The sequence below is a fragment of the Symsagittifera roscoffensis genome, chromosome 3, assembly GCF_963678635.1.
Source record: "Symsagittifera roscoffensis chromosome 3, txSymRosc1.1, whole genome shotgun sequence".
Taxonomy (NCBI): domain Eukaryota; kingdom Metazoa; phylum Xenacoelomorpha; order Acoela; family Convolutidae; genus Symsagittifera; species Symsagittifera roscoffensis.
Genome location: NC_087064.1, coordinates 29,108,487 through 29,245,454, shown reverse-complemented (window position 1 = coordinate 29,245,454; position 136,968 = coordinate 29,108,487). Strand labels below are relative to the sequence as shown.

Here is a 136,968-nt window from a genome sequence, read left to right as displayed (position 1 = left end):
GGTAGTATGAAAAAAAGCATTTAAACAGGTTTGGGTAAGATTCGAAAATTGTCTGGAGAAGAAATCAAACCAAGCCAAAAATTTTGCCAATTTCATCGAAAGTTGAAAAGTTAACCGACAGCAACAAATGCGCTTTCCTTCGTAAAGCAGATACGGCTTATATGAATTAAAACCGTCAAAAAAAACTAAACGGCTTCAAAACTTGATCACCAATTGATTAAAATTGCAGCATTTCACGGACCCAATTACCCGTCGACATTTCCCCGTGACCAGTGTAGTACAACATTGGCTTAAAGTTTCCATCTTTGCAAAATTGGAAAAACTTCTTGATATGGGTCTCAACTTCCAGTTTTGTCATCTCAAGGTTCTGAAGTTTGTTTTTCAGAGTATGGCCTACTGCTTGTTCCATGTTGAAGAAATCCAGACTGATTCCCTGGAGATACTGTTCTCGCTGGCTTCCCTTCGCTTCTCGGACTCCTTTGCTGGACAAAGTCACTTGGTCGGGTGTACTGCTGGAGCCAGAAATAAGCAGCCATCTCCTTTCCTTCGTCGAAGGATTCCAATTTTCTATGTTTTTAAGCTGGCCTAAAAAATTTCCCACATATGAAAAAGACTTTTTCACTATCAAATAAAGGGTAGCGCTTCTTACTTTGTCGCAACTTACTTAGTCGCACTATTCTATGAAATCCGTTAATTCTTCCAAAATAAGTTGCAGCACTTTTTTTGTTTTCGTTATCAAAACAGTTAGGACGATATGTCAAGGAAACCTCTCGTAAAAGTATCTGTGTTTTAAGAAATTGACAGGTAAAAAGAGTAAAAAGCAATTTTCGTAGGTCAGATTCAATTAAAGGCTTAAAAATAGCTACCCGCAACAAAAGTGAAAACAAATCGAACAAAACTTTACTGAGATGCGAATTTCAACGCACATAAAGTCTTTTCTACGTTTTAAATTAGAGTTGGTTACGTTGGTTACTAGTTGTTCAATTGAATTAATTTTTTTTCTACCTAACTTTGATATTTTTGTTACTTTTTTATTTTACTCAACATTACCGCCCTAGCGTTTGCCCATCTACAACAAACCTCCCTCCCCCAACGTAACGTGTTCAGCTGGGGGTGGGTTCAGGTGGGGGGTGTTCAGGTGGGGGGTTCAGGTAGGGTGGTTTTAGGTGGGGTGGGTTCAGGTGGGGGGTGTGGGTTTAGGTGGGGCGGGGGGTAATAGGTAATGGGTTGAGGTTGGTGGGGGGTATGTGGGTTCAGGTGTGGGGTGGGTTCAGGTGGGGGGGGGGGGGTGTTTAGGTGGGGGGTTCAGGTGGGGTGGGGAGCAAAGGGGCAAACGTTAGGGGATTGAGGGGGCAAACGTTGGGGGGAGAGCTCAACGGAATCTTTTTGCAATTTGAGTTTAGGTTTTGAAATGGATTAGGCCAGGCCGTACACTCGCTTTGCAAAGTTTCGGCCTGGCCTAATGGGTTCAGGTTGGTGGGGGGTATGTGGGTTCAGGTGTGGGGTGGGTTCAGGTGGGGGGGGGGTGTGTTTAGGTGGGGGTTCAGGTGGGGTGGGGAGCAAAGGGGCAAACGTTAGGGGATTGAGGGGGCAAACGTTGGGGGGAGAGCTCAACGGAATCTTTTTGCAATTTGAGTTTAGGTTTTGAAATGGATTAGGCCAGGCCGTACACTCGCTTTGCAAAATTTCGGCCTGGCCTAATGGGTTCAGGTTGGTGGGGGGTATGTGGGTTCAGGTGTGGGGTGGGTTCAGGTGTGGGGTGGGTTCAGGTGGGGGGGGGGGGGGGGGTGTTTAGGTGGGGGTTCAGGTGGGGTGGGGAGCAAAGGGGCAAACGTTAGGGGATTGAGGGGGCAAACGTTGGGGGGAGAGCTCAACGGAATCTTTTTGCAATTTGAGTTTAGGTTTTGAAATGGATTAGGCCAGGCCGTACACTCGCTTTGCAAAGTTTCGGCCTGGCCTAATGGGTTCAGGTTGGTGGGGGGTATGTGGGTTCAGGTGTGGGGTGGGTTCAGGAGGGGGGTGTTCAGGTGGGGAAGGGGAGCAAAGGGGCAAATGTTAGGGGGATTTAGGGGAGCAAAGGGGCAAACGTTGGGGGGGGGGAGAGCTCAACGGAATCATTTTTGCAATTTGAGGAGTTTGGGTTTTGAAATGGATTAGGCCAGGCCGTACACTCGCTTTGCAAAGTTTCTGCATCACTCACTTGATAAATGCTGAGGTTCTTGCAAAACTTTGCACAACGCGCAAAACAAAAATAAAGTTGAAAAAAAAAACATTTTAATTTGATTTACTACTTATTATAAAATCCATTATAATGGATTCAAATCGAGTTATAATGCACTTTGTTTTGGCGAGAAAAAATGGATTTAAATCCATTTTTAGTTCAATTTTGTTGTCTGAACTAGGGGCGGATCTAGGATTTTCTCGAGATGGGGGGGGGGCGAAATTTCAAAAAATTTTCGAAAATTTTGACGACCTTTTTTTTTAGGTCGATCAGATTGATTTTCCGAGCTCTCCCAAAGCAGTAAAAAAAAATTTGGGCACTTTTTGAAAAAATTTGACAAAAAAAACGCGTTTTTTTGGCGCGCGCTCCCCTCAAAGTTAGTATATGTAGGCGCCCAAGGCGCCTTTAGAAAAATTTTAGGGTCGGTCGGCCAAAAATGGATTTCCTAAAAAGTACCAAAGGGGGGACCCTTTGGGTTGGCAGGGGTTCGAATCCCTGAGGGGGGGGGGGGGCATCTGCTCCCCCCCCCCCCCCCCCTAAATCCGCCCCTGGTCTGAACATAACATGGGAATCGATTATATTTACAACATTATAGACCACGAAAATCCATTGTAATCGATTTGTTTTCACTTTTTTTCAATGCGGGTATGTTCAAAAAAAATTGACCTTGATTTGTAGGCATTCTCGTTGTGGACTGCAGGTTTTGTCCCAGCGGAGCTTTGTATTGAATACACTTATACTTAGGATTCAAAGAAAAAAGAAAAAATGAAAAAGTTGTCTCAGTGTCGAGAAAAACTGGTCTGTCTTTTTCGTTTTTCATACTAAATTGGAAATAGAGGCGAAGCAACGCTTCACGACACTTGCAATAAAACACAAAAAAAGTATGACTAACTAACTGACAGAAATTGGGACAAAACTGAAGAAAAAATTATTCGCAATATTTTGAAAACATGTCGAAAAAAATCGATCTACCTAAAGTTTTCGCTTGTTGGTCTTGAATGAAGTTCCCTACAAAAAACATGCTAGGTTACCTATATGAATGCTAAATTAGCACTAAAAGAAAAATTAAAACGATAGCAGAGCCGACAAATTTTGAGCAGACAAGTTGAACCAAAAAGTTGTTTTCATTTAAAAAATCAAAACTAACAAAAAATCCCTCCTTGAAAAATTTTCAATTATTTTTTTTTGCTCATCAAACGTTTCGTACATAGACCATTTAACCGATATATTGTCCGCTAACACGATATATTGTCCGATATATTGTCCGCTAAAGGCCACATATAAATCATAAAAACAAAAAAAAACTGATATTCTGAAATCGGAGCTGGTGTATTTACAACCAACTTGGAAAAACTTTTTCGAGTGCAACGAGCACTTAAATTGTCGACATGATGAAAGTTTGTTAGTTAGCTGAAGCAAGTACAGATGGAGATGATCAGCAATTTCAGTCATCAGCAGCCGGCATCCTTATTTTTCCTTTGTAGTTGGTCATATTAATAAATTGAAACCAACAAATGACGCTAGAATTTCTCTAAACTTGCTTACCAGCGTTTTGAGCAATAGCTGAACCTGCATGTCTGCTAATCATGGTTGCAGTCGTAGTCGTTGAGAAGTATAAACTTGCTTTATTAATTGTTCGGTTGGTAGTTTCTATTTGTGTTTGTTATAGTTCTGTTTCTTTAGTATAGTCTACAAAGGCTGTCCCTCAGCTGGTAATATTCAAATCATTGCAGGGTAATGCTAGTTTATATATAACATCATCATGTCTCGGAAAATGAATACCAACAATTTGAAATGAAAAAAGAGATAACTAGCAGACTTAAGGGGGGGGGGGGTGAGGTCATATGGACTGGGTTGGGGTGGCAAAATATAGATGACTGCACTGAAAAGTATGAAAACAATCAGAAACACCGTTTTGTAAACGTCGGCAGAAAAAAAACAATACATGAGCAATCATAGCCGACTGAGGTTCCGATCATCAGGTTTTGGGGTTGTTTCCCCAAAAACTACTGAAGTAATAAACGCATTGCGCGATGATTTTTTAAACAAAAAGTTCTTCATTGAAAGAAGTTTCCGGCGAACAATTTACAAAACAGCCAAAATTCGGGTTGAACTCTTGACAAAAAAATGCTTATCATACAATTTCATACAAGAAAAGTGATAATCGTACAATTTTTTACACGGAGCGCATCGAAACAATGTTAATCACTGGGGCCGACAGGGGCGGATCTCGGATTTTCTCGAGGGTGGCGGATTTTCAAAAAAACTTTGTCGACCTTTTTTTAGGTCGAGCAAAGAGTGAATTTCCAAAGCACTAAAAAGACCCTGTTTTGGTAAAATTTTCTGCGCCACAAGCAAAGAAATGAAAAACAGGCCAAAAAAGGCGTTCTTAGGCACTTTTTGGCAAATTTTGACCAAAAATTGTGTTTTTTTGGCGCCCCACCCCTCAAAATTAAAAAATATTGGCGCCAAGGCGCCTTTAGAAAAATTTTAGGGTCCGTTTCCAAATATGGATATCTCAAAATAGTACAAAGAGGGGAACCTTTGGGTCGGCAGGGGGTCGAATCCCTGAAAGAGAGGAGGCGTCAACCGCAAACACCCCCCCCCCTCTAAGTCCGCCCCGATCTAAAATTTTCTCGAGGGGGGGGGGGGGGTGGCGGCGGACGCCTCCTCCTCAGGGATTCGACCAAATCACTAAAAAGGTAGACAAAGTTTCAAAAATTTTCTCTACCTAATTTCCTTATTTTAGATCGACCAAATCACTAAAAAGACCCTGTTTTGGTCAAGGTTTCTGCACCGCAGGCAAAAAGTTGTAAAACAGGCCAAAAAAGGCGTTTTTAGGCACTTTTCGGAAAACTTTGACCAAAAAAATTGCTTTTTTTTTGGCGCGCGCTCCCCCCTCAAAACAAGTCCTGCCCCGCCCCCTAAATACGCCCCTGGTTAACATACAATTTCTATGATAAGTGTATGATAGCATTTTTTACAGTGCTAAAAAATCCGAAGAAAAAACCTCCAAATTTCATAGAATTTTTTTTCTTCTCCATTTTCAGTCGCAATATCAATTTCATGCAACAAGTGCATTCAAAAATATAGTCAATTTTGTTTCTTTGGTATGAAAAACTCAGTCTGGACTACGTTATAGACAAAAATGTTAAATTTTTGAATATAATTTTTTTTCGAAAAACGCTTATTTGAGCGTTTTCCGTAAACCAAAAAAATTATTTTTTTCCGAGTTTTGCTTAACCCTTTTGTGTTTCGTATTTAAATACAACTTAATCATTAGAATTTTGAAGCAGAAGAAATTTAAACTTTTGTGAATGGCTAGAAAATTTTAAGCCAAAAAATTACTAGTCGAAAATCGTGGCGTGATTTTTTTGACAAGTTGAAGTGTGTCATACAGTATGGACCATAAAAAATTTCAAATTCGGAATTGCACAAGATTTCTAAAAAAATTTGTTTCTTTGCTATGAAAAATTCATTTGGACGCCAATTGATCCAAAAATAAAAATGCCAAGGATAATTGTCTTAAAAATCAACAAATTTTTTTGAAAACACGAAAAGTTCCATCTCAGAAAAACAGACGTGAAAGGCATCAACTAGCAGTAAGAGAGCTTTCAGTATTCTTCGATCGTACACTAAGCCTTACGATACAGCGAAAGCCTACAATTGCATGCTACTAATTGGTCAGTGAGCTGGAAACATTTAAGAACAAAAATTGAAAAAATTAGAAAAACGAAAAAGTCAATTACAGAGAAACAAAAAGAAACACATCCACTACTAAGAAGCAAACTTTTAGAACTTTCCGAGCACTTACTAAGCGAATAACACCTAGTTAGTCGTCAATTGATCAGAAAACAAAAACGCCAAGGTACACTGTCATCATAAATCTACTATTTTTTTGAAATACGAAAAATTCATTAAAAAAAAAACAGACGAGAAGCACAAAAACTAGGATTAAGCAAGCTTTTAGTACTTTTCGAGCGCCCATTAAGCCACAACTCATGGCTAGGCGCTAATTGATCTTAAAACAAAAATACCAAAGGAAATGGTTGTCAAAAAAAGTTAACAATTTTTTGGGAATACGAAAAACTCAATGTCAGAAATACAGACGAGAACTACAATCACTAGCTTTTCGTAAGTTTTCGGGGCTTTTCGATCGTCCACTGAGCTACTAACAAATGGTTTGATGCCAATTGATCCGAAAACAAAAACCAACCGTTTTGATTGTCATAAGAAATCAACCAATTTTTCGTAATTACGAAAAATTTAATTTCAGAAAAACAGACGAGAAAACCCAACAACTAGCATTAAGCAAGTTTTTAGTTCTTTTGACCAAGCAATGAACCACAGCACGTGGTTAGACGTCAACTGGTCCAAAATTAAAATTACCAAAGGAAATGGTTGTCATAAAAAAGTTTGAAGCGATTAGAAACTTTCAACTTTTAACTGTTATACTACCAGTCGGAGTGATTTATTTAAAACACGAATAAACTTTTTTATTCGTATATCGATGCAAAATAAGTTTACCGAAAATCGAAAAATTAAGAGCTGAAACAATTTAGGTCAAATGAAATATCAAAGCAAAAAACAATCGGAAACCAGTCAGCTAAAGTAATTTTAAAGTTAACAAAACTAAGTCAACGACACCTGAGCTTACAATGAAAACTGATTACAGCAGTGTAAAACAACCGTGGAGAGGCAATTATGCCGACAAAACATATGCCGTCAAAATATAATCTGACAAGCCAGTTTTTCCTGGAGAAAAAACTAGGTCCGGCCGGGAATCAAACTCGTGACATTTGGTTTCAAAAGCAACTGCATTAGCTGAAGCCCACCTGCAATGTGGCTTGGGAATTTCAAAGGTTCGATAATAAAGCAACATCAATATCAATTACAAATGTGTAGGAAAAGTTGTTTACGGGGAAAAAAGTTTAGTTCTCGCTTACAAGACACTCACTTTTGCAAGTGTAAGAATTTCAAATTAGATCAAAAATCAAAAAGCAGTTTAAATTACAATAAAAATTTTTTATACCACACACGAAATTTTAAAATATGTGGTAACAAAGCCGAAAAACCATAAGCAGATAACCCATAGGCCGATCATATTTTGAAACTAAATAGTTAAGATTCAAAAAGACAGGCGCTGACCGGATTCAAGCGTAGTCCCGCAGCCGCTTACTAATTTTCTTACTCGGTAATTAATTTTGAATTTTCGAGAAATTGAGCATGTTTGCTGCATAAATGATTGAATTCTGCACAAATTATTCAGCGATTTTGTAAAGTTATATTTGTTAACCCGAAAAAAAACGGTCCAAATTCCGATTTGACAACGCTTGCTAATCGCAAGCGTAAATAAATTTCAGCACTCCTGTGTCATTTTAGAAACTAATTGATATTTTTCCAATGTTTTGCAGACCATGTCCACCAACCTTTGTTATCTTTGAAAAATCCAAAAGGTTCTTGGCTCAACTTTGAAGAAAATCTTGGCTGACAAAATATTAATTTAGATTTTGTGCTAGCATGATTTACTGCACCTTTCATTACGAAGCCAAACTGTGCAGTGGATATGCGCACAATTTGGTATTTTTAGGTATCTGGAACTCAGAGACAAGTCTTTAAACCAGTTAAAAATTTTGTTGGAACGATCACAGAGAATAAAAGAACAAAACACAGAATAAAAAGTGCGTCCCTGTAGCGTTCATCGTAATGCCAATCCATAACATCGCAAAAAAAAACATTTTCACCACTTTCCTTAGCTATTTTGTAGAGCGAATTTATTTTTCGCAACTCATAGCCGTTTCTGCAACAACAAAGAACTAAATAAACAGCTTTTCTGAAGGTAAGTTTTTTCAGTACATTGTTAAATAAGTTCTATCGTCCTATTTTCTTTTTTATCTACAATTTATTCTAAAAGAAATTTTTATCAAACGTAAGAACCCATAAATTATAAAAAACTGATCTGACCACCAGATTGCAATTTCAGATTGCTAAGTTATATCACCAATGATAAAGTTATCTTTTAAAATCAATTTTGTGGCACTTTTTCAAAAAGCTACAGCTTGCTTTAATTGATTTTTACAATTGGCATATTCAAACTACATGCTAGTATTTCAACTTTTTTCTCTCTAAATGCATGCTTTTTTTGGTTCTATACAATCAAAACCTGTACATTATCCTTTCATCGGATAAATTGTACAGTTTCGCTCTCCTACGGGATCAATCATAAAATTAACTTTATATTTTTGCCTTTAAAAATTTCTCAATTCATTTTTGAAATAATTTATGAACATTTTTCAAACCTAAATGATTAATTTGAGTCAATTATAACAATATTCAAGAAACTTTATAAAAAGTATTCAAATATTCAATATTCAAAAATAGATGAAACCCTAAGAAAAAGTCAGGCGCCTTTGTAAATAATTATTTTTCAAAAAAATGATCTCCATATTTTATGCTATTTGATTCTACAAAATCAACTATTGTACTTGTATCAAGATGACGTTTGTATTGTGGTAGATCAACAACGTAGTTTCACTTAAAAATTAGTTAGGACAAAACTATACAGGTAATATTAGTTAATGAATCCTGCTTACCTATAACGGAAAAAGCTATACAACCAATCGATGCATGAACCTGGCAATACAAGAAAAAAATTGCAAAATCATTTCGGCCTTGGATTTCTCGACTCAAAACGAACTCCGTCAAATCAGTGACATGTTTAAAAAATAGGGAAAACATCTTTTTGTAACTTTGTATTGTTCCTTTAGCTGATGGAAACAGTTTCAAACTATCTAGTGTCATATCGTGCATTTGCAAAAAAAATAAATATACGAGGGGAAACTTTTTGCTGTCATATCTGCATTATTGTTGTTCTTGTTTTCAAAATAGTCAAATTTTTCAGTGAATCCAAATTTAAAATCTTAAAAAGGCTATCTCCGTTAAATTACTTTAAAATAGTCTGATGTAATTATTGAAAAAATCTGGATTTCATATGCATGCAAGATGTAAAAACATATTCAATTTGGCGTTTTTCTTAAAGATTACTAAAGATACGCTTTTACATCCCAACAAGAAGTTCCAAAATTTTACAAGAACAGGTGCTGTGAATAAAAATCTACCTCTAAAAAGCCAAATGTTAATAAAAGCGGAAGAAACCCAAATGCAACCAAACTGGTTTTCAAATTTAAGCCAAACTTTTACCTGTATTCCTAGCTGTTTGAAATAAAAATCACACTGTATCTCAAAAGAAGCACTTACAAAACAAAAGTTGTAAAAAAAGCTTCATTATTGCAAACCCGACCAACTCGGAGCAAAAAAAAATTATCAACCGCAAAAAAGTTCATAAATGCGGCTCGCTGACGGCTTATCAAAAACATATAGAAAAAACGCAGTGCTGATCCTTGTAGTTCACCTTGCATACATGCTAACCCAACGTTAAAATATTTGTCTGAATAAACACACTGCATACCGTTTTGAAAAAAACTTTTAGGAGTGATGGACGAACGAACCGCAAGCCAGTTTATAAAAGACTACTTTGAAACTCAAAGTAGTATTTTTTTTCAAATTAATTTTTTTGGGCCGCCAATTCAGTTAACAGTGTGAACAAAGTTTTTCAAAAAAAACTACTCATGGACGCCAAAATACTTATTCAGAAAAACACTCTTTTTTAGAGCATGTAGTATAAAAACGCTAAAAGCTCAGCCACCACCTGATTTTAAGCGTTGTATTACACATCCCATCTTAACAACTTGAAGTTTTATAGTTCAAACTTTTAATCAAAAACTCTATACAGTTCTTTAATTATCATAATTATATTATCATAGTAACTGCGCCCATTCTCTCGTATACGCCAAACCCTTGTTGTTACATGATGCAAATACTGCTATTTTATCTGAAGTTTTTACATTAAAAAAAACTTTGTTTATTCATCATTTGTTAATTTTCGCTATTTCTTAGAATATGGTGATTTTTCTCTCGTGAACAAAACTTTGAAAATTATTCAGTTAAATTTCGTGTCAGTTTGTTATGTAAAGACTAGTATCATCGTTTCCAATTTTGTCCAACCGATCTTCAGTTAAAAGATAATATTTAAACAAGTTCCAGCATTTTGTAACTTAAAAACAGATAAATTGAATCGTATTTTGCATTTTCAACCTGAGAATTTAAAAGAAAAAGAAAACTAAAACGGTCACTGACAGTTCAGTTTACTGTTTGAAAAAGAAATTCTCAGAAGCAATTATATGATCGATGCTAATGACGGTTAGTGAAAATAATTTTATTTTAACCTTCTAGTTTGAAACATTGATAGGATCGCTACCAGAGAACCACGTCTGTCTAAGCTCAAAAAGACAAGTAGGCTGCTCAGACTGTCATTTGAAACAGTGAGTTGGTCATGGTGAGCTCTTACTGACTGCACGTTATAAAAATTCATTTGTGTTCTGTGTCAAACCACTCATAGTTTGTAAAACAAAAAGAACAGCTGAATGCTTTTGTGATTCCACAAATTGCACCAGTGAGTTATGCACGAGGTACTGTACACATAGAGTAATTTCAGATAAGGTACACCGTCTGTTTGTCACGCTACTTTAATTTCGGCTGGATAGGTTCGTACAACTTCTTAGTCTAATACCAATCTTAATCTTACTCTTATATCTCCTAGTCTCAATAGATCTAGTGTATACTGGACTTTGCGGGTTAGTTCTTGGAGTTTATTCAGAATGAGAACAACTGTAGTTTAACATTTATTCAAAATGTTCTGGTGCTGAAACTACAAGTACTTTCAGCACTTACAAATAAGTGTCAATGTTAGTGATGGAATATGATTGGTTAGTTAGTAATATTTTATAAAGATAGTTTTATCAATAATATAATTGGTTTATAAACACTAATTCAGAGCTGGTTCCACCAGTTTGGAAAGATCAGATAGTCGACTTTACAGCTCATTGCTTAAACAGTCTTTTTTTTTTACATTTGTTGGCATTATTTTTTGATCAAGTTTTTCGGCTGAAACAAAAACAACGCGAGAAAACTTTGGCATTTATTCTGTTCCACTCGAGATACTTTCAGCAGTTTTGTTTCACTGCCTTGCCATCATGGGTTCTTTACTGTTGAAAATTTCTTCGGCTTTTTTCATATTAACTAATTTATATCTCTGAAACCTTTCATCCGATTTGGAAAAATAAAACTAAGAATCACAAGTATAGGTTTAAGCGTATACTCTAGAACCACGCAAAAAATCAAGCCATACTGAATAACACTAAGTAATTTGCTCTGTACTTTTACTGATTGTATGTTCACGGGGCGCCCAAACTTCACGCAACCTTTTTTTCTGAACTCACAGTACCGAGCGGATGACTTGCTTTTAGGCCGTAGTTTTTCACTTTTACAATTCTTAACATTCTAGAAAAAGGCCAGCACATCTTTGACGGCCTTTCTGAAACGTAGCGATAACTTTTGCTAAATATTAAAATTTTTGAAAAAGATCGTTCTTTTTTTTAGATTTAGTTTGTGGAAAGTCCCTGTTTTACAATTGTATAATAGTACTGGCTTTTTTGTTTTACTTTTAATTACTCGCTGTTATTGGAACTTAGGATCAATGGTATCTTTTATTTCGTCAAACATAAAGTTAACGTTGAAACTTGTCATTAAATAAACCGAAAGTGCAAAGTTTCAAAATTGTGACGGCAAAAAAAGAACTGTTTAGAATCGCCTGATTTTCATTGTTTTATTCTCTTTTGACCTTTTGTTTTGAATTTTTTCAAATCAAAATTACTTTCAAAAAAACTTCTATCGGTAAGACGAAGTAATTTCTGAAATGATCAAGGATAGCCAGTCTCTTTAAAACATTTTTTAAAATATTTATTTAAAAAGTTGAAGATTGATCTGCCTGAAGATTGAAAATCGAAGGATCTAGTTTTGAACAGTCAAATGAAAAGATTTGTTCTGCAGTAAAATCAATTTTTCAGTATTTAAAAAAATCAGACTACTTTTTCTGAGGCTGTAAGTCATATGAAATTTCCAGAAATTGAACGAAAAAACCTTAACTCCATAGTTCAAGCTAATCGAAGAGCAAAGACGTCGGAACAAAATCCTCAATTCCCGTCTCGAGTTTTCTACAAATAAAGACACTTTTCGAGAATGCATAAAGCCTACAAACGTCAGCAAGAAAATCTCAAAATTTTTTAAGATACCTTGGAATCACCAGAAATTATGCTTAAAATGGCTTATCGCATCATTAAGCATATTTCTTTTTAGTTTTATCATGCAAGCTGATATTGTGTGTGCGTCAAGGCATTGTTGAGAGTCGTAAAAAAAGACAAAACTTTATAAAAAATAATTTGAGAATTAGCTAAAAATTCCATGGAAGTATATTATCGGAAAATTTCAAAGTAATAGCTATTTGTTTTTGTTCATCATAGCAGCACATTACAACTTGCTAAGATCATGCGGCATGGCCAAGCAAACTTCTTGTTACTTTACAAAAATCGAATTTTTTGGAGGCTGATATCACCTTTTGGTTTAGACATGCAGAAGCAATTTGACAACACCCGTCAAGGTTTGCGAGCCGCATTTACTTAGAAAATTTTTTAATGTAAAGTTTCACGGAAAACAAGCCAAGATTCAGGTAAGAGTGTTATATGCCTTCAAAAAATTAAAAAATAGGTATACTCTTCCAACACATCATACCAGCTTGATTCTTGTTTGCGTTTTCTAACCATCATAAGTTTCAGCGTCAAAACTTTTAACAACTTTGATACTTACCGCAAAATAACAAATCTTAAATGACAAGTGGACGCACCTAAAATAGTGATTGATAAGAATGAACGCGATTACCAAAAAATGACAAATAAGTCTCAAAACTGACCAAAAGCTTACAAATGGTTTTGCTAGCAAACACAACTGCTCAGATGAGAAACAAATCACGACTCTTCTCGACTACCCTTTGATACATCTAAAAAAAATTTGATTTCAGATTTTCCACCCTATCGTCAAGTCGGCAACAAAATTACACATTTCGTAGTTTGCGTAGGCAGGATTTTATTTATTAATGAGGACATATCGTCGATCGAAACTATATTAATCGATATCAGTAACTTTTAAAAAATAATTAGATTATCTGATATTGTCAATCGATGAGAAAAAAAGAGCCCAAACAGGCTATCTTTGGACCACTGAGGGGCTAGAAATTGCAAGCGTCCAAAAGTGACACCTCTTTATATAGTTTTTTTTATAAAACGCATCAAATTGTGATAAAGGAAAAAAAATTACGCTGAACAATCAGTGATCATGATAGAAAAGATTCGTCATCAAATACAAAAGGGCAATTAGAGGTAATTTTCTTAAGCCTTGTTCAAAACATTTCAGTATGCTGATAATCACAAATATCAAAGACAAAATTGTGATACTCTCGAAAAATACAAAAAATTCGGGTTAACGTCGACTTTTCTAGCATTGTTCACTACCAAAACAAAACCTCGTAGGGACTCCAGTTTGTATCATATTAAAGTACATTTGATCGTGATTTGGATTAGAAAAATTTCATAAAAATTTTTTTCGGTGCCGGAAAAAAACTGCTCGAAAATTTCCAGTTATATTGAAAATTTCCAGACATTTTTGAAAAGAAACGTGATAATTTTTGCTAAAAAAAAACAAATTTTTGAATTAAACAGTTCCAACTTCATTAGATTTATTTTCTAGGAATATGTACTGTTTTTATCATTTGAACTTTTAATCATTCAAAGCCATAGAAATTTAGGCTCAATAGTATCTTTTATTTCATCAAACATAAAACTAAAACTGAGATTTGTCCTTGAATAAACTGAAGTCGTGACGGCAAAAAAAAGCTGTTTAGAAATCGCCTGATTTTCTTATTCTTGATTCCTTTTTGACTTGTATTTTTCTTATTCTCTTTTGAAAATTAAAAAATCAAACTAGTTTTTCTAAGGCTGAAACAATCACATGAAGTTTCCAGAAAATGAACAAAAAAACCTAAACGCCATAGTTCAATCTATTCGATGAGCGAAGACGTCAAAACAAAAATCTCAATTGTTTTCTCAAGTTTTCTGCAATTAAAGACATATTTGAGAAACGTATTTACTTATTAAACAAAATTAATATTTATAAATTAGAAAGTCTATTTACTGCAACACGAAAAAAAAACAATTCATAAACACTTAGAGCGCAAGGTGACATTTATTGGTGCCAACAGATATCCGTTAAAGAAACAGATAAAAAATATTGGATCAACCTTACAACCTTCTCCCCTATGTGGCCTACGTAGAATGTCCTCCCCAAACATGTGTTAATTCTGTATAAAACATGTATTTTCATACAACGCGCATTATGTGATTAATTTGAACTACGTTCATCGACTACTAAAAACATTTCAACATATTTTGAACGTGTTAACCTCAAAACATTTAAAAAGAGAGTTGTAAAAACGTAGTCTTCAGCGAGTCTCTGCTAAGCTTGAGTCTGAACTGAATAAAATTTCAAACCCATTTTGCTCGACACTGCAACTCTCCGTGTTTTTAAATCCAGCCACGACTTAAAAAAAGGTTTCAAATTGATGCACACTTGACCCCCTCTAGGCTTTCTGTGGGGCAGTTTATAGCTTTTAACAAATTTATCGGACAACGCCTTAAATTTTTGAAATAATTCATTCTAACCTTCACGATGAAAGTTATTCAAAATAGTTCTTTAAAATTTCGTGTTTGCCTTTTTGCCGGCGTTTTTTTGTGTTCTTTTCCATTGAAAAATTACATGGCAGGTGTTGCTGAATGAAAATTGTTTAGAGGCTGGGGTCTTTAAGTTATATTGAAAAAAAACTGACCTCTAAAAACCCGCAATCATTTTGGTGAGCTATTTTGACAATTTTGAAAATTCGGTTGTAATTTCAACTACAATTCACTGTCTCAAGGTCAAAATTATTCCCAATTTTTTTTAAATCACTGTCCAGTAAATTTCTTGAAAGCTATGAATTGACTGAAAAAAACATGCTACGCCATAGTTCCGTCATCCTCTTGAAGTGGTGGTCGAAACACCACGATATAGGCTATTCTCATCATTACTACAGGCACGAGAAAAACTTCCAAATAGTCTTGATAAAGCTGGCTAATTGCAATGGTAAAACTAAACAAAATTAACTACAAAATATTTCAATCATATCAACTGGTTTTATTTGCGGAAAGTTTTGCTAATAGTATCTTGTACAGTAAATCGATGCTTTGAAACAAAGCCACAACTCGAGACTTAAGAACTTCTGTTATTTCGAAGTGTGAAGAAAAAGTCTGTGCAAATTTATCGGGATGCCACCGAATTCTTTCTCGCTTTAAAGTTTTCAATGCCATATTATGATCTGTTTTAGTTGCCACGAAGCTTTCAATCACCTTGGAGTCCAAAGCACGATTTTCTCCTCCGGGAAACGGAATGTTTTCAATTTTTATATCCAATTGCTTGTTTTTAAGCTTCAACTCCATAATCCCGATCGCCGTCTGATATTTCATGTACATTCTGGTAAAATTTGGAATAAAACTCGTTTTGGCTCTGGTCAGCAAGGCAGAAGCCGGTGGTACTCTTGAGCTCGGAAATTGAGGTCGTTTAGGCTGTTGATTTCTCTTTGGTGGTTGGTGTGCCGTCTTCTTTTGTCGTTGCTTTCGTGCGTACTCGTTGGCTATGCGCTCGGACCAAGCACTGTAAGACTCTGATTCGCCCAAAGGGTCTCTTGAAGTAGATGCTAAATCTTGCTCTAAATCAGTAGCGGATTTAGGGGGAGGGCGCGCATCCGCTCCTCCCTCAGGGATTCGTCCCAAAAAATTTCCCCTTTATACTAATTTGAGATCTTAATTTTTGGATGACGGACCCTTACTATTTTCTAAAACCTCCTTGGAAGCGCCTGCCGAAAAACGCAATTTTTTGGTGAAAAATTTCCAAAAAGTGCCTAAAACGCCTTTTTTGTCCTATTTTTTTTAAATGTGCCTGCAGCGCAGAAAATTTGGCCATAGTAGGGTCTTTTTAGTGATTTGGGAGAGCTCATAAAACCAATTTGGTTGACCTAAAACGAGATAAAAACCGCCCACCCCTCGAGAAAAGCCTAGATCCGCTCCTACTCTAAATAAACTTTAAAAAAATTTTGCTCGTAGCAGTTATTGACAGCCAATTAGCTCTGAACATTTGAAATAGTTCAAAAATATTTGTTTTTTTTTTTAACTTGAGTGAAAGGTTAATTCAAAACTTTTGAATGTTCTTCGCTAGTGAGAGATAATTTATTTAAAAAAGCTAACCAAATTTCCCTTGAGAATGAAATTGTTCACTTTCAGCCTCTGCAGACAACTTTTCGTTCCATTCTGTATTCTGACACCCCTGAAAGATACCGATTAAGGACAAACAAAAAAAAAACATGATTTAAATTATCCGGACAAAACGAATATCAGTTGAAAAAAATGCGTTTTTCTCAAATTGGGTTGACTTCAGACACAGAACTATGAAGATCCAACTTGATGAGATTTTTAGCAGAACTAGAATGGTGCATTCAATTAGCTAAAGTCGAGCCAAAAAATTTACTCTAAAAACGACCATTTTTGGCTTTTCTTAGTCAATGAAAAATTACGACAAAACTATCGGTTAAATTGCTGACAATAGTAAATCGTAAATTAGTGAGAGACATTTTTCGGTAAACAACTGAGACAAAAGATAAATTTCGGCATTTTAGTCGATCATAATAACAACAATTCATAGCTGCAAACTCAAAGCAAGCTCTCAAAAGACTGGTATTTGCCCTTGAGACAAATTGCTCTTTTTTGGAGGTCAGACTTAATCAAGACTGAACCGTGTGAGAGAAAAAACGGTAAAAAACGATCAAAAAGGTATATAGCCCCTCGAGTATACATGTATAAAGGTTAGCGTATGGGGGATTCTAACTCGGTCGACCGACTGTTTGGCCGTTGTCATATACGTTAGGTTATAGTCCTGTTAGTGACTTATCTATTTTCGTTACATGCATTTGTACTTTCATGCTTGAGCGTGAACATCTTCCGCCCACAGAAACGGAAGAACAGGGGCGAGATTAACGGTCGGAAGGGAAGTTCGCTCGTAGCTGTCTTAATGAGGGCGGAACGTGCGCATCCGTCTTTGCCGTAGTTACGCTTAAAGATGTGAGCGAGATAATAACCTCTCGGGCTGTCGGGCTCAATCACCCATACGAGATCACCCATTTTGAGAACAATGTCAGATTGGGTGTTCCACTTGACACGCTTGTTAAGCAAAGGGAAATATTCTCTTAGCCAACGAGACCATGTAGCGTCAGCGTACGACTGTGCTGGCGCGTACCTTTTCTTATGATCGAAGTCAAAGTCATGTCCAGGAGAGAGCGACGGAAAGCTTGCGGCGTACTGCCCAAGCAAAAAAGGTAGGGTGTTAAAGCTTCTAAATCACGCGACTCGGTACTTACCGGAGTGATCAGCCTTGCATTCAAATCCTGGTTGACTAAGCAGAAGGTTGTTCCTAACACTTCATCTGTCACCCACCTACAGCCTAGTATACCGTGGAGTACACGTCTAACGCTACGGACGAGGCGCTTCCAAGAGCCGCCATGATGGGGTGCATTAATAGGGTTAAACTTCCAGGTTATACCTTAATGTGCAAAGACGGTTGGAGCTATGTGGATTCAATTTTTGATACATGCAAGAAGTTCCTTTTCTGCACCAACAAAATTTGTTCCGTTATCTGACAAAAAAGTACTGGGTGTACCACGGCGCGCGATAAAACGCTCGATGCCCATCACATGTGAGCTGGTGTCTAGTGATGGCACAACCTCGAGGTGTACAGCCCTGGTGGTGAGGCAAGTGAAAAGAAAACCCCATCTTTTCTCAGTGCTCTTCAAATGGGAACGTAACATGGTCCAAAATAGTCCACGCCTGTAGAGGAAAAAGGTGGCTGCTTATACCCGAGGCATTCGACAGGTAATTCGTTGATAATCGGTGTACTGTGACTGCTTTCCGCTTTCAAAGTGTAACGGAGTGGTTTTCCATAGACTTCAGCAGTCGACGCAACCCCAGTATAGCGTACTTTAAGTTAATCACGACGCGCATTAAGTCCAAGCCTTGATGAAAATGCTCATGGTGGAGCTTCCGAGCCAACAAGCTCACTAATGTATGCCGCGCCTGAAGCAAAATAGGGTGTTTAGTATCAAACTTGGTGTCAACTAAACGTCTTATGCGGCCAGTGGACCGAAGGATACCAGCCGGACCCAAGATCGGGGAGTACGAGGCAATCTTTCTATTGCTTTTAATGGGTTAATCAGAGGTGAGTAATTTCAATTCCGCGGGAAATGAGTCGGTTTGCATAAGATGTATAAGCTTCTTTTCCGCAATATCCAGCACAAGAGGATCGGTGATCTCAATGCTGGTACCACAATATTGTGCATTAAACGGCAGCAGCCTTAACATAAAGGCAATGGTTCGTTTAAACCTTGTAAAAAACGATTTTTTCCCAGTCAAATCCATGATCCGGAAATTTGATTGACGCAACATCGGTGACTAAGGTAGATGATGTCTCCAAATAATTATCAGTATCGCATGAAGGACCCTTTAACCGTATTTCAATGATCACCTCTAATTGGGTTTAAACGGCCAATCTCCAGTCCTTAGAAGGCTCGGCTCAATAACGCCGAAGATACAAAACTCAAAACGATTCTTTGAGTTATGGCTTTATCGACAGGCGATCAACACCTCGGCTCACAACCAATGTGCCCTTTACATGATTCTATTTAGGACCTAAGACGAGCGACGACTGTTCAGCATTACGTATTTATTTAACCGATGAAGGCGTCTCATTGACTTCGGGGTTCATTGCGAACGTTAATTCTCCAACATGACTGATATACTTAGTCGAAACAAACCACCTAATTTAAGCAACTTTAAGCAATTGAAGCAAAGTGATTGATTTTAAGATCTGCCATGAAACTTGGCAGCCCCGTTAAGAACTCGGAGCACCTTACCCGGCTCATTCGGATTTATAACTGGGTGGTGCGGAAGATACCACACGCGATCGGTTCGCGAACGTGAATCATGCGGTTCGACGGTAACGACATGACCTTTCTTGATGTCCTCCCTTATTGTATCTGCGTATCTATCGCGCAGTTCCGGGTCTTTACTTAACCTTCACTCCAAAATGTTAAATTGAGCAAGCGATGAGTAATAAACATTATGGAGACTGACTTTTTCTATCAGCACAAAGCATAGTCACGATGTATCTTTCACCATAGTGGAATGATTCTGAATTGAAGAAGGATAAAGCGCGTTTACCCGCTGAACAACGGGCATCGACTTGTTTAAAAGCGACATAAGATTCCAATTCATACTGGTCACTTAAAGAAGAATCTTCAACAACACAATTATAACATGAAGTTAGCTCGGTGGACGGCAGCAACGGACCACTAATGACCGAACTTATCGGTAGGCGGACGGAACATGGTGAGTTAGAGGCTTCTCCTAAGAGGAACTCAATCGGACGAACGGCGTGGTAGTAATCCTGTCTCAAGATAACTTCTACATTTTTGTAGCTGTACTGAGAGGGCTTATAGGAGCTAATTGAAGATAAAATTGCTGCAACTCAGGTATATTGATACCTTCTGTATCAATGTGAATAATGTTTTTCACAAAAGCCTCCACCGTAAAAGATATATCGGCGTTATTCGGTTCAGACGAGACGTTGAATTTAACTCGCTGGTTACTTTTACGGCATTGAAACCACTGATGGATTAGTGGACTGGCTCACCAACCAACTTTAAGCGGCTAGCGAGAGATGCGGAAACTCACGAATGTGTAGATGCTCCGTCGCAAAGAGCCAACGTCTGGACACTGGTGCTATCAGAAGATACACCAGCTGTTGTAATTGGCAGCAGTAATGTCGGTAAATCTTTGCAATTTTTGCACCCCACAGCGGCAAGAATGGGAACATGTTTAAAATCTCTCGGTTTACACTCATGGGGTTAACTTGATGCGTTTTCCTTGTTGGTGTAAAAATTCTTTCAGCACCGTGAAGAAGGAAGTTGTGTGTGCTCTCAGTCCTGTTTTGGACATTTCTCTGCCTTCGTGCAATTACGGAAGCTATGATCCCATTGAGGCATGCGAAGCGTAGTTTATGCTCAGCCCAAAACTTTCGCTCGCTGAGTAGCATTCTTTTCTTTGAATGCAGCGCAAGACCAAAGAGCATTATTTTCTTTACACAGCAAGCACGGCGGAAAATTAGGCTTGCCCTTGTAATTGCTAGGGACTTCAGCGTTTGAAGCAAATGCTTTCGTTGATTTCGATTTAACTGTTTCTTCCGTTTTAGCTCCGAGACCAATAGTGCGCAATCTTTCGAGGCCTTCCGATTTCTCTTTCGACCAATTATTGAAATTGAAATCTAAGAGACTGGGACGCTGCCAATTATACCTAACGGTATGCATTGACCAAGCTTCTTTCAAAATTTTAAGCTTGCCGACAGCTTGCTTCAGAAGAGTCAAGCTTTCAATGTCATCATGAAATGACAACGATTGAAAGACTGCAACCGGTCCTGAAACGGCGAAGGAGAAAACTGATGACATTCTCCGAACTATCCATTTTGAGGGGAAGAAAACTGTATAACTTATCCAAATAAGGCCCCACAATAGTATTAGGCTGGCCAAACTTCTTCTGCAATGTAGCAATTCTATCATTGTAAAAAACTCCACAATAACAAATTTCAACGGTAGCCTCTTTGAATTTTCAGGTTGCGAGCATATTTACGTAAGTTGATTTCTCGTCATCACTCATGAGGGCGGAATCGATGGTTGAGGTAAATTGTCCAAACCATTGGTGCCAGTTCAGAGCGTTACCATCAAATTGACTTAATTTCAATCCTGGGATACGATCTTTGCGGTAACTTTTCATCAGTTCACAAGCCAAATTCGGTTGCTCTACCGGATGTTTAAATGGCGAACCAACAAGAGGGTTGGAAAACCCTTGGTAAGCGGGGTTTGTACTTCGGAAACCAGCTTGAGGAATGTAATATACGGTACCACCACTGGTTTACGGCATGATCCCGCTTGAGGTACGACCAATCGAACCTGCCAAAGAAAACATATTCGCATTGTCAATCTGATGGGGTGTCATCACAGGTGTTTGCGGGGTCAAACCACATGCTGAAATGCCCAAATGGGCACCAACAGGCATGCTATTCGCATCGCAGACATGGCACAAAAAGGCTGCTGATTCTGCATACAGTAATAATGTGAATGCGCTGATGACAAGATGAGTTATTGTATGGTACCAAGAGACCTGCGGCACAGGAGGCGCGACTGTTAGCATAACTGTGTGCATTAAAGGAAAATGATTAATCAGACCCTGCCTATTTGTTAACCAAATTTGATCCGAAGTTCGGAAAGGAAGCAGCTTGAGGGCTAGCAGAAGGTGGTTGATAATTAACACCGACATGAGGTGATAGACAAAGTGGACAAGACAAATTTGATCTCGGGCAACTTTGCCGAGAGGCTAGATGATTACTGATATGCAAACCAGGACCACTAAATGCTCTATGCTTAGCAGTGAAACCCTGACCGGAGTTTTCATGAGACAGCAGAATTATGATCTTTGACAGAATCAACCCAGCAACCAGTACGATTCTTCTCCCTTTTTCAATCAAGTTGAAGACTGACTTTAGTTAAATCAGTCCTATCTAATTTTTCACTTACGGCAGTTAGGTCATCTTCCATTTGCAATCCTTCAACCTCAAATTCTTTCAGCTTTCTCCTATGATTCTCAGCTCTGATTCATTTTGCTGCTGTTTAACTTCAAATCTACGCTAGCCTGCCTGGCAACTTCTTCTCGCCGCAACTTAATCAATGCGAGATTGCGTTTTATCTCACTTGAGTTCTTAGATTCCAATGCGGCCGTATACCGACTAAAACGTGATCTTGAATCATGGGCTCTTTTGGGGTTCGAGTTCTTAGAAGCTACATTTGACCTTTTAGGCCCAGTGCCTCGAGTTTGAATTGAAGATTAAGACCTAGTGTCGCCAGCTACTTTATCTTTTTGAGTCAGTTTTACAGTCTCATTTACTGCGTTTTCTCAACCCAATTTATAAAAATCAACCTCCTGTAAGATCTCATTAATAATCTCTGTTAATTTGTAGAGCCAAAGATCTTGTTTGGGTATGTATTTGTCGCGGTCTCCTGCTTTTCCAGCCAATTGAATGATTTCCTTTTTTATTTTAACTGCGTGTTCCATTTAAGTTCTACATATTATGAAAACGGTCTCGAATTTGATCCAGCGGCTTTGATTTACAATGAACTCTAGTACATGGGCATGATATTTGTAAAGATCATTTTCTGTGGAAACTCTGTTTTCAAACAGCTTAATCAATCTTTTGTATTTTTTCTTCCATGCTTCTATTTGCTCGATGATTTATAGTTTACAAAAGAAGCTTAAAAGAATAATATATTTGTATGACATTAACAATCAACTACTACCATTCTGAAGGGCCAAACGTTTCCACTTCTTACGGGTTTTGAGGGCACTGAGGCTAGCACTAAAACGCCTTAACAAGAGGAAAGTCTTTAACTCAAGACGAGGGAGCTGGTGAAGCTCCTTGTACTTCTCAATGAGTGCCTGGTCCTTAACCTTACCCTTAGAAATGAAGCCTTTTACCACGTTAAGCACGAGAATAACAGTTCCAACTCTCTATATTCTCAGTACCGCTCCGTTGACAGTAAGCGATTGCACAAGTGTTATGCTTGTACTTTAATAACAAATTTGAAAGTTGCTCAGTACTCAGTCTAATAGTCTACGGTTATCGTTACGGCTATGCTCACATATGGAAGTATTATGGTCGTCGTGCCAAATGACAAGGTCGGTTCGTGACAATAGAAAAAGTATTAATGGCGTCGTGCCAAATGACAAGGTCGTTCGTGACAATAGAACTCGAACAGCCATTTTCTGTTCATACATCAATGCAAACACTTATTTGCATGCGAATGGCTAAATCAGCGATAGTACGATGGTATACGGTTTAAAACAGGAGCGAAGCGGACGTGCGCATCACTGGCAATTTAACAAAATAGCATGGCAGATAACTAAAAATATATGACAAACACTTCTGATTAGAGAATTAATTGAGAGCAATGTCGAAAATAAATTCAAACTAAGTTTTTTTTTTAGATACGTTGTCAAATACGTTCGACTATAGTCCTGTTGGTGACTTATTTGCTTTCGTGCATTTACACTTTCATGCTTGAGAGTGAACACTAAAGCTGCCTCTCCTCGGCTTGAGCTACCCTGCTTTGCATTGCCTTACGATGCCCAGCCCCCCTTGCCTTACACTACCCTGATACTTTCCCTAACTCCTTTTATTAACCATTGTCCCTTATAAAAATGCTTAAGCATTGCTTCCATAGAGTTTTTGGCGTTGCGTTTAAATAATATATTTTGTGCCCGAATTTCTGAAAACACATTTCAACGTATTAATTCTGCAAAAATTCTCAGCAAGTTCAAGGAAAATAAAACTGCACCGTATTAATTCTGCGAAAACTCTAAATAAGAAAAATCAATTTGTGTCTGAAATCAACCCACCTCCATAAAAACGCGTTTTAATTTTCAAGTTTTATTCGTTCTGTAAAGAAAAAGGAAAAACTGAAAAAAAATTATATATATACATTTGAAAATCATACCCCCAACACGCCACAAAGTACAAGTTGATAGACTTCGCTCCAGGTAACAAATCACTTCTGGCAAATGAGCTTCATGCAACCACTCTGGAACGATTTCTATGACGGATTAAATCTCCTCTTCGGTTATTGTCCCAAATATGCCATCTTGGCAATCTTTAAACCCGCATGACTTTACAAAAAATGATCACAAGTGAAATATTTTTTTTAATTTGAGCTCAAAACACCAGTATCTTTCTGATGATTAAAAAATTCCGACAAAAATGGCTAGCTAAAGAGTCGAAATGTGTCTGGAGAAAAAAAACCACCCGAGCACAAATATTCCGTCACTTTCTTCAAAAGTCGGAACAAAAAGTACTATACATTATAATTTGAATCTGTTAGGTAACCAATTAGCGTGTCGCAATTCCATTTGTAGGGGGTATTTGAACGCGCCCGAATTGTGAGAAAATCGCCGCATTCAAAAGGCCTCATCAACGCATTCAACAACATAGATTAGTACCTAAAAACATAACTTTTTAAGGAAATTGAGAAACTGCCAACTTTTACACATCCAAAACACCACGATAAAATATAAATACAAATGTCCTTTAAAACTCTCAATTTGGTAACCTTTGCACAAAATGGGCAAATTGCATTGGAAAAAAGTAGACGGACTGGTGATAAAAAAAGCTGAGCGAGCTCACTTAGGTGATAGCAATCCTGACAACCATGATCGAGTATTCTTCATAGTAAAAATTGACATTGGAGGAATCAGCTGCAAAAAAAATTGCAAATAATTGCAATGAAAACAATAAATAGTTGGTAAACGCCAACTCGAACAGCCATTTTCTGTTCATACACCAATGCAAACACTTATTTGCATGCGAATGGCTAAATTAGCGATAGTACGATGGTATAAAGTTTAAAACAGGAGCGAAGCGGACGTGCGCATCACTAGCAATTTAACAAAACAGCATGGCAGATAACTAAAAATATATGACAGACGCTTCTGATTAGAGAATAAATTGAGAGCAATGTCGAAAATAAATTCAAACTAAGTTTTTTAAGAGCTTGTTTCGAGCGAAGTTCAAATTGAAAAAGATATGTCGAGAAACACGATTTCCAAGGCTAAAATAAAATTGAAACTACTATAGCTATTACTTGAGTAGGCGACCGTTGTGGTATATAATATATAGGTATGCATTTATTTATTTAATTTATTTAAATATTCATCATGAGTAATCAAATTATCATAACACAATATGCAAAAATTCAAAGATAACTCATGATAGGACAACCAGAAAGCCAACGAGAGGCTTGTTGAAGGTTGCCCCGTAAAGGAATCACATCATATGACATCAGATCAAAAGGTTCAATTATTAATTTAGGTCAAGAGGCAAATTTAAAGCGAAAAAAAAACGAGACTTAAATAGTGCAATCACTCTTTTTTTTTAATTTAAGATCTTTATTCTTTAATATGAGAACCAGAGATATGATTCAAGCTTATACTTACAAGGGTATACAACTGACAGCGGGCGGATGCGAAATAACGACTGTTAATTTAATTAGCGAGCAAGTGGGCCCAGTTCTTAAGAGCTGGTAATCCAGTTATTCGCTTTTTTCTAACTCCCCTTCCTAGAGTCCACTGCCTGGTACCTTCGACGAGAGGTTAACAGGTTTAACCGAGGACTCAGGGAAGTTAGAATGGATCAGTTCAAGTCTAGCGATATAATTCATCAATCAAATGCCAATTTCCTATTATATATGAATCTAAGATTGAATGACAGAAAGCATTTTTTGAATGATGGGTTTCAAAGGAGGAAGGTATAGTTACACACCAATTGGCTAATATATTGATGAATTTGGCAACACGATGGGAAACAGAGTTATATTTAAGCTTACTTTTCATTGATGGTAAAATACGAGCACCCTTTACTGATGACCTCGTTGAATAAAAAATAGTTTCACATTTCAGACAATTCTTCATTAACTATTTTCTTTAGAATTTCATATACATGTAACTCGTATACAGTAGCAATTTTGCTTTTGGCCATTATTTCCGTTATCGAGTCACGATAACTTTTGCGAAAAGTTTTACGAAAAAATCGTTTTTGTAGTTTATGAATAACATCTAATGCACTTTTGCAAACTGCTCCATAAACAAGAACTCCATATTGAACACAAGGTTGTACATAAGTTTTGTAGTACATGACCATTTGTGAAATGGTCATCACATTACGAAGCCGGTATGCAACTCCGCAGAAGCGGGTTAATTTTTTTCGTATAATCTCAATATGATCTTTGAAGGATAGTTTATTATCCAATTCAATGCGTAGGTATTTGCAGCTAGCAACGGGTTGTAAACAAGTGTCTGCGAAATATATAGCATCAGCTTTGGATTTTGACAAAAATTAATAGCTTAGACTTCGATCCTTCTACGGTAAGTTTATTAAACTTCATCCAACTATCTATTCGATTTAGATCCTCTTGAAAGTCATCAAGGGAAGCGTTTTGTTTTTAATAACAGATGTATCGTCAGCAAACAAAGTAAGTCGGCAATTTCTTACAATTCTGGGAAGGTCATTGATATAGATCAAAAAGAGCAACGATCCTAAGACTGAACCCTGTGGCACCCCGCACAAAACATCTTTCAATTCGCTTTTAAATTGATTAAGGACAACATACTGTTTCCTATTAGACAAGTAACTTCTTAGAATTTCCAGCGACTTTCCTCTTACTCCATACCGCTCTAATTTATCAATTAAGATCGCATGATTGACAGTGTCAAAAGCTTTTTTCAGATCTAATAAAACTAACATAACGTCTTTTTTCTTCTGATCTCTCAGGTTACGAACCTCTTCTGTTAGATCTAGAACCGCTTTAACTGTGCTTAATTTACTACGGAAGCCATATTGATTTGTACTGAGCAACTTGCAATTTTCCAAATAACTACTTAATCTGATATGAATTGTCTTCTGAAAGATTTTTGACAGCGTTGATAACAAAGATATGGGTCGATAATTTCCGTATTCGTCTTGCAATCCAGCTTTATGAGTCGGAAAAACTTTAGCATTTTTTAAGTATTTGGGATAGCACCCATTTGGGTAGCAGGTATTGAAAAAGTTCGTAAGCCATGGCGTGATTATTGGTTTACATAATTTGACTATTGCTGTATTGATGCAATCACAACCCGAGCTGAGTTTATTTGGTAATTCTGTTATTATTTGCTCTATTTCTGTTTCCTTTATACTCGGAAAGAACATTGAATAATCAACATTTTCTAATGAAATAGGATCTGCAACTCCAATTTTATCACTTAGATTTGGACCAATATTTACAAAAAAATTGTTCATATCTTGAGCTTTTTTTTTTCATTTATATCATCTGGCAACGTTACATTTTTATGTTTTCCAAGATATGCTGCAACCACTTTGTGATACTTATGAGAGTCTGTTGTATTTAGCTTAGATCTCCAGAATCTTCCGATTCAGGGCATTGGATTTGTTTCGTAATGAGTTATATTTGATCTTGTTATCTTCTGTAGGGTTTTGTATATATGTCCTGTATGCGAATGCTTTTTTGTTTGCTACTTTTTTCACTTCATTTGTCACCCAGGACTTGTTATTTTTCGGCACATAATGAGTTTGAGAGGGAGCAAATCTACCAATGCAACAGAATTATTTCAGAGAAATTTTCAGCAGATTTATCCAAATCGGATAAGGTACCATCAACTTCCTTCAGTTTGGACTGTAAGAGGAAAGCAAACCTTAACCATGTATCATCATTTTCAAAAACTTTCATATTTCTAAAGCTAAATGTTTCTTTATATCTACTAACCAATTTTGGCATAGAGATAGAAACTTCAATCATGAAATGATCGGCTGGACCCCAGCGGTGTATGCAACTATTGTTAATTCCAATATTTCCCCAAATATGATCGATACAAGAGTTTGTTTTTGAAGTTACTCGTGTCGGTAACAGAGGTGACAGCAAATTATAACCGAAAGAACTGAACATTTCAGTAAGATCATCTCTTGCCTTGTGTTTTTTCATCATATCAATAGTAAAGTCTCCCATAATCACATGTCTCTTTTTCGACTTGGCTTCGGTTAAGACCTTTTCTAGTTTGTGGACAAAATCCTCGACCCTCATTGACGGTTGACGATATATAACAGTTACAGCCGTTGCCGTTTTATCACCGGCTACAACCTCTATTTTTAAAATTTCTCCTGCAGACACCTCCACTAACTGACTTGTATTAAGCTCCGTTCGTATATATAAACCTACTCCACCTCCTCTGCTCAGCCGACGGCTGGAGAAAAACTTGTATCCTTGCAAATTGAACAACTCGGCTGAATCATTAGGGCTCAGCCAAGTTTCAGTGACAGCGATAACAGATGGGGCTATTGCAAGTTGCTCAAGACTTACTTTAAAGGCTTCAAAATTAGATTTAAGTGATCGCACGTTAACATTTAGTAATGAAACAGCCTCAAAAACTTGGGTAAATGACGATGGGGACATAAAACGAAATAAAATAAAAATGAGATTGAATAAAAGTCCCTACTGAGGCTGTCTTGTCTTAAATACTTAACCACTGTCTTCTACAGTAAACACACTTGAAGTATTGCTAACATTAGAATGAAGCTCAGTTTGAGGAGATTGTTTTGCTAAGTTATCAACATACTGCACAATTTTTTCAGGTTCATTTCTGTGCTTTTTAACATAATCAAGGATTTGCTGATCCGACCCGGGACTTGGCGGAAACACTCGTTTTGGCGTTGTCGTGTTGACATTTAGCCTCATCGTTGCATCTTGATTTCCTAATTGAAAAATTGATTTTCTCTTCTTTGCTAAAATTTGCGCTTTACCAGAAGCAAGCAACGTTTCCGCAATAACCGAGTCCGCAACATTATGAGTGAACACCTTCCCGTTCTCACGCTTTATAAAGACTTGCGGTGCGCAGTTGTTTTCAAATTAAGGCCTTTCATATAACCGAGTAAATCCGAATCTCTCTTTGTCAGTCTCTCAAAAAGGTATACAGGTTTTTTATTGATCTGATTGAGATAATGTCGTAAAAAATGCTTCCTTGCCCAGATACGGTCTTTGACATCAAAATAGACAAATTTCACAATAATGGCTGGGGGGTATAGTTTAAAAACTTCCCTCCAACAAAATTGGTCCCCCAACTGAAAGTACAAACGCCAACAGAAAGTAGGAAAAAGTCAATGAACGCCAGAAAACCAAAAAAAACGACTTGCTTTTTGAAAAAAAAAATATAGACTCAGAGCTCTTTGAATTTCGAGAACAATTAATAATCGCTAAAATTAACATAACTTGTAGCAACCGGAACAATAGGCAAATATTTTATTCCGCTGAGAAATCTGAACAATAAATCCACTTTCAAAAGAAGAAGTCGATCATGGTTTTTGTGGCTTCTACACATTTGCTTTCCGATAGTGTAGTTCGCCTCACTTTTAACAAGGGAATTAAACTGAAATCATACATGAGTGAAAAGAAAAAACCGGTCAGACAATTCAGCCAATTTCAAATTCAGACAAATCGAACAACCCACGTGAGCGTAAAAACGTGCGCACAAAAATTTTCACTTGCGGCAAAACATCAAAGCTTCATTTAGATGACTTATAGTTAATTTCCTAATCATAATGTTTCCAAACTTAAAAAACCGGCTAAAAATATCAAACTCAACAGAAAACTGCACTAAAAAGCTAACCAATTTAAACGAAAGCAGACCCAAAGCTGAGAACTTTACAAGCGGTCAAAAAAGATATCAGTTAAAGGGTTGACCACCCCTACCACGTACTGGCCACAGAGTTACGCTGATAATCTTATCATGGGGAGGGTGCAATCGCCTATCATGGAAATTGGGTAGTTGGTTGAAACTATTTTGAAACTTTAACTTCTTTAAAAGATAAACTAATTGCGATTTAATCATTGCCCAACCAGAAACCAGTACCGAGTTTAACGCCTGAATTTTGCAGTTGATTGATACATTTACACAATCAACGTTGATTAATCTTTCTTAGTATCTAGTTTGAACAATTTACTGATTCGTATTATCTAAACGCAGAAGAAAGCATTTTGTCTTGTTGGTCATAGATACCATGAAAAAACCTTAAGAATGTCCTTAAAAATTTCAGAGCAGTGGGTTATTTCACCAACAGCAAGAATTCCACTCAAAAACCGAGTACGTTCACTTACCGAGCCCCTCGAAAATTCAAGCTAAGAAAATTGCAAACGAAGTTCGAGAAAAAGCCACAAACACTGCTAAGGTAACGCTCCCCGATAGATTGTCTTCAACGCGCAATATTACTAGCCTCTTTATGCAGCGCCGATAATACCGAGTTACTCAACATCTCTTTGAAGAATAAACCGAATCAGGCAGCAAGCTTTAGAAACAATGCCGACGCCAAAAAACCATGAGAGCAATGTCAAAAATCGTGAACCTCTCAAATTTACACACAGCGGCGATACGTTCTAATATTTTGATTTTGGTAAATCAGACAACTGAATTTTTGTATTTGCAACATTACCTGCCCTCAAATTGATTTCAGAGTCCAAAATCTGCCATTGCGCAGAACGTTTTTTTGAGTACCACCGGATTTCTTCTACAAAGTTCATACCCTATAGGAGTGATCGAAAACACATTTATACCGTTGGTATACGCTCTGCTGCCCAACAAGACTCACGACACAAATGAAAAACATTTCGGCTGCTTAGAGCAATTCGGAAAAAAAATAGTCATTGATTTTAGGCAGTTGTTTGCAACGCCATTAAGAAAATGCATCCTGATACAGAATTTTTTTTCTTCCACTTGGGCCGGGCAGCATGGCGCAATGTACAAAAACTTGAATTTATGCGCAATTAAATAGACGATAATGAGTTTCGCCTAAATATCAAAAACATGATTTGCTTGGCATTCGTTCCCGTTGACGATGCAACGTTCGCATTTGAAGAGCTGCGAAAAAAAAGCCTTGAAAAGAATTTCAGAGTCTAGCGAACTACTTTGAGGACACCTATATTGGTGCACATAGAGAAAAAACGCGTCAAACCAAATTTTGACATTTCCCATTAGAACTTTTTTAACCGACTACTCAGCGGAGAACGTCGTGCAAACAATGCATTGGAGGCACGGAATGGCAGCTTCACAAAATTCGTGTCGACAAAGCAAGAGTTTGAGTCAAAGATGAGCAAAAAATGCCGATACTATGGCCAGAGATTGATGGCCGGTGATTTCATTAGAAGCCCAACTAATCAATCGCCAATGAAAAAACTAGTGCAGAACGCAAGCAATTACAATCGAGACCATATACAGAAGTATTTAAAACTTTGTACCTTCAATGTAGCTATATCCTAAAAACTTACGCACAGCATATTTGTTTTGATCTTTGAAAATTGTTATTTGATGTTTTGAATTTCATTGTTAAAGTGTTGAAAACCTTCTGACTCTAATCAAATTAGAAAAATATTAATTTTTCCGTTGATCTAGCATCTTTAACCTAATTTGGCCGAATTGTCTTTGGCTGAATTGTCTGTGGCTGATTTTTCTCTGCGCCGTCTTCACTACTTTCATTGAGTCATTGATTCTTAAAAATACACTTTTGCACTTCAAATAACGTTCTATCAGGTAACAAATTCGTTTATGAAATAAACCAAATTCATTTAAATCGAGAAAACCTTCAAAACGAAAAAAAAAACAAAAGGAAATTAACCGAAATCTAGGGTAGCAAATTTACAAAAACAATTTCAATTATAGTTAAATTTACTCGAATTAGAAAGAAAGACCATTGCTTTGCAAAGCAAGCCAAACGATAGTCCGGCCATCAACTTTTTCCGCGAATATGAAAAAAATCGGCTCCCGTTTGGAAGCAAACGCAGATCCTTTGGCCCTCCAAGCATGGACGTTACCTTTAACCTGAATGCGCTGAAGCTGTCATTGACTTACGAACCACGCAAATTTTCATGTCATAATTCCGTTAGCAAAGTTGTTTCCGAAAATGAATCTAGTACCCGGTGATAATATCGTTGCTAATCGCGAGCATGAAGAACAACAGAGTGCAGAGTCGCTTTTGCGTTCATCGTGCCCAAAGGTCATCGCAAATCACATCATTAGTTTCTCAAATAAGAGGAAGCATGGAGGAGCAGCGAAAAAAGCTCATCCTCCTTTGCTGTATTAATAAGCATGGAGGAATAAAGAAGTAACTGTCCCGTTCCGATGACCCCAGTTGAGAGAAAAACTTTTGGAGTAGGAATTTTTGACACAGATGCAGGTACTGCAACAAAACATCGTAGAGTTTTGAGGGATATATGCAAAAGACGCGTGTTAACTTGTGATTTGGTCACCAATAAAAAAAATCTTTGAACATGGGAGTTATAGAATTTTCATATATCACACCAGAATTTTATACCAAAATTGAAAAAGACGAAATTGTCTGTTTGAGCAAATTTGGTTGGTAACTTCATCGGTAAATGACAATATTTTATCTATAAATACGATCATCTCATTTTAATTTGCTAACTTAAATTTAACCAACACAGAATCTTTCAACAGAATGTCATCTTTCGAATTTTCAAGAAAAAGAATAGATTCCCTCAAAGCTCTTCGAATTTCTAGAACACATTATGACTGGCCCTTTTTTTTGATAGAGTTAACCAGATTTGAGAAAACTGGATCAATAAGTAAAACTTTTATTTCGCTGAGAAACCTGAAAAATGCCAGTAACGATTAATTTGAATATTGATAGCAAAGGACCACATTTTTTAGGCAGTTGAAAATTACACTTGCCTCATGTGTCTCTGTCGCCTCATTCTCTACGGGGACCAGTTGTTCCAAATGAGCCACCAACTGGACCGCTTTCACTCCTACCTTATTAGGCACAAGTAGCATATGAGGCAGTAGCCTCACAAGAGGTCGCACAAGCGAGTCAAACACTAGAAAAAAAACAATTTGCAAATAGTTTCTAAAGTTCTCAGAAAACTAATTTAAAAGATCAATTCACCAATCTTGACTAAATTATGAATGGAATTTTGGTATCTCAGACAGTATTGATGTTTTTACACTCCGTTGATGAAAACGATGGTAGTATTGCATTGAGGCCAACATTATACAAATGTTTCATCAGCGGTCATTCGTGTTGTTTCATGAGCAATCAAAAATTCTGATAAGTGCCGAATGCGCAATTCCTTCCAACTCTGAACACTAGCAATGCGGAAGCAGTAAATTATTACGCACTTTTAAATCATTCCAGGACGAAAAAGCAAACTAACAGCTGCGAACAAAGACATACACAGAGGCATAAATGCATGCGATACAAAAATGAATGATTTTAATTAAAAGAAAATGCAAAGAAGAATTCAAAATTAAAAAAAAAACTTGCGAAAAAGCTTTTTGATCAAAAATTTAAAAATCCCCAAAAAAACAGAACCAAAAAAACCTGCAACATGAGAAAATTTACCATGAGCTTTCGCAATCATGGAAAGAAGCCGAACTTGCAGAAAAAAAACTTTCTGCGGGAGCTAAGCCGGCAAAAATAAGCAGACACAAAAGTTTTAAATTGCTGCAAACTCTCGGTTTGCAAAATCACCAGTCCCCAACTTAACTGAACTCCCGGGCTTGGTCGTCTCAGGCGACAGTATTAGAACAACATGGAAGAAAGCTGAACTTTCAAGAAGAGTCGGGCTATGGGAACTAAGCCGACAAAAATGAACAGACGGACGACCTTCTGAAAAAGCAAAAAAATTCTAGTTAAAAAAAGAAGTCCTGGCCGGATTCGAACCACGAGCTTTGAAGTCTCAACCAGTGAATTATCTCTATGCTAGATGTTCTGGCTGGTTGATTAAATACAATTTATAATAAAGCACGAAAAACACGTAAAATTTTGACGTGCGAATTCTGTGAACAAAGTTGTTTACGGGAATAAAGTGTAGTACCCGGTTGCAACACCCTTGTGGCAAAGGTAATCACATAAGTGAAAATTTTATCATAACATAAAAAAAATATATTTAGACACATTAAAGGGCGATGTGAAAACTAAGGGCCTTATTGTGATATTTATGGTGTTATAGTTCCGCGCTTCGAAGAAAGTAACGGACAATTATAAATCGAGGTGGTATTTTCTGCGAACCAATTTTGGTGACTAGCAATTGTTACTAAAAGACAATTTTTGTACCAAACTGAAGATACCCCATAAAAAATTACCTGCAATTATACATCAAAAACTACGAGGGTCTACGTTGCGCCACTTTGGGCTAAATCATATTCAATTTGACTCCGCTCTGCGTGCATAGCGCGTAGGCAGCGAGTTAGATCGCGTTCAAGATTATTTGAATTGAGACAGGCTAATGAGTCCCATTACTTCCTTTCTTCATACAAATTATACACAGAAGCAAAGCTGCACTTTGCAAATACAAGCCAGAAAACGGTAAAAAGAAGCTCGGTTGCAATGTAAAAACGAGCAATACGGAAAAAAAACAAAACCTTGAAAAATAAAATTTTGCAATGTCACGGAATCAAACCGCCAACCTGAAGATAATGAATCTCACGACTTCGCATAAGTGACACAAGCATAAGTGACACAAGATACTACATAATTGCTAAGTGACACAAGCCAATCATGACGCATTAGCAGTACCCGTCAATTTGAACAAAGTAATTTACCAACTAACATGCCTTAATTTGTCGAGCGGACGCATTTTTTTGTAGTAAACGAAAAAGTTCATTAAAAACATCCGACCCTGCACAGGATCGACCCCTCTTATTTTGTTGCAGGTCTCCTTCGCTAACTCACTAACTCTATGCTACAGATCCATGATACCTTGAAGATTAAGTGATATTTGTAAAATCATAGTCTGTGTTAAGATCCGTAGCATTGGCTGTACTTACTAGCTGGTTATTGATCTTATGCATATACTGCAATATGATCACTTTCAATATGAACACTAATATTTGCGACCTAGCTTGGAAAAAAGACAGTTCATACTATCACACAAGCTTTGCTTGTGTAATGAAATTGAAACCGGTTGTGTCTTGATATTTCGAAGTACCTAGATAATTGAGAAAAAATGATTTTTTTAAAGAAAAGTTTCAAATTATTTCTTGAATCTAAAACACGAATTTTTTTGAAAAGCAAACGGCGTACTCATAGCTTCTCTCTGACACGAAAAATTTAGTTTTCTTTTTTAAAAAAAGAAAAACACTAATTTCTTGTAGAAATATCAAAAACAACTCCGGCATCAGTTTTAGAAATGCAACCTTTATTGTTTCAATCAATTGTAAAGTTTTGTTTACGGAATTCATTTTCATAGACATTCAATTAAAATATCGTTTCTAGCTCTTGTGGAAGGACCAAAGAATGAGCCTAGAGAGCATCGATGTGCACAAAAGCGAAGAAGTAATTCGCAAAAAAGAGTAAAGAAAATCTTGAACTGTCTAGCTACTAAAACACATGAACAAAAGAAAAAATCTCGTTTTTATTCCGTGTTAAATACAGGATGATGTGCCTCGTCCAGTGACGCCTTAAAACGACAGAGAAGTTGCCAAAAATCAATTTGCAATGACTTTTACGCCTGATTAATTCGCCGACTATGCCTCGCGTTTACAGAAAACTGCGAGAACTTCTATCTCGATTTGGACAATTTAACCAATTTCAAACCACCGTAACTTTGGAAAAAAAAGAAAAAATATCTTTATAACTTCAAGCTCATGACAGCAATGGCTTTTAGGATTTACAAAAAAAAATACAAAAGCTTATCGCCGGCATTAATCTAACCAGCAGTGATTGTAATTTAGCGCTGGTTTTTATGGATGCACTGAAATAGTGTTTATATAAATTATCCGGACAAAACCTACAAAATTCAAACTGAAAACTCGCTTTTCTCAAACTGAGTTGACTTTGAATGAGAAATTAAAAACCCGCTTAGAATATTAGCAGAATTAAAATGGCGGAACTTTTTTTGCGAAATTCGGGCACAAAAAATTACCACAAAAATGGATCAATTTTGGTTTTTTTAGTCAATCAAAAATTAGGATCAAGCTACTGAGACAATTACTAACCAAATTATATCAAAGTGAGCCACTCATGTAGCCTAACAAAGTTTAACAAAAATATAATCTCTAAAAAATTGTATGAACATATTTTTATTTGATAGACAAACAACGTCATTTTCACTAATAAAACATATTTTTTTTCATTTAAAACAATTTTTATATGATTTGCGCATTTTCTGAAGATATCCTTCATAAACTTTGTTTGATTACGTAAGAGGCTCCTTTTGACATAGTATGGCCAGCAATTGACTCAGTACCTTAAGCAAAGTTTTTGATAGACTAAAAAGCCAAAACTCATCCATTTTTGGGGCAAAAACATTCTGCCCCAATTTCGCAAAACAAATTCCATTATAGTAAGTCGGCTTAAATTCTATGAAAGTTTAGTCTTTATCATTCTTCACCTAAAAGCGACCCATTTTGAGAAAAACGCGTTTTAAACTTCAAGTTTAATGCGTACTAGCGTGTAACTCACCTCCAGTGCTTCGATTTTTTTGACAACTCATGAAAAAACGCATATAATGGAAACCAGATCTGCAGGCTTTTAGTTTACTCTGACAGCACCGAATTACATGGTTGGTAATTTCAGATTTTGTAAATTTTTTAATTCCTACTTTCCGTCTAATCTCAAAAGCTTCAAATCTCGAAAACTACAAATTTTTGAGTAGTCACATTTGGAGGCAAGATGTTCAACTCCTGGGAGTACCCTGGCAGCATCTATTCACAGTCTTGGGATATTTAAATTTTGTGAATTTCTCTAAATCTATGTTAACTGAAAATTTTGGAACAATCATGAAAAACATCATATCTGGAAAAATACAAGGATTTGGGCAGTCATGTTTAGAGGCAAGATTCTCAAACCCTATGAGTATCCAGACAGCACCCAACTACAGGATTAGGAATTTCAAATTAAAAAAAAATTTAACATCACAAAAAACGTTATATCTGGAAAACTACAAAGATTAGAGCGGTAAGAATTGGTTGCAAGGTTCGCAACCCAAGAGAGTACTCTGATAGCCCCCAACTACGGGGTTGAGAATTTCAAATTTAGAAGAAAAAAATTGTTTTGGTTTTCTGAAGTTTTTTTTTGAAAAAATCACAAAAAAAAGTCCATCTCGAACACTACACGGATTTGAGCAGTCACATTCGGAGGCAAGATTCTCAAACCCTGAGAGTACCATAACAGCACCCAACTACAGTGTAAGGAATTTCGAAAAAAGTCATATTTCAAAAACTACAATAATTTGAGCAGTCGTAATTAGAGACAAGGTTCACAACCCCCTGAGAGTACTCTGATAGCCCCCAACTACAGGGTTGGGAATTTAAATTTTGAAGAAAAAAAATTAATGAAGATTTTAATAAAATTTTTGAAAATATCACACAAAACGTCATACCTCGAAAAATACAAGAATTTGGGCAGTCATAATTGGAGGCAAGGTTTGTAACCCCCTGAAAGTACCCTGGCAGCAACAATCTACATGGTAAGGAATTTCAAATTCCGAAAAAAAACTAATTCAAGTTTTTTTTGAAAAATCATAAAAACGTAAATATCTCGAAAACTACATTGATTTGAGCAGTCATATTTGGAGGTAAGGTTCTAAACTCCTGAGAGTACTCTAATAGCACCCAATTCCAGGGTTTAGAAACTCAAGTTTTGTAAATTATTTTGTAATTTGAGTTTTCTGAACAATTTTGAAAAAACATCAAAAACCTACACTTAAAAGATTTGAGCATTCTTAATTGGAGGCCAAATTTGCAACCCCTTTGGGAACCCTGGCAGCACCCCACTATTGGGCTGCTTAATTTAAACCCGGTGGAAAAACCAATGAAATCAGACTGGAAAATCGAAAAAAAAACCTTAAGAACTGCAATATACGATATAGCTGAAACGTGAAAAAATTCTTTCGTTTAACATGCAAAAATCTTACGTTGAAAAAGCTTACAGGTGGCGAGATAGTGAAGAATCGAAAAAGATAGAAAAAAAGATAAAAAGATCGAAAAAGAATGATCGAAAAAAAAATTAAAAAATGAAAAGAAGGACCAAAAAAAATAGGAAAAAAAAGAAGATCGAAAAAGAGGGATCGAAAAAAGACAGAAGAAAAAAAGATGGAAAAAGAAAGATAAAAAATACAGAAAAAAAAGAGAAAAAATGGTTTAAGATGGAAAACGAATCGAAAAAAAGACAGAAAAAAATATAAAATAACATAAAAAAAACAGATCAAAACGGAAGGATCGAAAAAAGATAGAGAAAGGAAGGCAGAAAAAAAAGATAGATAAAAAAGATAGAAAAAAAAACAGATAGAAAAAAAGATCGAAAAAGAAGCATCGAAAAAAAGACAGAAAATTCAGATAAAGAGGAAGAAAGATTGGAGAGACTCGTTTGACAGTAATAAAATTTTGAACTGAATTGTCGAAATCAAAATGAAAGTGAAAAAAATTAGGAGACGGGTTGACAGACAATCAAATTAAATGAAAAAGCAGGTATACAGATAGACTGACTTCATTTGGCCTCGCAAAATAACTGAAAAAATAATGACCTTACGGAAATTTAATTTAAAATTTTCTTAAGCTTTGCAATATATGATATAGCTTATACATGAAAAAAAAATCTTTCCTTTAACAGACAAAACTATTATGCTTAAACATGGGAGATAGCCGTCACTCGCATTTAAATATAGTATATAGAAATAGATATATAGATTAAGATATATAGATTGTCCGAATTATTTTAACAGAGAGATGAAGCGGAGCTTCGCACCATTTCTGATTCAACAAAATAAAAAAACATCAGTCGAAAAAAATAAAGATATTGAAAAAAAACTCGGTGAACCAAATTTTCCTATGTCTCGATAAAAAACAACTAAGGGCTCAGCTACAGCTGAACGTACGTGTTTGAGATTGAATGAACTCGCTATACTGATGCTTCACGAAAAGAGTGATTTCAAAAAAATAGACTTTGCCTAAAACCTTTTTTTTCTACGAAAATAAGTAAGAGTAAGAAACTTTGAGATAATCAATTTTCCAAAAGAGATCATTTTTCTAACAAAAAAAATGAGGAACGGCCGCTTCTGCAGGAAAAGTTATCGCAACACCTTCTTTCAATGAAACTTTTCGTCTCAGATTTGATTGAGTAACTTGTAAGAAAGTCAAATTTCGCCTTGGAGAAGAATGGAGAGACCCGTTTGACAGTATTATATTTTGAACTGAATTGTCGAAACCAAATTGAAAGTTAAAAATTTAGGAGACGGGTAGACAGACAATCAAATTAAATGAAAAAGCCGGTATACAGATAGACTGACTTAATTTGGCCTCGAAAAATTACTGAAAAAATAAAGACCTTACGGAAAACTAATTTAAAATTTTCTTAAGCTTTGCAATATATGATATAGCTTAAACATGAAAAAAAAATCTTTCCTTTAACAGGCAAAACTATTATGCTTAAATATGGGAGATAGCTGTCACTCGCATTTAAAAATAGTATATAGGAATATTTATATAGATGTAGATATATAGATTGTCCGAATTATTTTAACAGAGAGGTGAAGCGGAGCTTCGCACCGTTTCCGATTCAACAAAATAAAAAAAACATCAGTCGAAATAAAGATATTGAAAAAAAACTCGATGAACCAAATTTTTCTATGTCTCGATAAAAAAGATCTAGGGGCCCAGCTACAGCTGAACGTACGTGTTTGATATTGAATTAACTCGCTATACTGATGCTTCACGAAAAGAGTGATTTCAAAAAATGGACTTTGCCTAAAACCTTACTTTTTTCTACTTATACTTATAAGTAAGAGTAAGAAATTTTGAGATAATCAATTTTCCAAAAGAGATCATTTCTCTTACAAAAAATTTGAGGAATCGCAGCTTCTGCAGGAAAAGTTATTGCAACACATTCTTTCAATGAAACTTTTCGTCTCAAGATTTGATTCAGTAACATGTAAAAAAGTCAATTTTCACCTTAAGTCAATAAGTTTCCAAAAAAACTGTCGAAGTTTCGAAATTTTGGTTTTTTTGAAGACAATAACTTTCTTTAAAACAAAATAAAGGTAGGCTTTCAACAACCTGTTCATTCGATTAAAGCTATAATATCAGATTTGACAGGATAGTTAGCGAGAAAAGTCCAATCAAGAATTTGACATTTCCGACAATCGCGGCTTGTTGTGGAAAAATTGTAGATACGGTATGGAGAAGGGATTCACGCAACCTGTAATTCTGATCGAACCCAAAATCTCAGATTTGGGAGCAAGTTTCGAGAAAAGTCAAACTTCAACAAAAAAACGGTCACAATATCAAAATCTATACTTTTCCGAGGGCCGTAACTTTTCGAGTAGAAAAAACTGGGCGTAGCCACATAAGCAAATGAGCTTCCCACAACGCTTTCTCAGAATGTAACCCAAAATCTCAGGTATGTCAGGGTGTTTTTCGAGAAAATTCAAAAAAAATGGTCCAAAAATCAAAATTTGATTTTTTAGAGGGCGATAACATCTTCTGTATAAGTTTTTGTTAGTGTCCGCTAATGCAGAGGAGGTTCTTACTACTTCTTATCTCATTAAACCCACAGTATAAAATTTGAGAAGTTAGTTTTCAAGAAAATTCAAAAGATTTACAAAACGGTCAAAAATCAACAAGTCGACTATTCAGAGAGCCAAAACTTTGGGTAAAAAACTCGGTCGAAGCCACTTATGCACTGAAACAAAACCAAAACCTCATAAATGAAAGGGGTAGTTTTCGAGACAAAAAAAATCAAAAATATGGCTCACATATTCCCCCACACTTTTTCGAAGGCTGTAGACAAAGGGGTTAAGTAGAAACTTCAGAGTTGGGGTTAAGAGTAAGGAGTTAAGAGTAACAGGTCTTTCAACTGATACCCTTTTTTTTGAAAACCAGGAGCAGTTTGTGAAAATAACTAACATGTTTGCAAAATCTGAAAAAATTTTCCAAAACGAAAAAAAAAAGAAATTTCATCAAATCGATAGGTAAAGATACAATCAACCGGAGGGTAGTGTTGAAATTGTGTTTGTTGTAAAATTCCAAACTGTAGGCGTAAATCAATTAACAAAAACAACATTAAAAATGCGGGCAAAAAAAAACAATTCCAAGATGTGACAACTATGCCGACAACAGATAAGCAGACAAATAATTTGCCTATTTTTCCAGTTTCCAGAATGTTACAGAATGTTTCCAGTTTGAAAAAAAAAACAGGTCCTGGTCAGAACTTTGAAAAAAAAAACAGGTCGAACACAGAACTTTGCCGTCCCAGGCATATTCGTTACCTCCACGCTTAGTTGGCCGGGAGCATACGAAAGTTGAATACATTATGAAACAAGGTAGATATTAGTACTGTTGACAAAGTTGTTTACAGGAAAAAAAAGTCTAGTACCCGATTGCAATACCTTATTGCTTATTGCAAGGGTAATTAGCACTGTATAAATGAACAAGAATTTTGAACACAAAAATGTGCAACTTAGGTTGAGAAAAAGTGAACTGTTAATAAAACAAGCATTTGTTGTGAAGATAAATTAGCGAATCAAAAGAAACTCAATGGATCAGCAACCCCAGAAAAAGCCAAAACTTCTTTTTTATGGATTAAAAATCAATTGTGTTGTGTTTTCACTAGATTATGGCCACACTATAATATCTCCATTGTTCATTATCACGTTACTTACATGATTTGGGAGCAAGTTTCGAGAAAAGTCAAACTTCAACAAAAAAACGGTCACAATATCAAAATCTATACTTTTCCGAGGGCCGTAACTTTTCGAGTAGAAAAAACTGGGCGTAGCCACATAAGCAAATGAGCTTCCCACAACGCTTTCTCAGAATGTAACCCAAAATCTCAGGTATGTCAGGGTGTTTTTCGAGAAAATTCAAAAAAAATGGTCCAAAAATCAAAATTTGATTTTTTAGAGGGCGATAACATCTTCTGTATAAGTTTTTGTTAGTGTCCGCTAATGCAGAGGAGGTTCTTACTACTTCTTATCTCATTAAACCCACAGTATAAAATTTGAGAAGTTAGTTTTCAAGAAAATTCAAAAGATTTACAAAACGGTCAAAAATCAACAAGTCGACTATTCAGAGAGCCAAAACTTTGGGTAAAAAACTCGGTCGAAGCCACTTATGCACTGAAACAAAACCAAAACCTCATAAATGAAAGGGGTAGTTTTCGAGACAAAAAAAATCAAAAATATGGCTCACATATTCCCCCACACTTTTTCGAAGGCTGTAGACAAAGGGGTTAAGTAGAAACTTCAGAGTTGGGGTTAAGAGTAAGGAGTTAAGAGTAACAGGTCTTTCAACTGATACCCTTTTTTTGAAAACCAGGAGCAGTTTGTGAAAATAACTAACATGTTTGCAAAATCTGAAAAAATTTTCCAAAACGAAAAAAAAAAGAAATTTCATCAAATCGATAGGTAAAGATACAATCAACCGGAGGGTAGTGTTGAAATTGTGTTTGTTGTAAAATTCCAAACTGTAGGCGTAAATCAATTAACAAAAACAACATTAAAAATGCGGGCAAAAAAAAAACAATTCCAAGATGTGACAACTATGCCGACAACAGATAAGCAGACAAATAATTTGCCTATTTTTCCAGTTTCCAGAATGTTACAGAATGTTTCCAGTTTGAAAAAAAAACAGGTCCTGGTCAGAACTTTGAAAAAAAAAACAGGTCGAACACAGAACTTTGCCGTCCCAGGCATATTCGTTACCTCCACGCTTAGTTGGCCGGGAGCATACGAAAGTTGAATACATTATGAAACAAGGTAGATATTAGTACTGTTGACAAAGTTGTTTACAGGAAAAAAAAGTCTAGTACCCGATTGCAATACCTTATTGCTTATTGCAAGGGTAATTAGCACTGTATAAATGAACAAGAATTTTGAACACAAAAATGTGCAACTTAGGTTGAGAAAAAGTGAACTGTTAATAAAACAAGCATTTGTTGTGAAGATAAATTAGCGAATCAAAAGAAACTCAATGGATCAGCAACCCCAGAAAAAGCCAAAACTTCTTTTTTATGGATTAAAAATCAATTGTGTTGTGTTTTCACTAGATTATGGCCACACTATAATATCTCCATTGTTCATTATCACGTTACTTACATGATTTGGGAGCAAGTTTCGAGAAAAGTCAAACTTCAACAAAAAAACGGTCACAATATCAAAATCTATACTTTTCCGAGGGCCAAAACTTTTCGAGTAGAAAAAACTGGGCGTAGCCACATAAGCAAATGAGCTTCCCACAACGCTTTCTCAGAATGTAACCCAAAATCTCAGGTATGTCAGGGTGTTTTTCGAGAAAATTCAAAAAAAATGTTCCAAAAATCAAAATTTGATTTTTTAGAGGGCGATAACATCTTCTGTATAAGTTTTTGTTAGTGTCCGCTAATGCAGAGGAGGTTCTTACTACTTCTTATCTCATTAAACCCACAGTATAAAATTTGAGAAGTTAGTTTTCAAGAAAATTCAAAAGATTTACAAAACGGTCAAAAATCAACAAGTCGACTATTCAGAGAGCCAAAACTTTGGGTAAAAAACTCGGTCGAAGCCACTTATGCACTGAAACAAAACCAAAACCTCATAAATGAAAGGGGTAGTTTTCGAGACAAAAAAAATCAAAAATATGGCTCACATATTCCCCCACACTTTTTCGAAGGCTGTAGACAAAGGGGTTAAGTAGAAACTTCAGAGTTGGGGTTAAGAGTAAGGAGTTAAGAGTAACAGGTCTTTCAACTGATACCCTTTTTTTGAAAACCAGGAGCAGTTTGTGAAAATAACTAACATGTTTGCAAAATCTGAAAAAATTTTCCAAAACGAAAAAAAAAAGAAATTTCATCAAATCGATAGGTAAAGATACAATCAACCGGAGGGTAGTGTTGAAATTGTGTTTGTTGTAAAATTCCAAACTGTAGGCGTAAATCAATTAACAAAAACAACATTAAAAATGCGGGCAAAAAAAAACAATTCCAAGATGTGACAACTATGCCGACAACAGATAAGCAGACAAATAATTTGCCTATTTTTCCAGTTTCCAGAATGTTACAGAATGTTTCCAGTTTGAAAAAAAAAACAGGTCCTGGTCAGAACTTTGAAAAAAAAAAACAGGTCGAACACAGAACTTTGCCGTCCCAGGCATATTCGTTACCTCCACGCTTAGTTGGCCGGGAGCATACGAAAGTTGAATACATTATGAAACAAGGTAGATATTAGTACTGTTGACAAAGTTGTTTACAGGAAAAAAAAGTCTAGTACCCGATTGCAATACCTTATTGCTTATTGCAAGGGTAATTAGCACTGTATAAATGAACAAGAATTTTGAACACAAAAATGTGCAACTTAGGTTGAGAAAAAGTGAACTGTTAATAAAACAAGCATTTGTTGTGAAGATAAATTAGCGAATCAAAAGAAACTCAATGGATCAGCAACCCCAGAAAAAGCCAAAACTTCTTTTTTATGGATTAAAAATCAATTGTGTTGTGTTTTCACTAGATTATGGCCACACTATAATATCTCCATTGTTCATTATCACGTTACTTACATGATTTGGGAGCAAGTTTCGAGAAAAGTCAAACTTCAACAAAAAAACGGTCACAATATCAAAATCTATACTTTTCCGAGGGCCAAAACTTTTCGAGTAGAAAAAACTGGGCGTAGCCACATAAGCAAATGAGCTTCCCACAACGCTTTCTCAGAATGTAACCCAAAATCTCAGGTATGTCAGGGTGTTTTTCGAGAAAATTCAAAAAAAATGTTCCAAAAATCAAAATTTGATTTTTTAGAGGGCGATAACATCTTCTGTATAAGTTTTTGTTAGTGTCCGCTAATGCAGAGGAGGTTCTTACTACTTCTTATCTCATTAAACCCACAGTATAAAATTTGAGAAGTTAGTTTTCAAGAAAATTCAAAAGATTTACAAAACGGTCAAAAATCAACAAGTCGACTATTCAGAGAGCCAAAACTTTGGGTAAAAAACTCGGTCGAAGCCACTTATGCACTGAAACAAAACCAAAACCTCATAAATGAAAGGGGTAGTTTTCGAGACAAAAAAAATCAAAAATATGGCTCACATATTCCCCCACACTTTTTCGAAGGCTGTAGACAAAGGGGTTAAGTAGAAACTTCAGAGTTGGGGTTAAGAGTAAGGAGTTAAGAGTAACAGGTCTTTCAACTGATACCCTTTTTTTGAAAACCAGGAGCAGTTTGTGAAAATAACTAACATGTTTGCAAAATCTGAAAAAATTTTCCAAAACGAAAAAAAAAAGAAATTTCATCAAATCGATAGGTAAAGATACAATCAACCGGAGGGTAGTGTTGAAATTGTGTTTGTTGTAAAATTCCAAACTGTAGGCGTAAATCAATTAACAAAAACAACATTAAAAATGCGGGCAAAAAAAAACAATTCCAAGATGTGACAACTATGCCGACAACAGATAAGCAGACAAATAATTTGCCTATTTTTCCAGTTTCCAGAATGTTACAGAATGTTTCCAGTTTGAAAAAAAAAACAGGTCCTGGTCAGAACTTTGAAAAAAAAAAAACAGGTCGAACACAGAACTTTGCCGTCCCAGGCATATTCGTTACCTCCACGCTTAGTTGGCCGGGAGCATACGAAAGTTGAATACATTATGAAACAAGGTAGATATTAGTACTGTTGACAAAGTTGTTTACAGGAAAAAAAAGTCTAGTACCCGATTGCAATACCTTATTGCTTATTGCAAGGGTAATTAGCACTGTATAAATGAACAAGAATTTTGAACACAAAAATGTGCAACTTAGGTTGAGAAAAAGTGAACTGTTAATAAAACAAGCATTTGTTGTGAAGATAAATTAGCGAATCAAAAGAAACTCAATGGATCAGCAACCCCAGAAAAAGCCAAAACTTCTTTTTTATGGATTAAAAATCAATTGTGTTGTGTTTTCACTAGATTATGGCCACACTATAATATCTCCATTGTTCATTATCACGTTACTTACATGTGTTATCGACGATTGCACTTTTACAAGCTACGTGCAGTATATTATCTCCTTTCGAAGTCACAATTGACCCGAATGGAAACTGAAACTGTTGAAGACACTCGAGACCCACGTAAAAGTTCAAATTGCATATCCGATTCAAGAACACATCCGCATTTCCACAATCAAGTCTAGGAAATCACAATTTTAATTAAAAGATTTTTACTTCTTATTTAGGAAAACCAGAAGTAATTTTTACTTCAAGTCCTCAATATCCCTCTCATGCCTCTCACAATATCTTCGTAAGCCACTTAGTCGCTGCTGCTCCATACATTTCTCTATCTTTTTGCAAATTTTCAAATTGACAGACATTTCAACTGAAACTTTCCATCCAGTTGATTCCAGTTCACGATCTAGAAGTGTAAGCTTCGAATTAGTTTTTCTTAATTAACTTCGCGAATAAATTAAATTTGCAAAAATAGAATAAATACAGTATCAAAAATAAAACATTTCCATAGAATAGAATCGGATATTGGGTTATCAGCTATATTCCTGCTTAAAAAAAAACAACTCATCAAGTGTGAGTAAGCATCAGTCAGTTTAAATTTTCATCATGCTGTTGAACTCCTCTTGGAGTTCTTTAGCTGTCAAATGATACTGACGTTGCTTGTCCAATAGATCCATCATTTGTCCATTTAGAGCATCTCTGTGCTTTTTCGCATTCAGTTTGGTCTGAAGCACCTTGTCTTTGGTCAGTCCCGTACTCTCAGTTACTTGTTCGATATGGGATAAGAACTGCTTTTTGGTATCATTAGAGCCTTTGATAGCTATCTCGTATCCGTCGTGAATAGAGTTCAAAAGCGCTATTTCCTTTTCCATGTACATTTTCGTATCACTGAGTGTATTATACAGGGTGAAATGGTGTTTAGTTTCGGTGTACTTGAAACACATCTGATTATATAACTCAACGAATCGTTTCTGATACTGACTCAATTCCGCACGACTCGGTATGTCGTCCAGTTTTTTCTGCATGTCACCTATTTCCCGCATTTTCCGACCAATCAGAGCTTCCGCTTTACCGACTCGGCTCGTCAAGTCTTCGTGTGCTTCTTTAACATCTTCAGGAATAGCTTCCGGGTCGTTATTGGCAATCTTTTCAACCAAATTTCTCAAATTGTTCACTTTTTCGTTTAGTTCTTCCATTTGCTCTTTACACTTTGACTTATAGGCTGATTCACTCGATTTAACTTGTTCATGCTCTTTTATCAGTGATTGTAGCTTCTCCAGCGTCGCTTTGTTTTCGTCCGTTTCTAAGGCTTTTAGCTCCCCGATCTTTTCGTCCAGATTGTCCACTTTCTGCTGTAAGTCGAGGAGTTCTGTCTTCTTCGATTTAAAGTCCTCGGTTAGTTGTTGATATGTCTCAGCTTTGGCCATCAGCATCTTTTCAGTTTCGGCAATCCTTGCTTTGATGTTGGCAACCTAAACAGCAAAAAATTTTGATTTTTACAACGCCTCAAAATTCAATTAAGCTGTAAGTACTGGAATTCTACCGACAAGTTTTGAATATTTCAAACTCCTACAATTAATTTTAGATTTTTTAGTAAGTATAATCCGTAAATATCTACAGTCAAATTTCAAATGTCAAAAGCCAAAAAATTGAACTCCATTTACTCTAGAAAACAAGTAGGTTTCAGTACTAATTCAAACTTACGTGTCTTGAGTGTTGTTGAGCTGGCGAGTTCTCTGCCTCCAGTTTTAGCGAGTCGAAATGAGCCTGCAGCTGAGCTACCTGGTCCATCTTCTCACCCAATAATGACCCGACCGTCTCTGAAGACATCTTGAGCTGGTTACTCTTGGCACCTGAGGATCCCGTTCCAGAGGAGGCCATGGCTCCCATCATCTGATCCACCGCGGACTCAGCTTGCTCTTCATTCACTCCAGAGCCACCTGAAGCAGTTCAAGACATTGTCATAAAATACAGGCTGTTTTAAAAATTTGCTAGAACTATTTAAAGATTATATTGATTTGTCATTTTATTACGCTACATTGTTTTTGCGTATTTTTCATCCATTTTCCAAATTTTCACATTACCAAAAGTGCGTTTGCGCTGAAAAAAAAAACAAAACACGCTCATAAGACGAAGAAAAAGAAATTATTTTAATACTCGGAGATGTTATACACCATGTATCGGCCAGTTCATACTTTGAAATTTTGAAGCGAATTTGTATCGGTGTTAAATCAACGACATCGAACATGCACATACAAATACATACTTGATGACGGTTACAAAGTTTGGAGCTTGATTAACGTACCTTCTGAGATCAACTGCATTATGTCACTTTTCTTTCCAAACTCCAGCAAAGTACACTGAATGAGAGCCTGGTCTGATTTCAATTTCTTATTCGAGGCCCGTTTGTAGTTTCTAGAAGGCAGTCCGTCTTTCCTTACAGATGGTACATTTGACTGTGCATTCAAAGCCACCTGCTTATTCGGAGAAGTCGGAATTTGAAACTTCTTGGAGAAGTTAAACACGCTTTGTGCTTTATTCTGATCACCACGCTCTGCGCGATATATCAACACCTGCTTAACAAGCCACTGGATAACTGGAAATATGGCTATGTAGTTGAACCCTTGGATCTCGTGCGGCTGAATCAGATGCGGGCATTTCATTTTAGGTAAAACGGCAACTATTTTCTCCACCAGTGTTATTTTGTCTCCCATGTTCGCGTTTTCCTGGAACAGAATATCTACATCGACGTTGAAGTTACAAATGGTGATGCACCAAACCAGACCTCCGACGACTTGGTCAAAAGGCGAGAGTCCCTGAATCCTCGCTCTGAAGTATCCTGCAGCGACTAGGAGGTCAATAATTTCCCGATGCTTCTGTTGCTGTTCATCGTCGACTCTTTCCTCCACTACAACAGTGAACCCTCTGTCATCTTTAACAGTATCAAGTCTTCCGATGGTTTTGATGTCTTTAAATAGGGCGCCAGTAGGCTTGGATCCGCGTTTTGCTAATTTCGGCTCTTGACTAACCATAATCAGCTCTTCTGAAAACAGGAACACGAAACTAAAATCTAACAGTGAAAGAAATTACAACGAGTACACAGATAAAAAGAAAAATCTAACAACGGCATATTGCGTAAAATTAGAGCAACAGTTAATTGCGTTAAATTTAAAAGCATATACTGAGTAAAAAGCATTTCAGATCCAAAAACTCTGGATCCTGTTTATTGTTCAGTTCGGCTACTCACGGAGTGGAAAGTAACTATGGCGTAGGGAGGAAGGAAATTTTGCACGAGTTCAGTCTGCTATTTAAGTCATGATCACGACAATCTGATTTATATTGTTATCTCATCTATTATAACTCAGTTCCAGGAGCGGACGCCCCCTCCCCCCTCCCCTCAGGGATTCGACCCACTGCCGACCCAAAGGCTCTATTTTCCCCATCCAACCACAAACAATTGAGTCACTAAGCCAATAAAATATAAGCTGAATTACTTACGGGCAAATAATGCGTTTCAGCGAAAAAGGAAATTACAAAAAATTCAGATTTAGTAATATACAATATACAAACTGCAGGGATCAATCACAAATTGTTTCAATTACAATGAACATAACCAGCAGACAAATGGAAAAGTATTAATGAATGCAAAAAAAAAACTTCAACTTGCGAATTTCAGAAAAAATTTTTGATAAGATTTACTCACTTTGCAATACTTTTAAAAAATCAACAACAAATCCCAGAAAAATCAATTTTGAGCAAAATTTTTTGTCTAGAAAAACATCACGCCCAACAAAAGTCTCTTGACTACGTTCATTAACACTTAAACGCCGCTTCAAGCTAAAGAAAAACCCGTGATATGTCAACTAAGCCGACAAACAATAGGCCGATACGGAATAATTCCCGTTTGAGAAAAAAAACAGCAACAGAAAACTTTCAGTTTCAAGAAAAATTTATGATTGACGTTTCAATTTAACTAAATCAACCCATTACAAATAAATCTGAATGAGTTAGTTTTTTTGTGCAGCCAGATTCCAGATTTTCTACCTCTTTTGAGACCAAAAGCCAAGCGCCAATTCTTTCCATAAGAAGCATGTTTATTTTGATCGATAAAAATTAAAGCGAGTCAAACTGCCAAAAAAATTATTCGCGCTAAATTTTTTTTCAGTTAAAAAAACGGCAGAATAATTTGAAGAAAACTCACTGTGCCCATAAGCTTTCAATTGTCACTCTGAAGGAGAACATTTTTCATATTGAAGATGTGAATTGAGGAAATATTAATGCAGCAAATAGGGAGAAGAATTCGTATTTGACTGTTAGCAAACTAATCTAAACTGCTCGAAGAGTCGGTTTCGATGGTATTAAACCTATTAAGTCACATCATCAATCAAGTAACCCGCCATTATATGCTATTGCATCCTGATTTGCTGGCCAATTTACCACCAGTAGCACTGCCATTTATGTCAACATAAATACAAATAGAAGAAACCAAGATATTCAAGAGCATAAAAGCGCAAATGTGATGAGTTTTGTAGATAGTCGCAAACTGAAAATAAATAATTCGCACAGTTCCACTTATTATTTTTTTTTTCAACACCTATTCATTGAGTGTAGGGGCGCATTTAGGGGGGGGGGGGGGCGAAAGTCCCCCCCCCCCCCCCCCCCCCCTCAGAGATTTTACCCTCTCGCCAACCCTTTGGTACTAGTTAATGACTTTCATTTTCGGCCGACCCAAAATTTGTCTACAGGCGCCAATATAACCTAAATTTGAAGGGGAGCGCGAGTCGAAAAAACGCTATTTTTTGGTTAAAGTTTTCCAATAAGTACCCAAAAACGGCATTTATGATCTGTTTTTTTTTTCAAAATTTGCCAGCGGCGACATTTTTTTTATCAAAGTAGGGTCTTCATCAGGGTGACCAACTAGAATTCGAAAAAATTCCGACCTCATGCATTTACCGGCAAAATCACCGGGGGTGCTAATTTATTGGCAAAATATTCGGTAAATAAAATTACCTATGAACACTGAACTACAAGTTCAAAATGGCTATTGACCGTCTGTAGGGATAAATAGCCGAAATATCAGGAAAAACGAAAAGATATTAAATAAATTAATTTTATTGTTACATCAAGGAGAAAACCGACTTTCAAAAAACACCGACCAAATATCGACTAGTCGGTATTTACCGACCAGTTGGTCACCCTGGTCTTCATAATGTTCTGGAAGCGCTCGGGAAATCAATTTGGTCGAGCTAAATAAGGGCGACAAAATTTTCGAATTTTTTTTTTAGATCCACCCTGATTGAGTGTATTAACTGTTCCGCGAGAAAGCGATCAATTTTAATTCCTTTTGAACGCTTGTTTGCGATATCATTGTGATACCATATAAGATTTTTTCATTCCGTAAGTCTTTTCAAAACCTTGCACATTAATTACTAATTCTTCGATTATTGCCATTTTTGTGAAAAGACTGGCGATAAAACTAGCGAACATTAGCACATGATTGACAGTGGCATGAGGATAGATGGTAGGGTCAATTGAAAAGAATCTATAATTCTGATTTCTGATTAAATATATGAAGAAAAGATTAAATGTTTAGGTCTGTTATCATGATGACAGAAAATCAATGCATGATGAAGATTTCTGCCGACTGCATAATTATTACATAATTCATCATTCAACCTGGAAGTACAAAATTAAATTCGATTAAAATTGCAAATTGGGCAAAAACAAAACTCAATGTGACCAAAATATTACATCGAAGCGATAGTTTGTGCAATTCCGTTTGTAAGTGGTTATTATTGTCGCATTTCTGTCAAATTCCCGCGTCGGAATTAAAGGGTTAAAGAGGTCCTTGCAACCAGGACATAATTATAGCACCATTAGAAGTGTAAATGAAGAAAGAAATATATAGACAGGGACTCCTTTTAAATGGAGACGAAACTGAACACTTTTTAAACAATTCTAAGCGTAGTCTAGAAAAATTCATTCATTTTATATTGTCAAAAACAAAACGTGGGCTCAAGAGATTCAACGACACTTTCTGTACTATTTATTCTCTAACAAGCGAGCATCACAACGAGTTACAGGGATCTCTTTAATTTCACACTTAGACCAAGATCTCTTTTTATTTTTGTACATATTTAACTGATATCTAAACCTGGCAAAGGATAAATTAAGAAAAGACAGATAAACGTTCAATATAAATGAAGGGCGTACGCTGAGCAATGGATTCTAAAGCTACTGAACTTTTTTGAGAACACCTCATTCGGATAATTGATCATTTCAGCTAATGCTACATCCCGTCACAAAGCATCAAAAGTGAGTCGTCAAAACAGATTGCGTCTTCATTTGAACTCCAGCAGAGGGTCAAGTAGAAATTGTTCTGACCGGTCAATTGCGTGACCTGAAGATGAGAAATGGGGCGATGTACGGTGCACTCCATTGATACTGACTTTGTTCATACCCGCGTGATGGAGGTGCCCCCCGCTGTTCTGCTGATAATGACCTCTCATAAGGTCCCCACCCCCTCCCCCTACATTGCTTGACGGTCGGGGGTAATAATGTTGCTGATGAGCTTGTTGGTGGTAGGCAGGTTGGTGATTGTAGTACTGACTGTGCGGTCTGCGCTTAACCTAAACAACTCACCGTCTCACATCAAAAATGAAATAAATTAGATTAGTAGATCAGAATTAAAGTGTCCTAAGAGTTTCCTATATCGTGACTGTGTTAGCATGGATGTTTGATAGAAACCCTGAATTTTATTTGCAGCGACTGAAATTTTCTTTGATGAGTGGAATCAAATCAAACCAAGTTCAGCTCCAGAAACTCTGCACAGAGGGTTTTAGATCCACCCTCCAAAAGGTTGAGCAAATTTATTAATAAGCAATTAAAGATTTTGATCCAATTTCAAGCATTGAAGCGTAAGAAAGATCGATGAGCAAACGTTAGTTAAAATCAAACTTCAAATCTGTTCAAACCTTTACTTACAGTACGAAGATATCCGGTGGATAATTAAAACTTCGCAATTTTCTCCTAAATAAAACCGCTCTTATATAATTTGCTGCATCCATCACTTCTCGAAAAATTCAAGCCAAATGTGCTAAAATGATGCTTCTACTAAGTTCTCACTTTATCTGTTAAAATAGTTGCGTTACACAAAATCAAATGCACAAGTTAGTTTTTACGCATTACAGTGAAATTCGAACGGATTCACAATCCTTACACGTAGTAACAGAGACTTTCTTCTGCAAATACTGAAAATATGGATAAATGTAGTAAAACAGCGTAAAAATTTTCTTTTGATTACTGAAGATACTAAAAAAAATTATGTCAATTTCTGAGTTTAAAACGCGCGCACGGAAAAAAACCGCGCTTTTTTGGTCAAAATCTTCTCAAAAATTTGAAACGGGAATTTTGCTCTTTTCTAAACAATTTGCTTAAAAACTTAATTTTTAAAATTTTGGCAACATAAGGTCTTTTCACTGTTTGAAGAGAGAGCTCAGAAAATTTGATTGACATAAAAATAAAAAAAATGGCATCTGTTAGGCCAACCCAATTCATTTTCTGAGCTCTCTCTTCAAACAGTGAAAAAGCCATATTTTGGATGACCTATAAAATTAAAAAAAAAAGACTATCTGTTAGGCCAGCTCAATTGATTTTCTGAGCCCTCTCGCTCTCTCTTCAAACAGTGAAAAGACCATATCTTGTCAAAAACTTCTGGGATTCAGGCAATTTTTTGAAACAACAGGGCAAAATTCCCGTTTTTTCTTTTTTGGGCATAACAAATATTTTCGATCAAATAATCTATAACAATTACTTGCAAGCAAATCGTTCAAAACAGCCCAATTGGCGTAATACTAAAGTGAAAACGTATATCTAGATTACATAATGAGGATTCTCACCTTTCGCTTCTGGCTCTGCGGTGGGTCGAAGGGGACAAAAGCCATGATGAGGTCTGTGGGGGAGAGTACGAACTCGTAAGGGGGGTTAGTGACCACGTATCGTTTGGTACAGGGCACTCCCCCGTTGTGGATGTTGTTGACGGGGGCAGTGAGGTTGGCGTCTCGGAAGCGGTAGATGCCGAAGCAGAGAATCTGGAAGTTCTTCAGAGCATGTACGACTAACTCACCGTATTGGCCGCCGTCCTTAAACAAATGGCGATTCATTAGGCATTGAGAACCAGCAAACATAGACAACAGACAAATGAAAAAGAGTCAATGAAAGCAAGCACACAGAAAAAAACACTGGCTTGTTTTATTTTGAAAGATCTCAAATTTCGAAAAACAAAATTGATGGCCTAAAACTCTTTGAATTTCCATAACAAATTATGATTGACTCTTTTTTGATAAAAAAAATAACACTATTTGAAAAAACAAGTTCATTAGGCAATTTTTTTTATTTCGCAGGGAAATCTGATATAATAATTATTATTACAAATTCGCCGCAGGCCGCTGGGATTGATCCCATTCAAAATTTTTTAACACAGACGAAGTTGCACTTCGCATACACAAGCAAAAATATGACCGATAACGCTACTGGGAAAAACTGAATGAGTAAAACTTTGAGTCTACACAAAATTTCTTAAGTGAAGCACGCCAATTATGACGCATTAGCAGTACCAGTCAGTTTGAAAAAAAAAATTATCAACTAACATGCCTCAATTTATAGAGCAGTCTATGGAGCAGTAATACAATGAAATAATTATATGTAATGAAATTTTTTTTTTTTGAATTTGAGATTTTTTCTCCACACGCCACATGAAGTACAAAATGATTTCGCTCCTAGAAACAAATCAATAATGGAAAAAAAGCGTCCTTCAACCAATTTGGAACGATTTCTATGACGGATTAAATCTCCGCTTACGAGTTAATAGCGCCGAACATATCGCGCGTTAATTGTCCCAAAATGGCAACTTTTGAATCCTCATAAATTTACGAAAAATGATCAGAGGTGAAATATCTTTACAAATTTAAGCTCAAAACAGCAATACTTTTTGAATGATAAAGAAAAAAAGCCCGTTAAAAAAGGCTAGCTAAAAAGTCTTGAAGAAAAAAAACACCCGAGCACAAATATTACGTTACTTTTGTAATGAAAGTCGGAACAAAAATAGTCTGTGTTGATATCCTTAGCATTGGCTGTACTTAATAGCTGGTAAATGATTAAAATGAACACTTTCAAAGTGAACACACTTTATCGCAACAATATAGTGTGAAATCTGATATAATAATTATTATTACAAATTCGCCGCAGGCCGCTGGGATTGATCCCATTCAAAATTTTTTAACACAGACGAAGTTGCACTTCGCATACACAAGCAAAAATATGACCGATAACGCTACTGGGAAAAACTGAATGAGTAAAACTTTGAGTCTACACAAAATTTCTTAAGTGAAGCACGCCAATTATGACGCATTAGCAGTACCAGTCAGTTTGAAAAAAAAAATTATCAACTAACATGCCTCAATTTATAGAGCAGTCTATGGAGCAGTAATACAATGAAATAATTATATGTAATGAAATTTTTTTTTTTTTGAATTTGAGATTTTTTCTCCACACGCCACATGAAGTACAAAATGATTTCGCTCCTAGAAACAAATCAATAATGGAAAAAAAGCGTCCTTCAACCAATTTGGAACGATTTCTATGACGGATTAAATCTCCGCTTACGAGTTAATAGCGCCGAACATATCGCGCGTTAATTGTCCCAAAATGGCAACTTTTGAATCCTCATAAATTTACGAAAAATGATCAGAGGTGAAATATCTTTACAAATTTAAGCTCAAAACAGCAATACTTTTTGAATGATAAAGAAAAAAAGCCCGTTAAAAAAGGCTAGCTAAAAAGTCTTGAAGAAAAAAAACACCCGAGCACAAATATTACGTTACTTTTGTAATGAAAGTCGGAACAAAAATAGTCTGTGTTGATATCCTTAGCATTGGCTGTACTTAATAGCTGGTAAATGATTAAAATGAACACTTTCAAAGTGAACACACTTTATCGCAACAATAGTTTCGTCGCAACAAGATTTGCGACTTAGGTTGGAAAAAAGATAGTTCATACTATAACACAAGCTCTGCTTGTGTAGAGACAATTTTCGCGACAATCAGTACATAAGCACATATAGCGCCCAGTTGTTTATGGGAAAAAAGTAGAAGAAACCCTATTGCAATTCCCTTGCTTATCGCCAAACAGCAAAAAAAGTAAATTTGAGCCTGAAGAAATTTTAATACTTTTCCTGAAAACGAAACGAAAAGGAATCATCACGACGTATATAATCATCACGTTCGTCGACTCTTAAAAAATCAACAAACATTTAAAATGCAGTTCGAGATCCTAAGGCAAAATTCACTCTTTTTATGCTTTTCGCAAACCAAAAAATCCAACGGCGGTGTACAGAGATCAGACAAATAATTGAACTACAGAACTAACATCATGTTTTTTTTTCGTTTTAGTGATTTTACAAGCCCATCATTAAAACTCGAGTAGAACATAGCAGCTGAATATGATCGAATGGTGGGCTTTTGGTACTCAAAAACAGAGCGTAGAGACATTAGAAGTGTCAAAAGCTTCCAATATTCCTGTTTTAAAAAAAATCAACCTTTTAAAAAGATATCCGCTTAAAGCTCTTTGAAATTCAAGAATCTTTATCAGTAACACTGCTTTGATATAGTTAAACAGTGAACTTTGAAATTCAGTATTCTTTTTATCTTTTTATTCTTAAACCTCAATCAACTCTAAGCCATTTGCACTTAAAGCCATTTCCCCAAGCCTAGCCACTAATGATGCAGCCATAGTTGCTAATAAATTGCCAATGCTATGCTGCAAAAATTCCACCAAATAACATAGCCAACAGGCAGTTGGAAAAGAGTCAATGAACAGAAAAAAAAAACATTCGAATGAACAGAAAAAAAACTGAAAAAATAGATGGCCTCAAAGCTCTTCGAATTTCAAGAACAATTTATGATTGACGCTTTTTTGACTAAGTTAACGCAATTTGAGAATACTGGATCAAAAGGTAAAGATTTCTTTTGGCTGGGAATTCTGATGCTTATATTCCATTTTCGAAAATAGAAGTCATCAAGTTTCTTGTGACCATTACATTTTCGCTGTTCAATAGTGGACTTTGCCTTCCTTTTAATAAAAGAAATGAACTGACTCTAAAAAGAAATCAATGGTCAAACCGCAAAAAAAAAGTAAATTTGAGCCTGAACAAGTTTTAAGATTTTTTTCTGAAAAAAAATCATCGCGATCCATTTAAGAGTCTGCACTACGTTCATCGACTCTTTATAAATAAATTAGTGCTTAAAGCAGCGTTAAACCTCCAAAAAGTAGCTTAGGAATTTCACGTCGTTCCCTCTACGCCGCGGACGCTTGACTAATGGCAACCAATAGCCACCAATAAAGCAGAGAACAGATGCTATGAGATTTCCAACGCTACAGATCGTGATAATAGCAAAAAGGGAGCACTTTTATCGTCATTGTTATAAGACTACACTTCATTTGTGTAAATACTTTTCTTGCTCTCCGGTTGAAAAAATCAAGCTAGTAAATGACTTTAAATTGAGATTGAAAAGAAATTAAAAGTCAGACTGCGAAAAATCAACACAGCCTAAACAGATGTCTTTATTTCGCTGAATGACACTTGATTAAATGTCTTACGGCGAACTTGGAGAAGGCGCCATCATACACGGGCAGCTGTGCAACTCGGCATCTGTCTCTGTTTTTGAGAGACTCGCCACTTGTGTAGCCACCGCGCATGCCAGCACCTTCTGCCAGAATCAGCTCCAGCTCCGGTGTAGCTCCTCCCGTCACAAGAGTGCGGATCAGAGTAAGTGCCTTCGGGTTAAAGTACGCCTGCATATAATCCATTTTTAGCAATAAAAAAAGAACGTTTTGTCCAAGAATAACACATATAAATATTTTCTTAATTTTCCAAGTGATGCACAATTTTGATTAACTTGATGCACAATCTTGATTAACGCATTTAAGTTTCAAAAAGAAAAATCCGAATTATTTTGTCATTTTCGAAATTTAAGTTTTAAAGGACAACAAACTGTGAAAAGATTCTAGTTTTCTTCGAGACAGAGGTAGATAATCCGGGAAACGGTCCCAGAAAGACGTTGTTAATCCACAACACTATACTCACAGCACTCATGATGGAGTCGAGGACTGAGATGGCGAACGTGGTTCCAGTGGCGAATGGCTGAGTCATGTATAGCTCCGTGTCAGGGTCATCGTCATCGTCCTGGTCCAGGTACTGCGCACTATCGTCATTCACTATCTCCGTGATCATCGGCACATTAGCACCTGTCATATGAGAAACTCAAATGTTTAACCGAAACACAAGAATTACAGAGATCACTTCGCGATGATTTACCAAATTATTTCAACCAGAAGATCTGAAACTTATCTCTGAAGAAACAACGGAAACTCAGATGAATTTCTAAAAATTTCGTTCCCCTTAAGCAATTGCTCAAAAATTGGATTAAAAAGTAATTTTTTCAGCAAAGTCCAGCAATAATTATTTCGAAGACACAAGGTTACAAATAAAACCAGGCAAAAACCGGTGATCGGAGAAATGCGAGTTAATTAATATCTAGCGTAGTTTACCCACCTGACAGCACTTCCGGTCGGGCGACGGATGATGAGGCGCTGGATGCTCCTGGGGCTCCCCGAGCGCTGGCCCGGGTGAGAGTGGAGGGGGCTATGTTGGAATTGGAGTTGTTAGGGTTAGACATGATCGAAGATTGTTGATACGAGGCGTTGGGTTGATTAGGACCCGATTGTCTGTTATTCGCCGCAGCACCTGCAAAATTCGATATGCCCATACGATATTTTCAACGAATCAACTCAATACGAGCGCTGTGTAAACCTTCAAAATTCCTGTTTATCCCAAACTTTTGAAATTGCCACCAAATTAATTTAAACAATTGTTCCAAGTTTTGAATCGCAAATTTAGAGAAAAAAGTTTTCATCAAGATATATCATTATTTTATTGAACTAGCGCTAGGTATCATAACATGGATGTAAATTAGATAGGAAACCTTCTCACAAAAGTTAAAAGAAAACCGCTCTCGCCCTGAATCTAAACATAAGTTAAGAAGCCGAAAACTGCATGCATTTTATATTGGTTTTAGTTATTCAATCTTCAATCGTTAAGGAAGTGTTAGAGATCCCACGAGCAAAGCATATAACCCAGGATAAGTCCGTGATCAAAAAACTCTTCACACTCTTGGGTCACTTGGTACCTGGGACAGAATTGGCAGTTGAATAACTAGGAGGACTGGAAATTGAGTCACTCATTTGTGAACTATTTTGCTGAGCGTTCATTTGTACTAGGGTACTCGTACTATCACTGTTCATGCTATTCAGTCCCGAGTTAAGAACTCCCCCCGGATTATTGACGACGTTCGGAACCACACCTTCCGGCGCTGCAATTACTGAGGCTTCACGAGCAACCGCTGCTATCGCTGATTTAGACGAAAGGCCTTTAGAGGCCCCGCCTCCCCATGGTACCGCAAGTCCAAAGTCTTGCAGGGACTCTTTCATACTGACTATGGACTCCATACTATTGGATAGGTCAATTACAGTTGTAGGTATCGTTTCAGATACTCTGGATATAGATCTAGTTTTCTGGTTTTTGTTTTTGTCAGCTTTGCTCGATTTAGACGAGTGTTGACTAGTGTCTTCAGCTGTCGATTTCTTACTAGACGGAGTTGTTTCCGGTTGTTGCATAATTGGTATTGGAGTCAAACCTATCAATTTCATCAACTCATCAGAATTATCAACACTAACTTCAGTCGGACAACGTTTGTCGCTTTGAAACAGAAAAATACATTTTTGGTTATTTTAGTTTTCCAATTAGTAATTTAGATGAAATAACTAATAATTCTTCTGTTCTTCAGCTCACATACATTTTGAGCAACTACTCGATATTTGAGAAATTCGGACAACTTTTACCTCAGATCCGTAATGATCGGAAATTCACTTTCTACTCAATGGCACCCTACCTATCATCTGTTGCTGTTCATTTTGGGATGGTGGAGGGGGTCCTGGCCCGACATGTCCAATAGCGTTCTCTCCGAAGTGCATCGCCTTGATGTTGAGGGAGGCCAGGATGGACTCCTTGTCAGTCACTGAGGGGTCCACTATCTTGGTCTTGTTGGCCGACAAGATGATGCACATGTCACAGAGATTCACTTTTATTGAGCGCAGATCCGCACGATTCAGTGGAGATCCCTAAAATAACAATTCACTTTGCATCGACTCGTCCAACAAAATATACGACCGGTTCGAGCGAATTTTTTTTGGCTTAGACGAAATATTTTCATAGCATGACTAATTTTGTTTAATTCCATTTACAATTTCGTCTAGTAATGAGCTAAGTCACAGGTCCTCTAAACTCTATATGCTAAAAATGAGTTTCTTTTCCGATTAATTATCAATTATGGCTACCTAAATATGATTGCATGAACTGTAGAAACATTGTTAACACTCACCACAAGAATATCGACTTTTGGGAAATTGCACAGGGCATCCCACTCTTTCCGTAGATACTCTAGATTGCCCAGTAGGACTATGTGTTTCAGCTCGTGGTAGTGGAACATGGAGGCCCTTAGAGGCATGACCAGATTGCGCAGACCAATTAGGGGGGAGTCTGCCTCGGCGAAGATGCAGACGATCACATGACCGGACAGTTGCTGACGGTCCGCTTCCGATCTTAGCTGAAACAGAAAATAAAACTTGAACATTGCCAACGGCATAAAATAAAATCTGACAGATAATTTTGATGTAAACGTGAAAACTTTATACCTGGCAAGCATATAAGCATAAGTATAGTGAATCTTGAAATACAAAATTTGTGGTATGGAGTGTTCAAGTGAATAAGCAAACATCCATTGCTGTTTACAGCTTAAATTTAAAAACAATCCACATATAATTCATAATCTAGGATCTCACCACAACTTAAACAACTAGACACATTTCAGCGGCTTACCCAGACACATTTGTCGATTCCGCGGGCCTCGCACCAGTGGAACATGCCAGTGACGTCATATCTCTTCACAGTGTCTATCTCTCCCGCCATCATGCCCACTACACCCGAAGGGGGCTCCCCTCCTCCCCCCGCCCCACTGGAATTGGCGGCTACGGAGCCTACAAACTGCAAGGCACTTCCCACCGCTTTCTCCCCAACCGCATTCAATTGCAACAGCGACCTAAATGACACAAACAATCACTGATGACAAACTCTCACAACAGAATCGTAAAAATCTACAATAGCCCGATTTTTATTTAAAACCTATTAGATTAAACATAGCCAACATACAGTTGAAAACGAGTCAATGAACACAAGTAAACAGAGAAAAAATACTGACATGTTTGTTCAAAATTTCAAACTTCGAAATTCCAAGACAAAAAAAGATGACCTTGTATCTCAACATTTTTTTCTACTTTTTTCGCTTGTTTTAGTAGAGAAACAACTAAGGTTTTGAGCAAAGTTCATTCGTTGAAATCACAATTTTTGAAATCAAACTTTTGAAATTATAGCAAGTTCATTCAATATCAAACACGTGCCTCCAGCTTTAGCTGGTCCCCTAGCTATTTTTTATCGAGACCTACTAAAAATATGGTTCACCTAGTTTCCTTCAACAATTAAAATTTGTTTCAACATAACATCTCTTATAAAAAAATTAGGGAGTCGCCGCTTCTGCAGGAACAATTATCGCAACCGGTTCTTTCATTTGAACTTTATATCTCGGATTTGATTCAGCAAAAACAGGTTGCGATCGCTTAAGCAGAGAAGATTCCCAAAAACGGGTTTCTCGACTGAACAAAAACTGAGAATTGGCATGGATGTTTTCCCGTACAGTAAAAAAATTCAAAGAAAAATGTCAAAATTTCAAAACTAATTTGTCTGAAGGCCATAATTAGTCAGCGAGAAAAGTCCAAAAAACGGTCAACAAATCAAAACGTTGACATTTGCGAGAATCATAGCTCTTTATGTGAAAAATTAGGGCGTAGCGCTTATGCAGAGAGAACTCACGCAACCTGTTATTTCGATTGAACTCAAAACCTCAGATTTGGGAGAGTTGTTCTCGAGAAAAATCAAAACTTTCAAAAAAAATGGTCAACAATCAAAACTGACTTTTTTGAACGTTGCGGTCAAAAAAATCAAAATTTTGACTTTTTTTGACTCCGAATGCCATAACTTTTGATGTCAAAAACATTTGGGCGTGATGGCAAATGCAAATGAGCTTCCCACTAAACGTTATCTCCATTGAAAACCCAAAATCAGATTTGGGAGGTTAGTTTTTGGATAGAAGGAAAAAGATTCACTAAACGGTCTAAAGTCAAAAATTTGACTATTCGGAGCGGATCCGATTATGCAGGGGAGTCTCTTAAAACCGTTCTATTCATTGAATTCAAAAATTGAGATTTGAGAGGGATGAAGAAGACGAAAACGAGAACTGAAGAAAAGAAAAACAAAAAATTAAAAATATGGCTCACACATTCCCCCACAGACTTCGAAGGCTGTAGACAGAAAGTTCAATAATAATATACTCTAGTGGACTATGCAGGCACAAAGGTGAGTAGGCGATCTTTCAATTGATACCTCTTTTTTGAAAAACAGAAAAATTTTCTGAGAAACTAAAAATTACCAAACCGATAAAGATACAACCAACTTGAAAAGTGTGGATGGGAGTGTTAAAATTGTAATTTCCTTGAAACGCCCCAAAATTAGGTCATTAAGCCGATAAAAAATAGGCCGAAATAATTTGGACCGACAAATTTATATGAAACAGGATATTTCTCTTTGAAAAAAGACGTCCTGGTGAGATTCAAACCAGGACTTTTAACGTCCCAGGCATATTCGTTACCTCCGGGATAAAATGGGTGGGAACGCTAAGAAATTTGAATACATTATGGAACAAGGTACGATTAGCAATGAGTCCAGAGTTCCAGATGAGTCCTGTGAACTTACAGGGAAAAGACTCCAGGACCCGATTGTAATACCCTTGCTTATCTAGAAAAGTGGAATCCATATTCGAAAAATCTATTCATATAAAAGAAAAAAAAAGTTTTTTTTTCAACCTATGTATACTTTTATGAAAAAAAAAAGACTTGGAGAATTAATAATAAAATTTCAAAAATACACTGTCAAAGTTGAATGAATCAATATCAGAAAATTACCAAAAACTATTAAAAAAAACATTACGTAAAAGATTTCATAGTTATAAATAAGCCGAAAGAGTTAAAGCAGACACTTAATAAGCTGAAAAAGGACCGAAATACTTTCACAAAAAGTCACCTCAGAAAGTTCTAACACCTACCACCTCAGTAGCGGATTTAGGGGGGCTACTATTTTGTTTTCAAAATAGTACAAAAGGGTCCCCCCTTTGTACAATTTTGAGATACCCATTTTTGGCTGATTGACCTTAAAAGTTTTCTAAAGGCGCCTTTGGCGCCAAATTATACCAATTTTCAGGGAGTGCGCGCCGAAAAAACAAAATGTTTTATTTTTTGGTCAAAAATTTCCAAAAAGTCCCTAAAAACGGTCTTTATGCTAATTTCGGCTAATTTCGGAGAGCTCAGAAAATCAGTTTGGTCGACCTAAAAAGAAGATCGACAAAATTTTCATAATTTTTTTGAAAATCCGCCCCCCCCCCCACCTTCGAGAAAATCCTAGATCCATAACTGCACCATCTGCAATGCAAGCACAAGGCAAGCGCTATATAGGCAAAACAACTAAAATGCATATTTGTAAATTTACCATTTCGAATTTCCTAAACATATCATTCTGAGAACAAAGTTATTTACGGGGAAAAAGTCTAGCACCCGGTTGCAATATCCTTGCGCATCCAATGGTAAAAATACCTGTTGTGTCCGCCGGCAATTCCATTAAGCTGTTTTTTGTTTCCCCCAGACCTGTTCTGGCCTACAAGTGATCCGACGAGAGTGCTTCTGCTCTGCTTCTGGTCTGTAGCACACTTGCACTCTTTGATCTTGCGGATGTCTGTGAGGTCGTCATGGCAACACTTGCAGTAGTGATAGGCTCTAAAATTACAACGAGAGTAGGGATAGTCTTCAACTGAACCAACAACTTATAAGAAGAAATTATAGACACAAGGCATGGGTTCGTTCAGGCCTTCTCTATATACCTTCAAACGATTATTTCTCCATCATGCGACAACATTTACATGAAAAATAGCGCACAATAGATCCTTTAAAAATCAAATTTAGATAACAACACAAGCCAAAATTAGTAGAAAAAATGCTTTGGCTAGAGCAAAAATGAAGCTGACAAACTTGGCTAGCCTGTGACCTTGAGAAAAAATAAGAAAACATGAAACATAGCCAATCGAAGATTGGAAAAGAGTAATGAACGTAAGTAAACATAAAACATAGCCAATCGAAGATTGGAAAAGAGTAATGAATGCAAATAAACTTCAAAAAAAAACACCGACTTCCTTGAAAAAACCTGACTTTCGAATTTCAAAGAAAAAAATAGATGCCCTTTAAGCTCTTTGAATTTCTAGAACAATTTATGATTGGCGCTTTTTTGATAACATGAACCCAACTTGAGAAAACTGGATCAATAGGTAAAGTTTTTTTCCGCTGGGAAACCTTTAAAATAAATGCCACTTGCGTAACTAGAATTCGTTCACGTTTTTTCGGGCTATTTCCACGCACGTATTTGGAGAATGCTATTAACATCAAATTCAGCAGAGTAATTTCAATTGAACTCAAATATAGCCAACTAACAGTTGGAAAAGAGTAATGAACGCAAGGAAACTGAAAAAAAACTACTGAAATAAAACCAGGGGCGCATTAAGGGGGGGGGGGGCGGAGCCAAACCCCCCCCCCCCGCCCTCCTCAGGGATTCGACCCCCTTCCGATCCAAAGGGACACTATTTTGGGATATCCATTTTTGGCTGACGGATTCAAAAATTTTTCTAAAGACGCCTGAGGCGCCAATATACACTAATTTGAAGGGGGAGCGCGCGCCGAAAAAAGCGATTTTTTGATAAACCTTTTCCAAAAAGTGCCAAAAAATGCTATTTTGGCCTATTTTTTCAAAATTTTAGAATTTTTGGCCAAAACAGGGTCTTTTGAGAGCTTTGGGAGAGCTCGCAAAATCATTTTGGTCGACCTAAAAAAAGAAAAAAAAGGTCGACGAAAACCCTGAATAAAACCCATTTAAACATAGCCAACTAAGTTGGAAAAGAGTAATGAACGCAAGAAAACTGAAAAAAAATGGACTTGTTTTTTTCAAGAACATTCAACTTTTGAATTTCGAAGAAAAAAATAAGATGGCCTTAAATCTCTTTGAATTTGTAGAACAATTTATGATGGACATTTTTTTGTTAAAATCGACCCAATTTGTGAAAACTGGATCAATAGGTAAAACTTTTATTTTGCTGGGAAATCTGATAATTAATTTCCATTTTCGAAATTAGAAGTCGATCACGTTTTTCGTGACCTTTACAATTTTGCTGTTCGATAGTGGAGTTTGCCTTCTTTTTAACAATAGAAATGGACTGAATTAAAAAGAGTTACAAGTCAAGCCGCGAAAAATCAAAATTAAGCGTGAACAAATTTAAAGACTTTTTCAAAAAAAAAAACAACAAGATATATATAAGAGTCCTCACTACGTTAATACTCATAAAAAGTGCATTATACCTAAGTGCATCAATATTTTGACTTTTTCCTGAAAAAAAATCAGCAAGACTTATAAGAGCCTTCACTATGTTCATTATTCTTAAAAAAAAACAGAAGCCATATTCATTCCTGCCAACAAAAAACAGCAATGTTTTTCAATGTAGTTCAATAGTTTTCTGATCATACCAGCTGCAAACTCCTCCCTTTTCAATTCTGGCTGCCGAAATTTTTCAAATTCTCTCTTTTGGTACTTACTTAAAACAGTGTAATTACGAGGTGTGCGGACGACCACGTGAAAGTTCTCATTTGACGTGAAAAAAAAAATTGGCAAAATTGGATCTTGATAGTGTTTTGAGAAACTTCGGAAAATCAAATTGGTCTACCTTAAAAAAGCCCCACTGAGTTTTCCCACAGAAATTGCCAAATTCAAGACATGCAAGTTTCCAAAAGACTGAGACTAACCTTTTCACTTCTTGAGCTGATCCAGCGATGAAAAAGCCAAGTGTCCCGTCCTGAATGTACACTTTACTTCCTGGGTTTATTATTATTCTGAAACATTCATAAACAATTACTTTTTTGAACCGTATTTTAGTTTTTGAATAAAATGTACCGCTTTGGAACTATTTTTGGTTTCTCGTCAGGTAAATGAAACAGAAAACTTATGCCAAATGTTTTTAAGAAAGATGAGATGTTTCGCATGGGGTTACTCGAAGAAATGGGGTTACTCGCAGCTATAAATGAACTCAGAGAATGATTATTCACAAAATACTCAAAGTATTCGTACAATTAGGATGATGTTAAATAAAATACATTAAAAAGACAAACCAAACGCGTTAAAAGAGTTATGATTGTTTTAGTCCCCTTTTCAGTTACAGGGCAAAATCACCTGACAGATTCTATTTGCGTCAAATTAGTTGCTCTGTTTCGGTTAAGTGAGAAGTTGAGCCAATGAACTTACTTTCGTTGGCTAAAAGTAAAATCAACCAGTTCTCAGCCATTCGTCGTATAACAAAGTCGCTACTTCTAATATGCCTTATAAATGTCCAACTCAAATTCAAAAAAGTTGTTATTTTCTCTTATTTTAATTTGCAGATTTTGCTGCCATCTGGTAGATACAATTCGTTTACGCAAAGCGCTAGTTATCTTTTATTAATAGCAGATAAAATGCAAATTATTATTGGAACTACCGACCGGTAATGAAAGAAGTGTATGCAGGGATATTATGTTGTCTAACACTAAAATGAGCTTTGATAGCTTGTGCTATTCGACTTGAAATTGACTTACTTAGTCTCGTCGTTTTCGTCTCGTAGCTCCACGGCAAACATTAGTAGTTTTAATTTGACGAAGATGAACCTGAAACAAAATACAGTGCTAGCTCGTTGCTGTGCAAGTAGTAAAAATATTTTCAACCACCCAGGAAATATAATTTTCAAGCTTTTGTTCAATTTTTAGTTAGCGAGAGGAGACTGAAATGATAAATGAGCCATAAGAATAGTTTAATAAATTCAAATATTGTAAAAACGCCAGAACAATTACATTGGAAAATCAATCTGAAATTTCCAGCCTGAAAATCATTTTAGTCCAAGAAATGAAAAAAAAAAAATAGTTTTTCGCGATTCTTTTTTAAGTTTTTTTTTGCAATCCGAATAACGACTAACTGGGCGTTAATACGACACATTTGACCCCATTCGTTCTTTTTTGAGATAGTCAAAAAGGGAAGAAAAAAAAACATAGCCAACAAGCACTTTGAAAAGTGTAATAGTAAGAAAACCGAATAAAAGTTGGTTGAAAACTATTCAATACTTTGCAAGTTTCGAATTTCGAAGAAACATATCAAGTTAAAGCTCTTTGAAAAAAAGACTTGTTTATGATTGGCACTTTTTACTTAAAGTAATCCAACTTAGAGACTGGATCATTAATATTTTTTTATTCCGCTAAGAATTCAGAAATTTAAGTCTACTTTTGAAACTAGAAGTCATTCACATTTTTTGTGACTTTTACTTTTGATGAGATAGTGAAATTAGCCTGCATTTTGCAACAAGAAAACGAATTAACTTTAAAAAAAAATTAAAAAGTCAAACCAGGTAAAATCAAATTTTAACGTGAACAAATTTTGGGACTTTCGTGAAAAAAAAACAACGGTAAAAATAAGGAACATAGCCGGTTGCTGTGCAAGTAGCACAAAATATTCATACCATATTTTCAAAACTACAATACTGCAACTTCTTTCAAATAAGTGTTTTTTGTTCAAATTGGTCTTATTGAACTTTTTAAATCAAATTGAGCGTGGTGTGATAACTCTGTATCATAATCAACAAACTATCACATTAAATCTCGGTCACATACTTAATTATCACAAAGAACTGGCCTTTTACACTTTCACTGTTCGATAAGGGAGTTTGTCTTCTTGTTAACAAAGAAATTAAACTAAATAAAAAAACATCGAAGTCAAACCGCGAAAAATCAAATTGAGCCTAAACAAAAATTAAAACGAAAATAATCATCACGACCTATATAAGAGACTGAACTAGGTCCATCGTTTCTCAAAAACTAATGAGTTTTAAAACATGAATAACGTCTACGTGATTTAATCCTCAGTCTTCGGACATTCAGGTTTTGCGATTGGCTGCCTACAAAAAACAAAGACAAGGGGCAAAAGGTAGCTTCAAATTTCACAAATACACAAATTTTATATGAAAAAATTTGGAATATATTACGGTAAAGGCAACCACACTAACTCTGAATGTAGAAAATTAGAAGTTTGTAGCCAAATTGTGTATAAATTGTGCATTTCAAAAATCTCACGCAATATATATTGAGTTGGAAAATTCTGAAATTAATTTTAAATTTTCATTCTTTTACATGAAACATGACTTTTTCGGTTAATTTGATGAATTAAAAAGGTATCAATTCTTTTAACTCAACACTAACCAAATGTCAAAGCAAATGGTATAATACTGCCAATGCTGCCTTTTAAAATGCTCCCAAGTAGCACTTTCGCAGACAAAAGTGCCATCAAAACTGGCACTTTTATTTGCGACTTACCTTCAAAAAAATTGCATCGAACTATCACACTACGCTGCGCATGTAAAATCATCGGAAAGTCAAGTGATAGATCATATTCAAGCTCTTTCAGTCGTGATTCGAACAAAATTTTTTTTTTTAATTGTAAAAAATTTTTCCACTCACGAGGAAAACCGGTATGATATTTATTTTACGATAAAAAAAAATAGTTTTTGGAATTTCTCAGCAAGCAATTGCTTCTTCAAAAAAAGTTTTTTTTTGAGTACTGCTTAAATAAAGCTTAAAATAGTACTGCTTAAAATAGTACTGCTTACAGCTTAAAACAGTACTGCTTAAAATTAACTTAAATATGTGTACTGCTAAAAACTTGGTTTTTGGTTTTCAAATTTTCATATTTAATATTGAAGCAAAATTATTATCCTCAAAGATGTCTAATATAAAAAGAACGTCGAATATTAATAAGTTCAAGGCTTTCGTTCAGATCCTCTCCTTACGCCACGAATAAAATGACATTAAAATTTTTTTAAAATAGCACTGCAACCGGTTATCTTTTTGTTCCAATTGCGTGGTGATACATATGAAAAACGTGAATGACTTTTGGGTTCGAAAATGGATTATAGGTTTTCAGATTTCAGAATTAAACTTTAAACACAGAGGCGAAGCAGAGCAAATTCAAAGGCGAAACGGAAAAAAAAATACAAAATTGTTTTTGTCAATAAATTGCAATAAAAGTCCAAAATATCCGGAAAAAACTTCCTGTACCATTAGAAACTCTACAAAGAGCTTTGGGAATGCTATAAAGAAGTTATGCTGTCAGAAAAAGTCCTTTGTGCAGAACTAAGCAGATAGACAAACTACATTAGCCAAACTTTTCTATTTACAGGAAAAACATGTCTCAACTGGAATCAAACTCCCGTGCTTTGTAATCTCAAGCACGAGGGTTACAGCGAATTGGAATAAAGCTGAACCATCGAGCTACGGGAACTAAGACGACAAAAATAAACAGACGAATGATAATCCGAAAAAGCACAAAAACTCTAGTTTGCAAAAAAAGGCCCGGCCGGATTCGAACCGCAAATGTTTGCCATCCCAAGTAGTTATTTTTACCTCTACGCCAGATCCGGTAACACAGCCGAAAAAACCTGAGCAGAAACCCTTCATTCCGAAAAGAAAAATTCTAAGCTAAAAAAAATGTCAAGTCCCTTTTCCCATCAGAGCACACACACGCCCACAAAATTTTTTTGGAAGTAACAACGCAATAAGAGGCCACTAAGTCGATACTAATTAGGTCGAAATTTATTAAGCCGATAAAAAAACGGAAAAAACGGGAAAAAAATAACAAATCGAGCTGGTTAAATTACAACCATGTGAAAAGCGAATTTCGATTCGGCCGGAACTTTAGAATGCTAAAAACAACTGCAATTTAAATTGTTTACAGCTATAATGAACGATTCTTAGATATGGAAACTAAGCCGATAAAACATAGGCAGAAAAATGATAGGCCGAAACTTTTTTGAACCGGAACAATTACGGTTAAAAAAAAACTGGCCCTGGTCAGATTCGAATCCAGGACCTTGGCCGTCCCAGGAGTACTCGCTACCACCAGGCTAAGCATGCAAAAGAACTACAAATTTTGAATTCATTATGAACCAAGGTACCACCAGTTCAATGAGTCCTGTGGACAAAGTTGTTTACGGGAAAAAAAATCAGTACCCAATTGTAATACCCTTGCGATAGCTTCAAACACTTCAAAACCCCTGAAGCTAGAATGAACAACACTTGCATTTGCAACTACAATGAATGCTGCTTATAGCACGAGCAAAACCTATTAAATGGCAAGTAAGCCGACAAAACTTGAGATCACAAACGGAAGTCCGACAATTCAATTTTTACTGAAATTTTTCAAATTGCATACAAACTTAAAAAAAAGTACGGCTTAGACTCAAAGCCCAGACCTTAGGACTCAAAGAGGACGGCGTTACCTCTGGGCCAAATGAGAGGGAACCTGGAAGTTTAAGAGGAGCATCATGGAGAAAAGGTTTGTAAAGAAAAGAGAATATGAGATGAATTGTAGAAAGTTGTTTATGGGGAAACAAGTCTAGTTCCCGATTACAAGACACTTCCTCTCGCAACTTTAAAAAACTGGAAATACTAAAAATTTAACTTGAGCGCGACCAAATTATACATAGAGGCGATGCTGCGCTTCGCAAACACTTGCGAGAACGCGACCAAAAAGCAGCTCTATCAAGTGAAATAAGAAGAAGCAGAAGTAGGCCTCGAATTAGTAAAAACTCGGCTACGTGTCGGATTCGAATCTACGACCTAGCAAATTTGAGTCTCATGCACTTACCACTCAGCCACGGATGCTTGAATTCCCTACAAACTAGCCATCAATAACGCAGCTACATATCCTAAGAAAATGCCAATTCGAAGCAGCAAAAGTAGCATCAAATACAAAAAGACACAATTTTGCATGTAATAAATTGGAAAGCATGAAGCCAAATTATGTATAAATTATGCATTTCAAAAAGAATTTCGAGATACCTTGAGTTGGAAAATTTCTGAAATCCAGCTTTTTATCATTGTACCGCTGTTAGAAACCAATAACTTTTTTCGATTCATTTGATGAATTAAGAATATATCACAAGTTAATTTTTACTAATCAAATGTCAAAGCACATATGAAATTATACTGCTACCGCAGCCTGCCGATTCAAAACTGCCACCAAAAGTAGCACTTCTAGTTGCGACTTAGAATGGAAAAAAGAGAAAGTTCGTACTGTCGTTTTCGCTTGCGCGAAAACGACAGTAAAGCAGCTCTTAAAAAAAGAAAAAAAATGAGGACTAAAACTTTTGCTTTAGCCTAATCGATCTTCCGGCCAGGAGATTTAGAGTCCCCTGTCCTCACATCTGCGCCACCAGCCCTTGACAATTCACTTACATTGGCCACAAATAAAGCAGCTTTATATGTTGATAAAATTGCGTATGCAGTGCAGCAAAAAGTACTACCAAATACACATAGGCATAATATTGGATGTAATCATTTGGAATATAACACGCTGAAGCCATCCACAAAAACCTGGCATATAATTAATTGGAAACAAATTATGTATAAACTATGCATTTAAAAAACAATTTGCCAGATATATTGAGTTGGAAAATTTCTGAAATCGAATTTTTTGTTGTACTGTATGAATTAAAAATGAAGAAACTGTGTTAACTTATTACTAATTGAACATCAAAGCACACCTTATCAAAAAGCCGTCAAGGTGCCACAAAAAATGGCACCAATATTTGCGCCTTATGTTGGAAGAAAAAAGAATTGCCGTGCTACATTACGGTCGTTGTGTAAATAAGTGATAAATCACTTCGCTCATTAACATTTCAAATCCTAATTAGACAAAATTACCTCTGCGAAAAAAAAACTTGCCAAAAAGTAAGAGAAAATCGCATCTTTTAAAAACTTTATCATCCTACAAAATTCAGAAAATTCAACAAATATCTCCGTTCACAATTTTCTTAAGACTAGGAAGAAACCGAATAGATTTCGTTCAAAAAAAATTGCGGATTAAAAAACGATTAAGAAACTCATTGATATAGAATTTATTCATGTAAATTATCTGCACAATATAGACTTATGAACACTGCCTCCAAAAACTCCATCAATTTTTAGTTTTTATTCCGGTGGAAAATTTGATTGAAACCCACTTTCGGAATTCGAAGTTGATCACGTTTTTCGCTACCTGAAACTAACAAAGGAAATGATCTGCAGTTAAAACAAAAATCAAACTACGAAAAATCAAATTACAGCGTGAACAAATTTAGAATTTTTGAAAAAAAAACATTATCGCGGTCAAGACCTATATTTAATTTCAAAGAAAAACTTGTGTGCTTATTTCTTTTCGAATTTCAAGAACAATTAATTATTGACACTTATTCGATAAAACTAACCCGATTTGAGAAAACTGAATCATTAAGTATTTTTTTAATTTGCTGAGAAATCTAAAAATTGAAAAAATTCGAAAATAGAGACCGATCAAGTTTTTCATGAACTTAACACATTTGCTTATCGATAATGGATTTTGTCTTCCCTTTAACAGAGGAAATGAACAGAAACTAAAAAGAAACCAAAAAAACGCAAAAAAAATCGAATTTTAGCGTGCACAAAATTCATGACTTTTCCTCATTAAAAAAAATCAACAAGACCCATACAAATGTCTTTATTATGTTCATTGACACTTAATAACAAATGATCGAGCTTTGTCTTCCAAATTTAGCAAATATTTTACCAAATGAGAATTAAATGAAATTTCTAATTTTTTTTTTCAAATTTAAAAGGCCTCTATTGTTCGCATTTTTTGTGCAATGTGTCTCTGCTTACTCTGCCACTTGGGAGAAGGTGAGTCCTGAGAAGGCACTAGAGAGATAGTCGGTATACATTTCGTTGGCAGTCCCGGCCAGGTAGTGTTTCAGCCAGGAGTTGCCCTCCTCGTCGACCTTGGGGTTGCTGCGCATGGCAAACAGGTTAGCCATCACACTGGAGAAGCCTGGCGCCAGACAGGACTGTGCGATGAAGCCCAGCTTGAGCTCCGTCAGGCACACCACGTCGTCCCCGTCTCGCCAGTTCCACGAAGGAATGTTCAGGAGGTGCGCCTGCAACGCACAGTCACATACACTTACATGATTAACTCTCGAGGCAATACAAAACGCAACCACATACCATTTTCGCAGAACTCATAGCGAACTAATACAATTTTTCGTTCCTTCAATTATAGAATTCCAGTTCAATGAAACCGTTGAGCAATCTCATGCGCACTTGTCTTGATTGCCCAGATTGCAAACGAGTACAATTACAGAAACATAGCCAATCGAAGATTGGAAAAGAGTAATGAACGCAAGTAAACATAAAACATAGCCAGACGAAGATTGGAAAAGAGTAATGAATGCAAATAAACTTAAAAAAACGCTGACTTTCTTGAAAAAATCTCAACTTTCGATTTTCAGAGAAAAAATAGAAGCCCTTTAGGCTCTTTGAATTTCAAGAACAATTTATGATTGGCGCTTTTTTGATAACATGAACCCAACTAGAGAAAACTGGATCAATAGGTAAAGTTTTATTCCGCTGGAAATCCAAAAATTAAATACCACTTTTGAAACTAGAAACCCTTCACGTTTTTTCGCGCCATTTCCAATTGAACTCAAAAAGTGCATGTATACCTAAGTGAATTCATAAATGCATCAATATGTATGAATAAACATCTGTAGATATTAGAGAATTTTCCTCAAAAAAAAATTTAAAAATCAGCAAGACCTTTATAAGAGTCTTCACTACGTTCATTACTCTTAATCAATTCCCGTTAACTGTAAATACTACTTGCCTTATTTTCGTACTGAAGCATTTGGGTGATGATGCGTATTTTGGGGTGGAAGTCCTTGATTGATATGACGCGCATGATGTTGCCGGCGTCCTCTGCGTTGGGGTCGCACGCATACTTGTTTGCCAGGATGAGACACGCGTCCGCCTGGTCAATCTGAAATACGACCAAAATCATTTATAATCACATATCTTCTCAACAACGTCAACTCACTTTAGCTGAAGCTGCGATATAGTAAAACTGAACATAGCCCTCAAGTAAAACAGAGAGTCGGAAACGAGTCAATAAACGCAAGCAAACAGTAAAAAATCTCAATTTTCGAATTTCAAAATGGCCAAATGAAACAAAATGGCCTAAAAGCTCTTTAAATTATACAACAATTCATGAGTGACAATTTCTTGATATAATTGTTCCAATTTGAGAAAACTGGATCAATAGGTAAAACTTTTATTCCGCTGGGAAATCTGAAAATGAAAATCCAATTTCGAAACTAGAAGTCAATTAAGTTTTTCGTGACCTCTAACGTGGCCATTTTTTAACAAAGGAATTGAACGGAACTTGAAAACCACATGTATAAGAGTCTTTACTACGTTCATCGACTCCAAAAAACTGATATTAAAAATGGCCGGGAACTTGAGCATTTTTTTCGACTGAGCAACATGTACTGAGATTTAAAATTTTCAAAACTCGTTATTTCAGAAGCCTACAAAAAGGAGAAATAAATCTTTAAATCCTCAAAATAAATTGTTTACTTTAAGAGCCCGCCCCCACCCTATGCATTCGACATGTATTGATTATGATCTTATTGAAGGAACTCTAGTATCCCTAGCTATTCGCGCATTGTAAATTAAATCTCTACGGAAACCCAAAAAAAATTGCAGCATGGGCCAATTTATCATAGCTGTATCCGCCTTATAAACGCGGAGAAAAAGGAGAGGAGACTTAATTGAAAGTTCCCACTCAAAAATCCAATTAAGGAGATCTTCGCCCTCCTGAAATTCCTCCCCTTGACATAATGAGGAAATGAAACAGACGAGCATTTTAATTGCATTTCGTCTCCTGTGGTTGAGATTTACACTTTCTACAATGACGAGTGTTAGTCCACATGCCAATAGGGTTGTTAGCTTGTTCACAGCATGTTGAGTCCAATAATCTTGACTGTTTGTCAAGACCGGAAATAGTACACACTTCAGGGCATAAAAGGAGACGCAATTCATTACCTCCTTTCTGCCCGCTTCGCTTATCCAAAACCTAAATTAGAAGAAAAAGTTTTGCTAGTCAATTATTTAAAGACCGATTTAGCGAATTCAATTATTTTTTGACGATTTAGGAAAAAATGCAAACAATCTATTTTGAACAACAAATCAAAAAAATTGGACAGCAAAACGTGAAATAGAAAATTGAGCTGAACTTTTGCTAAATGGCATGACCTGTCGGTTACATTGTAATCTAACATATGTTTGGTCTGAGAGGAGAAACAGTTTTAAAGAAACAACTTGGGATACATACTTCGATACTTCACTTAAACTAACAGAACTAACTTTGTTGTAACAACATGGACCACTTAAGTAAAGGACTGCCCCTGATCAAGATTTAACTCACGGACAGTCGCTCAAAATTAGATACGTGACCCTCCTCTAGTAATTTCGATCCAAGCCAATCCAAGAACATATTTCACATTTAGGCACTATGTCCTTTGTAATAAAGCACACTAATCCCAAAAATGTGGGTTCAATCAATTCGTGTCCTCCTTTTAGAGCTTTATTTACGTCACTCATCGACGCTAATTTGATATCAAAAGAGGACATCTTAACACGACTTTGAACGCAAACTACAGAGCAGCAATTTAAATACCCGCATTAAGGTACGGTATCGGGATCTGTGATACTCGGAATGATCTTACATACATACGACTGTTCAAAATTGAAACAAGTAGCTGCCAAAAAATGAGCAGGATTATTATCCACTTTTTAAATTTATCAGTGATTGAAGAACCTTAGTTGCCTAACCAGATGCAAACTTTCGATGCCAATATTTCGCATTATAGATTAACACATGTCTGAAACAGCCAACATATGGAAAAAACCAACGCAATTGAAAGTGCCATTAAAAGAAACCGAAAAAAAATTTTCTTGAACTATTTTGAACTTTTGAATTCCGGAGATGAACAATCGATTAAAAGCTCTTTGAATTTCATGAATCTTTTATGATTGACATTTTTTGCATAAAAAAACGTTAGAAAAATGGATCACCAGGTTAACTTTGTATTGCGCTGGGAAAGCTTAAAACCCACCATCCAAACTTTCATGTTTTTCGTGGTATTTGCCTTTCCGTAATTAGCATAAGTCACAGAGATGCGTAGCAGAGCTTCACACCTATTGCGATACAACAAACTTAAATTTTTTTAAAAATTATTTCATAGCCAACAGACATTTGGGTAAGAGTCAATGAGCGCAAAAAAAACTAAAATGATTTAATTTTGAAAAAACTTCGAATTCCAAACTAAAAATATATGGCCTTAAAGCTCTTTGAATTTCAAGAACAAGTTATTATTGACACATTTTTGAAAATATTAACCCAATTTGAGAAAACTGCATTGCTATAAAAATTTTATTTTGCTCGGAAATCCAAAAATTAAACTCCACTTTCGAAACTAGGCACCGATCTCAACTTTTTTGCCATTTAAGCCTTCATAATTGGAAGTTGCATTTTGCCTACCTTCTAGCAAAAGAACTTGAATTGAACGCATATATACCTTAGAGCATTCATCTGTGCATTTAAAAATATGAATACATTTCTTGTTATTAGAGCAATTTAAGACTTTCCCTATATTAAAATCACCACGATCTATATCTCAACTACGTTCATCGAATCTTAACAAGTTGATTTAAAACTAGTTCTATCAAAAATTGAATTTTTGTATGTCTCGATAGAAGTTCATTCTAGGCAAGGATGTCATACAATTGAGTACAAAAAAACTATGTGGCAACTAAGCCGACAGAAGTTGAGCAGAGAAACGAAAGTCCGACCATTCAATTTTTAACGAGAAAAAGTTTTCAATTGCATACATACTGCAAAAAAAAGGTCCGGCCGAGACCAGTACTTCGGGTCCAAAGGCAACAGCGCTACCCCTAGGCTGGGAACGAGCCTGAAAGTTATTAGGAGAAAAGAATAGGAAGTGAAACAATAAGTGAGTTTGAGAGAAAAATTGTTTACGGAAAAAAGTCTTCCCTTTTACAAGACAACTGCTTTCGCAAGTGTATTGAATGCACATCTGTAGTTATAAGAGCAGTTTAAGACTTTTTCCTGGAAAAAAAAACAAAAAATCATCAAGACATGTATAAGACTCTTCACTGCGTCAATCCACTCTTGGAAAAACCACGGTACAAATAAGTGAAACCGCACTTAGTTCTTTTCATTACCTCCATTTTATAACCAGAAAATGAAACGATATGAGCCTAACGTATAAATCGTTGACGAGTGATCAAAAATTCCGGGTTCGATTCGCACCATGCCATTTGCTATGTAGCGATAGTGTTTTTTTTAAATGTTGGGACTTGGGTGGATCATACCCCCACAGACAGTTTTTCGTCCTTTTTTCTAGTTAAAATGATTAACCTTGACCGCTAAACTAACTAGCCGGTAGCGTCGGCTACCCTAAATGGTTCGCGGTCAACATCTTACGTTTCTGATTATTATGCTAGCTTTATAGATTTTCATCACAGTTTAAGGTCGTTTGATATATATCGTTTCCGTCAAAATGAGCAACCAAAACTGAGTTTCGAATTTTACTGCCATATAAAGTTGCGTGATTGTTTTACGATTCTGATGTTTATGTGACAAAATATAATTCAACACAGAGGCGAAGCGGAATTTTGCAACAAATGCAATGCACAAAAACATATTGCGCTACAACACAGTAAATGAAAAAAAAATACAGAAGTCAAAAATATTTCTGATAAATTATTTTGGAAAAAATTACTTGAAAAAATAACTTGACAAAAGTTGAAAAATAACAACTACAAAAACTTCATATTTGTATCGGATGAAGCTCATAAACAGGCCTTAAAAAATGGAAATCATTTTGTGAGCCGCAACAAAACCTAACTGAGCGGCAACAGACAAACTTTGGGTCGAAACCTGTTGAGCCGAAAACAAAACTGTTGTCATAAAAACTCATAAAATTTAAAAATTTTTAACGACCCATCCGAACTGAAACACATAATCCCAAACGGCTATATTTTGCTCTTCAAATTACACAAAATAAGTTGACTAAATCGATACAACAAACTGAAACTGTTTGAATATTAAAAAAAAACGAAAAAAAAGTCATGCAAAACAGACATGAAAAATTGATAAATTTGTGAAGTTCCAGTTAAAGTAAAAAGTGTTTGAATTGGAACAAAACCCATGCTTAAAAAAACAGAAAAAACCTTACCAGATAAAAAAAAATGGCGTTTGAAAAAAACGGGAAAAAAACGACAGAAACTAGGACGAAAACCACGAACGAAAAAAAAATAAAAACTTTTTTGAAAAGATAAGTACTACCTGGAACAGGTTTGAAATAATTATAACTTAAGTATCTTCTAGAGAAAAGATACTGCTTAGGAGTGAAAATCCTCTAGAAGTGCAGATCTTGTGGACAAAGTTAATCACGGGAAAAAAAGTCTTTTCGAAATTTTCTTGATTATTCTAAGCAACCTAGTTAACACAACACTGGGCGAACTTCATACAATTCAAAAATAAGCCTATTATCTAGTAAAATCCCGATTATTTAGAGTAGATGTATCAACAAAAAGGTTTGCTTCACAAACACTAGTGAGCACACAAAAAAAAGAAGCTTTATACAGAGAAACAAAAAAAAAACAGAAAAAGACAAAAAGCAGCTTTATAAAGTGAAATAAGAAAATTAGAAATAAGCCTCGAATTAGTAAAACTTTGCTACCTATTGGCTTCCAACCTGCAACCCCGAGAAATGGCGCCTCAAGCCTTGCCCTCTCAGCCAAGAAAGCTTAACAATCGGCTAACACTGGTCACAAATAAAGCAATTACATATGCTAATTAATTGTCAATGCTATGCACCAAAAGTGGCACTAAATACAAATAGACACAATTTCGCAAAACACAATTTGGAATATAACAAACTTTAGACATCCACACTAACTTTGCATGTAAAAAATTGAAAGCATGAAGCCACATTGTATAAAATAAGCAATTCAAAAAATTGCGAAATCTATTAAGTTACAAAACTTCTGAAATCGAATTTTTATTATTGTTACGTTGTTTGAAACAATTATATTTTTTTTCCGGTTCATTTGATGAAATGCATCAACTGTTTTACCTTATTACTGTTCGAATGTCGAAGCACATGCTATCAAAAACTCGTGAGGGTCCCACCATAAGTGGCACCAATATTTGCGACTAAGATTAGAAAAAATTGTCATACTATTACACTAACGCTCACTAAAGTTCGGTAGTGTAAGGAAATTATTATTCACTTCCTGGTCTACAACCGATTTGATACAAATAAATTGACAAAAAAGTATTACACATCAATTTGTTCCAAAATCAAACGGTTTTCACAAAAATCAACACTAAAAACATAGCCAACAAATAGTTGAAAAAAGTCGGGTCTTTCCCTTGTAGCTGAAGCAAAACATAACCACTCTAGTGTTCAAATCTCAGAGTAGGTGGGCTTATGCCTATGTTACTACGCTGGAAGCTATGATGGGAAATACCCAAATAGTCAATGAACTCTAGGAGGCTTTTCTTTCGAATTTCGTGTGAGAATTTTTGAATATTTTTTATTTTGTAACTTTACGAGTGAGTGGAAAACTGGAAAAGAAGAGTCAAAAGAATGAGCATTAATAGGCGGAGGCAGCTAGGTCATATGCTGTTTAATTAACACAAAAATTTGCACTTAAATGATAGGAAAATTTACCTGATCCCATAACCCTTCGCTGCCAAGCACGCTTGAGCAAATAAAAAACGTTGATTTATCTACTGACCTTGACCCTCTCGAGGTCCTTGGTGTTCATAACTGATCCCTGGAAAAACTCCATCTGGGTGAAGTGTCTCTTGAACAGTGCCTGGAGATCCAGGTCAGGTGCCGACTGGTGGATGAAGACTATGACCACATCCACGTCATCCCTGTCCTCGTGGAGGAAGTCCTTTATGAAACTGGATACTGATTCGTAGTTTATGTGTCCACACACAACTATGTGCCTAAAAAGATTATGTTCCATTAGCATACTAGCAAGGTCACATCGAATGAGTCATAAATACAAGTCGTTTCACTTGATAGATGATATACGCTTAGAAAATTGTCTGCTCAAAAACAAGTCAAATACATGAACAAGAAAAAATTAGGTTGACTTGGTTTGAGTTTTCAAATCTGGAACTTTAATCCAGATGTAGGTATCAGAGCAACAAGAACTTCATAATATATTATTGGACATGCATCGATGGTCCTCAGAAGAGCTGTTCTCATCAAGTGGGATTTCTTATGAAATACAAATGTAAAATGCAACCACAGAGGCGAAGCTGAGCTTCGCGCCACTAGCGATACAATTAGATCTAACAAAATGAATGGAGATGGTGGTGAAAAAACATGCCCAAACAAAAAATTGCAAAATCAGCATCGGAGCAAAATTAAACAAGCGATGACAAAGCCAAAAATACCTGAGAAACTCATCAAGCCAAACTATTTTTCAAAACTAACACATTTTTGCGTCCTCCTTCCCCTTCTGACACACAGAGGCACATAAAACCATTTGCGCGCATCAAAAGACGCAAAAAGAGGCTCATAAGCCGTTTTAAAACAAGCCGAAACCTGTTAAGCCAAAAAAACACGAAATTTCAACAAACCGAGTGGTAAAATACAACCAAATTAAAAATTGCGGAGGGGAGCGTGAAAATTATGTTTCCCTTGAAACGACCAAAAAATAATTTGGGCCAAACAAAATTTTCAAGCGTCACAAAAAAAAACAAAAAATGAAATACTGAGTCTAAGTAAAATTACAAATTGCAGAAATAAGTCAAACACTAAATTCGCGCTGCAAACAAAACGATTCCAAGAATTCGCAACTAAGCCGAAAAAAGCAGACAAAATTGGCAGACAATTTTATTTGAAACGGAATATTTCCCGTTCGAAAAAAAACAAGTCCTGGTCAGATTCGAAACTAGTACCTTTGCCGTCCCAGGTATTCGTTACATCTACGTGCACATACGGTACAAGATTTCAGTTCAATACAACTGATTTTTTAAACGAAGATGCAATAACAGGGGAAATTCTTCTATCCGGTATATTGTGCAAATATCGAATCGAGACAATAATGCGGTTTTTAATGACCCAAAGTTGATACTCCGTGATCTTTCAGACCCAAAACTGAGATCTCAGTCGCGTAATTCAAACACGATTTTTTGTTTTTGTTTTTCATGTAAATATTTGCGGGCAAAATGCGAGCATGTTTTGGGCAGGAGTTAATTTTGATACAAATCCGGACGAATAAACTACACATTAGAATAGATTGGGTCTATCTAGCTGAAGTCTGAGGGAAAATAACGTTTAAGCAGAAGACGCCAGGACGTGGCACTGGTTCACAAACTAATTCTACACAGCCGAGCCTCACTCAGATTACTATCATGTTTTATCAAAACTGAGAGCAAAACACGAGAACAAATTTCAAACCCGGCAGCCGTCCAGTTAATATTTGAGTCTCGATTTGCACGTCTATTAGCTTCCGAAAATAACTTATTAGCGAACTATCTGTAGTCTACACAAAATCGAAGTATTCCGGCTCAACATAACCATTTTCTCTGTCAACTGTCCTCACTTGTAGTGACGTCGCACTTTTGGAAATTGATGACCAGTGGGGCGAATAAGAATTACACAGTCTAAATATCACCCAACTCACCACTTAAGCTCAAAGCCCAGTTTAAACTTGAGCAAACACTGGTATGAATTCACTTCGAAATAACCACTCGTTCGAAACAGGAAATTCGGCAGTGACAATATTAACAAGGACACATGGTGTCTATGTGTATATTAAATTGTAAGTCATGACAGGTGGCTGGATTTTCCTAGAAGCATTTACAACACAGCTTGAAATAAATGATCTGGTCTCATTACACCGAGATCTTCCTTGAAAACCCAGACAATCAATCATCTGCTGTCATTTCTTATCGTTAAATAGAGCCTAAATCCAAAATTTCGACACCTCTTATTTAGCTTCAAAGCAATAATTCATAACAGTTGGTGTTTTTCTTTGTTCAATTATTAAATCTTAATTCTGAAGTCGACCCAGTATATCATCTAAGAATTTATTTGCGAAAAGATAATCTTGACAGCCAAGAGTCTAAACTCGTACCAATGCCTTTCGGACACCAACTTAAGTACTTCAAGATAAAATCTTGAACTGCTTGAGTTGAGAACTGAACAAAACACTAACTAAGCCGGTACGATTAATCCTCACTTTCCAAAAAATCACTTACTTTCTTCCTCGTTCTTGGTTGTATGAGCCTCCGTACTTCTTTCTGTTTGAGACAAGTTCTACAATTTCGGGTACATAGCTTGCGAATGTGGCCTAAAATCAGGCAACATTGCTTGGCTAGAACTGATTCATGCGTTTTTTAAATAAAAATTTTGGAAACTTTTTTTAAAATAGGTCCGCTATTTCTTAGAAACGAAAACTACGAAAACGTACATTTTGCCAAATTTTTTAAAACACTGTTCACGACATGGTAAACTTCCAAATGCATGGCGTTGTAATCCAAAAGGACTCTTCAGACGAAAAGGAGTAGACTCTTTTACCGCCCTTTTCTCATCGACATTCATAAACGTCAATTTTATGGCGTAACCAGTAATTTTACTATTGTTTCTCAAATTTATTGTAAATAAGACAAAAATGACGTGAAAAAAAAATAAACAAAATATAAAAAAATTGACGCAGTGATGGTTGGTATAACAGCCAAATAATTAAGATCATTTAGACTTGGGTAGCAGGGGCGAATCTAGGATTTTCTCGAGGGGGAACGGATTTTCATAAATGATGAACTTTTTTTTGGTCATCCAAATTATTTTTTCCGAGCTCTTCCAAATCACTGTAAAGACCCTATATTGGCCAAAATTTCTGCCCCGCAGGCGAAATTTTAAAAGAACATGCCAAAACGCTGATGTTCCCCTGTTTAAGAACTATACGCTGTTTTTGGTTTTTTTTTGGACCACAACTTTTTATTGTAGTTTATTTTGTGTCGCTTACGAATCCGATGAGGATGAATATGGTGATGAACATCCTGCCACATGTGGTCTTGGGGAAGATGTCTCCATAGCCGACAGTGGACATGGTCACCATCAGCATGTAACAGCACTCCCAGTAGGACAGGATCTGGGGGTTGGTGAAGTTCACCCACACGTCGCCACTGTTCTCAATCTACAACACACAACTTGCATATTAAATTAATAGATCAAATTCATTTCTATAAAGTAACCGGTTGCTGCCTGTGCAAGAAGCACAGAAATTACCAATCACATTTGTAATTGCAAAAAAATTACTACGTTTTGCCGATTTTTTCGGTTTCCCGCCTTTACTTATAGCCTAATGAACGTAAAAACAAATAAAAATAGCCTTCAAAAATGTAACTAATCGTAAGCAATGACCCCCCAATTCATCAACTCTGTGAACTTAATTGGTGTGAAAAGGAAAATATGCGACCGCTATTTTGAAAGATAATATCACCACTTTTGAGAAAATTTATTTTTGAAAACGTCGAGAAAAGCTAGATTTGCCAAAATTTCATATCTTTGTCTCAAATTGACTTTAACAAGTTTCAAACTTTTGTAGAAAAAACATGTCAAATAATAGCATTGAAAATTATAATAGCATCGAAACAGAACTTACAAACCGGTTCCAAAATTGACATTTTTGAGCAGACAACCATTGAGCTTAAAAATAATAACGCTCATACTAAAAAAAACTTTTTTAAAATATCAAATTACCCTCCTAGGAGACTCACACGCATAAAAAACTTGTTTTGCTCATCCAACTATGCAAAATGAGGCAATCAGGACGATTAGGTTTAATACAAAAATACTTCAAGCCGCGTAAACAAAAAAAAAGAATTCATACAACCGGAGTTGGATAATTTAAAGCCAACATGAAAAACGAATATTGGAAAGAACGGGTACTTGAAATGCAAACATGCGTAAAAATATCTGTTGGCTGACGAAGTGCGGATTTGGAAAATGATTAAGTGATTATGTTGGACAAGTTGTTTTCAAGATTAAGTCTATGATTCAAATTGATAACGCTTGCTAATCGCAAACAATAATTGTATGCCTAAAAATTCCGTGCACATTAATGTTAGGAGCAAAAAATTCAAAAAAAATTCATTTGTGCAAAAAAAATTATTTGAACTAATCAATTCCACAAACAGAAACATCACCTCCACCAAGGGGAACTTAGACATTCATAAACTGAAAATAAAGCCGAACGGGCTACAGGAACTCAGCCGACAAAAATATAGAGACGGAAGAAAGCAGAAAATTTAATTTGCAAAAAAAAAACAAACGGGTCCCGGCTATTCCTGCAAAAAAATAATTATGAATTAAGTTCAAATACCTTTACGAGCGAAATCTTTAAGGGGGAAAATCTAGTATCCGGTTACAATACCCTTGCTTGTCGCCAAAAAGGTAAAACATAGGCAACAGAGATGGAAAATTTTGAAAAAAATTCAACTTCCGAATTTCTAAATTAAAATTTATGGTGTTAGATCATTTTGAATTTCTAGAACAAATTATGCTTGTCACTTTTCTATACACTTTTTTATTTTTGACAAAACTGTGTCGATAGATACTTTTTTCCAACCTGAAATTTAAATTCCACTTTCGAAATTAAGATAGTTTAGTTTGCCTTCCTTTCAACATCGATAGTTTAGTCTGTTCGATAATTTAGTTTGCCTTCCTTTCAAGAAAGAAATTGAAATAAACTTGAAAAGAAATCAAAAAAATCAAACCGCAAAAAAAGTAAATTTGAGCCTGAACAAATTTCAAAACTTTTCCTGAAAAAAATAAGAGTCTGAACTACGATCTTCGACTCTTAAAAATTACATCACGTAAAAGCGCTTTCCGATTTTGAGAATAATTTAATGGTCAACTTTGTTTAAAAAAAACGAACAATTAGAGAAAACTGGGTTGCCAAACCTTCCAATTAGAATTAACTTTCGAAGTGAGAAATTCATTCATTTCTTTCGTGCCATTTCTACTTCTTCAATCAGATAACGTAAATTGTCTTGCATTTACAGGATTTAGTGGAAAACTGTTGAAAACATTTTTGCTTTTTTGCTGAAAAATTAAACAACCCAAAATTTTTCAATTATCTCAACTAGAAGTTGCGTTTTACTTCAGAAAATGTAAACAACCCTACAATGGAACGACTATGGGGAAACCTTTTACAAAGAGCGAAGCTGAGCCTCGCACCATTTGCGATACAAAGCAAGAAAGCCGCTAAGTAAAAAAAAATCGAAAATATCTATCAAAATGAAGCAGGCTAATTTTGAAATTAAAATATGCCGAAACAAAGAATGTGGAATTAGCAAGCGCTAACAAACACAAAAAAATTACCAAGAGGTAACAAAGCCAAAAAACCTTAAGACTTATAAAAAGTTAAGAAGTCACCCTCCTCACCCTCAAAACACATAAACAAAAAACTTTATTGCTCTTCAATTGAAACAGTATCAGGTCACTATACCAATACAGTATAGCCTGAAACCTATTAAGCAGAAAAAAAAGAAAACAAAAAAGTCAAGAAAAATTTAAGACTAATAAAAAATTATTAATTTCCTTAAGTCCCCATCACAAACAAACTTTTTTTTCGTTCCTCAAAAGACACAATATGAGGCCATTAAGCCAATTTAACACATGTCGAAACCTATGAAGCGGAAAAAAACGGAGAAAAAAGCAAAGCCAAAAAAAAGTTGTCATGGAATACTATGATTTCTATGATTTTTAGCATTTTGTGCAATCCAGAGGGGAGCATATCAATTACGTTTCCCTTCAAAGGATTTAAAATAAGCCGATAAAAAACAGCTGAAACCATTTGAGCAGAATAAAGTTTTTCAGAGAAAAAACATACGAAGTCAAAGTTAGTAAAATTACTTACAGCAGAAGTAAATCAAAGCATTACAAGCAACTACAAAACAACTAGTGCACAGCAAAAAAAGACAATTCTACGTGGCAAATAAGCCGACAAAACTAGCAAAACAAATAAAAGGCCGACAATTTTGTTTGAAACAGAAAATTTCTCATTTGACAGAACAGATGCTGCCAGATTCAAACCCAGGATCTTTACCGTCCCGAGCGTATTTGTTGCCTCCAGATCAAGTGTACCAGAGACGCAAAAAAATTGAACATAATATGAACAGAACCTAAATTTACCATTTCTCAAGTTAATTACGGGGAAAAATTAACTTGAAAAAGCTTAGTACCCGATTGCAAAAACCTTGCTTATCGCAATGTTGATGAAATGAAATTGAATTGATCGCAAAAAAAAACACTAACACCTAGGTGCAATGAAAATGCATTAAAAGTTATGAACGTAAATCTGCAGTTAGAGATATAAAGACCTTGAAAAAAAACCTATAGAAAAGTCTATTTCGTTCATTGTTGACTCTTTAAATTCAACTTCAGAAAAACACTCAAGAATCACGACGCCCAGCATTTAATGTGCTTATAGTATTATCGAGCGGCCACTGAGCCGAAAACAAAAAATGTCGTTAGAAATTGTCATAAAAAATTGGAGAGTAAATTTTACCGAGGCGAAGCTGCGCTTCGCAAATACTTGCGAGAACACGACCAAAAAGCAGCTCTATCAAGTGAAATTTAAAAAAGTAGAAATAAGCCTAGAATTAGCGGAAACTCGGCTAAGTGTAGGGTTCGAATATCCGACCTACTGCAATCAAATGAGTTTGTGTCTCACGCACTAGCCACTCAGTCACGCGAGCTTAACAACTGAAAAACACTAGTCACGAATAAAGCAGCTACATATGCTAATAACTTGCCAATGCGATTCAGAAAAAGATGCACCAAATACAAACAGACTCAAGCTTGCAAGTAAAAATTTTGAATATAACAAACTGAAGGCATCCACAATAACTTTGCATGTAATAAATCGCAAAGCATAAAAAGCCATAATATGTACAAATTAAGCATTTCAAAAAATTGCGAGATATATTGAGTAAAAAAATTTCTGAAATTGAGTTTCGATTATTAAGACTTTGTTTGAAACAAATCACTTTTTCCGGTTCATTTGATGAATTAAAGCTGCATAAACTGGGTTAACTTATTACTATTCGAATATCGAAGCACAGGCTATCAAAAAGATGTTAGGTTGCCTCAAAAGTGGCTACAAAATTTGTGAAAGAAGGTTCGTACTAATACACTCGCTTCGCAAGTGTAAAAATTTGACCACATCCGGACTGAATTTAAAAATATATATCAATTTTTAACCGTCAAACGTAAGTTGAATGTGCCAATAAAACATAAAATGAAATTATAAAGTCCGAATAAAGCTTTTAGGAGCATTTTAAGACTTCCTGATGAAAACAAAAAAATCATCGTTTCTAAATAAGAACAAGTTTAAAAATTCAGCAGTAAACGAAACGTTAGACGAAGAAACATTGCCAACAAAGTTGAAAAGTAAACTCAAGAAATCTGAAAAAAAATTATGGCCAGTAAAAATTCTTTGAAATTCCAGTATCTTACACAGAGACGAAGTTACACTTCGCATACACAATCCAAAACGTGACCGATAACGCTACTGCGAAAAACTGAATGAGTAAAACTTTGAGTCTACAAAATTTCTTAGGTGACGCACGCCAATTATGAGTCTACATAATAGTAAGTGACGCAAGCCAATTATACCAAATTAGCAGTACCAGTCAATGTGAAAAAAAAGAAATTTATTAACTAGCATGCCTCAATTAGTGGACTCATTATTACTTAAATACAAAAAGAAGATCATTAAAACATCCGACCCTGCCCAGTTTCGAACCCTTTTATTTTGTTGCAGGTCTCCTTCCCTGCCTCTTACGCTACAGATCCATGATACCTTGAAGCTAAACTGCTATTTGTAATATAATAGTCTGTGTTAATATCCTTAGCATTGGCTGTACTTAATAGCTGGTTATCGATCAAATAAAACACTTTCAAAATGAACACATTTTGTCGCAACAATATTTGCGTCGCAAAAATATTTTAGGAACCGCAAAAAAAATCAAATTTAAGGAGGAACAAATTTATGACTTTTTGGAAATCACAAATCAAATAAGTGTCCTCACACCGCTCATTGACGCGTAATAACCGTACAAAACACAAACTTAGTTGCCAAAATTTATAGTCAATGATAACTTCGACGAGTTTATCCCAACGTACAATCACCATTGACACTGGGTCTATTGAAACTGCAAACAAGAAGCCATTAAGCATTTAAATAGTTGAAAAATCTTTGCTGAACTTATAAATCCTTATTTACCCGCAGCCTCTCGAAGAAACTGTTTAAATTAGTGTCGATGGTGCGTTAATTTGGAGTTAACGGTCTTTTAGCATTAACTGGTCTTTCATTGCAGCTTTAGATGGAAATTGTAATACAGCAAAGGATAATTTCGAGCTCGAGGAGAAACTTTGATAAAGTCAGGCAAAAACTCTTAAGGTAATATTTGCTTTTGCAACAAAAATTGACTGATAATTCAATAAACTGTATTGTTGAGCAAAAGAAATATATATACTCACAAGATGGAATAGTCCGGAAGCGGTGAGCCACATACTAATCAGGATAGAAACTAACTGCACTAATTTGATAGAATTACTGAAACACAGGACAAATTTAAGCCAACACAAGACCACACATTCACGTCTACATTTGAACTTTAAGCAGAGAAACATACCTCGTTTTTAAAACTCTGAGAAACTGAAGAATGTCGCCCAACTGCATAAACGCTAGGGCTCGAAAAAATCGAAGACCTGAAACACAAAATAAAGAAACTTGTTTCGTCCATAAAACTTCTAACATCCATTTGTAGAAATCCATCCTCACACAATTTTCGAAACTGAGTACATAAGATTTTTACGTATAAGCTCTGAAACAGGGTCTGACTATGAAGCTAAAATTGATAACATGGTCTAGGGTTAATCAGAATCGATCAGCTGCGAGCTGCATTGAAATTAGTAAACATAAGCAAAGGTCCGAGATTAACGGTCAAGTTCGATGACACAATACTAACCGAGGTAATGTCGGTTGAGATAAATTCCGACGAATACGGGAGGAACGGTACAGAAGTCGACTACGGAGTTGAGTTCGAGCCAGAACCAGAGTTTGTCGCTGGCTGCGAGGAACCGGATGCCGAAGTGGATAAGGAAGCATATGTTGATGGCAGTCTCGCAGTGAAGAAGTTTCTGCTCTCTGTCGTGCACACAGCCCTCGATCCCACTAGAATTACACGAAAGTCATCATTTAGTTAATTTAATCACAGGTGGACCAAAACTGTTTCCATTATAGACCTCGATAATTATAATACTATTCATTATACCAACAAACGAAACCCCAAAAACGCTAACCGTTTACCTTGCAAATCGGAGAAGGACCCGATCACTGTTATCATTGCATTCAAAACATAGCAATCAGTTGAAAAAAAATCTAACCCAATAAGAGAAAACTGCTTTTTCACACTTGCACTCTTGCTACGGAGAGCTTAACTTGGATTCCATTCAGCACATGAATTTAAAGTGAAACTCACAACAAATCAAAACTCAAATCAAGACTATGCACAGAGTCGAAGCGAATCTTCGCATTATTTGCAATACAACGCAAGCATAGCATTAAAAGCTATCGAATAGAGAATAAGACAAGTATATAACTAAATCAAAGATCAAAAAATTTTACGGAAAAAAACATAGCCAACAGATTTAAGGAGAAATATAAATTCAACTTTCGAATTTCATAGTTGAAATACTATGGGCTTCATGCTCTTTGATTTTCAAAATTATGATTTAATCTTTGATAAAAACCATTTCAATTTGAGAAAACTGGATCAACAGGTTAAAGTTTTGACTCTGTGGCAAAATCTAAAATCGATTTTCGAAACTAGAAGTCTTTCATTCACGTTTTTACGCTCTATTTCGCATTTGTATATCGGAAAAGCAATTTACCTAACTTTTAGCAGATGAATTCACATTGAACTCAAAGTGCATATACACCTAGTGCAATCAAAAATGTATTAATTTGTATGAATTTACTTGTAGTTAAAGCATTTGAAGATTTTTCCTGAAAAAATTGTAGCCAACAGACAATTGGAAAACATAGCCAACTGATCAACGAAAGAGTCAATGAACGCACTTAAACAAAAACATTGAGGACACATTTTTAGAAAAAAAACTTTCGAATTATAAAGTAAAAAATAGATGCCCTTAAAGCTCTTTGCGTTTCTAGAACAATTTATGATTGACCTTTGCATGATTAAATTAACCCAATTGGAGAAAACTGGATCAATAGTTAAATTTTTTATTTCGGTTGGAAACTCGATAATGAAAATTCAATTACGAAACAAGAAGTCGATCACGATTTGTTGAGCCTGAACAAAATTTAAGACTTTTCCTGAAAAAAATCATCGCCAAGTATTCAGAGTCTGAAACACGTTCATCGAGTTTTAAAATATCACAGAACACAAGGAAACGAAAATTACTGACATATTTCTTGGACATATTTCAATCTTCGAATTTTAAAGTGAAAAATTTATGGACTTAATGCTCTTCGCACTTCACGACACGTTTATGATGGGCACTTTTTTTTATTAAACTAACGCAATTTGATCCTTCTGGGAAATCTGAAAATGAAAATCCATTTTCGAAACTAGAAATAATTCTGGTTTTTTTCGCCATTTCAACGTTTGTAGATAGAGAGCAATTTGCCTAAAAATTTGCAGATAAATTTGGTATCAACTCAAAAATGCATACGTACGAACGCACATCTTTAGTTATTAGAGCACTTTCAAACTATTTCCTGAAAAAATACTAACAAAAAATCACCAAGACCTATACAAGAATCTTCAATAGGGTCAGTCACTCTGAAGAATTAAATGTAAGTAAAATAGTCGAAAATCACAACCACCAGAATTAAATAAGCTTTAGTATTTATTGAGCGGCCACTAAGCCGACAATACGTCAGTAGATGACCAATGAGCCAAAAACTAAAAACAAACCATAAGAATTGTCATAACAAATTATGGAGAGATTAAGTTTTAGACCTAACTTTTACAACACAACCGACCTGATTCTCTATTTGTAACAATACAATCATTTTTTTCCTGACAAACCCCACACAACAAGAGCTTGAATTCATCCCCTTTGAGCAAATCAATTTGAATTGAACTTGAGAAACAATCAATGTCAAATCTCATAATAAATCAAATTTAAGTGCAAACTTTAAGTCTCCCTAACAAAAGAAAAACTACTAGCCCGGCCGATCCAACTGTTTTCACTAGGTTCATTGTGAACTCCAAAGTAAGTCAACTATTCAAACGTACTTAGAAAACTAATCAATATCTATAAAGCCCAGTCTTGGAGATCTTCATTAGAATATTGATGTTTGCTTTCAGTGGTTTCTGAACTTAATGATTTTTATTCAATCAGCTTAATCATATGAAAAATTTTAAGCAGATCCAATTAAATTTTTTTATTCGCTATCAATGTCTATAAAAAGGCTAGAAGTAAGGTTATATCACGCTGAAAGTTACTCAAACGTGACCATCAACTTTTACATGTAAAGATATTTCTCTGCTAGTGGTAGCCTTTCAGGTCATACCATTGTCTTACTTCACTACTTAATTTCAGCTTTTTTACTTTTAACTCCTTCGGCTAGAACAATGCCAATATGACAGATATGCCAGGCAGCTTCGATTCACTTGGTGACTTCTTCTTCACTTTTCTCTGACCTCTCTTATCTTCCATCTAAGTGCATGCAATTGGGTCTACAGCAACACTTGCTTAGCTGCCTGATGCTTTGTTTGTAGTCCAGTTACAAATACACCAGTTCAGATTGAGATTTTAATCTTCAGTTAGAGTAAGCAGGGAATGGATATGAATGGCAGCATAGAAAAGGTGGAAGAGCGAAAGGTGAAAATGAGTGGATTGAGGTCACTATTCAACTCAATTCATAACACACTCCCACCTAGTTGTTCATTTGTTCACACCTACGGGCGACCGCTACTCATCAGATTATTGACAGAAACCCCAGCTAACAAGACAGCCAACCTCCCAATTCCATCAAACACAAAAAAAAACAATTCGTATGCCAGTGGTTAATAATAAAAAGAACTAGTATTCTAAAATAATTAATAGGCATGGTATAACTTTGAGAACCAATACAGGATTCAGAGAGGGGAGCACCCCATCCTCGAAAGTTTGACCTCTCACAGCCAAGAAGGAGGTCTTTCTTTGCCACTATTTTTGGACTTCTGTTTTTGACCGACTAACCCTAAAAAATACTGAAAGAATCTTTGGCGACAATATCTAATAACTTTGAGGGGTGCGCCCACGAAACCTTCAAAATAGGTTAAAATAAATAGGTATCATATTGTATAAAGCTCAATCGACTCCCTAATGAAAACCTTACTTCTCGACAAACTTCAACCTATTATTCAGCAAGTAGCGCAAAATACCACGGCAAAACTTCAGCGCAGTTCTAAGAAACTTTCAAACAAATATAGAAGACATTGAAGCTCATTGGCATGTGAAGTAGAACTCTGGCTAGCCTTGATTCAAAGATTTAGTTTCCTATTCCCCAGCAAAAAATAAGATGTTGTTTCTAGCCCTGTTAAAATAAGATCACTAAGCCCACAGAAATAAATGGAAAAACAATCATCCGAATCATTAATAATCTCACATTGATTGCGATGACTACCTAAAGATTTCGAACCAAGAGCTTTGATCCACAATCGTTGATTTCAGGTGTGCTGCGGAAATTCCCCGCCCAAGCAAAATTATGCCCTTCAAAAACGATAATACATGCCCTTATGGTAATTGTTAACCTTTTTTGAAAAAGAGGCTTTCAAACGACTGATTTTGACAGATTTGTATTGATCAAGAAGAAGAATTTTGGCGACCGTTTCGGTTTTTAACGACCTTTCGTCAATGCTCTGTGGATAACATAGCTATCTACCAAAAAAGGCAAAAGCAAACTGAACAAATCAATATCTGACAAACGCACCAAATTGGACAGGCGAATACCCGCAAGAGACAGGTTTAAATTACACCTTGAGGCCAGATTCATATCTTCATATTACATATGCAATGCGTGATAACGATGTTATTATTAGAAGTTGAAGAATCGAGAGGAAATAAATGTGTTTCATCTTAAGTCAAAGAAGTAAACAACATCCGCATCAAAAAGGAAATGAAAGAACATCGAAAAACTACGCAATTTGACCTCAGAAATAACAGCAGCAACGAATTCAATTATGACTCCAATGTCAACTTGTTGAACTCCAGCAAGCAATAATAGACAAATTTCTAGCCTATGACCCTATTTCGGGCTTTCAATTCCCGTTTTCAAAAAAAAAGTAGAAAAAACACAGAGACCCAAATGCGAGAAAAGCGTAAGTGTTAGAAAAACGGACGCTGGTAAAGCTGGAACGGATTCTAAACATAGACAACAGACAGTTGGAAAAGACTCATGAACGCAAGGAAACAGAAAAAACTGTTTTCTGAAAAAAAATTCGAATTTCAAAGAACAAATATCTGGCCTTAAGGCTCCTTGAAATTCAAAAATATGACTGACACTTTTTTTAGAAAAAATTAAGCAAAATGAGAAAAATGGATCATTAGGTAATTTTTTTAATCGCTCGGAAATTTGCAAATTAAAATAAATCCACTTTCGAAACTAGAAGTCGATCACGTTTTTCGTGACCTTCACACTTTTTTCTTGTTCGATAGTGGAGTTTTTTTCCTTTAAGCAAAGAAAATGCACTAAATTTACAAAAATTAATTTTGAGCGTGAACAAATTATAACTTTTTCTTGAAAAAAAAACGAAAACCACGTAGACCTACGTAAGAGCATTCACTACGTTCATCACTCTTCATTATAGTTCCTTCCAGGCAGTGACGTGCGAAGAAACTTTCGACTGGGGGCTGCTTTTTAAATCAACAATTACGAAATTTTTGAGGTCTGTCAAAATCAGTATGACCATATTTGGCAAAAACCTTCTGCGCCGCTGACAAATTATGGGGAAAAAATATGTCAAAACTGTCATTTTAAAGCTCTAATTTTGGAAGGTTTTGACCACAATGCCGCGTTTGCCCGACGTTCACTCTTTCCTCAAAATAAATTGACGGTATATTGAGGCCAAAAGCGCTTTAGAAAACTTTCATGGTTATTAAGCAACCAGAATATTGGCAACCAGAATAGAAGCCAAAAACCACTTAAGCTTCTATTCCAGAGACAGGCAATGGTTCCACTGAAATCGGGAAAACTCCATGCAGTAACCCCTTTGGTAGTCCAACTAGACAAAGAAGCATTTCCAATTGGCACGTAAACGGTGGACCGGAGACAAAAAAAAACACCACACAAAAATCGGCAATAAGACACCAAAAAAATAGCAAATATTCAATTTGTTTATTGACACTTAGAAACGCAAAACTAAATACCTTTTCTCTGAATTTTCGAAATTGGTCCTTCAAAGATTTATTTATAGCACTTTAAAGCTCTTTTGATTTCAAGAAACTTTAACATTTGATATTATTTGGAAAAATTATTTCAATTTGAGCCAACTCTCAATTTTAAATCGACATTTTAAATAAGAAAAAATTCAAACTAATTTGAACGATCCTGGAGAATCATAGCGCCAACAGAAAAACAGTGCGAATTCACAGTGAGACATCGTCTGTGTTTAGAATCTGAATTGACAGTGAGACATCGTCCCAAAAACAAGACACACAACGTAAATAAGTCAAAAATCAATTCATTTTCAATTCGGTACAGTTTTTGATTTCATAAAATCCAATATCATTTGCCAAAAATTTTCACACAGAGGCAAGGCGGGACCTAAGCTTCATTTTGTAAAATCCAAATTCATTTGCAAACAAACTTCACATAGATAACAATTTTTTATTCAAATTTGATAGGGTAGTTGCTAAAAGTCAAAAACGTGAAATTCCGAAATCCGTAACTTTTTTTGCAAAAAGTATCTCGTGGCCGCTTAAGCGGAAAAGATTCCCGAAACCAGTTTTCCCGATTGCACACTTACCCTAAGACTAAGCAGGATAGCTTTCGAGTGAAGTCAAAACTTTCCCAAAAAACTCCCAAAAACGGTCAAAAAATATTTGACTAGTCTGAGGGCCATAACTATTGTGTAAAAAAATTGAGCGCAACAACTTATACGAAGGCGCTTTCCATAACCAGTTCCAACCATTAAAACCAAAATCTCAGATTTGGGAAAGTCGTTTCTGAGAAAACGAAAAAAAGAAGACAACACAGATGCGAAGCTGAGGTTCGCACCCCTTAATTAGCAAACAAAGTTCGAACGATGTAACAAATAAAGCAGTATTTTATTTCATGTTTAATTTAATTAAAAATTTTCAAAGAGGTCCAAGTGCGGTTGACTTTGAGCATTCAAATATTGGTGTAAGAGTGCTATCGGTCTCAAAATTACTACGAGAAATTTTTTAGGAAAAAATCGGTAATTAGGCCGACAGAATTCAAACCGACACTCAATAAGCTGAAAATCAGACGATCATTGACACCAAAAAAATCATATAGTACAAATTGCTTTTAACGCCCACATAGAATCTTTGATAGCTATATGAGTGAAGAAAACAAAGTGGAATACAAACTTTGGAAACTAAACCGATAGAGCTTAAGTACACAACTAGGAAGGCGAAAGATCACCAGCAGAAAAAGTATCAAAATTCTTTAATTATACATACAAAGGTTTGCGTTCTACATATAGCATGTACCAAAAGTAACTAGAACCCAATAGTTAAATTTGAATTTTCGAGGAACTTAGCATGTCGACAGCAAGGACGTTCAACAGTGCCGAAGTACAACAGTGTCGAACCTGTTTTCAACAGAGCCGAAAAATAAGGCTAGTTGAGAATTTTGAGTTATCTTTGTAAATTGATAGCAATTTTGCATGAATACTGTTTTGTTTTGGAGTGAAATCGGTTGAAAATTTGTTGAAGAAATTGTTAGTTCAAAAAAAAATATGAAGCTCGCTTCGCGCTTGGTGAAATTTTGTTGGTTTATTAAGCGGCATCAATTAAAATGGCTGTTTTTGACTTTTCAGCTTCCGTCGATTCGAATTAATTTACTTGTCAGTGCTTTGGGATGAGAAAAAAATTTTTTTCAAATAATTTTCGGCACTGTTGAACAAATTTTGATTTTCGGCACTGTTGTACTGCCCCGTTAGCAATTTAGTTCTGAAGCCAAAATGACTGAAGCCTTCTTCGAATCATTTTTTAACTTATTCATATTCTAGTTCGAATTTTGCCAAACTACATTAACATGGATATCTGGTAGTTTTTCTTGTTTTTGTTCCGACCATTGAAAATGGGGAGGAACTTTGTATTCGGGTGTGTTTTAACTTCTTTTCATTTTCCACCCAAAATCAGGTATCACAAAAAATCATCGGACTGGGTTGAGTGATGATTCATATTAAAGCCCTTACAGTCGTGATTCGAACCAAAATAAGAAATTATAAAAACTTTTTCCCGAGTCAAGAAAAACCGACTTGAAAATTGTTCCATCTTATTCCGAGCGAATAAAGCGAGCGAGCAGTCTTATTTTAACTGCTTAAAAGCTTACAATAGCTTTAATTTAAGAGTAAAAACTATTTTGTGCTTGATTAACTTTAGATTACTTGTAGTATTTTGGCGCATTTTTGGAATCAAAATTTTTCAAATAACTGCTAAATTTGAAAAAAAAAATTTGATTTTTTTATTTTTCAAGTAACTTTTCTAAATAAAAATTGTTATTCAAACTATGACTGTCGAAAAAACCTAATATCCAGTTTTTTGTTCAACTCCTTTTATCACACTAGGACGAACAAAAAACGACAATAATTTGAAAAAACTTTATTGTACTTTTTTAAGACTATGGTAGGAAAATTCTGGGCCACTTGCACAGTAACTGGTTATCCTTGTTTCAAGAGACTTTGATTATTGTCAAATTTTCATTAAAACCAACTCAAATATCAAAAATCAACCTGTACTTACTTAGTATTTGGCGAACTAAAAATCAGGCATCAATTTAAGAGTGATTTCTTTTTTCGAAAAATTAAGTTGCAATTAACCAAAGCCATAACGCCAAAATAATTCAAAGTATTGTCAAAACCCCAAAGTTTGTACTATCTTGAGACATCCATTTTTGGCTAATGCACCCTAAAATTTTTCTAAAGGCGTCTATATTGAATTAATTTGAGGGGGAATCTCGAGCTGAAACAACATGATTTTTTGGTTAAAAGTTTTTGAAAAAGAGCCTAAAAACGCATAAAGTTTGGCCAAAACGGTCTGTAAGTGCTTTGGAAAAGCTCGGAAAATCAATTACTTCGACCTAAAAAAAACGCGCACCTGCCCCTCGAGAAAATTCTAGATCCGCTCCTGCTTCGATCATTGACACTTCAACAAGAATAACATTTTTTAAAACCTTCAAACCCAGTGAAATATTAAGATCCACATTAAAAGCGTATATTGATCAACTGCAATTTAATTGATTCTTTAGCTTTTCTTAACTTCTGGAAATTGAACCGGTTAAAAATTGGTCCATATAAGAACGAAGAATTGAATTCATCTTTTGGTAGATATCACCATAGTCAAATGGTAAAAAAATATATGCAACACTTTTTCTGTTATCAAGTCTAGTTTTTTTCCCAAGATACTAAAATCGTTTTATGCTAGATTCCTGGAAGAAAATGCCTAGGTTCAATTATATAAAAACATGCCACTATCTGCTTCATTTTTTCAACTCTCCTCTGGTATGACACAAGCCCTCGATAATATAGTGGAACTAGGTGCAACGCTGGCTCAGTTATCCAGACAAAGAATAAAACAGAAAGCTACTCATTTTGTCTGGACAATATCAGCCAGCGATGAACCTTAGTCTACAATTTATTGAGGTCATATTTGATGCCAGATGAGTCGCAGCTACATACCGAGAATTGGAACTTTGAAACAAGCTCTATTGAATTTTTGTTGTATAAAATTGTGCGCAGCAATCCAATTTTTATATAAAAGGAGGAATTTTCTTAAAATCTGGCTATAGTCCACGCTAAAAAAACTTCAGAAAAATTAACAGCAGCTGGTCGCCCAAAAATTTACAGGCTTCAACCCACTATTTTGACATTACCTAACGACAGTTTTGCTGTCCAAAGCGCATGCTGTCATATTGACTTGTATTTGCGTTTATCCTGCTGTATGATCTTCATGAAAGAAGGAAGCTGTAGATTTTAATTTAAATCCATTCATTATTACTGCAGATTATTCTGCGTCAGCTCCAATTCGAATACGGCACTAGAAATAAAAGATGGCATGGCCAACATGTCAAAAAGCGAAAGCAATAAAATGGCCATCGCTAGCATTAGCGTCGAGGGAAGAAGTCACGCATGGACAAACAGTTACAAACAGAAACGAAAATTATCCAAGCGTGCTTCAGAAGAGAACAAATTGCGTGAAACGAGCTATACACTTTCACAATATCGATCGCGACGCATAATTTCAAATCCATTACCATATCCACGTTTTGTCACAAAAGGAGGACAGTAAGGCCAAGTCACAGTAAACAGATATGAGACGAGATGCCGTCAATTCATCATTTTAGTTCTCTGTTTAGATATATTAATAAGTTATTTATAACTAGGGATAAATATAACAAATACGAGTAATAAAATAGTGACGAAAAAACTCACTCTGATCCAGTGTACAGGAGGTAAATGACGAATGCAGCCAAACTGTTGAATGCCATGAACACCATCTAAACAAAGAATGTATACCTTAGAGTTAAAAACCCCAAGGGTCCCGGGCAATCCTTTGGTTCTATCTTACGGCACAAACTTTTGATCTCTGAAACCCTTCTAATGTGTCCAAAAACATAACTTTGGAAGCAAATTAAGAGCAAAAACTCCCAAAACCTTTCCATAGTGTCCAAAAACGATCAAAAGGAAAAAATAACGTTTTCGAGACATTTGGGGAAAATGCATCAATTAAAATCAAATCCTGATTTTAATTGATGCATTTTTCGCAATATTCTCAAAAAGTCAGTTTTCTTCCGTTAGATTGACGAAACAGATTTTCCGAGCACATCAATAACATAAAAATCATATTTTGAAAAATTTTGATACCAATAATTGGCTACTCATGTTTGTGAAACAAGGATTTTTCGTTGGGTACTGCAAGATTGAGTAATATTAGGGGTGGCTAAAAAATTTCTGAGAGCAATCAGAGATTTTTCGGCAAAAAAAATATAATCGAGCAGCAAAAACAATCTACAAAAATCTTGAGCGTTTTCTGTAATTTTGATCTCAAGTTATACGATTATACGTTTTTATACGAAAACCAAAATACACGATTATACTTTATAACGATAGTCCGATTATACGATTAAAAGTTTCACGTTTTTTTATTATACGCCAATACACTGACTGATATGTAAGATTTGTCGTTTACTTGGACTCAAAGATTTCTCATATTTAGGAACATTTCTAGATTCTGATCTATAAAATAAACTCACAAGTATGCGTCCAGTGGTGGTCTGTGCCGAAATAAGGATACCGGCCCAGTCTTTAAGTGACGTGAGCCATCCCACCTCGGCCTTCTCCTCCTCCTCATTCACTCCCCTCTCGTTCGCATCCCCTCCTCTCTGCTCCCCATTGTCCCCATCCTCATCACTCTCCTCATTGTCCTTCTTGAACATGACATGGGCACGGCAGGCCAAGATGACGAAGAGGCCTAAAAATCAGTAGTTTCCTGATAACACGATTTTATCTTTATTTTAGGTAACAATAAATGAGAAGCGGAGCGAGTAACCCTATTTGATCTGCACAAAAATTGATATATCTATCAAACCCAACAGGCCGCTAATAAACTGATATTCAATTCAAACATAATAAATTGGGAAAGATTTTTTCAATTTTATGAGTTTCAAGAAACTATATCACATCAAAGATTATTGTTTCTCTGGAGACATTTATGATAGAACTTGAACTGAACCTAATTTACATAAATGCGATCAAAAGGCTTCTTTCATGACACTGGGAGTCTTCAAAAATCGGTTTCCAAGGCTAGACTGTCGCTTTTCTAATAGAACGAACGCATAACTTTCATTTGATTAAAATTATTTCCACGTGTGCATTTTTATTTAAGTTGGCTTGAACCAATAAAATAAAATTTCTAGAGGTCAAATAAAAATATTTCGACAATCAAAATTCCTGAACAATTTAAAAGTCGCTTCGTTCACACGCTTAAAAATTACGGAATGTGAGCTAACTACTGGGCTAAATTCTGATATCCTTGTTTCGGTTAAATAAAGCTTGCTAGACATTTAAATTTAATAAGCTTAATAAGCAGATTTAGACAAGCCTCCCGTTTAGATTTATTGCAAGCGGCTTTTCATTTTCTTTTGCCATAGCTCAACGTCGTCGAAGTAACTGCTGCTTAGTATAAACTTCCTTAACTCAATCATGAATTTCCTTTATGAACCTTTAGAAAATTGATTTTCAGTCATTTCTGTGTAAATTCAGACACTGTCAACCCTCTAGTCTCGGAAACGCCTTATTTTGGTTGAGATACATATCTTTTATACAATTTCCTCTAGCGTAAATGACTACGTTTTCTCCTGGTGAGGATTTAGGACACACAAAAACGTCATTTTCTTTGAAGAAACCAGACCAGGGTCAAAAAAGCAAAACAGCGGCAGCTTTGTTTTTTTTCGGGACAAAACTGTCATTTAGGACTTTTCAGTTTAGTTGAATATTTTTTAGGAAGCTCATGTAGACTAAAACTCAAAAATTTATAACCGGATTTTACCATTAAAATCATGCGTGAAGGCGCTAGAGTATGATATATCATTCGATCTACTCCGCGGATTATTCGTAGTACCTGATTTTGCGTGAAAACCAAAACAAACGCGACCGAAGATAAAGTTTTTTCCCATTTTCAATTGTCAGAACAAAACTGAAACACACCCGAAGACAAAATACTCCCTATTTTAAGTGGTCGATGAAAAATAAAATAACTTCAACGATTGCTTAACATGACAAAACCGAGACAAAGGAGCTCTTAGCAAATAACCATCATTGAATTAAAATTTTCTACACAGAGACAGAGGCGAAGCTGCGCTTCGCAAACACTTACGAGAACACGACCAGAAAGCAGCTCCCTCAAGTGAAATAAGAAGTTAAAATAAGCCTCGAATCAGCAAAAACTCGGATTCTAATCAGCGACCTAGCTAACTTGAGGGTCACGCACTAACCACTCAGCCACGGATGCTTAAAATCCTCAAAAACTAGCCAAGAATAACGCTGCTATATATGCTAATAAATTGCCAATGAGATTCAGCAAAAACTGGCACCCAATACAAATAGACTCAATATTGCATGTAATAAGTTGGAATATAACAAACTGAAGGCATCCATACTAACTTTGCATGTAACAAATCGCAAAGCATAAAACCACAATATGTATAAAATATGCATTTCAAAAAAGTTCTGAAGGAAAAGTTCTAGCAACTGGTTCGCTCGATAGAACCCTTCATCTCAAATTTGATAGGATAGTTTCAATGAAAATCAAAAAGTTTCTAGAAAAAACGTTCATCAGCTAAAAAACTTAACTTTCCAAAATCTATCACTTTTATTTCTACAATGAGAAGGTCGTGACCGCTTAAACATAGAATATAACCCGAACTGAGATTCAGTTGAACCTGAAAACTTAACCTAAGAATTGACAGAGCAGTTTTCGCGAAAAGTCAAAAAGTTTTCAAAAAAGGAAACTCAAAAAATTTCCAAAATAAAAAGTCAAAAACTTTCCGAAAGTCAAAAAGTTTCCAAATTAGAAATTCATTTTTCTGAAACAGCATCAACGTGTGGAAGATCGCCCTGCCTCATAATTCCTTCCTACTTCGTGAAGTGGTCGAAACAAAAACCAACTCAGTACGAAAAACATATACAGAGACCAAAACCAAAAATTTCACAGAGGCGACGATCCACTCCGCAAATAAAAAATATGGCAAACGAGAGCTGCTAAACGCAAGAAGACACAAAATTAAGTTAAACACAGCCAATCGATGATTGAAAAAGAGTAATGAACGCAAGTGAACATAAAAAAAAACACTTGAAAAATCAACTGTCGAATTTCAAAAAAAATGCCCTTCAAGCTCTTTGAATTCTAAAACGATTTATGATTGGCTGATTTTTGAAATCTACAAATTGCCGCTGGAAATCTAGAAAATAAATTCCACTTCACAACTAGAGATCGTTCGTTTTTTCGCGCCATTTCCACGTTTGTATTTGGAGAGTGCTATTTACGTCTTTTTCAACAGATGAATTTCCAATAACTCAAAAAGTGCATATATACCTAAACGCACTCATAAATGCATCAATATGTATGAATGCACATCTGTAGATATTAGACTTTTCCTGAAACAAAACCAAAAAAAAATCAGCAAGACCTTTATAAGATTCTTCACTACGTTCATTACTCTTAATAAGCTTTTAAAAAGCCTCTACGGTGTTCAAACCCCAGTCCTTGGAACTGAGCCATACCGCCTCAGTTTGATCAAAAACCAGCCACCAATGAACCCGATAAAATGCATACAATTCAAGCGTCACTTTTTTGAGCACTATTTTATGCAAGTCAGATTGAAAAAAAACTCCGTTCGTAATTGTGCGTTTGCATGTGTCGAAATCCAAAACTCCACCAGAAAAACATACTTTGATACAAATACCTGAATATCCACTCTTATCTTTTTGACTGAATAGAAACGTTGGCCTGCAACACTAGTGCTCTGTTCAGCGATGGTTGAAAACTGGATAATAGTATTAAATTGAACAGAAGCCCGGTTTAAAGCATTTGAAATGTATATTGACAAAAAAAATCACTTAAAAGAATCACCGACAACTTAGTCGATTCGAAACTGGCTATGGTTGCAAGTTAAAACAAAGATATCCAGTTAATGTGCAACTAGCACAGAATATTCCGACCACAGTAATCCAAGTAAAGTAACTGGATAATAGTGTTTGAAATGTGTCAACAACGCAAGAATTAGCAGTGCAAGCTAGCAGACAGAAAAAGAAAGCCACTAAGTCCAACAAAATAGAAAAAAAAACTTCAAAATACCACAACTTGAAAAAACTCAAAATGTTGTCTGGAATCATGTTCTACTTGCGGTAAACACGTCCATAAACACAATCGACACCAATCAATGAAGGTTCAGAAGAAAACTAACAAGCGATAACTGAGCCGAGGGAACTGCAAGTTTCAGTTAGAAAGAGATAAAATATCGTAAAAAAAATGAAACGAGATTAATAATTTGGGCTCGTTTTCAACTCATCTGGTTTATTTTGGAAAACCAATCACGATTAAAACCAATATTCAGTGCGGTTGACAAAATAGGCTGAAACCTAAAAACATTTTTGCACGAACCTGAACTGATTGATGAAGCGGCGAAAACCTTTTTCATATTTCCAGTGAGTAAAAAAACTCACCAGAGAGTTTTAAAAAGCTTCGCATCACTTGCGATACAAAAAAGAATGACTATGATTACTAGCAAATGAAAAGAGAAACCAAAAAGTGAACAAAAAACCTTCAACAAATCTTGTTTGTCAAAAAAATGCAAAAAAGGACAAACAATTCCTGGAAAAGGCTGCACCATTAAAAATTTTACAAAGAAGTTTCAAAAGGCTAAAAAAACCAAACTTTCTGCTGGACCTAAGCCGTCAAAAATTAGCAGACACGAAAGTCTAAAACACTCGAAAAGTTTCGACAACAAAAACAGTTTCCGACTGGAATGAAACTTCTGTAATTTATCTTCGCAAGCATGGGTGTTACCACAGCGTCAAAAGCACAGAACAATCTTTGATTTGATAAAAACAACTTCTAACACCGAGGCAAAGTTGCACTGCGCATACACAAGCAAAAATATGACCGATAAAGCTACTGGGAAAAAACTGAATGAGGTAAAACTTCAGTGTCTATAAAATTTCTTAAGCGACGCACGCCAATTATGAGTCTACATAATTTCTAAGTGACGCAAGCCAATTATGACGCATTAAGAGTACCAGTCAAGTTAAAAAAATACACTAACTAACATGCCTCAATTTATAGAGCGGAGGCATTTTAACTTGTATACGAAAAAGTCCAATGGAACATCCGACCATGCCCAGGTTCGAACCCTCTTATTTTGTTGCTGGTCTTCTTCCCTACCTCTACGCTACAGATCCATGATGCCTTGAATCTAAAGTGTTATTTGTAATATTAATAGCTGGATCAAAAAGAACACTTTCAAAATGAACAAATTTTGTCGCAACAATTGCATCGCAACAATATTTGCGACTTAGGTTGGAAAAAAGAAAGTTCACACTATAACACAAGCTGTACTTAATAGCTGGTTATTGATCAAACTGAACACTTTCAAAATGAACACATTTTGTCACAACAATTGCATCGCAACAATATTTGCGATTTAAGTTGGAAAAAAAGAAAGTTCACACTATAACACAAGCTATGCTAGTGTAAAGAAAAACTTTAAATATAGCATAAAACAAAAAACTGCAAAAAAATAGTCATAACTTCTTGGAACTCCATTAATTGCCCAAAACCGGAATTAACAGAAATGTTTTCAATTTGAGTTAAAAAAAATGTCCACACTTAAGGAAAATTTGGTGCTGCGACAACTAAGCCGAAGAAAAAGCAGACAAACAGAAGTCCGGCAAAGATTTCTTAACGAATGGACATTTTTCCACTTACAAAAAGAGGTCCTGGCCGAATTCGAACCATTGAACTTTGTCTTTACAGGCAGGTACGTTAGCTCTTCATCACATAAGCAAATTAACGTATGCTTTTGATTTCATATGAACCAAAGGTAAAATGATTCAAGTGATTCTGTTAAACTAGTTGTTAACTCGAAAGAAGTCTGATAACGCTTGCTAATTGCTAGCAGATGAAAAAATGGCGCTTAAAAAAGTACATGAATCGACAGAAATTAGGATGCAAACAAAATTTAGAAAAAATAATCAACAAATTTTCAAGGAATTGAGCATGTCAGAAGTGATATTTACCATACCTACAAATTTGATTATTCGGTGAACAAAATTATTTACGGAGAAAAAAGTCTAGTACCCGATAGCCATGCCCTTTTTACCGCAAGGGTGAGCAGTTAAATGTCTTTTTCCTCACCTGTGGCAAATGTGATAACAGAACTTGAGATGAAGGCATACCAAAACTTCTCATCGTTGCATTCATCGTCAATTAATTGCGCAAGCTCCGGTGGACCTGTGGTAATTCCTGCGGGACTACAGCAGCATGTTTCTTCTGTTCCTGACATGGTTTTCAGACAGTTTTGAACAATCCGCTTTTATTTTACGTCTTCCAACCTTCCATTTAAGCAAAGAAAGCTTCAACATTTACCGCGATTCGTTTTAATTGGGATAGATAAATAAGAACTACATAGAGTTTGTATTCAAATTTGCATAATCACAGATCTTTAACCTGAAAAATTACACCGAACACTACAACTTTAATCTGAATATTGAGAACGAAAAAAATCGGGATACAATTTCGCCATGAGAAAACTTCTCATAAACTTATAGAAAAAAAAACACTAATTGTGTATGAAATCGAATTTCAGTATACATGAGTAAATTAGATGGTTTATATGGAACATTAAATAATATAGCATATAGCACGAAGAGAATTTCATGACAACAAAATAATTTAAATTTGAACTTCTTTGTCTCGAAAATCAGAAATCAGACAACCGCGTAATCAGACAGGTCATAAAGCAGAAAATTTTGACAATACTCAAATGTGATCGGCTGAAAACAAAGATATAGTGTGCTATTTTGAAACATTCGTTCTAAATTTATTAAAAAATAAGTTTTAGAACCTAAAATTGTGAAATTTCATTTGATATAGAAACAAAGTTATTTAGAAAAGTACGGAAAATATCAACAGCAGATTTCAGAAATTCTATGTTTTGTTAAAAATATTGCGCCTGTCGGTCATGATGCAGGTTTTTGTTTTAAATTTAAATTTTCAAAAATTCGAATCGGTCTAATCCTGCCTGAATTTCTCGCGACAACTGAAAATTCCAGAGTTTGTTATCCTGTCCTGAGTTTTTGAAATAAATTATAGAGACTGTTTTTATGTGGCTACGGTGAGATAAGGCAAGTATATAGGTTCATCCATCTTTAATGGGTCTAACGTACACTGTATCAAAAAAAGTAACAAACAAAAACAGTTCCCGACCCTGTTTTTAACGGCGTTCGCGTGTTTTAGGTTTTTAGAAATCTGGCCATGTGGGCGTTCAATTTTAATTTCTAGAGTGCGCGGTTATTTTGAAGGTGGCCTTGGGGCAGTAACACGATCCTGAATTCAATGTTTAGTTAAACCGTTAATCGTCTCCGACCGATTGAGATAGAAAAGCACGAGATTTCTCTGGCCCTTGAGCCTGTTGATAGAGACTATCATTCTTGATCTCAAATGTGGCATCAGTGAAGGAAACAAACAAAGTTTTTATGGCGTTCTTGAGCAGCGGAGAAGAATAACTTTATCAGGCTTCAAGAAAAGCGCGCCGGAAAAATGTTTCTGAAAATTTTACTTGAAAGCTAGCATGGTGCAACTAGGAGGTGGGCACGTCCCAGTCGAACCATCCCACCGGTACTTTAGCATGGGCATGTAGCTCGGCGCGGTGTCTGGTGAGATGAAAAAATATTCCGATATAGTGTTTTCACGGCGCTCCTGGCTGTTTCGACATCATAAACGAGATTAAACACACCAGACACCGCCGGGCTATATGCCCATTCTAGAAAACCATTGGGATGGTTCCACTGGGATGTGTCCACCTCCAATTGCATCATGCTAGCTTCTCAGGGACATTTTCAGAATATTTTTTCTTTGGTGCGCTTTTGAAGATGAGGCCATGCAACCACCAGAAAATCAAAAAAAAGGACAATTAACTACCCGAAAAAAATCAAAAACAATAAAGAAAACCAATTAAAAAATCAGTGTTGTTTATTTGCTAAATCGGGTAGACGGACTTATAAGTTAAACAAAACTTCTTAAATGTTATTGTTTTGACCATTTTGATTGAAGAGTTCGGGATAGCCCATGAGGGGCCGTTATCAAAAATTTTCAGATAACTTGTTATTCTTAGTAGACCATTGGGAAAAATGACTGGTCGACAAGACAAATCGACCATCCTAACGAGAAAGAGTAGTATCATTTAACCTTCAGTCATATTCTCTTGGACACATAAAAAGACAAAAAAGTAGAAGTACCCAACATGTTTTTACCAGTTTTTGCAAGCAAAGATTTGGGTTTTCTCTACAGACGGTTTTCGCACTTCTTAAGGGCGGGTTTCAACTTGAGGGAGACGGTAAAAATCGTAAAGTTACTAGTTTCACGCGACTTACTAGATTGGGGGGACAGTAACCGGACACATAGGTTGGGTGCTTACTGTTATATTTATAAGAACTAGTTGATATAGGAGAAACTATGACATGAGAAAATTAACATTATCTGCAGATTTAGGGCAATTGCAGTTTTTGACGTAGTTTGGATTACAATTAAGAGTCTTGAGAAGGTTAATTTACTATCCCAACGAGTTTTTTTAGTCTTGGGAAGGTTATTAAACTATCCCAACAAATTTTTTCTTGAATCCTGGGAAGGTTATTAAACTATCCGAACAAATTTTTTCTTGAGTCCTGGGGAGGTGTTTTACTGTCCCAACGAGTTTGCTAAAGACCTGAGAAGGTTAGCTGAGTCTTGGGAAGGTTAATTTAATATCCCAATGAGCTAAAAATGAACGTTTTCTGAATATATTAAAAATAAATATTGACATAGACACTACCTAGCGCCAGAGATAGGAGGATTAGATGCGTAAGAAAATTATTCTTTTTCAAATTTTTTTGTAGAGTTGTCTTGAGACCCTAACAAGGTTAACTCGGGCACAATCAGGTCTGCCAATAAAAGGAGAGCCTCGGTGTGCGTCGGGAAACACACACCGGGAAGCATTGCGGACCAGCTAAGTTTCAAACCTCGACTGTTGCTAAGTTTAAAAATTGATAGGAGAAATTTGTATAACAACCAGCACCCAACTAATCTTATTCTGAGAAATTAAAAAAAAAATTGTTGATAGGAATTGGGATTTAGTCTAGTTAGAAGTTTATCTTAAAATATTCACTATCAAAACTGTAATTAATCGATTCAACTGACTAATTACCCATGCCATAATTTCCCAAACCCAAAACATTAACTAAATGTAAAGAGCACCCACAAATTTTCTTCAAACAATCTAGGAGACTTCACCTGAGGAATTTTTTTATGGGGGAATCTAAGCTCAATTCTTGACAAAATTTTTTCAATAATGGAGAAAAAACCAATCGTTCCAAAAATGAGGCCTTGAAACTTGCATTTAAGAGCACAAAGATGAAAACAGGCAGATTATCCTTAATTGAGTGGAACAAGATCATCCAAAATCCAACTCGTCAGGAGAAGCAAGCACAGACAAGAGCAGAAAGTCAGACAAAAAAACTGAATAGCAAAAGTATTTCAATAAAACCGGTAAATAACAGGCGAAACAAGAGAAGTCAGAAAAAGCATCGCAAGAAGCAACGGAGATAGTGTTGAAAGAGAACGAGCAAGTAAATCCCAGTACGCCAGGCCATAGCTTAAAGAGATTGGAAACCAAAATAACCGAGTCGACTCTCATTTCTAACGTGGGGCAACAGAAACAACAACCTCGAACATCATGCTTTTCATCGATAAGCGAAGACAGCGATCGATGAACACTAGAAACTTGAAGGATGACTCACAAGCAAAGAAAACAACGAGAAAGTATCAACACCATCGAGAAAAGAGAAGCAATGGCGGAATTGATGAGAAAATTCCACAGAAAAGAGACAAGGCTACAGAAGATCGAGAACAACTTTCAAAAGAGGTCAGACATTACAAGCACGAAGGCCTAGAAAAGTACTATTGCACTATTGGTGATAAAATCAGTGAAGGAAAAACTGGGCGCGTTGCTCCAGAAAAGAGAAAAAACAGATAAAGAAAGAGGAAAAAACTAAAACAAGACATGCAGGCAGTGCAGAAGCGCTACAAAGAAATGGATGAAATCTTGAGGAACCTAGGCAGGTGGCAAAAAATGATTAAAGAACAATCGGAGATATTGAAACCGATACAAGCAAAACTTGACGCACTCTTGAGATAATCGTGCCAAACAACAAACACTAAATCATCTAGAGAAATTGAGACAAATAAACCCAGGATCGGGTTCAAAAAACAAGGCAGAGCCCAACCGGAAACACCGAATGTGCCTTTACTCACCCCAATGAACCCGACGACTAAAGATGTACGGTGTCAGCCAACACCTAGTGTTCACCTGACCACGCTGATACCTCGCGCAAAATGCAAGCGAACACCACAAAACAACCATGAGAGGTCAAAGAAATTTTGCACGAAGCCAAATAATTCAAAGGATGACTCTGATGGATGCATAGATCCGTGGGATGACGTTTCGAGAGTACATCTTGAGCAAGATAATCTTAACGATAGACAGGATTGTTCCGCACTCCTGAGAAGTCTCGAATAAACTGCACTGAAAGATGTGATGGCAAAGAAAGAGGAAGAGAGGAGAAGACACGGCGGAAAAGATTTTTGACATCCTCATGAATTGCTTCGGATCTGGTCTGAAGGGTCAACAAGCCATGGCGATACTCGAGAAGAGAAGACAAAGGAAAAATGAATCAATCGACAGGTTTTTGGATAATCTAGAAAGCCAGCGACGACAGAGCGACCCTGAGGAATCCTCAAACCGGCTCAATTTCAGAATAGCATCAAAGTTTATAAATGGGTAAGATGTGACGGTTTGACAAATAAGGTAGCAACTTGTTACACTATCGAAAAATAATGCTCCAACTCCAGAGGAGATGAGGGGATAATCCAGAGGATGAGTGGTGCTGACGAAATCAAAAATAACTCACTCTCTAATGTACAGAATTTCTCAGGTGGCATCACTGGGCTCATGAACAAGATAGGTGCTAGTTGCTTCTTTTGTAGCCAGGAAGGACACTTAAATATGGGTTGCACACTGTTTTGTGAGTAAGAACTCAGAATCACCCCCAAACACAAACTAGCATTAACCGCAATACAGAATACTAAACTGGCAGGTGGAGAATCTCGATATTGTGGCATTCAACCAGAATGGACAAAATGCAATCTCTGCAGTTTAAGAAATTTTAGCAGCGAACCTTCCGAGTTAGTGATTTTGAAGGATTAACGACGTTATTCGAATGATTAGTAGAACGGTGAAGGTCAAGATATTCTGGTATTTTGAAATTTTAAATTTTCGAAGTGATGACGAACATTTCCGAGAAACGTCAAAAACGGCCATTTTGGCGGAAGAGCTAAAAAGAAACAGAACAACATTAGTTGCGATTGCGAGAACAACGGAAATTGTGATTAAGAAACGACAACGAATCACGGAGTTGACAGATGACGTTCCGAGTTGCAACTATTGTGTCGCTACAATAGTTGCAAGGCCGTTGCGAACAACGGTGAAGGGTGGAAGACAGCCTTCCGGGTTACGGAGAAGTAAAGTTTAACGTGCTTGATTCAGTGGATTCAAGAATCCGGAGGGGTTTCGGGACTGAAACTTTTATTACTTTATATGAACTTTTAGCTTCCTGTCATGCCTGAATTGAATTTAATTAACAACTGGATTCATTTTGATAAGGATGAGAAGCTAGGAGTTGGGGGAAAGGGTTGATCCATCTTCGATGGGGATGATGATTTTTATCTACTGAACAAATACAATAATAATTCAATAAATAGTAGTAGCCCTGTTTTTAGGAGTGACCTCGTGGTCTGGGGATACTGAGACCCAGCCATGAGCTCACTATTTCTGAATGTAATTAAGTTAATTTGAGTGTTTTGACCGAAGCCGAAAGCAGTAACGTTTTTGTCGACCCGATGTTAGAAAAGACCACCGAAAGTACTGGCTTGGTAGAGACGGTGAAAAGCATATAAAGCTCTGTTTAGACGTTAGCCAGTCGTCTTAGGACTTAGTTTTTTTTCCGTCGATATGTATCTTCCGGGCAAATGTTACATATCCAGAACAAGGACGTAAAATCAGACGAGAATACAACTAAGTCGGTCAAGCGGTTTCCAGCAATCAGAAAAACGAATCCGACTAGATTCGCAGACAGAATCTGGAGATGTAACACTCTCCCGGAAGATACATATCGACGGAAAATACAGCCAGGTTCTAAGACGACTGGCCAACGTCTAAACAGAGCTATACATGCTTTTCATCGTCTCTACCAAGCCAGTTCTTTTGGTGGTCTTTTCAACATCGGGCCGACAAAAACGTTACTGTTCTCTGGCTTCGACCAGAACGCTCAAATTAACTTAATTACATGCAGAAATAGTGAGCTCATGGCTGGGTCTCAGTATCCCCAGACCACAAGGTCACTCCTAAAATCAGGGCTACTACTACTTATTATATTACTATTGTTTTTGTTCAGTAGATAAAATCATCATCTCATCAACTCCTAGCTTCTCATCCTTGCAAAATGAATTCAGATGTTAATTAAATTCAACTCAGGGCATAGTAGGGAAGCTAAAAATTTATGTGAAACAGTTCGAGTCCAAGTCCCGAGACCCCTCCGGATTCTTGAATCTGGGGAAATAAGACTCTTATTCTCCTTCCGGAAGGCTGTCTTCTACCCTTCACCGTTGCTTGCAACGGCCTTGCAACTATTGTAGCGGCACAATAGTTGCAACTCAGAGCGGTCTCTGTTACTTCTGTTTTTCTCTGATTCCGACCCTCAGTTTTTCCGTTGTTATCGTCGTCGAATTTAATGTTGTTGTGTTTATTTCAGTTTTTTCTCCAATATGGTTGTTTTTGACGTTTCTCAGAATTATTACGTCATCAATTCGAATTTTTAAAATTTAGGAATTTCCGAATCCTTCAGCCCTCACGATTAACGCTCTTATTCCTTCAAAACCGCCAATTCGGAACGCTCGCCGCTGAAAACCCAAAACTGCCGCATCCGCATCCCTGCCACCTCCGGTCGAATGTCCGAATGTCACATACTCCCCGGACAGCCCGGTCAATGTCCCCATTGAGTCTCGCAATATTCGTAAAATTGGTACGGTGTCATCGAACAGAATTTACAAAATGCACGAAATTACCTTTATCTACGTCATATCGACTCACTGCAGAATACAAATATCATTATACTACATCGCTATAGCCCGCTAAATTTTTCACTAATCTGCACTCTGAGGATATGACTTAAAGATGAAACATTTTTTCTGACTTCCAACGTCATTGCCCTGATTTAAAATTTTTTCTCCTAGGCTTTAAAAGGTGTTAGTTTGCAGGACAATTCTGCCAACCAACAAGCTAAAATTATCCTACTATGCTTTTTCCCTTCGGAAATTTTAGTTGTTATTGTCCTGAATATTAAAATTAAGAAACTTTGTGGCTAGAAAGAACAATGAAACAATCTCCCTCTCCAAGAGATTACCCAAGCCTTTCATGTCACCACAAAGTGATCAGTTCTCCTAGTTGATTAAAAACAGTCATGCAGGCTGGAATATTTAAATATACTCTTCACTCAAGCCTTTCTAAATAAAAAATAAGTGTCTCTAAGGCCACTAACTAAAATCAAAATGCAAATTTGTAAATGCAACAAATTCTTTTATGTTCAAAATTCAACTAATTGTTTCATTTTTCAATTACAACTTGGTTGCTTAGTTTCTCACTTGAGTTTTCGTCACACACATAAAACAATCCTGAGTTTTAACTTCTTCTCTTTTGTCACCTCTTTGTTTTCTTCTTTTTTCGTCGTTTATAAGTTCTAAAACTACTAAATTCTTCTAATTTCGTCTCTTTTTACATCTTGTTTTGCAGCCATTTGTCAATGCTCCATCTCCTCCTCCTGCGACACTGATTCTGCACTTTCTGACGCTGTTGGAAGCAGTCCTCCAACACTTCTGCTCTTCTACCCTCTGTTTACAACAAGGTAGGGGATTCACGTTAGATTCTCTGTTCCGGCAGAAGCTGTTGCGGAGACACAACGTCACGTTTCTTTCCAAATCTTCCTTCAACATCTCTTCTTTTTCTTTTCCACTACGTTCACTTGTCCTGGAAATTCTCTTCACCGCGGTGGTCACTGCATTCCGATGAGTCACGAAAGCTCGCTTGAAAGCTCCTGCCTCAATGTCCAACTGATACCCACTGTACACTCTGCCGTTCTTCGACATATGCTTCTTTGCATACTCGTACAACCATGCAGTCATATTGGCTCTAAACCATGGCATCAGTCGTCTTCTTGCCCATATCTTTTTCACTTCGATAGGAATGTTCAGCATCTTGCACGTTGTCTCAAAAAGATCTAAGTCTTTTAGACAATTCAATTTCTGCAATTATTCTCGCGTTGGCGCCTCCTGTCTATTGTTCTCTCTCACATGAGCTTCCAGCCATCGTATCGCCATCATAACTACCACTATCACGATTGTTATGGGCCGTGATGAGTCTGGTAAACCCATGGAGAGCAGCTCCCCAGAGTCCCAGATCAACGCCAGATTACTACGCTCGGGATACCACCATGTTTGCAGCAAGCAATGGCAGGGAAACTCATCATGTGTCAACATGATGCTCCTCCAATTACGCTTTCCCGAAGCTTCCACTAATGGTTCCACTTCCATCATTACTCGGTGGACTTCAACATTCTCGTCTACTGTATTGTAATCTGTAACGGTTGATCCTCTCTGTTTCTTTCTCTCAAAGTCACTGAAGTTCCCACTCTCGTATCCCATGAACTTCTTTCCCAGTATTGATTACAACTCCTCCTTTGTTATCTCTGGAACTGCTGAGAACATTTTACACAGTAACTCGTAAAATTTTTCCGACATTCTCGCTAGTCTCACGCACTTTGGCACTGAGAAGGCTTGATCCACGATCGTTCTCGTACTCTTTACATCCACAGCACAAAATGCACCGGGTATCTGCTTTTACACATTGGAGCTAATGTCTATCCCACCAAATATCGTGCTCCTGATGGTCTACGATAAGTTTCACTGTGTCGTATGTTCATTTCCGTCTCGATCGCTTCCCTCCATTTTCATATGTACTTTTGCTCAGTTTCCAGAACTCCTGGGAACACTTCTACACTGATGGCTGTGACCATCTCAAGTTTCTGTTCTAGATTCAATATTGACTCTAAAGAACCAAACATGCTGTAGAATCCTAGTGCAGTCACTAGATTCACCTCGGTTCCTCCATGGCAATCTGCGATCAATTCCGTTTCCGTCCTTGTTTTCATCATAACGTTCCCAAACAATATCGTCAGCTGCTTGTGTTGTATCTCTAGGGTTTTCACGCAATCCAGACTTCCACAAACGTGACTTTCCAGTCCACAGACTTCTGCTAGACAGCTACCAGGTTTGACCCAGTTTTCTGGTCCCCAGCCAGGCAACTCCACTTTGTCTTCCCCGTTGCTCCTAGAGGCTGTTGTCATCACATTATATATGATGTTTAGGTCACGCAGGTTACAGACTGCATTTAGTTCCCTCTGCACGTCTTGTGTCGCTCGTAGTATCGAGTCAGCATTGGGACTTGGACACCATGATGGTCTCATCAGTTCCCACACTCCCATCAAGCTCGTTCTCAGTAATTCATCTGAGAATCCCAATCCAAACTCCACTCGTTTATCAGATTTTGGCACCGAAGGTGCATTCACCTTTTGTTCCAAGATTAGTCCCAACTTGGCCTGCGGGTTAATAGCGCTTTTAATCGTTGCAGTTCTCGACGTCCAGAACCTTAGCGACACTGCTTGCTCGTAATCAAAGAAGCAATCGCGTATGTCTTCACTCAGGAAAGGGTTGTACGCTATCCCTATGACTCCGGACACGTAGCTGTATGACTTCTTTCTGATCGGCCCACAGTACTCACTGGACTTCGGTAGTGCTCCCATAGATTCTTTAGTGAGTCTCAGTTCCTTGTTTGAGAATCTCCTGATCTCGTCTATTTTTCTCATGGGTTCTAGCTCTTCAGGTTCTTTATGTTCACCCTCATCGGTTTGCTCTGATGCATATCCAGCAGTGCCAGCAAGAATAAGGTTTTTGCTCTATCATTGCCTTCCCTTAGCATCTTGACACAGGTGTTCAATGCCGGCACTGAAATCCGTTCTTTCAGGAATCGAATGAAACAGAGAGCGTCTCTCCGCTTCGCGCACGCTACTGCCATTCCCTCCTGGATTATCAGATCTCTCAGGTTCGTCATCAGGAATACCTTTTCTTTTTTTGACCTTTTCCTTTCTTCTGAATCATATTCCCCGCGAGTTAATCCCATCATGCACCAGGCGAACCTTAGTTGTAATTCGGTTCTCACGTAAGGTACTACCATGAGAGCGTGTATTCTCGGCGTAGTCCTCATTTCCTCTTCAAAATACCTCAACACCACTGTTTTCCATGGAAGGCTCACTGATCGCTCAATCGTTTCCGCCTGCATCTCAGACGACGCTAGAGTCCCGTACGCCTTCTGCTCGAGGGTGGTGCCTTGCAACATCGTTTCCAGATAACCTTCCATGGCACTTTTGTCTTCCAGAGCCATCACATACCCTCTAGCCGAGTTTCGGTATTCCAACATCTCCATGTATCCACCGGCGGGTTCATCTATTGACACAGTCTCCGACACTGTCAGTCGGTTATACTCCACTGGTACTAGTTGTCCTGCGACACTTCCCTTTCCGTGGTACATGGAAGACGGTTTAAAGTCTTTTATGGTACTTTCTCCACATTGGCTGAGTATCTCTATTTCCAAGGTTGCTCCAGTGAGAGTGCGGTCACTCCTTTTGGTTTTGTAACCTGTTGACTTTATCCCTGCCATGAGAATGGGTGGCACCATCGCTACATTAGTTAACACTCTATCCGTGCCAGGCAATTGATCATCACCTTGTTCCAAATCCATGACCTCTTCGACTCGTTTTCTTTTCGCTGAATTGACAGCTCTTATCGATATCTCCGAATCCAGCTTCGTCTTTCCTGCTCGCCTCGGTATCACTTTACTGCCTAGTTTCATCTTCATCTCGTTGATCTTATCAATCACCAGTTCCGATCGCATCGTACCTTTCCTGGTCCTTGACAGATACACCACTTCTCCTTTACCCTCCTGCGGTGTCATCTTGATGGGAGAGTTCGCCTCACTTTCGTCAGTGACTGAGTCAATCAACAACTCACTCAATCTCCCTTCACACTCATCAAGTTTGTCGAGGACTTCCCGCATCAATGGTCGGTTGAGACCCACTTTCAAAATGGACTGGGTACCGTAGCTCTGAACTACTGTCCAGACTTCTTCCATGAACGCCACTCTGTCCAATTTGCAAACCGTCCTATTTTCATGGTCTCGGTGGTGCACTTCCCCTTCTTCCTCGGGCAACGTTCCCAAGAAAGGTACTCTGGCAGCGCCTTCTATTCTTCTTCTCCTCGGTGATTCCATGAGGAGTCTTCGTTCGTTATCTTTTGAATTGCCCGGAGAGCTGCTCTCCGACAAATTCGGTTTCATTTTCGTAAAGGCCGACGGAGGTTCCAGTGTCGAGGTGCCTTCGTCTGCTGGCTCAGCCGCATCCAACGTATCCGCATTACTCTCAAAGTCACTGATGAATTTGAAATCCAGGCTATATATTCCTCCTGTCGATGCCTTGTCGTCTTCCCTATCTGCTTGATCATTACCTTGTTGCATGGGTTCTTCCGTTCTATGGCTTCCTCCTTGTCCATCATATCCTTCTGATGTATCCTTTTTCGAGCTTGAAGGTCCTTGCCTTTCAGTCCCGGCCCATTCCGGAAGTTTTGGTATGATCAGTAAGCCAGCCGATTCATTTTCTTCCTCTCCATGGACCACTTTGATCTCCTCACAGCCGAAGAGTGCCAGAAAGCTTCTCGTCTGCAGCGTTCCTCCTATCGTCAACTCCGGTTTCACACTAGTCAGGATCAAGGAGGCCTCAGGCAGTTCGGCCCTGCCTCTCATCTTCCTAGGCGCTAAGTCTAAGCTCGCCCATTCCTTATCAAATCCTCCAGGCTTGGGAGTCGCGGCGTTGCTTATTCGTCTCCTGGTCGCATGATCCGTGTAGGCAAATCGTGTGTGTTGCAACACGGCGGCATTCCTCCCCACAAATTAAGGATCCATCGTTTCCACGAAATTCTCTATCCTCCTTTCATTAGTTTCAAATGCTCTTAGTCTAGGAGTTTGTACTACGGAGACTGATCCGAGCAACATCCTTCTTATCAGAGGGAATTCAGGGATTTCTTCTGGTAGCTTCTCGTAATCACCCCTTTAGTCTCTTCTCTCACCTTGTGATATGCTGCAGTGAGACGAGGAACTCTGGTCATTTCACCATTCGTCCTATCATAGGGTCTTAGATTCCAGAGCTTCGGAAACACCTCGATTGGCCCTCTCTCTACTTCTCCCATGCGATCACGGAAGTGATTGTCAAAATTGATGACTGTCATTTCTGGCTCTGATATTTTCGCAAATAACAGATCATCGCTCATGAGCTCTCGCAATACGTGCTGCTCACACCAGTTCAGCGCACTACCGTCCACTGCTGATATGAGGTTCAGGTGCAGCACCGACCTCCTGTATGCTTCCACCTTGACATCAGGGAACGCAAACGTGACTGCTGGCCCATAAATCACTGTCACAAACTCTGTGGCTCCCCTGATCAACGCTAAGGGATCGGTCCTCATAGCTAAGCTTAGATCAGTTAGTAGGGGCATGCCCCCAACATGTCTTCTCACGTCTTCCTCCCTCTCGATCGTCTCGTCCTCTCCCGTTCCAAAGCGATTTTGCTGCACGGGATACTGGATAAGAGTATGTCTCAGATCTCTTATCTTATTCCACGAATCTGTGGCTTTCTTCACATCAAATTTCTTCACATCCCCTATCATCTGTTCCAGGTAACGTGTCAGTTTCATTAATCCTCCCAAGTTTCCATGGGTAATCGCTATCAACGTTAGAAGCCCATCTAGCCGCAAGTTCTGGATTCCTTCGGTGAGTAGCATCACCTGTCCCTTCACGAAGCTCTCTGCTCCAAACGTCACGAGCAAGGCTAGTAGTTCAACGATTGATACTTCCACTACTTCTTGGAGGAATTCTTTTATCAAATATCGAGAGAGTTTTGGGTAGACTTTTGCCAAGGAGGACGCGGTCCATCCGACTCTCAGCCCTTCCAGCATGCTATCAGTCAAAGCCTTCTTCTCCCTTCACCTTCTCAGTCCAGAAAGTTTCCAGGGTAACTTGGCATACTCTGTTTACGAATTCGGCTGTCTTTTCTCCAGCATTCTCCGCCAGGTTCACCTCCTTTAACAAGTAGGCATGTATCTTTTTGATCATTACTGGGCCTTGCTCAAAAGCATCCACACCCAATGCCGCTACTCGAGGAAATAAATGTAGCCACTGATTAGCCTCTGGTTTGGTTCTCAAAACCATTGCCTCCAAGTGAGCTCTAGTCTCCTGGGAATTTTTACTTTTCTCTCTTTCTCCTGCTGCTTCCATCCCTCGGAACCATAATTCGTTCGACATCGCTATGATCACTCGATGGTCGTCGCCTATTCCCGGTTTCAGTTTGAGTTGTCGACTGAAGTTGGACAGTTCCAACCCCAGCACCTCGTCCAGCACCAGCATGTGTGGTGCATGGTCCTTGAATCCTCTCAATGCGTTTGAGATATCCGACCACCCGCAGGTAGCTCAGCCCTGAGTGGCCTCAGGTTCTCCATCTCTGTCATACGATTTGGGGCCGATATGATTACATCATATTTCCCTTCCAAAAGTAAGGCCACAATTGCATACACGAATTTCAGTCCATCCGGGAGATATGCATTCCCCGGAGACAGCGCGAACACTACCCTCGGTGTCGTCTTGGTGAAGGATCCCTCCTTCATCGCATCCACTACTTCACTCATTGAATCGAAGATGTCTTTTATTGCTGGCCATACAGCATTTTCTGCCGTTGTAGGCTCTCTGAGTCTGCTCAGGAAACCTCTACTGTGTAAATGGTCGTTGATGCCAGCAAACACGATCGTGATTGGGTTCATATCCGTCTGTATTTGCACTCCGATAGCCCTTGACACTGATTGCAGTAGGTCCAGATCGACCGCTGCCAACATAATAACGTCCGGCCAAAACAGGGACTTGGAAGTGTGTACGAATTCTGAATTCGCTACTATCATAATCTTGGCCTTCCTCATTTCTGCTTTGTCATACGCGGCGAAGATGGTCTCATCTTTCTTTATCGCTTTCAATTCGCCGTATCTTTGGGCATCACCTTCCTGATTCACTTGCTTCGGGTACACTCTTTCTTTCACATGACCTAGGGGGGAGCTCAACTGCCTGAACATCTTCACATGTTGTCCAATCGGCGCCCTTGTTACCAGAAATCTTCCAGGTCCCTCTTCTCGATTCCCCTCATTGTGATTCAGTTTACATCTTGTAACGGTCTGGCGTTCACTGGTCCCATTGTGTTATTAGAGGGCAGTCCCTCTAGGTCAGCAAACCTCAAGGCAGTTGTAGAGCTGAAGTTTATGCCAGACGCTATCAACCAGTCCACACCTGTTATCGAGTACAATCCGTTGACTGATAACCTTGCTCCGTTCAGCATCCTCATGGCATCCGCTGCGAAGCTCACCGTCTGAAGGTTCAGTTTCATCAGGTCATCTTTGTATATGTGCCATGGAGAAGGTATTGGCCTCGACCACATTAGAGAGCTCCTGTTAGGGCGTCTTTCCTCTCGCTGGTTCTCGTTGTCTCCGACCTCGTGTCCGATCTAGAGGTGCTAGTTGTCTCTTCCCTCAGGTTGACAGGCCCTATTCCTCTCCTAGGATTAATGGTCCTCCTCACTGGCGCCTCTCCCAACCAATCTTGAACGTTTGTTCTTTGACCTGGTTCGCTAGAGCTCTGCTGTCTAGAGTTCGTCACGGCCGGGACCGTCCCCAAGCGTGTTTCTAGGCTGGGAGGCACAAAGGTGGTAATCATCGGTTCGCTCAATGCTCCCTCCTCCTTCAGCACTCCGGTGTCGAAGAGTTCTACTTCCAACTCATCCAATCGCTCTTGGAAGACTCTGTTCAACCAAGCCTATCCTTCTATGTTATCGAAGTGGATGCCGTCCGTAGTCAGCCTGGCCTGATCCATAGCTCTCAACTCATGTTCGATGTCCATGAGGATCATCCTTCCGGCATTCCGACTTGCGAGATTCCTTAGGATGTTATTCCACCTGACTACTCCTTCGTTGTGCCTTCTCCATGTTGCAGCTAAACCCTTGCATTCATCGGTACAGTGCAAACGGTCAGTACCGCGCAGTTGAACTTCTGCCAGAGAGTAGTAAACAAGCACACCATCATTGACTCCTATATTGCTTCTTCCTCATTCGAGCTTCTTGAGATGTTATTTGTCCCAACTAGGATCATTACATTAGGGATCCTCCCTGGGTTCATCAATTCCACCATCCGAAATAACTGGGCTATGGTCGCGCCTCCGAGGGCCATCACCGTGGTGACCCAAGAGGTCCTCAAGTTCGAGAGCACTCTGACTAAGCTATCTCCCAGTATCAGATGCGATCCCTAGCGGTGGTTGTTGCAGGTTCACTGCCGGATTCCAGGTCGCTCGATTGATGCAAGCTCTCGGATCCGCCTCCGGAACTCCCGTGAACTTATATTTCAGCGGATTGTTTTTCTGTACATCTATTACACGTGACACTTTCTTCGCCGGCATCTTTCGTATCTTCCTCTCTGGGACCTTGGAGCTCCCCATTGGTGACGTTTTGTCGCTAAATCCCGGTCTGATCACGTTTTGGGAGAGTCGTACTCTGCCCGTATCGTCGATCGTTCCATAGGGTGCAGTCACCCCGGAACCTGGTGCATTCTTGTTGGCGACTAGTCGTCCAGCTGTCTCTACCAGCTTCCTCACCGTTTGTTCCACGACTGGGTCACCCAAGGTGTCACTCGGGTCCGGGATCGTCACTCGACCTGTTGTTGTCGGGGGTCTCGTTTCCGTTGTCTGACTCATCTCTCGAGGCGTCAAGAGCTCCATCGGGGACTGCCCACGAGGAATACTCCTTGAAGGTATTGCTTTTTCCACGGCTGTAGTCAATGCTGCTCGTTCCGATCGCTCCTTGTAGTCCCGCCTCAAGCGCTCAATTTCTTCACCCTGCTTTTTGTTGCAGTCTTCAAACATTCTCTTCCACATGCCTCTGTCTTCCTCCATAATGAGCATAGTCTTAGTCACTTCATCCAGCTCCTTCCTGGTCCTTTCCAGCTCGTCCTTCATCCCATCCAGATCTTGCATGGTTTGGTTCGTCTGAACCTTTTGTTCTACTTTCGCCCTCTTTGGTGGCACAGCTGCTCTCAGTGGTGAACCAGACGAGGCAGTCTCGCTGTTCATTTCTCGATGCATTCTCGTCAGCCCAGGCTTGGGCTTGGAGGGCAAAGGCATTTCACCTGGTTGATAAGTCCTAGAACTTCCCAATCCAGGCTCATTCGCCAAGTCACTCCCTGAGAGAGCCCTATTTTTCCACCACATCACTCTCATGTTCGGGCGGTCTAGTACTCCCCTCTCTCCGTATACTGCCATCAATAGGACTTCCGTGGGGCGGTCCCCACGGTTGTTATGCCCCAAGATGTTTATCAGGGCGGTCAGCAACATGACTACCTCTGGGTCCTCCAGAGCGAAGTTTCGATCCATTAGCCGACGTTAGATCGCATCTATCATCGGTCCTACATAAGCCTCTGCCAGGTCAATCAATTCATCCCAGTTGAAGTTGTCCATTCTCTTTCCAGGTTTGATTTGATTCGATTCTTTGATTTTGACTCAAGTGAGCAATTAAACAATCAATCAGGATCTAGAAAAGAGGTCACGAATATCACACTTGTCAGTTTCACCTTAACTTATCAGTAAAACTTATTTAAAAACAGTCAGATAAAAAGATTTTGATCCTAAAATTTATTAAAACCAATCGGTCTCTAAAATTTTGGAATTCGACCTAAGATTGGACAGTGCAAACTTTGGATCTACTCCTAAGATCGTTATCCAGTTGTTCATGGTCACTAACCCCTTTTTACCCAAGATCTTAATAACATAACACATCACATAACATAACACACATATCACACACTACATAATCTAGTCTAACACCCTCTTGCACGTCGCTCAGCCTATACTTAGGTAATATTTCTTATGTGAATTTACTTGTATATTAGTATCAGAGAAGATTACGTGTATGAGCGCGTACAGTTCTCGAGGATGCAGTCGTCCTCTGTTCGGGTCGTACACTGGAAGCGAAAACTCGTTCACATCCCTTTCCACGAGGAAGTCTCTCAATCTCGTCAAGACCAAGACTAGGTTTTCCGGGTCTACGTGCCGTTTCTCCCTCGCCCGTGTCACCAGGAAACACAGGTACTTTCCCGGTATTTGAGACGCCGCCGAAGGCAAGGCTGCTACGCCCCCTATTCCTGGTCTTTGCTTCCAAAGGAATTCTATGTTTTTATATTCTCTCTTAAAATCTGCCGCTAACGCTGTCCTGAAGCCGCTATCGCACATGTTCTATTTGTGAGCATGAAATCACTGTCTGTTAGTGTTATGCTACTTGAATATTCATTTGGTAAGTTAAAAAATGACTCAACTACCCTCCCTATGTCAGGTTTCTCAGGTTATTCGCCTGTTTCTGCTTCTAAGTCTCCTGTCTCTCTTGCTATTCTTAATTTTTTTATTATCAAGTTTTCAGTGTGGGTAAGTCCTACCCCTACTCCCCGGACAAAAATATCCATCGACGTCCCTGTCGATCGCATACCGGGTATCAAATCGAGATTGGAAGCCAGAATGAGTAGTCGCCCCTCCTGGGCAGCCCAGGAAGGATCTTCTCGTTCGGTTCTCATGTACTTTATGCTTTCACGATCTACATCTTGAATCGTGACACTGGTCTCCTTTGGGTCCGACGTCATTTGGTTCAGCCATTCCAAGACACGCAGATTCGTCAAGTCTTGTTCATATGACTGCTGTTGCTCGTCGTCGATTTCTACCTCGGGTTTCGATCGATCATCGACCCACACATCGTCGTGATCATCGACTATGTCAATGTCCTGTGACACAGTTATTTCCTCTAGACCCACTACTTCTTCCCCTATCTTCTTTAGGTCTATCCTGTCCACTACAAAATCGTCGCCGTAAGGGTTATATTTCTTCTTGGATCTTGTCCGGTCATTCTGACGAGTATGTATCGTGAACGGAAGATCCGGTTCCAAGATCTTAGGAACCTCCCTTTGTTCAGGGTCTTGCCAGTCCTCTTCTGCGTAGGGTAAAATTTCATCGTCCGCCTCAATCACGTCATTTGGATCCAGGTCCAGTGGTGTACACGTTCCTTCCTCTATGACCTCATTTCCATTGTTCTTTTCCCTGGTGCCCTTCTCATTGACCTCACAAGCAGGGTCCATCATTAGATAATCCCCTTCTTCCATGTCTGCAGGTATACACCAGTCTTCTGTCGATGGATTGTGTGGCTTAATGTTTTCGTAATGAGCGGCTCGGCCCGTACTCAGTCTATAAAAGCGTCCCTCCTGGTGCACTTCCGTAATCATGAAGGGTCCCCTTCACCTTTTTAAAAAAAATTTTGTTCTTTTCGGTGGTATGACGTTTTGAAATACCCATACGTAATCTCCTACCGAGTAAGCTTTTGCACCAGCTGCTTTCTTGTCAAATCTTTTCCTCTGCCTTGCCTGCGCTTGCTGAGTATTTTGTCTTAACAAGTCGTTCAACTCTTGCTGACGTCTAATTACATCCCTCACATAGACCTGTGGTGACGTCTTCTTCCCCTCATACTCTGGGTAGAAGAAAATCAAGGGCAAAGACTTCTCGTGCCCTGTCAGCATCATATGTGCGCTGACTCCGGTGGTGGAATGTTGTGTGCTATTGTAAGCTCCCATCACCTGCGGAAGATATCTGTCCCAATCGATCATGTACCTGAAACAATATACCCTCAGCATCGACACTAACGTTCGATTCTGCCTTTCCACTAAGCCATTTGTCTGTGGATGGTATGTCGTAGAGTGAGCTTGAGCAACTTGCGAGCGTCTCATTAGCTCTTTCGTGAGTTCTCCTACAAAAGCTGTTCCGTTATCCGATTGAAACGTCATCGACAACCGTGTCTCGCTATCCACGTATTGATCAGGTGATCGCACGTTTCTTCCACCGAGGCAGTTATGCAGGGCACGGCCTCTGCATACTTCGTGAAATGATCTATCATGACCAATACCTGATTATAACCACTGTCTGTCATGCATATCTTTTGGTGATCTATCTGCACCACCTCGTTGAATTCAGACGACTCGATCGATTGCAAGGGAAATCGCAATTTCCTTGGATCCTTGACCTGTTGGCATGACAGACATGCTGTTACCCACTTCTCGCATGCCTTTTTCATTCCAGGCCACTCAAAGCGCTTCAGGATCCTCTGATACACTTTGTCGATCCCCTGATGGCCCATCTGATCATGCGACCTGAACAAGAGTTCTGTCTGATAGAGTTGCGGCAACATTATCGCGTTATACTTGAATAGGACTTTGTCTTCATCTCTTCTCTTGCAAGCTACAATCCCGTCCTTGTTCAAGTTTCCGGTCCTTGTTCAAGAATTGGTCGGGAAATATAGAAAGGCTGTAGCTGACGCCATAATCAAAGTCAGAAGAAAAAACCAAGATTTTGCCCACCAAGAAACGAAGAAAACTTGGAACTAGAGATCGAAAGACCAATTTTGGACACTCGGATCTCACTCTCAAGCACAGTGGAGCCAAATACAACGGAGGCGAGAAATACGAAAACTGGAAGCTTCAACTCAATGAAGGTCGTAACGGGAAGACCGTTGGGCATAAACAAGATCGGTTGCCGAACAATTTCAATAATAACAGTTGCAGGTCACGAAGTACTCCGAAACTTAAATGAATTAAGGGATCAGACACTGATGCATATAGACATATACCTGGCTTACTTGATGTCTCTAAAGCCATAAAAAGCTTCGTCACCCGTGTGGGCACTACTATCAACCAAAGGGAGTAACCATAACAATCAGTGAGGGCTATAATGAAGCACATGGTGTATATCAAGTGATGCTGAGCATAGATTGAATAAACATATATTCAAAGACGATATTAATCTGTGATGATGACTTAGCTGTTCAAGTATTCAAAGGGCAAGAGGAACTCAAAGTCAGAGCAATAAGAATATAGCTTCAAGTTACAACAAGATGCCATACATTTAAGCATAGAAGCAGATGTGAGAGCCGGAATACTGTTTATGAAAGGAATGAAAAACTCCCTGAAAGGCCTATTGGACACAAGGATAGTCTTGAGCGTGATACTAATTGAAACATGGTCCCGGATGGGATTCGACGAAAGAGTGCTGAATGAGTCTAGAATACGTTGGCAGCGGCAAACAAAGGCACCCGACGCGTTATGGGAAGGAATTCGATTCTGGCATTGATTATGAAGGAAGGAATCTATGGATGAGCTTCTTGGTCGTGGAGAAACTAGACGAATCAGACAAATACATGCTAGGAAGGAACTTTATTACGAATTTCGAAGTCACTATTGACATCAACAGTGCCACGTTCAGGGATTGCGATCCAGAAAGAAAGTGTGCTGTGAAACCAGTAAATTTAACAATGAGCAACGAGCGGAAAGCTCCGGTGTTCTTGAATAGTATGGTCGAGTTACTCCAGAAAAAAGAAAAAACGGATAAAGAAAGGGACAAAAACTAAAACAAGACATGCAAGCAGTGCAGAAGCGCTACAAATTAATGGATGCATTCTTGAGAAACCTAGAAGGCAGGTTGCAAAAAAAGATTAGAGAAAAATCGGGGATATTGAAACCGATTCAAGCAAAACTTGACTCACTCTTGAGATAATCGTGCCAAACAACAAAGACTGCATCATCTAGAGAAATTGAGACATATAAATCCAGGATTGGGTTCAAAAAACAAGGCAGAGCCCAACCGGAAACACCGAATGTGCCTAACTCACCCCAATGAACCCGACTACTAAAGATGTACGGTGTCAGCCAACACCTAGTGTTCACCTGACCACGCTGATACTTCGCGCAAAATGCAGGCGAACACCGCAAAAAAATGATGAGAGGTCAAAGAAATTTTGCAAGAAGCCAAATAATTCAAAGGAAGACTCTGATGGACGCATAGATCCGTGGGATGACGTTTTGAGAGTACATCTTGAGCAAGATAATCTCAACGATAGACAGGATTGTTCCGCACTCCTGTGAAGTCTCGAATAAACTGCACTGAATGATGTGATGGCAAAGAAAGAGGAAGAGAGGAGAAGACACGGCGAAAAAGATTTTTGACATCCTCATGAATTGCTTCGGATCTAACCTGAAGGGTCATCAAGCCATGGTGATACTCGAGAAGAGAAGACAAAGGGAAAATGAATCAATCGACAGGTTTTTGGATAATCTAGAAAGCCAGCGACGACAGAGCGACCCTGAGGAATCCTCAAACCGGCTCAATTTCAGCATAGCATCAAAATTTATCGATGCGTAAGATGTGACGATTTGATAAATAAGGTAGCAACTTGTTACACCTTATCGAAAGATAATTCTCCATCTCCAGAAGAGATGAGGGGATAAGCCAGAAGATGAGTGGTGCTGAAGAAATCAAAAATTACTCATTCTCTAATGTACAGAATTTCTCAGGTGGCTTCACTGGGCTCATGAACAGGATAGGTGCTAGTTGCTTCTTTTGTAGCCAGGAAGGACACTTAAATATGGGTTGCACACTGTTTTGGGAGTAAGAACTCAGAATCACCCCCAAACACAAATTAGCATTAACCGCAATACAGAATACTAGAAACTGGCAGGCGGAGAATCTCGATATCCAGAACAAAGACGTAAAATCAAACGAGAAAGCAACTAAGTCAGTCAAGCGGTTTCCAGCAATCAGAAAAACGAATCCGACTAGATTCGCAGACAGAATCTGGAGAGCAATTATAGAAAGGGTGTAGCTGACGCCATTATCAAAGTCAGAAGAAAAAACTACAATTTTTCCCACCAAGAAACGAAAAAATCTTGAAACTAGAGATCGAAAGACCAATTTTGAACACTCAGATCTCACTCTCAAGCACGGTGGAGCCAAATACAAAGGAGGCGATAAATACGAAAACTGGAACCTTCAACTCAATGAAGGTTGTAACGGGAAGACCGTTTGGCATAAACAAGATCGGTTGCCGAATAATTTCAATAATAACAGTTTCAGGTTACGAAGTACTCCGAAATTTAAATGAATTAAGGGATCAGACACTGATGCATATAGACATATACGCTGATTACCTGATGTCTCTAAGGCCATAAACAACCTCGTCACCCATGCGGACCTTACTATCAACGAAAGGGGGCAACCATATCGATCAGTGGTTGCTATAATGAAGCACATGTTGCATAACCATATATGCTGAGCATAGATTGAATAAAGATCTATACAAAGACGATATTAGTCTGTGATGAAGACTTAGCTGGTCAAGTATTCAAAGGACAAGAGAAGCTCAAAGTCAGAGAAAAAAAATATAGCTTCAAGTTAGAAAAAGATGTCATAGATTTAAGCACAGAAGCAGAGGTGAGAGCCCGAATACTGTTTATGAAAGGAATGAAAACTCCTTGAAAGGCCTATCGGACACAGGGATAGTCTTGAGCGTGATGCTAATTGAAACATGGTCCCGGATGGGATTCGACGAAAGAGTGCTGATTGAGTGTAGTATACGACTGGCAGCGGCAAACAAAGGCAACCGACGCGTTATGGGAAGGAATCCGATTCTGGCCTTGAATATGCAGGAAGAAACCTATAGATGAGCTTCTTGGTCATGGAAGAGCTAGAAAAATTAGACAAATACATACTAGGATAAAACTTTATCACGAATTTCGACGTCACTATTGACATCAACAGTGCCACGTTCAAGACTTGAGATCCAGAAAAGAAAAGTGCTGTGAAACCAGTAAATTTAACAATGAGTAACGAGCGGAAAGCTACGGTATTTTTGAATTATATGGTAAGTCTAGGGGCTAAATTTTGAAAGCAATCGTGATCTTGAAAATTAAAAAATTCCTTTAATTAAGTTATGAAAAACAAAAATGCGTTGCGCTCAATCCCAATAGTCAAAATGCTGCAAAATTAGAAAAGTTCTTCTCATTAAAAGAAACTACATGAATTGATTGAATGATCAAATCAAAAGGAAAAGGGCTCTTTCTAGAAGGGTAAAGGAGAATTAAATCCTGCTCCAGAAACAGTTTTCATACAAATGAGAGTCCATTGATAGCCTGTCGAATTGTTGAAACTTTGCTGAGAGACCAACCCATTGGAAATGGATATGGATAAGCCGCGATTAACAGAGACAAAACACTTAAGGTTCAAAAAAAGAGATGAACGACTCGAAGTCATAATTTTAAGAAAATCAGAAACAGGGACGATTTTGTGAGGCACAAGACTGACATTGGTTGTTTCAATTTTGTGGAACATGAAGTTGAACTAGAGCCTCATGCGGTGCCACACAGGGAGGATGCGAGGCGTATGATCTCGCACAAATCTGATGCATGCAAAAAATAATTAATGGTGTATGACCTGATAGAAGCATCCATATCACCGTGGGCATGCGGGGTAGTGATGACAAAAAAGAAAGGGGATTAATTGAGAATCTTATCTGACTTTCGATATCTGAACTCCGTTACGATGAAGGAGGCCTGTCCCATATGTGGAATGTGTGAAAATTTATCCAAATAAAGGAATGCCCAGTTCTTCACAACATCAGATTTAATTTTCCAATTTTGGCAAGAACCAGTAAGGAAACAGGACAGAGAGAAAAAGAAAAAAATTTGCTTACGAGCTGTGACTATTGTAAGGGAAGCGCATCCTGTTCGGACTATGCAATCCTACATCAGCATTCCAGTGATTGATGTCACAAGCCCTGACATGGGTATTGAAGAAATATGGAAATTGCTACATGAACGATGTCGTAATCGTCACACCACATGGCGATCATATGAAACGACTGGACGAAGTGATTGCCTGCATAAAAAGAGCGATTCGAAAAAGAAAACCGTCAAAGCGCAAGATTTTGAATGACTCGATTAAATACTTAAGGAGGATGGTCGATAAACATCGAATAAGACCAGATCCAGATGCGGTACAGACTTTCTCGACGTTGAAGTCGAAGTGAAAACCAGCGGATGAGCTTTAAGGGATTCGCGATAGAGTATAGGGATCTCATCGAAGAATATACTAATTAAATTTATCAGATTCAGCAGCTCATGAAGCACACGGGAAAAAAACTTACGAGCAATGATCGAGCGGAAGAGGCGTTCCAGAAACAAAAAGCTGAGCTATGCGAAGCCATTGTTTGAGTCATGGCGACAAAGGAGTGCATGTAAATCTTAAATACACAGATGCCTGGGTGATAGCGGTATCAGACATACTGCATGAATAGCAGTAACAGATTTACAAAAGAGTTTCAAGACCAATAGTTTATGAGAGCAAATTCTTGAGTGATACCTGTCTATCCTGTCCACTACAAAATCGTCGCCGTAAGGGTTATATTTCTTCTTGGATCTTGTCCGGTCATTCTGACGAGTATGTATCGTGAACGGAAGATCCGGTTCCAAGATCTTAGGAACCTCCCTTTGTTCAGGGTCTTGCCAGTCCTCTTCTGCGTAGGGTAAAATTTCATCGTCCGCCTCAATCACGTCATTTGGATCCAGGTCCAGTGGTGTACACGTTCCTTCCTCTATGACCTCATTTCCATTGTTCTTTTCCCTGGTGCCCTTCTCATTGACCTCACAAGCAGGGTCCATCATTAGATAATCCCCTTCTTCCATGTCTGCAGGTATACACCAGTCTTCTGTCGATGGATTGTGTGGCTTAATGTTTTCGTAATGAGCGGCTCGGCCCGTACTCAGTCTATAAAAGCGTCCCTCCTGGTGCACTTCCGTAATCATGAAGGGTCCCCTTCACCTTTTTAAAAAAAATTTTGTTCTTTTCGGTGGTATGACGTTTTGAAATACCCATACGTAATCTCCTACCGAGTAAGCTTTTGCACCAGCTGCTTTCTTGTCAAATCTTTTCCTCTGCCTTGCCTGCGCTTGCTGAGTATTTTGTCTTAACAAGTCGTTCAACTCTTGCTGACGTCTAATTACATCCCTCACATAGACCTGTGGTGACGTCTTCTTCCCCTCATACTCTGGGTAGAAGAAAATCAAGGGCAAAGACTTCTCGTGCCCTGTCAGCATCATATGTGCGCTGACTCCGGTGGTGGAATGTTGTGTGCTATTGTAAGCTCCCATCACCTGCGGAAGATATCTGTCCCAATCGATCATGTACCTGAAACAATATACCCTCAGCATCGACACTAACGTTCGATTCTGCCTTTCCACTAAGCCATTTGTCTGTGGATGGTATGTCGTAGAGTGAGCTTGAGCAACTTGCGAGCGTCTCATTAGCTCTTTCGTGAGTTCTCCTACAAAAGCTGTTCCGTTATCCGATTGAAACGTCATCGACAACCGTGTCTCGCTATCCACGTATTGATCAGGTGATCGCACGTTTCTTCCACCGAGGCAGTTATGCAGGGCACGGCCTCTGCATACTTCGTGAAATGATCTATCATGACCAATACCTGATTATAACCACTGTCTGTCATGCATATCTTTTGGTGATCTATCTGCACCACCTCGTTGAATTCAGACGACTCGATCGATTGCAAGGGAAATCGCAATTTCCTTGGATCCTTGACCTGTTGGCATGACAGACATGCTGTTACCCACTTCTCGCATGCCTTTTTCATTCCAGGCCACTCAAAGCGCTTCAGGATCCTCTGATACACTTTGTCGATCCCCTGATGGCCCATCTGATCATGCGACCTGAACAAGAGTTCTGTCTGATAGAGTTGCGGCAACATTATCGCGTTATACTTGAATAGGACTTTGTCTTCATCTCTTCTCTTGCAAGCTACAATCCCGTCCTTGTTCAAGTTTCCGGTCCTTGTTCAAGAATTGGTCGGGAAATATAGAAAGGCTGTAGCTGACGCCATAATCAAAGTCAGAAGAAAAAACCAAGATTTTGCCCACCAAGAAACGAAGAAAACTTGGAACTAGAGATCGAAAGACCAATTTTGGACACTCGGATCTCACTCTCAAGCACAGTGGAGCCAAATACAACGGAGGCGAGAAATACGAAAACTGGAAGCTTCAACTCAATGAAGGTCGTAACGGGAAGACCGTTGGGCATAAACAAGATCGGTTGCCGAACAATTTCAATAATAACAGTTGCAGGTCACGAAGTACTCCGAAACTTAAATGAATTAAGGGATCAGACACTGATGCATATAGACATATACCTGGCTTACTTGATGTCTCTAAAGCCATAAAAAGCTTCGTCACCCGTGTGGGCACTACTATCAACCAAAGGGAGTAACCATAACAATCAGTGAGGGCTATAATGAAGCACATGGTGTATATCAAGTGATGCTGAGCATAGATTGAATAAACATCTATTCAAAGACGATATTAATCTGTGATGATGACTTAGCTGTTCAAGTATTCAAAGGGCAAGAGGAACTCAAAGTCAGAGCAATAAGAATATAGCTTCAAGTTACAACAAGATGCCATACATTTAAGCATAGAAGCAGATGTGAGAGCCGGAATACTGTTTATGAAAGGAATGAAAAACTCCCTGAAAGGCCTATTGGACACAAGGATAGTCTTGAGCGTGATACTAATTGAAACATGGTCCCGGATGGGATTCGACGAAAGAGTGCTGAATGAGTCTAGAATACGTTGGCAGCGGCAAACAAAGGCACCCGACGCGTTATGGGAAGGAATTCGATTCTGGCATTGATTATGAAGGAAGGAATCTATGGATGAGCTTCTTGGTCGTGGAGAAACTAGACGAATCAGACAAATACATGCTAGGAAGGAACTTTATTACGAATTTCGAAGTCACTATTGACATCAACAGTGCCACGTTCAGGGATTGCGATCCAGAAAGAAAGTGTGCTGTGAAACCAGTAAATTTAACAACGAGCAACGAGCGGAAAGCTCCGGTGTTCTTGAATAGTATGGTCGAGTTACTCCAGAAAAAAGAAAAAACGGATAAAGAAAGGGACAAAAACTAAAACAAGACATGCAAGCAGTGCAGAAGCGCTACAAATTAATGGATGCATTCTTGAGAAACCTAGAAGGCAGGTTGCAAAAAAAGATTAGAGAAAAATCGGGGATATTGAAACCGATTCAAGCAAAACTTGACTCACTCTTGAGATAATCGTGCCAAACAACAAAGACTGCATCATCTAGAGAAATTGAGACATATAAATCCAGGATTGGGTTCAAAAAACAAGGCAGAGCCCAACCGGAAACACCGAATGTGCCTAACTCACCCCAATGAACCCGACTACTAAAGATGTACGGTGTCAGCCAATACCTAGTGTTCACCTGACCACGCTGATACTTCGCGCAAAATGCAGGCGAACACCACAAAAAAATGATGAGAGGTCAAAGAAATTTTGCAAGAAGCCAAATAATTCAAAGGAAGACTCTGATGGACGCATAGATCCGTGGGATGACGTTTTGAGAGTACATCTTGAGCAAGATAATCTCAACGATAGACAGGATTGTTCCGCACTCCTGTGAAGTCTCGAATAAACTGCACTGAATGATGTGATGGCAAAGAAAGAGGAAGAGAGGAGAAGACACGGCGAAAAAGATTTTTGACATCCTCATGAATTGCTTCGGATCTAACCTGAAGGGTCATCAAGCCATGGTGATACTCGAGAAGAGAAGACAAAGGGAAAATGAATCAATCGACAGGTTTTTGGATAATCTAGAAAGCCAGCGACGACAGAGCGACCCTGAGGAATCCTCAAACCGGCTCAATTTCAGCATAGCATCAAAATTTATCGATGCGTAAGATGTGACGATTTGATAAATAAGGTAGCAACTTGTTACACCTTATCGAAAGATAATTCTCCATCTCCAGAAGAGATGAGGGGATAAGCCAGAAGATGAGTGGTGCTGAAGAAATCAAAAATTACTCATTCTCTAATGTACAGAATTTCTCAGGTGGCTTCACTGGGCTCATGAACAGGATAGGTGCTAGTTGCTTCTTTTGTAGCCAGGAAGGACACTTAAATATGGGTTGCACACTGTTTTGGGAGTAAGAACTCAGAATCACCCCCAAACACAAATTAGCATTAACCGCAATACAGAATACTAGAAACTGGCAGGCGGAGAATCTCGATATCCAGAACAAAGACGTAAAATCAAACGAGAAAGCAACTAAGTCAGTCAAGCGGTTTCCAGCAATCAGAAAAACGAATCCGACTAGATTCGCAGACAGAATCTGGAGAGCAATTATAGAAAGGGTGTAGCTGACGCCATTATCAAAGTCAGAAGAAAAAACTACAATTTTTCCCACCAAGAAACGAAAAAATCTTGAAACTAGAGATCGAAAGACCAATTTTGAACACTCAGATCTCACTCTCAAGCACGGTGGAGCCAAATACAAAGGAGGCGATAAATACGAAAACTGGAACCTTCAACTCAATGAAGGTTGTAACGGGAAGACCGTTTGGCATAAACAAGATCGGTTGCCGAATAATTTCAATAATAACAGTTTCAGGTTACGAAGTACTCCGAAATTTAAATGAATTAAGGGATCAGACACTGATGCATATAGACATATACGCTGATTACTTGATGTCTCTAAGGCCATAAACAACCTCGTCACCCATGCGGACCTTACTATCAACGAAAGGGGGCAACCATATCGATCAGTGGTTGCTATAATGAAGCACATGTTGCATAACCATATATGCTGAGCATAGATTGAATAAAGATCTATACAAAGACGATATTAGTCTGTGATGAAGACTTAGCTGGTCAAGTATTCAAAGGACAAGAGAAGCTCAAAGTCAGAGAAAAAAAATATAGCTTCAAGTTAGAAAAAGATGTCATAGATTTAAGCACAGAAGCAGAGGTGAGAGCCCGAATACTGTTTATGAAAGGAATGAAAACTCCTTGAAAGGCCTATCGGACACAGGGATAGTCTTGAGCGTGATGCTAATTGAAACATGGTCCCGGATGGGATTCGACGAAAGAGTGCTGATTGAGTGTAGTATACGACTGGCAGCGGCAAACAAAGGCAACCGACGCGTTATGGGAAGGAATCCGATTCTGGCCTTGAATATGCAGGAAGAAACCTATAGATGAGCTTCTTGGTCATGGAAGAGCTAGAAAAATTAGACAAATACATACTAGGATAAAACTTTATCACGAATTTCGACGTCACTATTGACATCAACAGTGCCACGTTCAAGACTTGAGATCCAGAAAAGAAAAGTGCTGTGAAACCAGTAAATTTAACAATGAGTAACGAGCGGAAAGCTTTGGTATTTTTGAATTATATGGTAAGTCTAGGGGCTAAATTTTGAAAGCAATCGTGATCTTGAAAATTAAAAAATTCCTTTAATTAAGTTATGAAAAACAAAAATGCGTTGCGCTCAATCCCAATAGTCAAAATGCTGCAAAATTAGAAAAGTTCTTCTCATTAAAAGAAACTGCATGAATTGATTGAATGATCAAATCAAAAGGAAAAGGGCTCTTTCTAGAAGGGTAAAGGAGAATTAAATCCTGCTCCAGAAACAGTTTTCATACAAATGAGAGTCCATTGATAGCCTGTCGAATTGTTGAAACTTTGCTGAGAGACCAACCCATTGGAAATGGATATGGATAAGCCGCGATTAACAGAGACAAAACACTTAAGGTTCAAAAAAAGAGATGAACGACTCGAAGTCATAATTTTAAGAAAATCAGAAACAGGGACGATTTTGTGAGGCACAAGACTGACATTGGTTGTTTCAATTTTGTGGAACATGAAGTTGAACTAGAGCCTCATGCGGTGCCACACAGGGAGGATGCGAGGCGTATGATCTCGCACAAATCTGATGCATGCAAAAAATAATTAATGGTGTATGACCTGATAGAAGCATCCATATCACCGTGGGCATGCGGGGTAGTGATGACAAAAAAGAAAGGGGATTAATTGAGAATCTTATCTGACTTTCGATATCTGAACTCCGTTACGATGAAGGAGGCCTGTCCCATATGTGGAATGTGTGAAAATTTATCCAAATAAAGGAATGCCCAGTTCTTCACAACATCAGATTTAATTTTCCAATTTTGGCAAGAACCAGTAAGGAAACAGGACAGAGAGAAAAAGAAAAAAATTTGCTTACGAGCTGTGACTATTGTAAGGGAAGCGCATCCTGTTCGGACTATGCAACCCTACATCAGCATTCCAGTGATTGATGTCACAAGCCCTGACATGGGTATTGAAGAAATATGGAAATTGCTACATGAACGATGTCGTAATCGCCACACCACATGGCGATCATATGAAACGACTGGACGAAGTGATTGCCTGCATAAAAAGAGCGATTCGAATAAGAAAACCGTCAAAGCGCAAGATTTTGAATGACTCGATTAAATACTTAAGGAGGATGGTCGATAAACATCGAATAAAACCAGATCCAGATGCGGTACAGACTTTCTCGACGTTGAAGTCGAAGTGAAAACCAGCGGATGAGCTTTAAGGGATTCGCGATAGAGTATAGGGATCTCATCGAAGAATATACTAATTAAATTTATCAGATTCAGCAGCTCATGAAGCACACGGGAAAAAAACTTACGAGCAATGATCGAGCGGAAGAGGCGTTCCAGAAACAAAAAGCTGAGCTATGCGAAGCCATTGTTTGAGTCATGACGACAAAGAATTGCATGTAAATCTTAAATACACAGATGCCTGGGTGGTAGCGGTATCAGGCATACTGCACGAATAGCAGGAACATATTTACAAAAGAGTTTCAAGACAAATAGTTTATGAGAGCAAATTTTTGACTGATACCGAGTTGAAGTAAGGAGCACCAAAGGCAGAGGTGTTCTCTGCGTTTAAGGAGATGTAATGGTATACCTTGGCAGCGCGCCATTCAAACTGCGGGTAGACAACAGGGCATTTTCATGACTAAAGACATACTCCATGGATCAGAGCTCTATTTGCAGATGGATCGTACGCCTGAAAGGGGTATAAATGCTGTTTGAACACCGGAGGAGAGACAAAAATCAAAATGCCGATAGCCTAAGCAAAAAAAAACTTATTTTTATGAACGTCAGGAAAAGAAAGAAGCAGACAGACCCGATTTAAAAAGAAGGGTTTTATTCCATCGACCAGAAGACCATCCATAACCACCATCCATAGCCACCGGTTAGTGGACCATCCAATACAACCAAGGGAAGAAACCTTAATCAAAACCCTGGCAGGAAGTAAACCAGAGTTAATGGTGTCAGCAAACGAACCAACGATCGAAGAAGAAAATCAATCGTCGAGAATAGACACCACGGAAACAAATACAAGGTTGACAGACAGGCACGGAAACACAATAAGCTCAACCAGAACAAGCAAACTGAACACAAGATCTTGAAACATCCAAGAAAAAGAATCAAGCGCTGATCGGAGCAATAGGCGTGAGTGAAACAGTATGCCATAATTTGATACAATCCTTTGTCAACAAATTACAGCGGGAAAATTCAGTGAGAATTCGCTCAAGCAAAGGGAGAAAAAAAAAGCATCCAATCAGGAATGGACAGAGTTTAGTACAGAAAACGAGTCGGGAGAGTC

The 136,968-nt window shown here is 37.5% G+C and overlaps 3 protein-coding genes across 6 annotated transcripts; all 3 read right to left on the bottom strand.

Annotated features, from left to right (window-relative positions):
- Positions 1–15,295: 15,295 nt before the first annotated feature.
- On the bottom strand, positions 15,296–46,272 carry LOC134841336 (NF-kappa-B inhibitor-like protein 1). Its single transcript, XM_063857255.1, has 5 exons — positions 46,159–46,272; positions 45,921–46,090; positions 32,689–32,834; positions 16,504–16,582; positions 15,296–15,968 (listed from the first exon to the last, which is right to left on the bottom strand). Exons 1-5 carry the CDS (start codon positions 46,269–46,271, stop codon positions 15,388–15,390), a joined length of 1,089 nt encoding a protein of 362 aa, XP_063713325.1. The 5' UTR covers position 46,272; the 3' UTR covers positions 15,296–15,387.
- A 41-nt stretch (positions 46,273–46,313) lies between these two features.
- Positions 46,314–48,945, bottom strand: LOC134841335 (coiled-coil domain-containing protein 93-like). The gene is made up of 3 exons (XM_063857254.1): positions 48,212–48,945; positions 47,611–47,846; positions 46,314–47,378 (listed from the first exon to the last, which is right to left on the bottom strand). Exons 1-3 carry the CDS (start codon positions 48,936–48,938, stop codon positions 46,500–46,502), a joined length of 1,842 nt encoding a protein of 613 aa, XP_063713324.1. The 5' UTR covers positions 48,939–48,945; the 3' UTR covers positions 46,314–46,499.
- Positions 48,946–50,591: 1,646 nt separating this feature from the next.
- On the bottom strand, positions 50,592–105,695 carry LOC134841334 (calcium-activated potassium channel subunit alpha-1-like). 4 transcript variants are annotated; one of them, XM_063857251.1, is made up of 25 exons: positions 105,387–105,695; positions 99,727–99,944; positions 98,906–98,970; positions 89,237–89,442; positions 88,901–88,976; positions 88,746–88,821; positions 83,221–83,391; positions 82,454–82,545; positions 79,969–80,185; positions 73,964–74,116; positions 72,967–73,238; positions 66,847–66,915; positions 66,025–66,111; positions 63,778–63,957; positions 60,899–61,118; positions 60,402–60,626; positions 59,913–60,141; positions 59,151–59,657; positions 58,517–58,708; positions 58,049–58,209; positions 57,562–57,756; positions 53,805–54,047; positions 53,126–53,156; positions 52,891–52,935; positions 52,469–52,535 (listed from the first exon to the last, which is right to left on the bottom strand). In XM_063857251.1, coding segments are annotated over exons 1-24 (4,035 nt in total). In that variant the 5' UTR covers positions 105,535–105,695; the 3' UTR covers positions 52,469–52,535; positions 52,891–52,933. The 4 variants fall into 4 exon arrangements, with proteins under 4 accessions (XP_063713320.1, XP_063713323.1, XP_063713322.1 ...); XM_063857252.1 differs by lacking the exon at positions 53,126–53,156 and having other exon boundaries at positions 52,419–52,535; XM_063857250.1 differs by lacking the exons at positions 52,891–52,935; positions 53,126–53,156 and having other exon boundaries at positions 50,592–52,535.
- Between the last annotated feature and the right edge of the window lie 31,273 nt (positions 105,696–136,968).

Coding starts and splice junctions, on each gene's coding strand:
- LOC134841336 (XM_063857255.1), bottom strand. CDS start 46,271: ATGTCTGTCAATTTGAAAATTTGCAAAAAGATAGAGAAATGTATGGAG. Junction 46,091..46,158: donor AGGGATATTGAGGACTTGAA/GTAAAAATTACT, acceptor GTGATTTCCTAG/ACTTGATTGTGGAAATGCGG. Junction 15,969..16,503: donor TCATTCTCAAGGGAAATTTG/GTTAGCTTTTTT, acceptor CTACTGATTTAG/AGCAAGATTTAGCATCTACT.
- LOC134841335 (XM_063857254.1), bottom strand. CDS start 48,938: ATGGTTAGTCAAGAGCCGAAATTAGCAAAACGCGGATCCAAGCCTACT. Junction 47,847..48,211: donor AATGCAGTTGATCTCAGAAG/GTACGTTAATCA, acceptor GAACTGCTTCAG/GTGGCTCTGGAGTGAATGAA. Junction 47,379..47,610: donor CTCAACAACACTCAAGACAC/GTAAGTTTGAAT, acceptor TTTGCTGTTTAG/GTTGCCAACATCAAAGCAAG.
- LOC134841334 (XM_063857250.1), bottom strand. CDS start 105,534: ATGTCAGGAACAGAAGAAACATGCTGCTGTAGTCCCGCAGGAATTACC. Junction 88,977..89,236: donor TCTCAACCGACATTACCTCG/GTTAGTATTGTG, acceptor TTTGTGTTTCAG/GTCTTCGATTTTTTCGAGCC. Junction 59,658..59,912: donor TGAACAGCAACAGATGATAG/GTAGGGTGCCAT, acceptor TGAAATTGATAG/GTTTGACTCCAATACCAATT.